The sequence below is a fragment of the Phoenix dactylifera genome, chromosome 5, assembly GCF_009389715.1.
Source record: "Phoenix dactylifera cultivar Barhee BC4 chromosome 5, palm_55x_up_171113_PBpolish2nd_filt_p, whole genome shotgun sequence".
Classification (NCBI taxonomy): domain Eukaryota; kingdom Viridiplantae; phylum Streptophyta; class Magnoliopsida; order Arecales; family Arecaceae; genus Phoenix; species Phoenix dactylifera.
The window spans coordinates 5,362,576-5,503,753 of NC_052396.1; the positions used below are offsets into that span (position 1 = coordinate 5,362,576).

General features: G+C 38.5%; 12 protein-coding genes, 1 non-coding gene and 1 pseudogene across 32 annotated transcripts; 7 read left to right on the top strand and 7 right to left on the bottom strand.

Moving 5' to 3' along the window:
• The first annotated feature begins 1,311 nt into the window (after positions 1–1,311).
• On the top strand, positions 1,312–11,154 carry LOC103707722 (26S proteasome regulatory subunit RPN13-like). Of its 2 annotated transcripts, none has more exons than XM_008792325.4 (14): positions 1,312–1,430; positions 1,674–1,722; positions 6,376–6,468; positions 6,598–6,657; positions 7,088–7,126; positions 7,228–7,302; positions 7,400–7,466; positions 7,545–7,638; positions 8,908–9,026; positions 9,110–9,133; positions 9,235–9,329; positions 9,406–9,483; positions 9,570–9,624; positions 10,793–11,154. In XM_008792325.4, the coding sequence occupies exons 2-14, from the start codon at positions 1,699–1,701 to the stop codon at positions 10,939–10,941; spliced, it is 972 nt and encodes a 323-aa protein (XP_008790547.2). In that variant the 5' UTR covers positions 1,312–1,430; positions 1,674–1,698; the 3' UTR covers positions 10,942–11,154. The 2 variants fall into 2 exon arrangements, with proteins under 2 accessions (XP_008790547.2, XP_008790548.2); XM_008792326.4 differs by having other exon boundaries at positions 7,548–7,638.
• A 12,538-nt stretch (positions 11,155–23,692) lies between these two features.
• LOC103707721 (stellacyanin-like) lies at positions 23,693–24,783 on the top strand. The gene is made up of 3 exons (XM_039126605.1): positions 23,693–24,098; positions 24,165–24,582; positions 24,613–24,783. Exons 1-2 carry the CDS (start codon positions 23,903–23,905, stop codon positions 24,575–24,577), a joined length of 609 nt encoding a protein of 202 aa, XP_038982533.1. The 5' UTR covers positions 23,693–23,902; the 3' UTR covers positions 24,578–24,582; positions 24,613–24,783.
• A 656-nt stretch (positions 24,784–25,439) lies between these two features.
• On the bottom strand, positions 25,440–34,814 carry LOC103707720 (probable N6-adenosine-methyltransferase MT-A70-like). The gene is made up of 7 exons (XM_039126604.1): positions 33,511–34,814; positions 31,863–31,961; positions 30,734–30,817; positions 30,294–30,649; positions 28,680–28,896; positions 27,598–27,677; positions 25,440–26,111 (listed from the first exon to the last, which is right to left on the bottom strand). Exons 1-7 carry the CDS (start codon positions 34,669–34,671, stop codon positions 25,838–25,840), a joined length of 2,271 nt encoding a protein of 756 aa, XP_038982532.1. The 5' UTR covers positions 34,672–34,814; the 3' UTR covers positions 25,440–25,837.
• A 2,242-nt stretch (positions 34,815–37,056) lies between these two features.
• Positions 37,057–42,592, bottom strand: LOC103707718 (annotated as a pseudogene).
• A 1,254-nt stretch (positions 42,593–43,846) lies between these two features.
• On the bottom strand, positions 43,847–54,570 carry LOC103707719 (protein MATERNALLY EXPRESSED GENE 5). Of its 7 annotated transcripts, none has more exons than XM_039126606.1 (6): positions 54,343–54,569; positions 50,287–50,408; positions 49,987–50,206; positions 49,848–49,909; positions 49,671–49,752; positions 43,847–44,976 (listed from the first exon to the last, which is right to left on the bottom strand). In XM_039126606.1, the coding sequence occupies exons 1-6, from the start codon at positions 54,443–54,445 to the stop codon at positions 44,942–44,944; spliced, it is 624 nt and encodes a 207-aa protein (XP_038982534.1). In that variant the 5' UTR covers positions 54,446–54,569; the 3' UTR covers positions 43,847–44,941. The 7 variants fall into 7 exon arrangements, with proteins under 7 accessions (XP_038982534.1, XP_038982535.1, XP_008790541.1 ...); XM_039126607.1 differs by having other exon boundaries at positions 44,724–44,976; positions 49,987–50,203; positions 54,343–54,570; XM_008792319.4 differs by lacking the exon at positions 43,847–44,976 and adding an exon at positions 46,600–47,120 and having other exon boundaries at positions 49,987–50,203.
• Positions 54,571–55,811: 1,241 nt separating this feature from the next.
• On the bottom strand, positions 55,812–63,507 carry LOC103707717 (calcium-transporting ATPase, endoplasmic reticulum-type). Of its 3 annotated transcripts, none has more exons than XM_017842962.3 (9): positions 63,289–63,507; positions 61,109–62,525; positions 60,338–60,443; positions 60,131–60,252; positions 59,347–59,625; positions 58,851–59,234; positions 57,849–57,958; positions 57,546–57,774; positions 55,812–56,575 (listed from the first exon to the last, which is right to left on the bottom strand). In XM_017842962.3, exons 2-9 carry the CDS (start codon positions 62,468–62,470, stop codon positions 56,015–56,017), a joined length of 3,153 nt encoding a protein of 1,050 aa, XP_017698451.2. In that variant the 5' UTR covers positions 62,471–62,525; positions 63,289–63,507; the 3' UTR covers positions 55,812–56,014. The 3 variants fall into 3 exon arrangements, with proteins under 3 accessions (XP_017698451.2, XP_008790538.2, XP_038982539.1); XM_008792316.4 differs by having other exon boundaries at positions 61,109–62,646; positions 63,289–63,506; XM_039126611.1 differs by lacking the exon at positions 63,289–63,507 and adding an exon at positions 63,026–63,124 and having other exon boundaries at positions 61,109–62,646.
• Positions 63,508–69,215: 5,708 nt separating this feature from the next.
• Positions 69,216–78,687, top strand: LOC103707716 (VIN3-like protein 1). Of its 4 annotated transcripts, none has more exons than XM_039126612.1 (7): positions 69,216–69,234; positions 69,556–69,674; positions 71,803–72,160; positions 74,816–74,890; positions 75,523–76,171; positions 76,951–77,261; positions 77,363–78,687. In XM_039126612.1, exons 4-7 carry the CDS (start codon positions 74,854–74,856, stop codon positions 78,469–78,471), a joined length of 2,106 nt encoding a protein of 701 aa, XP_038982540.1. In that variant the 5' UTR covers positions 69,216–69,234; positions 69,556–69,674; positions 71,803–72,160; positions 74,816–74,853; the 3' UTR covers positions 78,472–78,687. The 4 variants fall into 4 exon arrangements, with proteins under 4 accessions (XP_038982540.1, XP_008790536.1, XP_008790535.1 ...); XM_008792314.4 differs by lacking the exon at positions 69,216–69,234 and adding an exon at positions 69,262–69,329; XM_008792313.3 differs by lacking the exon at positions 69,216–69,234 and adding an exon at positions 69,264–69,466.
• Positions 78,688–81,696: 3,009 nt separating this feature from the next.
• On the top strand, positions 81,697–89,563 carry LOC103707715 (serine/arginine-rich splicing factor RS31-like). Its single transcript, XM_008792312.3, has 6 exons — positions 81,697–81,810; positions 82,022–82,137; positions 86,604–86,716; positions 86,886–87,121; positions 88,656–88,904; positions 89,283–89,563. Exons 2-6 carry the CDS (start codon positions 82,032–82,034, stop codon positions 89,311–89,313), a joined length of 735 nt encoding a protein of 244 aa, XP_008790534.2. The 5' UTR covers positions 81,697–81,810; positions 82,022–82,031; the 3' UTR covers positions 89,314–89,563.
• Positions 89,564–93,487: 3,924 nt separating this feature from the next.
• LOC120110923 (probable inactive serine/threonine-protein kinase slob2) lies at positions 93,488–93,988 on the top strand. The gene has a single exon (XM_039126970.1). It carries the CDS (start codon positions 93,488–93,490, stop codon positions 93,986–93,988), a length of 501 nt encoding a protein of 166 aa, XP_038982898.1.
• Positions 93,989–101,073: 7,085 nt separating this feature from the next.
• On the bottom strand, positions 101,074–101,851 carry LOC103707714 (calcium-binding protein KIC-like). Its single transcript, XM_008792309.4, has one exon. The coding sequence runs from the start codon at positions 101,660–101,662 to the stop codon at positions 101,276–101,278; it is 387 nt and encodes a 128-aa protein (XP_008790531.2). The 5' UTR covers positions 101,663–101,851; the 3' UTR covers positions 101,074–101,275.
• A 2,882-nt stretch (positions 101,852–104,733) lies between these two features.
• On the top strand, positions 104,734–106,938 carry LOC103707712 (protein yippee-like At4g27745). Of its 5 annotated transcripts, none has more exons than XM_008792308.4 (4): positions 104,770–104,912; positions 105,006–105,097; positions 105,914–106,144; positions 106,472–106,938. In XM_008792308.4, the coding sequence occupies exons 3-4, from the start codon at positions 106,052–106,054 to the stop codon at positions 106,697–106,699; spliced, it is 321 nt and encodes a 106-aa protein (XP_008790530.1). In that variant the 5' UTR covers positions 104,770–104,912; positions 105,006–105,097; positions 105,914–106,051; the 3' UTR covers positions 106,700–106,938. The 5 variants fall into 5 exon arrangements, with proteins under 5 accessions (XP_038982542.1, XP_008790530.1, XP_008790528.1 ...); XM_008792306.4 differs by adding an exon at positions 105,819–105,866 and having other exon boundaries at positions 104,772–105,097; positions 105,955–106,144; XM_008792304.3 differs by adding an exon at positions 105,819–105,866 and having other exon boundaries at positions 104,773–105,097; positions 106,032–106,144.
• Positions 106,939–109,751: 2,813 nt separating this feature from the next.
• Positions 109,752–116,143, top strand: LOC103723676. Of its 3 annotated transcripts, none has more exons than XR_005511943.1 (3): positions 109,752–110,746; positions 111,902–112,019; positions 112,199–116,143. It is a non-coding gene; the product is annotated as an uncharacterized LOC103723676 (transcript). The 3 variants fall into 3 exon arrangements; XR_005511944.1 differs by having other exon boundaries at positions 111,908–112,019; XR_005511942.1 differs by lacking the exon at positions 109,752–110,746 and having other exon boundaries at positions 110,756–112,019.
• A 489-nt stretch (positions 116,144–116,632) lies between these two features.
• LOC103707710 (plant UBX domain-containing protein 10) lies at positions 116,633–123,321 on the bottom strand. Its single transcript, XM_008792303.4, has 4 exons — positions 122,432–123,321; positions 119,698–119,868; positions 119,394–119,597; positions 116,633–117,166 (listed from the first exon to the last, which is right to left on the bottom strand). Exons 1-4 carry the CDS (start codon positions 123,227–123,229, stop codon positions 116,936–116,938), a joined length of 1,404 nt encoding a protein of 467 aa, XP_008790525.1. The 5' UTR covers positions 123,230–123,321; the 3' UTR covers positions 116,633–116,935.
• A 6,322-nt stretch (positions 123,322–129,643) lies between these two features.
• LOC103707709 lies at positions 129,644–138,104 on the bottom strand. 2 transcript variants are annotated; one of them, XM_008792302.3, is made up of 11 exons: positions 137,565–138,104; positions 136,556–136,645; positions 135,997–136,105; positions 135,430–135,471; positions 135,182–135,241; positions 131,476–132,880; positions 131,030–131,373; positions 130,839–130,940; positions 130,572–130,724; positions 130,367–130,492; positions 129,644–130,274 (listed from the first exon to the last, which is right to left on the bottom strand). In XM_008792302.3, the coding sequence occupies exons 1-11, from the start codon at positions 137,663–137,665 to the stop codon at positions 130,092–130,094; spliced, it is 2,715 nt and encodes a 904-aa protein (XP_008790524.1). In that variant the 5' UTR covers positions 137,666–138,104; the 3' UTR covers positions 129,644–130,091. The 2 variants fall into 2 exon arrangements, with proteins under 2 accessions (XP_008790524.1, XP_008790523.1); XM_008792301.3 differs by having other exon boundaries at positions 131,030–132,880.
• Positions 138,105–141,178: the final 3,074 nt, after the last annotated feature.

Below are 141,178 nucleotides of genomic sequence, written 5' to 3' on the forward strand. Positions count from 1 at the left end.
CTCTTATATGTAAATTAAGCATAATCTGCCAAATTTTTCTTCGGCTTGGTACACCTTTATTCTTATTCATGCCTCTACGTGCATTGGACGAAATCCTGTTACCAAAAAATATGAGTAAAATTGGCCAGATGTCCAACACACGATCATTTCTGCTTGCATCGAATATTTTTTTGATAGGATAGGCGCTTAGTAGAGGCTGTTATGCGGGGGTAAACTTGTTCTTTTCTTTTTCTCACAAAAAAAAAACCCGTAACTTATTGCCGTGGTCCGGACGAAACCTGATGAAAGCCGCCGGTCGGTCCGCCCGCCGAACGCATCTCGACCAGGTTTCCCCACAACCGGCGAGGGCTTTATAGTAATTTCGAGGATACTATATCAGATAAATTCGTGGGGGTTCTATATACACCCCCCCTATTGCTAAGGACACCCCCCAAAAACTAAAAAAAAATACCCAAACTAACCTTTAGTGTAATTACCATATTGCCCTTGAAATTTTCTCAGTACACCCCCCTTCCTCCTCCTCCTCCTCCTCTGTTTCGTTTTGAAAAGAAAAAAAAAAACACCCCTCAAACCCCCCTTAAACCCCTCGATCCATTTACATCGTTTAGGCGATCTTTGAAGGAGATTTAAGCCCCATTCGAAGCATGGACAAGCAACTAGTGATTTGGGACGAAGAATCAGCCGCAAAGGTACGTATTCCACCTTCTTTCGAATTTTTTTTTTTTCACGGTTCGTGCTCCGTTCGGCACTGGATCGCCGAACAAAAGGCTTCTGTTCGGCTGAACAGTGCCGAACAGAAGCCTTCTGTTCGGCGACCCTCAATCGAACTCTTCTGTTCGGCTGCACAGTGCCGAACAGAAGGCTTCTGTCCGGCACTGTGCAGCCGAACAGAAGGATTCTGTCCGGCTCTGTGCAGCCGAACAGAATGCCGGCGACGAGAGGGAGAAGGGGGAACGGGGAGGTTTTGGGCGTTGGCGAGGTGCTTTGGGCGGAACAGTTCAAAGGGAGACGGAGGGGGTTTGGCCGCCGGCGAGGTGCTTGAGGCGAGGTTTTTTGGGCGGAAGGGAGAAGCCGGCGGGTGTTTTGGAGGGGAAGAGCGGGGTGGGGGGGGGGGGGTTTGGGGGGTGTAGAGAGCAATTTAGGTGAGGGGGTGGGGAGGGTGGGGGGTAATTTAGGAATTTTTAATTTTTTAGGGGTGTCCTTAGCAAATGGGGGGGTGTAGAGAGTATTTAATTTTTTTTTAATTTTTGGGGGGTGTCCTGAGCAATAGGGGGGGTGTATATAGAACCACCCTAAATTCGTTAATAAAAACATCGCCCTTGGGTCTCTAAAGCCCCTGACGAACTCCTTCCAACCGCCGAATCCAATCTGTCCTCGGAGAACTTGTCGAAACTCGATCAATTCCCCGATTCGATTTTGCTCTCTAGAAGGTGAGAAAGCCATCAATTTTGTTCCTCTATTCGTTCTTCTTCTTCGGATTTATTTGGTTTTGCTTGCAGTAAGTGGAAACCCTAATTTCCAATTATCCTGATTTTTACTTAGTTTTTAACGTCTATTATCATCGGTTTGGATGCTTTAGTAACCATCTCTTTCTCTTTACCCGTGGAATGCTCCGGGTTAGTTTGACAACCATACTCGTTTAGCATTAATCGTTTCTTGTCATGGAAACTTAGGTCTGGAGTTATTGGATCGCCATCCATGGAGAATGTTGCTCCATTGCAGGTACTCATGAATTGGTTAGCTGATTTTTGTTTCTTATGATGCTGTTATGATTGATCTCCATAGTGTTCCATATTTTGCTTCAAATTTGCCTTATACTGAGGAAAAGAAGTTCCTTTCCTACAAAGATTATAACTTGGAGTGCGATAGGGAAGCTGATTTGCTGCATAATTAGTGAGATCATACTGGAAAATTTAGAACTTCGAAACCTAAGGGGTTTTTAGGCTGCAAAGGATAAACGCCTTCTTTTTTGGTAGAGTTTGTTGGGCTCTATTGGTGATTTTAGATAGAATGCTGTGGATTTTGTGGAGATGTTGGGTATGGCTGAATGCATAGAATATTTTTTCTGTGACTGTAAGAGAGCATGACTTGGTGAATTCCCTACTTGGTCGCAATGGAGCAACCTTACTGCTGTGCTAAGGCCCACCTTCGTCGTTTACTATTCAGTAGATTCCAATTATATTAAGAAATAAGGTTTAGAGAGTTAAGATCAATGCAATGTAGTTATAATTGACAAAGATGTCGGTTGGGGGGGGGGGAGGGGAAATGCATTAGTTACTATCAGGGTACGTGGTGGCTTTCAAACTAAAGATTAAAGGAAAGCTCATTTTCAATAGTTACCAACTATAATAATTTTTTATTAGATTTGGTTTATAAAAAAAAGAAAGCTATGCAGTTAGGATATCTTTCGTAGACTTCCTTCCCATGCCAAGTAAACCTAGTAGCTTCGGTTAATAAAAGAAACATTTATTATTCCAAAAATATCCCTTCACTCATGTCCATTCTTCCGTCTTCATCTGCATCTCTTCCTTTCATAGCCTCTCTATCTATACATATGTTGGTTATTCCTCTCTCTATTTCTACATTTTTCTAACTTCTCTCCCTTCTTTTATTCTTTCTTTTTCTCTGGTTCTCTTCGACCTGGCCATTCTTAGGAGATGAGATCCAAACCCATTTCCAGAGGTGGCCCTATGTGACATCATTTCCATTATTTCAAATGTTGAATTGGACCAAGTCGAAAGCCCTATCCAAAGAACATATGTGTAAGGACAAAAAGGGAACTACATGAGAGCAATAATCCAAAGCCACAAATGCCCAAATAAGAAATAGGATATTCTAAAAGGACTGACACCAAACTAGGAAAGGAAAAGACCCCCCCCCCCCCCCCCCCCCCCCCCCCCCCCCCGGGGCGAAAAAAAGAATAGAGCATCCCCAACCAGCCATATTGATGGTCCCAAAATTGAAAATCTCTTGCATGCTATGAATAGAGTTCCCATACAAGGTGGAACGAGACCAAAAGGTGGATATAAAGAAGAATGTCAAGTCATGGTTAGAGTTGGCTAGAACTAGAGTCTTGGATGTGGCAAAACTTTCTAGGAATGCATGTCTTCTTCAAGATTGCCAAATTGGAGTTCAACTAAGGCTCAAATTTCAAATATTATTCCAAGTTTCCAAAATAGCACATGTTTGGATTGAATGAGTTGACATGGTGAAGGTATCATGGTGCTGCTGTTCTTGGAGGAACTTTTGGGATTGCAGATTTATTTGTGGGAGAAATTGATGGGTTCTTGATATGGAAAGGAGAGGAGTGTGTCTGGAGGAGGTTTACACTAGGTCAAGTCTTATATTTTGAAGAAGAGTGATAGGAAGATGAAAGGAAGGGGAGGAGAGAGCAAGACAAATAAGAGGATAAATAGAAGAGTGGTAGGCTGCACAAAGGATGGGGAAGTAGAAGAGGGAGAGTGGCTACCCTGGGGTTATATTTAGGACAATATTTTTTCGTGAAACCACAATGTTTGCCGGTTTCCACTTTATTTCTAACTAATTTTAGGGCATAGAAAACGAGCATGGATAAATAGGCATAGTTGCCCAGTTTTCTTTTAAAAAAAAACTATGGCAAACTTGGAAGAAAATATTATAGGCCCAAAGCCCAGTTGCTATTTTTAATATGGCATATATAATAATTAGGAGACTAGCACATAATCCATGCGGGGTGTTCGATATAGTTTTTTCTTCGTTTTTTCAATTATTCTTGAAATGTAATATAGCAATGCAATAAATTATAATAAATAGTAAGGTTTGCCATACCAGCTGGTACTATACCGTGCCGGCCATCTCGTACCATACTGGTATCGAACCGATAAGCCTCATCGTCTCGTACCGTATCGCATACCGATACGGTAATAGGATGGTACCGGTATAGAGTTCGATACCGAGATGGTGAACTTTGATAAATAGAATGCTTTAATAGCTAATTTCTATTGTAAATTACGCAATTAAATTTAATGATGGCCAAGTAGAAGCTTCCATCATTAATATGAATGTTATTAAACCGGCATCTACATAGCGAACAAAGAACTTTTCACAAGTTGAGCCTTCATGAAAAAACTTTTATCATTAATATCGATGTCTCCAATAATAGTATCTTGTGATGTGCAGGGTATAGTTTTTTTCTTCTTTTTTTAAGGGTTCTTGAAATGCAATATAACAATATAACAAATTATAATAAATAGAAGGCCTAATAGCCGATCTTTTGTTGCACATTAAGCAGTGAATTTTTAATAATGGTCGAGCAAAACCTCCCGTTAAATATCTAAAATGATATTGTAATATCAGTTTAGACAATAGAATTATCTATTTTAGTTGGAAAATATTCTCAAGTATCAATTGCACTTATATCAATTATATAAAGTATAATTTATACTAAACATTGATAATAGTGAGGTACTATATTACCTATCATTTATACTCATTTTTCATTGATGAAATATATAATATAATGCTCAATTTATAACATATATATGTTAATAAGTAACCATTATCGGCCTATCTTCCTCTTATATCAGCTATAATAGCCCGACGTATTACCCAAATTAAAAAACTATATCAATGATGTTATTAATACAGGTGCTCATATGGCGAATGGAGAGCTCGGCACAAGCTAAGCCTCCATTTAAGTTACATATAATAAAATAGAATAGATATAAGAACCCTGTTTACTAAAGAAATGTATTAACGATATCCCTAATATTGGTGTCCACGTGGTGAATGGAGAGCTTAGCACAAGCTGAGCCTCCATTTTTTGTTATAGATAATTGATGAACCCATTCTAGTCAAGAAATGGACTTTGGGGGGTGGGAGACTAGTGGAGGGTGGTAGGTCTTTCTTGATAGTGATTATTGTGAAAATGATTTGGGAGGTTAGGAGAAAAAGGGGACTCCTGGAGGTAATTTAGTTCAAAATGGGGACATATGTAGGGGAAGCAGTGCTTTCGCTTTATAAGTTGGAGATTGGGGAGCATGCAGGTGATGATTTTGTTTTAAAGATTTCACAACGAATCTGGTTTTGAGATCCTAGAGGCTGCTTTTTTTTTGGTGGGGCGGGGGGGGGGGGTGGTGGAAGAGGGGAGGGGTGAGGGATGGCTTGTTGGAGTCAAATTAGGAAAATAGGCATGATTTATTGTTAAAAACATCTGAAGTCTGGTCTGCAGGTTGACTTTTGAGCATCCTTCTCTATTGAGCTGTCTAAATGCTCTTTCTTGAGGGGGCAACTTATGACAGTATATTTTAAGGGCTTACCTTTCGCTTCTTAATGATCATATGAGAATGCTTCAAGTTGAGGCAGGATGGAGTGGCTGATTCTAAAGGAACAAAATTAACCAATATAAGAGGGTTAAGTTCTAGATGTTTATCATCACTCAAGAGCTTGGAGAGAAGATGCTAACGATGACTTCTCTTTTGTGTCTTGTTCTCTTCTTACCCTTGGAGGAAGCCTCCTTTGCAATGATTGAGTCTGGTTTTGAAGCCTTGGTTCTTAAAGAATGTGTTTTCTTGGCTTGTGCTAGAGAACATCCTCACATGTTAAACTTGTTTGGAAGGTGGTGGTTTGAAATTATTTGTATGTTTTTGAGAAGTAGAAGTGGAGGGCATTCCTTACTTTGTTTTTGTTTCATTTCCATATGGAATTGGGAGAGCCTTAAATTGTCGTTCCACTTTCTTATGCTTTCAGGTGGGACTTTGCTAGTCCTAGCTATATGATGGGGGAATAGGGAGTAACATTGTAGATCATTTGAAGCATGTGTTGAAAGTGAGTGTCTGGTAGACTTCAAATGGTGATGTTAGGAAAAATATGCTAATTTTATGTATTGAATATCACTTGAGATGTGAGGGGATTTTCTTTTCTTTTCTTATAACTGAAACGCGTTTCTTATAACTGAGGCATTTCTGGAAAGACCTTGATGCAAGGGAGCTTTGATTATTTTCTTTCATCTCTTGATTGTATAGTCCCATTAATGTCTTGTTATTTATTTAGTTATCCATCATCTTCTTTGTAAAAGCTTTCTGAAATAATAACTATACCTCTGAACTGATTTTTGTTTGTCACTTTGGGGTTTGGGGATGCAATCCGGCTTGCCCATTAGAAATAGATTGCATTGTTATCATGGATCTTCCATGTGGATTGATTGAAGTGTTTGCTCTTTATAGAGTTATTGCACTGTTGTGGCAATTTGTTTTAAAAGGAGATAGAGTTTGGGCTGTTCGTGGAGTGTTTTATAATGATTTGTAGAAATATGCTTTACTATGAATCCTTAGGATCTTCTGTTGCTTCTTTTTCTTTTGTTTCACAAAATTTCGATTTAATGGTTTTTTTTACCAGGAAATCATGTTGGAGTTTCGTGCCGGCAGGATGTTCCTTGATGGAACACGAGTGGTTCCAGATAATTGCAAAGGGCTTGTCCGCATAGGAAGGGTATGCTAATGTTAAAACCAGTGTTTTCTGGCAAATTTATACTGATTTGGACTACTTGATTTTGAGTTACTTTCGCTTTCTAATCTTTGTCTGAATAAAAATTATATTTCTGTGGACTTTGATGATTAGGGCGAGGAAGGATTGGTCCATTTTCAGTGGCTGGATCGGAACCGGAACACAGTAGAAGAAGTATCCCTTTTCATTTCACGTAATTTATATTTTTACGGAGACATGTATGCAAGCTACTGTCTGTGACACTACCGTGGGTGCCAATTGTTTTTGATAAAACCTTTTTTGTTTCATATTTTTCCCCTTTGAGTTAACTCTGATCTCATTAGCATTTTTAAAGAAATTCATTCATCCACAGGCTGGATTCCTTTTGTATGTATAAATTCTTGGTTGTAATAAATAGGTTCAAGTATCATAGAGCTTCTACAATCACCAATTAGTTTCATTTATCGACTGACCCTTCTCTTTTTTTCTTCTTTTTCTAGTTCTTTTCTTCATGGACCTGAAACAGCTTTCTTTTGATTAACTGAGCATGCTATTTCAGGTTCTTTTTTCTTGATAACACTTCATCCCAGAACTTTCAGGTTTTTCTTGACTCCAGATATCACAGGATCAGATCATCTTTCCAGATGAAGCTGTTTTTGAGAAGGTTTTTCATATCTTATTAAACCATCGATGCTTTTGGTTTCAATGCACCTTTTGATTATGCATTCCTGATGCATCTTACTCTTTTTTTTCCTCCATATTCAGGTGACTCAATCTTCTGAAAGAGTATATGTCTTAAAGTTTAGCTCTGATGACAGGAAATTCTTTTTCTGGTTGCAGGTTTGCATTGTGGACATCCTTTTTTTTGTTTACTCATAAGAGCTTGTTTACCATTTACTGTACATTTTTGGATACTTATATATTCCATTAACTCCAGGAGCCAAGAGCTGAAGGAGACTCACAGATATGCAACTCATTTAATAGCTACATCAATCAGCCTTTAGGTACATCTAAATCATTCAGGTGCCAGTTTGTGATAATGCTGTCTCTAACTGTTCCTTAAACTGTATTTTCCAATCAAGAAGATGCAATTGGTGAAGATGAGGCTGAAGCTTCAGTTGCTATGCAAATGTCTGAGATGTCAGAAGATGCTGCTGAGGATGATCTCTCATCCAGGTCTGCACAAAGTGTCAGTAAGCTAGGATATGTTGCAATCAGTCTGATGCTTAATTTTGTGTTATATAAATTTTAATAAGCCCTGACTGTGCTCATGTATTCTAACTGAGTTTCTAAGTCTAGGAGCTGTTTTATTCTTTTTTTGCATGGGGAAGATTATCTTTCTCAGCAACTGTTAAATTGCATACTGTCCTTGTTTAATTGCTTAGTTCATTAGTTAGCCATGGGAATTGGTCCAAGGAATGATACTTGTATTAGAATTCTTCTATTTTTACCAACAATATCGAGCATAAGATTAGATTGCAGGACTTGTACTAATTAGAGGCATGGCATATAGATTGTGGTGTACAAGTCGTTAATTATTTTTGTATCTTAAATATGTTTATTTCACTTGATGAACCTTCTAACTAAAAGAGGGATTGCTCAAGTGTTGCATCTTGCATGTTCATAGTGAATCCATTATCTAGGGCAGTCCCCCTCAAAAGGAAGAAGACGAAGAAAAGCAAAGAGTTGAAAGTGCTAGGGCTGGCTTTATGGATCCTCATCTGACCAGCAGTCCTTGTAAGGGTTAACTCAGAAATAAAGAGTTGAAAATGCACGCTATTATCAGTCTTCATGAAAAAGTTTATGACCTGATAGGTAAATCAGGTGTAATAAAGTGATACACACATAAGTATCGAACAACGATGATCAATCTTGGCATGCTTTGCTTGCTTATGCTCATTTCGAAACTTTTTAAGTGAAACTTTGTTTTGCACATTGTTAAGTGAGATTAGCAAGGGTGACATTGATGCTTAAGAGAAGATGATAAAGCTTAATAACTACTCAATGATATGAATCATGATGTAATCCATAAACACAATGTTGGAGTGGGTGCAAATACTAGTTTCTTGCATTCACATCAAATAGGAGAAAATTGATGCGAAATCTAAGGATTAAATGCTATATTTTAGCACTAGTAGATAATTCTCACCCGGTAATAGCTGCTGATAATTTGCACAGATCATTCGTTTTGGAGACTGGTCTTTGGAAACCAGCAATTGATGGCTGTCTTAAGACCTTTCCCAGTCTGGCATTTATACCCTCCTAAAGAATCAGGCTTCTTGATCAGTTTCTTTTGATCTCAATAATACAGATGCTCAGAATTTGATTTCTTTTCTTACCTTTTCTCCGAGTTTATTGAATCTTTTGTTGCTTTTTCCAACTTTTTTTTTTTTGCCATCTTTTCTGAAAGGTTCTAATGTTTTCTTTGGGCTTTCATATATTTAGAGCTGGAAACTTGGTTGATCAAAACATGGCTGCTGAATTGTCTGGTGAGGTAACTTCATCAGCTGGACCTGTACAATTGGCAGATTTACAGAGAATATTGAGAAGCATTCAGCCGTCAGGTATCATTTCTCTCTCCTAATCATGCATCTTTTACTTTGATTCTGTGAGCTGCTGAGATTTATTCCTTTTATTGGTACTGTAGATGCTGTTGAAGATCCTGACGCAGGTAAAACACTAGCTGAATTTTGAGGTTTTAATATGTGTGCCTGTGTGTATGTGTGCATGACCTCTTTGTCTGGCAACTCATGATTTTATTTTGGTTATCAGGATTGGGATTAGGTGATATTTTGAAGCCTGATTTAGTCATGCCACTGATTGAAACTTTGCCACTTGAACAACAATTGGCATCATACTTGCCTGAGGTATCTGCTAATTGGTAGATTTTATGGGAGATATGGTGATCTGCCATTGCTGTTTTTGATTGTTCCGCTGTTTCAGGGTTCATGGACTCCTGCTGATCTCATGGACTTGTTGCAGTCTCCACCATTCCGGCAGCAAGTAGACACATTTACTCATGTAAGAATTTTACCTTTTCATTGACTAAAGATGCAGTTATCTTTTCAAGTTTTGGGTGACCTGACTATCCCTTGAATGTTTGATAGGTGCTTCGGACAGGACAGATAGACCTGTCCCAGTTTGGAATGGACCCAAGCAAATGTAAGTATTAGTTCTTAGTTCAAAAAACCAGGTCTTGTTTTCCACACTCGGCTCCCTATTCAACGCCCGGCTCTACAAATTTCTTGGACTATTCACAATGGAAATATGAAGTTGTTGGTTGGGAAATTTAAATCTTATTTAGAACTGTTCTACACTTAAGGCTGTCAAACAAGTGAGCTGTTCATGAACAGCTCATGTTTGGCTTGAAACTTGCCTTGCATTTGACTTCCTTTCAAATAGTGAAGCCAAGCTAAAGCTCATAGGCTTGGCTCTCAAGCTCAGCTCGATTAAGCTCAAAATATAAATAAATAAAATAATATTTAGTTTCTTTTTATGAATAAGGATATTTTAATTTACAATAAAAGAATGCATTTTTTTAAATCATGTTCAACGGCTTGGATTTTGAATTTATGCAATTCATCACTGATTTTGAATTGTTATTTCTTTTTTCCAGGAGTTAAAGTATATAGTCCAACTCTCTCACTCTCTATCTCTTGCTCTATATGTATGTATATGGTATACCCACACACACAGTTCTTCAGGGACCTCAAGCCATCTCTCTATCTTAAACAAGTTCATGAGCAGCTGGAGTTTAGCTCAAAATCGAGTTACCTGTTGAGTTCATCTTGATTACAAAATGAACTGGCTTGAGTCGGGCCTAGTTCACTGGAGCTTAGCTCATTTACATTACACCCCTAGCTAACTATGCGTACAAGTCCTTAAGTAAAGCTTGGTAAACCGTAGCACCTCTATTAGCATGGGGTTTGCTGCATGGGCAATCAAACGTTAATGTCTTCACTAACTCCTCACTGGTTGCTAATCTTCTGTGAACTGGTGCAAGATACTGGTCATGGTAACCTGGCAAACTGAGATGCTTCTCACAGGACTTGGAGAACTCTTTACTTAGCATGAAGTTCAATGTAACCACGTTTCCTGAGCGAAAAAAATTTTAAAAAAAAATGGCCTTCAAAAATTCCATGGAGTTCATATGAGAGCCTATACAATTAATAAGGAAAATCTTCAAATCATAAAAGGCAATGAGCCAATGAGCGAATTTAGAACATAATTCTCATGATTGAGCATCGGTACTGTTTTTAGTTGATACTATTCTTAATTCTGTGACTATGTGAAGTTGATGCAGTAGCTAAAACATCTCTTTCTTCCGCAGATAATTTCACTGTTCTCTCATTTCTTGAGGCTCTAGAAGACTCGGTGGCAAAATCATCAGAATCTGAAGAGACGGATTCAAGGCAAGACGAGAACAAGGATGCTAAGTCACAAAGATGCAGCCGAAGTAGTGCCATGGATGAAAGCTGACTCTACCGGTTGGCATTGTGTGAACAAATTTCATAGCATTTTATTCCGTGTTCGAGGGGTAGCAAAGGTGAGAGAGGATTGGGGGGCTTATAATCACATGGATAATCTTCATGCAAGAATTGGATGGTCGGTGCAATTGCGACATTCATTTCAACTATGGATGTTGATTGATAGACACAGATCAATAAACTTCTCATTATTCTTAATTCTAACCTTACCTGGTCATTTATTTTCCCATATTCAAGGGTTTTATAGAATCTGATGCAAGCTAGTTCCAAGGAACCACCTCTGGGTGCTTGACCTCCTAAGTGACAATGGAGTTATCTTTACCATTTGGTGCATGTGGACGGCGCAGGGTAATTTAAGAGTTGTCACATATTTTGTGCTCGATGATTATTCTGTCTTGAATAGAGCTGAAAATGGATTGGATGTTATATGATCATATCCATTTCCGTATTCATTTTGGATTGCATTTGGATGGAATTTTTGTATCTGATCAAATATGGGTCTAAATACATATTTTGAATTTTTGTCAAAGTCAGATCCAAATCTTAAGGATAGAAATTCTTGTTCATTAGAAAAAAAAAAAGGATAGAATTTGTTATATCTAATGGGGTCTAGATGTTGTTCCGTATGCATTTTGGATCGGATTTAGATAGAATTTTTGTATCCAATCATATCGAAATACATATTTATAAATTTTGTCAAATTGGGATCCAAATTTTGAGGATAGACATCCTTGTTCTTTAAAAAGAAAGAATAGAATTTCTTTCTTTCTTTATATATATATATTGCCGAATTCAAATCCGAATTTTAAGAATTTTTAAGATTTGGATTTAGAACGATAAAAAGATATATCTAAATAGCTATTAAATAGGAGATTGAACTGGCAAGAACCGTCCAATCATTAGAGTAGAACTTTGTTCTATTTTTAAATAATAGTTTATTATTATTCACATTGTCCAATCATTTGATGTATGTTGAATATTTTATATTTTAATTTTTTTTTTACACGCTTTCTTTAGAAATAGATAATTCATGACTATTTTTATTTATACTTTAATTAAAAGATAATACTGGCATCCAATATAGAAAATTTATTAAAATTTACATTTACATTATATTTTAAATAATTTTAAAGTTCTAATACAAACTTGGTCAGATGCTTGGTTGGATCATTCTCTGTGCAAGTTTTGATATCTACGCTTTAGATTCTTATATGGTTACCCGTGCATCACGTGTGGTGTTAATCTAGATAGTTATCTAGATCCACTCTCATCTTTTATCGTGATGCGGTCAAGTCCCATGTCTGACCTTCTCCTAAAGTGCACTTTAGTACATTATCATGTATCTCAACTAGCTGTGTAGTTTATTTAGGTAGACTCTTATCTAAAGATGTCGAGGCATTTCTTGTTGATGTCCTCTTATATATTTAATGACAATTATGATGATTAGAGCAACCATCTCTGTTATACCATGGAGTGGTCCAATTCTCCATATATTTAATGACCCTTAGCCCGCTCAAGTCCGATACATTTTGGACCGGCCTGGGCTTAAATTTTGAATACATTCTAGAAGCATTGGCCTAGAGAAGCCCAAACCAGCAAAAATCTGTCGATTTTTTTTTTTTTTTTTTTTTTTTTTTTTTTGTAGTTCGACCCGCTGCGCCATACTAGCTGAAGAAATGGGGGTTCGCCTTTTTCCAACCTCCACTTTGTAACTGTGCCCCATTCAGAATGGTTACTGGGAAAGGACATGTTAGACGTGTTCTAAGCCTGGCCCGCGCGCAGTTAGGAGAATTGGCCGCAAGCTGAGCGGCATCACCCATCCTACCCTACTACCTATAGGGGGTCGTCCGTCCTACAGCCATCCAAAGAGGAACTGTAATGATCTTGAATAGGGATCCTATAGCGATAGATAGAATCCCTATAAAAATACCACTAGATCGAGCACAAGTGATTTTGCATCCGGTCAAAATCTTAGCTTTGGTACAACTGCTGCTCACCCTACTTTAGTGTAGGAGTAACCAGCAGAATCAAGGGCTACAACCTGGCTCAAGTGCGGGGGTACGGGGACCGTCTCAAAAAATGCTATAATTGGGACCATTTAAACATGTTCGACCAATAATGACTAGTTTAATGGTGGCATCACCTCCCATACACCCAAATTTTGCATTCCTTCAATCTAATATGCTCCACAAAAATATCACTTCTCCATAGATTCATTCACATGCGAGCTGTCCAATAGAACAAGTGTAACTGCTAAAATTACTGGAAACAAATGCATCAACATCTTGGGAATTTAGATCAGTTTGATTGCAGGACAAGTGATGGTGATTCCAGTGCCTCCACGTCGAGTAGTAACAGGAGGAGCTTTCTTTGAGGATCGACGAAAATGGACACCATGTCACCCCAAATGGTATTCGGTGCTCGCCCGACTTTTGAAGATCGCCATATCGAATCTATACTAATTGTCTCTACTTTCATCAAATTCGGTTAATAACAGAGGCGGCTGGAGAGCTAGAGAAGCTTGGTGGAGGGAATCTTTGGTACACATGTGAAGGCTATGTATGAATCAGTAGTTAATTTGGATTACCATATCCAAACATAATCTAATGCTGATCTTCTGCATACCCATTCATGTCCAAATCCAATCGATGCCTTTGAATCGCTCTCCGTGATCATGAGATGGTATCCACCAGCTTTAGTTAAGCTTTTGCCAAGTTCCAAACATCATGCCGAAGGCGGGACCACCGAATCTAAGGTGTCGCCTTACTCCTTTACCAGGTCAAGTTACATTTTTTAACGGTGGGCGGTTGCTGCAATTACCATATTCAATGTTATCTTGATTTAATGGGAGGGCGAGGACCACCCAATTGCTGGTTTAATAGGAAACAGTTGACTAGAGCAAAATAGATTGGTGCCCAACCTATTAATTGATAAAAAAAATTATAGGGTGAGTAGGTGTCATTTTGAACGATATACATGTAAGACATGCATTATGTAACCAAGTACTAAGAAGAAAAAGCGACATCATGTACTCATCCTCAGATTTATCTTTTTCTTCAACCCTAAACATCATTTGATATCTCAAGTCTCCAATATTTCTTTAGCCTAGATAAAGGATGCCATTTATTTTCTTCTTATTTTTCAATGAGGTAAGTCATGAAAGCCTTGTAACTCATTTTTGTGTGCAAAAAACTGATATAATGGAAGAAAACCTAGAGTTGTGGGTGCTTGGACTTAAATTAGAAAATGGACCATGGCTGCCACTATTTTTTTAAGGACGCGTTCCGCCTATGTTAAGGCAGAGGAGGTGACTTCTTCTTAGGAGGAATTGCGCATGACTTTACCATCCATTCAGATGAACTGAGCATCTTTAAAAACGATTACTGTGAGGTTGTTATGAAGTAGGATCCCAAATTCTATAACGAGGGGTGGGATTTATTCAAATGCTCGGCAGTGCTAAAGTCCTTATCCTCCTTTACAAGGTAGTGGGAGCCTCTGCCACCTCCCAACTGCATGTGTTTGGGAGACTTGACATATTTTGATTCCTCCATTTCTTTATTTCAATCTAATGATTTCTTCGCTTTGCTGGTGCATTATATAAAGGGGGATATCGCTCTCTCTTGAGCACACAGAGAGATGCAGTTGAAGAAGAAGAAGAAGAAGACATGATGTGATATTGGATCGGCTCATCTCTTTTTTATTAAGATTCAGAAGAAGAGGCGAGCCGAACCAATATCACTCATGTATGCTTCATTCGCAACCCTTTCAACGCCAAACTCTCTCCATGGATGAGCTAGATATTGTTGTTGGTAGAGAACAGCCGAGCATCAAGAGTTTGCTTTCAGATTACTCACTTTTGGAATGACATAGAATTTTCCAGTTAATTTTCTCCATTCCCTTCAAATATTTTAGGTGAAAATAATTGCCAATTAATCAAATCTTGAAGCTCAACCCTCCTTGTATGTTTGCACTGCTTGAACACTACGATCCTTCGAGCTCTTTCAAATGCTTTATACTAGTATGATCCCCATCCACAGAACTATATTTACTGCCAGTAATCTTGATGGCAATAAATTTAAGCATCTGATATATTCCTTGTGATCTATTTCTTTGTAAATATTCAACCAATTGATTGCCTTATTTCCTTTTCAATTACAAGAGCATGTTTTTATCTTAAATTAAAGAGATCGAGAACCATCGGTACTTTGATCATCTCTCCAGCTAATGAAGGTCCCAGCAATCCAGATGTGAGTTCTTGAAGGCATGCTTTAGAGGAGAAGCTGGACTCGTGCTTTCCAAGCCAGCAAGATCTCCTTCCACTTCTTTTGTTCCTCCTGCATGGGAAACGATAAAGCATAGCAGCATAAGTATCATCTCTGGTCAGAATCAGAACTTCCATTTCTTGGAATAAATGGACGATTTGGCAGCAGCCGCTGCAGTAAATTAACCAGAAATGTCAGTCGTGGCATTAGGTCCTGCAAGTATTTGTTTTATGCGCTTTGCTATTAAAACGTCTCTTGCTTTTCTGCCACTGTCTCTTGAACTTGCTGTGCTTGGTGATGGATTGGTGCTTCACTCGAAGTTTCCGTTTGACCTAATTCTTGCTGCTTCTCTTGAACAGCTAACTAACAAAGGCGCCTTGTTCTCTGCCCAAAAGGAGATGCCAGAAGGTCTACTTGCACACGACAGTAGCACGCACTCAAATCCGGCAAGTATCCTTAAAAATAATGACTATGGAGATGCTATGAAGTAGGATCACAAATACCTAGCAATGCTAGTTCTTATCCTCTTTTTTATGCTTGTGGGAGCTTTGCCACCTCCCAACTTCATGTGTTTGAGTGCTTTGACATTTGTTTGATCCCTCAATTCTTTATTTCAATCTAGTGATATCTACGCTTTGCTTGTTATGTAGAGAATGGTTTCTTTCCCTCTTGAGCATTCGAAGAAAAAAGAAGAAGAAGAGGAAGAAGAGGAGGAAGAAGAAGAAGATGATGATGATGAAGAATAAGAATAAGAAGAGGAAGAGGAATATATGTGTTTGCGAGCTTTGACATTGGTTTGATTCCTTCAATTCTTTATTTCGGTCTAGTGATATCTACGCTTGGCTGCGTTATGTAGAGAAGGGTTTCTTTCCCTCCTGAGCATTCGAAGAAGAAGAAGAAGCACAAGGAGAAGCCGTGGAGATATTGGTTCGGCTCAGCTCTCTTTGATAAAAATTCAAACCTTTTCAATGCCAAACCTTCTCCATGGCTGAGCATGAAACTGTTGCAGTTGAAAGCATAGATGAGTAACAAACTAGCACTATTAGATCCCTTCTTAAACTCTTCACTTTCGTGATGACATAAAATTTTCTAGTTCTTTCTCCCAGTTGGTTCAACCTTTTTTTTTTTTGAGTTGAAAGTGATTATCAATGAAGTCTTCAAATTCAACCCTCTTCACATGGTCGAACTGACATTCAACACTTCTCTGATCCTTTGGACTGAAATCCGGGGAGCTATGTTTGCCATCCTGCCATGGCATACTTCAACTTGATGCCTATAAACTTAAGGATCTGATATATTTCTCATGATCCATCAAACAAAAAAAAAAGAAAAAAAGAGATATTTCTTGTGATTTTTTTTTTCTTTTTGAATGTGTATATACCTCTCCCTTTTCTTTCTTGTTTATCTAAAATTGAAGCAATCAACAACTATGGGGGCTAGTGTACCCCCAGAAAATTATATGTTAGGTCAAACAGTGTTACTTCTCAAGGGCAGGCTTCAGAGGCAAAGCTTTTCTGATGGACGAGTGATCTGAGCCAGCATGATCTTTGTTCTAGTTTGAGTTCCTCCTGCATGGGCAACAGTCAGCCACAACAATATGAGGATCCATCAAAAGCCAGAACATCCCACTTCCTCCTGAAAGAAGATATAGAGGATTCGGCAACTGTTGCAAATCTATTGTGCCTCAGAGATCAAGTTTCAAGTATGGCGTTAAGTCCCACATAAAGAAAATGGAACAAAAAAGTGCTTCTCTTGGACTGCTAAAGTTGAACTGTCTATAGACATTTGTTAGAGCTTGTATGAAGTCAATCTGATGTAAAATAAAAACTTTGGTTAATTCTATGATATTTAGTGCTTGCACCAAAGAAGTGACTGGAGCTGAGATGTGTAACATTTTCCAGTACTGCATGAGTTTTACGATTTTGAGTTCTTTCCACCTATCGGATGATCCAATTGAGTCACCTAGCTTCTTGTATATCACCTTCTTGTCCCATCACTTATTGGTGTCCCGTACATGGACAACAAGAGATGTCAGCTTGGACCTTTTTTTTTAAAGTAAATCAAATTTATTAAGCCAATGAAAAATAAAAATATTTATAAGAATTAAAAAATAAACTAACTAACAATTCAAAAGAAATAACTGTTACAGCCACCCATAAAATAGTTTCAGTGTGATTAGCTATATATGTCGCCATTTAGTAGAGGATCCAATTTGGAGCTATATATCCTACCTTGAGATGCATCATGGGATGCAGGCTGGATCTAAAATCATCAGTGCATGCCATGCATGTGCTATGTATATGCAACTCATTTCAAAGAATGGTACATGTACACCAGCAGCGGTGATTTGTTGGATGATCAAAGTTCAAAAATATCTTAACTATAACCTTTGCAGCAATACTCATCAAAATTAACCTTAATAATGATAGCAGGCTTTATCATGCCAGCCACAACCACAAGAAATGCTAACATGATTACCATGTGTATTTCAAATTGAAATTTGAATTTGAATTTCAAATATCAGCCACTGAAAGCATACTTAATTCACGCAATCACGAGATATGCCACAATGATTACCATTTCTAGTGCATTTCAAATTTAAATTTAAATTTTAAACATCAACCATGCAATCATCTTCCCTCAATGTTGGATATATGCAAAATCACCATTTCTATTGTATTTTAAATTCAAGTTTAAAATTTATAATTTAACCTCAAATCAATTAGGTCACATTTTCCACCTGTATTCTTATGTAAGCATGTGTCTATAAATACAAAATAATACAACAGCGGCAAAGGAGACCATTATTCTCATTTTCAAAAAAATTCTATTTTTTTCTCTCTTTTTTTGGCATCAGAGCAATATAGGACTCATTGCCACTTATGCCCGGGATCAAACATCCAAAGGTCATAGAAGGATTATCATCTTCGGCCACTACATCGGGAACATCATTAGCTCCTCTAGTAATTGCTAACATCGCCAGTCTAATTTCTATTAAGTTTAATTTCAACAATTATCTTATGTAGAGTTCTTTTTTCTCTCAATCCTAAGAGGTCATAAATTAATGGGTATTATAGATAGGAGTACTTCTGCTCCTCAAGAAACCATCTTAGAAGGCGATACAAGATAGTGAACATTGTCTTTGATAAGTGGTTTGACAAAGATCAAATGATAATATCTTGGATTAATACTATCATTTTAGAAACCATAATCTTATACACTATGGGTGTCAAATCTGCTATGGAGGCATGGAAAGCACTTTGAGAGATGCTTTGGGACTATTACCCAATCCCATGTTATTCATCTAAAGCAACAATTGAGTAATCAAGCTCAATGCAAGAGTATTTACACAAAATTAAACAAATCAAGGAGCAACTAGATAATAGTGGGGAACCTATAAGTGAAATGGATATTGTTATATTCATCCTAAAAGGTGTTCAGAATTTTACAGACAATTCCAAACTGAAATTAGAACACGTACAAAATATGCACCACTCACCGTGGAAGAACTCCATAGTCTTCTTCTGGCAAAAGAGTTAAGTCTTGATGAGTCATCAATTTCACACAACTCAATGCTATTGCATTTGCTGCAAATTATAATGGTTTCAACAGACAGAATACTAGTAGTCGTCCATTCAACAACAAGCAACAACAATGCTCCAACAACTATCAACAACAGCATCATGCATTTGGCAATCAAAATCGATCTCAGCAGCATCGTAGAGGGCCTAACAATCAAGCAAACAATCATGTAGCACAAGTCTGGCAAACATTATACGGCATACCTGTCAAATATCATAAAGCTAGGAATATGTTTTTGGATTGCTATCATCATCTTGATCTTGATTTCCAAGGTCAACTTCCTCCTCAGTGACTAGCTGCAATGATGACCACACCATATCCCATGAATGACTCTACATAGTACATGGATATCAGAGCCACTCATCATACCAAACTCAGAAATTTGACCATCAACTCTCCATACCAAGACTCAGATAATATGCAAGTCAAAAATAGTGAAGGTTTGGTTATCAAACACATTGGATCTTCTTATGTCACCACTTCATCCCAATCATTTATATTAAATGTATCCTCCATTATCCAAATGCATTAGCCAATTTACTTTTATTCAAAAAATTTGCTCATTATAATAATTACTCATTCATATTTGATGCTAGTGGCTTCGTAGTATAGAACAAGGTTACAGAGAGAACGTTCCACCATAGGTTATTTGAGAATAGATTCTACACCTTTTGCTCACTCCAACCATCAAATAAGGAGATCTCTCCAATATCATTTATCAGGCGTCAAGTCTTAGACGAGGTATGACATCATCAACTAGGGCATTCATCTTCTTCTCTACAACATTTAATCATGTCTAAAGTTTCTCCTTCAATAAAGTCATTCAAGAGCATTTGCCCATCTTGTCAGCTTGGAAAGGGTCACAGAATTTTCTTTTCTCCATCTTCTAAACTTTTGGAACTAATATATTGTGAGTACGGGGCCCTACTACTATTGCTTCGATTTCAAATTTCAAGTACTATCTTATTTTTGTTGATGATTATGGTCATTATACATGATTATCTCCATTTAAAGGCAAGTTTGATGTATTCACCACATTTCTTCACTTCAAATAAGTTGAAAATCTTCCTAAAAAATAATCAAAATTTTATGTATAATGGTGGGGGAGAATTCATGGAACATGCATTCCCTAATTTTTTTAAATCTCATAGTATTGTTCATCATTTAACCTATCCATACGTGCCTGAACAAAATAGTTTTTTCAAACGAAAACATCATCATATTGTTGAAATTGTGCTAAGTTTATTGGCTCAGTCCAATTTACCTTTATAGTATTGGCTTGAAACTTTTTTAACTGTTACATATCTTATTAACAGACTACCCATTTTACCTACACCTCGCATATAGGAGTGAAAGTAGATCGAATAATATCCATCTGGATCCATTTTAATATCCTAATTTATCCGAATATAGATAGAAATTTAAGCATCCAACTAATATCTGTACCGAATTCATTTCCGTCAAAGAGAAATCGATATAGATATGAATAAACAACCATCTGATCCATATCCAAATATTCGATTTCATTTGTAACCCTATTTAATTTTATATAGTATTCATGAACTTTTAAGAAAAATAAATGACCACATTGACATGTTATTAATTTGATTTATCTTCCACTTAGTAATATATTTGATTTTATTATCATAAAGTTTAATTATCTGATTTATATTTATATTTATATTTATATCTATACTTTCGATATCCGATTTGTATCCGTATCCATTTAAAACAAATATGGATATGAATTTTTACATCTGACTAACATCCATATCCAAATCCGTATTCATCAAACAAAATAAATATAAATATGGATATGCTAATAGCCGATCTGATTTCAACCCTACTCGCAGATCACTTAATAAAATTTTATTTCAAAAATTACCAAACTACACCTATCTCAAACTCTTTAGATGTGTATGCTATCTCTATATTCGCTCTTGCATCTCATAAACTAGAATTTAAGTCCTCTTATTGTATTTTGAGTAGGTACAGTAGCAATCAAAAGGGGTATCGATGCCTTGACATTGAATCAAGTCATATTTTTATATCCAGATATGTCGTTTTTGATAAGTTTCTCTTCTCATATCGTAATGTCATGTCTCTTCCCTCCACCTCTTTCCTGTCATTTTCATATTTGCAAACATGGTGGGTTATATTTAGTTCCTAGTTGTCTCAGCCAATGGCGCCACACCTAAATGTTACCCAACATCCGAGCTCCACTTCAAATCTCGAGCATGTTTTAAGCATTTTACTAGCAACTAGAAATCCATCTCATGCCTTGCTAGGCTCCCTTCAAGCCCACCTATACTATAATAGCAGTACACTCAGCTACCAATCACACTAATCTCCATGCCCAACCGCCAATCACCATTAACCAACCTTCCCAACCACTCCATTTAACTCACCCATAACAGTCCTAAAATAACTCAATCCCGCAACCCAATCCAACATTTAACTTGTCCCTATCTGGCCCACCTTAACTAGCCTCAAACCCAGGCCGCACTCATTCAATGGTCACAAAATACCAATATTGAATTATTAAAAAGACCTTCTTCAACACCAAACATCCTATTCCTTCTGTGTTATTCGTTGCTCAACTGTTTGAGCTATCATGCTATACAGAAGCATCTAAAGTTTTTGAGTGGCATGCTGCTATTGACACCGAATTGACCGCTCTCCAATGCACTAGTACATGGTCTCTTATCTCATTTTAGTCCAACATGAATGTTGCAAGCTGTAAGTGAGTATGTCCTCTTAAGCAAAATTCTGATAGTTCTATCAACAAGTACAAGGTGCGTCTTGTTGCAAAAGGCTTTCATCAATAACCAGGAGTAGATTTTATTAAAACTTTCAGTTCTATAGTGAAGCATAACATGATTTGTATTATGTTAACTTTGGCCCTTATCTTTAATTGGCCTCATCGCCAACTCGATGTTGACAGTGCCTTTCTTCATGAAGATCTTCAAGAACAGGTGTACATAGCACAACCACCTGGCTATATGGATCCAGAGTGGCCCACACATGTTTGCCGTATGCACAAGTCTATTTATGGTCTTCGACAAGCCTTTAGAGCATGGTATGAAAAATTTACTTCAAACCTTCTTGAGTTGGATTTTTTCACATCCCGGTGTGATCTATCACTCTTCATTTATCATGAGGACTCCCACACTATTTTTCTCCTCTTCTATGTTGATATTATTATCACTAGTAATAGCTCCACTGATATCTCCACTCTCATCACTAAGTTAAACTTGCATTTTAAAATGAAAGATTTTGAACCCCTAACTTATTTTCTTGGTATTGAGGTCCATCGCCTTCCTCATGGCTTTCACCTATCTCAAACTAAATATGCTCTTGACCTCCTTGAATGGATTGAAATGCTTGGATGTAAATCTGTTAACTCTCTAGTCACTTCAGCCAAGTTAGGCCACACCACCAGCCCTTACTATTTGGCCCGACCCATTATCATAGTGTTGTCGATGCTTTGGAATACTAGGCTAGACTTCTTCTTTGTAGTAAACCAAGTTGTCCAACATATGCAGTCCTCAACTAAAGATCATTTGGTTGCAGTCAAATGTATCTTGCATTACTTAAAAGCTACTCTCACTTATGGCTTTTCCTACAGCCTGGACCAATTAAACTTGAAACTTGTAGTGATGCTGATTGGGTTGGCTGCCTCATTGATCGTCGCTCAACAAGTGAATATTGTGTTTATCTTGATCTTAATCTAGTCTCTTAGTCTGCTAAGAAGCAACCGAATATCGCCCAATCATTTATGAAGGCCAAATATAGAAGCTTAGCCTACACAGGCGCTAAAATCATACGGAGTTGTTTTCTCTGGCGTGAACTTTGCCTTCTGCTCTGAACCACACTTCTCATTTGGTATAATAATGTTGCTGCCATCTCCATCACATTTAATCCTAACCTCCTTCGCTATTTGCAAGTCAAGCTCAACATTCAGGCTCGCCCATTTAGCTTGAGGAGGCATAATTACAACTTGATTCATGCCAGCCAGCCACAAGCACAATATACCAATACAATTATCATTTTCGGTGCATTTTAAATTTAAATTCGAATTTCAAACATCAGCCATACAATCATCTTTCCTCAATTTTTAGATATGCAAAATTATTATTTCTATTGTATCTAAATTTTGAATTTAAAATTTATAATTTAAATACAAATTAATTGTGCCAAACCTTCTATTTATATTCTTACGCAAGTTTGTGTCTATAAATACGGTACAATACAACAATGGCAAAGTTGACCATTATTGTCATTCTCAATTTTTTTTTTCCTTCAAAATCTTCTTTTCTCTCTATTCAGATATTAAGAATAAATTCCCTATGCTCAAAGACAATTCAATAAACTGACCTTAACCTGCAGGAATATGTAAAAACAAGTTCTGCAAATCAACTCGGTTAAACTTAGGCAGCAATAGATGAACACAGAATAACCTACAATTACCCTCTCACTTCTAAACCCATTAGCCAAAAACGGGGATCATCATCTCATCGGAATGAGTAATCCGTGCATCAGGACAAAAACTTAGGACAGCTGACAGCAAGGAAGAGACATAAAAACCGGTCTCTGTGCGTGAGCGTGTTCCGATCCACGTTTCCTGATTCTCGTGTCTGTCCAACTGTCCCACGTGCTCTGGCTGGAACTAATAATACAACCTTTCTCCATCCCATCGCCAGGCATTCAGCCGTTCAGACGGTGGAAGCCCGTCCCCACACACTAACCGGGCCTCAGCCTCTTTTAGGTTCGACTCTCGAGATCCCACAAAAATTAACCAGGATCCAAGAACGTTAGCTCTTCTTATTTGTTTTAGTGAACATGTACCATTGTATGCAACTATGTTTAAGATAAGATATTACACTATCTTTGTATCCAACGGCCATTTGCGGACCAACAATCAAATAAAAGGGACACACTTTCCAATCCAGCTTTGTCCTCCAAGGTTCATCCCCTTTCTTTCTCACCTCAGCACTTTTTGCAAAGTTGCTAGGAAAGAGCTTGGCTATAGTGCGGCAGCAACTCGGTAGCTGGACGAGAGAAAAATTGAGGAGGAGGAGTAACGAGGGCACATTGCTCCCATTTCCCATGGCTAATCGACTCTGGTATTCGTGGGCGCTCCAACTTCTAGTAGTAATGGTGGTAAGCCAGGGTCACAGTGGGTGCTGGTGCTACCAGTACAAGGTGGGAGATCTCAACTCCTGGGGAGTACCCCTCCCCTCCAATACCCACGTTTACGCCCTCTGGTCTCAGAAGTATCACTTCCGCCTTGGCGATTCCCTCTGTAAGACCCTCTTTCTTTCTCGTCAGATCTCGTCACCTCCTCCTCACCGTCTTTGTCTGATCGCAGTGTTTCTCTACCCGCCGAGCCAGGACTCGGTGATCCAGGTGACGGAGCGGGCGTACAACAGCTGCAGCTTGGTGGATCCGATAAAGAAGATGAACGACGGCAACTCGGTGTTTAATCTGACGGCGCCCGGGATCTACTATTTCATTAGTGGTGTCCCGGGGCACTGCCAGAAGCTCCAGAAGCTCGCGATCGCCGTCCCTTCCGCCAATGGCACCTTCTTCCCGCCGGCGGAGGACGCGCCGCCGCCGGGGAAGTCCTCCGCGCTGCCGGCTACTTCGCCGTCATATCCATCGTCTTCGGCCCCTCCCCACCGGAGGGATCGGGGGCGGTGTCTGTCGGGGCTTCCACGGCCGTTGGATGGGTTGTCGGTTTGGTTCTCCTGTGCCTCTTGTGAGAGAAAAACGGGGATCTAGGTTCTAGAGATCGCTGAGGCGAGGGAGATGGATTTTTTTTTTTTTTTTGGTTTGGTGACGTTCGAAGTTGGATCTAGATTTTCCTTATCTCGATTTCTCAGTACTTATGTAATGTTTAATTTCTTAGTTGATGGTTTGAGTTGGTATTCTTAGCTTCGTCGGGCGAGGTTGTGAAACGGTTAAGGTTATTAATAATTTTTTTATAATTTTCGGCAGCAGTAATGGACGTTCTGTTGCAAGGTTAAAAAGCTTACAGGGGAGAGAGAGCTGAATCAGCAATTCAGACGAACAAAAAAAGCGGCCCCCTATGAGGTTTAAATGCAGGATATTCTGGTAAATCCCAACCGTTTGTCCCCATCAATGTTGCGTTTTAGACGTTCAAGTTTAAACAAACCCAGCCACCCACCCATAGAGTATAAAGCACCGAGATCTTAAACTGTCAAAGCACCAGCATCTTCAAACCAATCTAATTTACTTGAACCTTCAATTAGAAGTTGTTGAATCTGCTAGGACGAGCCTTAGCACAATGGTAAAATTTGATTGCTCCATTGATTTAGAGGTTACAGTTGAAAATATGGAAACAATCTATTCATACATTTCATCCTTACCAGATCTCACAATAATAAAAAACTCATGCACTGGGCTTAACCAATACAAGATAGGTTTCAATCATTAGAAATTAGAGTTATATAACATGAGCATTCTATATCAGTGAGGTGAAGTATGGGACAACGAACAAAAAACAAATTTCATCACCCTGTTTCATAAAGGAATAAGATCGAAAAGATTGCTAATTAGATTTAATTTTGAGAGCATTCTAATTATAATATATTAAAAAAATGAAAGCAAGGCTTAACCAATATATAAAAGTAGAGCTCCCACAAAGTTCGAACAGCCCTTGCAGCCATTTAAACTAAACTACATTCAAACATTTTAAAGGTTTTGGCATCTAAATGGCTGTTCTAACATTTACAACACCTCTGGCACTGCTTTGCTTAGGTCCAGCAGCAAAGCAGTCCGAATTTCTGATTGGGGGTTATCCAATTCTACAAAGGATTGCGCACGAAATGCAGTTACAGCAGTTAATGAGCATTTTAGCTGCTTATATCTTTTCTGCATGTAAGATGAACACTGACAGAGGCAGCGGCCTCGCAAAAGATAGGGATATGGTGCCAAAATGCAGCAGCATGATGAAAATATGCATCCACAAACAAGCTAAGATCACCCAACGACAATGGAAACTAAATAGGCATGCTGATATTAAGCAGCTGTTTCAACATCTGTACCCACTTGCTTTCCTTCAGAACAGCCCACAGGTGGTGCCGGTTCCATAAATTGGCTTGATGGTTGCTTTGATTCTGTCCCAATAAAAGAGCTCCTCATTTGTGTGGTGTTTGAATCTACATCCACAGCAGTTGTTCTGGGAGGAGATGCTGGTTGTACCTCCACATCTGGATAAGCAGCCTTGAACCTTGCTCTCAGACCTTCGTCAACTAACCTGACTCCTTGCAACTGATTGCCCAGTGAGAGCCACCTGATAAAACCATTCAACCTTAGAATCGCAAGCCCATTAAATTGAAAGGAATGGACGGGTGCAACATGAAAACAAGCTAGCAAGTAATCAAATACAATAAGTATAGAGAAACAGATAACTTATGCATGTTAAATTACGAGAAAAACCTTGTTGCAGCAAGGGAGTAGAAACAAGTAGAAGACCAATCAAGTGACTGCCACAACCTGGCAAGATGTCAACTTCAAAAAGTACAATGTATAATTCATGAGTGCGTCACCCAGATACCTTTGGCACTTCTAGAAACTAAGTTCACGATGAAGGGCAGAACATTATCAAATAGAAACCATGTCAACTTTCCAAATTAGGACAACCTTTTTTTTTTTGAACTGTCAAATTAGGGCAACCTAGTTACAGAACATTATCACATGAAAGAGTTACATATATCTGATACTATGGACTGGATGCACTGGATGATTATTTGCAAATTCTCTCTTTCTTCTCAATAATCACGACACTCATATCGAATGTAAGCAGAAAAGGAAGGAAAAGTAGAGGAAATGAGCAGATCTTGCAATTAATCACTTTGTTTTTAATTTTTTAGCATATTATTTCTTTAAAAAAAAATATTTTGTTTTATTATTGTTGTTGTCGTCATCGTCTCTTTTAATTTTTTAGCATATTGTTTATTTAAAAAAATTATTTCATTTTATTGTTGTTGTTGTTGTTGTACTAAGTTCTCCATGGCCCTTCGCTGAAAATAACTTTGACAGCAACTTATCTATTATTATGAAGAAAAAATCCTGAATAACAAAGATTGCATTGTTTACATATAAAAATGCACACACCATTCTCCTGCAGTGAAATTATATGCTTGCCTAAAAACAAACATTATGCCGGAATCAGTGAGACAAGTACTGCTGGCAATGGGTCAGGTCGGGTCAAGAAAGGACAACAACAAATAAAACCTTGACCCACATCCGATCAGATCCAACATCAGGTTAAGGCCTCTCAACGCATACACACCCACAGGTCATTTTAGCTCATTTATTTGACCCTAACCTAACCATTTTGTAGAGTCAATCCCTAATGGACCTAAGCTACCCGAACAAATCCAATCTTTACAATTCTTACAACTAATTTCTAAAATGATTTAAACAGCTAGCATTAAGAAGAAGACCAATCACTCAAAGATTTCTTACCCAAGATCACGAATCAACCTAACTAAATTGTTCTGACCCAAATAGAACTCTACCCTCATGACCCAAGTTGGGTCAAAGCTCCAACCCATTCAGACCCAGTTCAGGTCAGGAAATTTGACCCATACCCAACCCTAACTAAAAAAACCCTTGACCCAAACCCGACCATCAGATTAAGTTTTCAGGTTGGATCAATTTTTTCCACCCCTAGTCAACTACCAGTTACTGGCATCAAGATCTAAAGGACCAATTGTATATATCTAGTGCGAGTACGTAACCAAGGAAACAAAAACTAGATTGCAAATGCATACCCTGCATGTGTATTGTGCATTCGAGCAAACAATTCCAACTTCCTTGTCCTGGGGCTGATCCTCTCCAGCATTGGGTACATCTGCAGTCAAAGCATGTACAAATGTGAGTTATGGACCTTGGACTTGCATATTGAGAAAACGTGTATAATTAATGAGTAGATGATTGTATATGTAAATTTACGCGATACAAGTTAAATAGAGAATGAGCTTTTAGTGGAGTATAACAGAACACCCTTGCATGAGAAGAAAATTTGGAGTGTCATGGCAGGGCACCGAATAAGGTGCTGATGCATAAGTTAACTAATAAATAGTGCAAACACTACTAAGTTAAGTGCCTAATTGTAATCTGTGAAAGAACTGCATGTTTTGGAGAATTTTTTAATAAAGAATTATTTCCTACATGTTCAAAGGAGTCCTTTACACAAGAATCGTGCATGAACTTTGTCTAAGTAGAATATCTAGCATGCAGTGCAACATGCAGCTTTTGGTAAAAGGGGGAGCAAAAACAGGATCCAAGGGAAAATAACAGGAATACAGAAGAAAAGGACTATGAAGTACAAATAGATTTTGGCAAACATCAGCAACTCAAATACAGTGATGAAAGGGTTACGTAAAACCATATGGGGCAAAAAATCTTAGAACGGAGAGAATTGTGAAATAGTAATTAAAAAATTAAGAAATACAGTGATGAAAATGAAACAACGGAGATTGTCTGGCTTCAAAACCGAACATTTTGAAAAGAGAATTAATTTTTTAAGGGAATAAAATGAGAGAGCTGAAAGCAGGGTCCCTTGCAAAGAAACAACCAAAAAGATGGAGTACATCCAAAAGATTTTTCCTAAATCCAGTTAAGCCCTTCAGCTTCCAAGTTTTGCATCACGAAACCAATAGTGCCGAAAGCTGATAATGTGAAAGACAGGGATTCTTTCCAAATCAACTCACGAGTGAACTATAGGCATTCTTTATCACTGGGGTTTGTATATTGTCAAATTAGCAACGCAGAGCAATAATGGCATAGTTAGATACATATCAGTTATATTCTATTTCGGTTGAAATGAAATCATGGCACAACATGTGATTACCTCATCAGGTTTTCGGCTTGTTTCACGAACTTCAGCTACAATAACATCTGTATCGATGTTTCTATTCACCTCTGGATTTCCCTTAATTCCAACAAGACAATGTTCTTTACTATGATTGAGCCAATGACCTGTACGCCCAGTTCGAATAATTCGTTGAAGTTGATTGGTCTTCACCCAAATGAGCTCCTCAACACGCTTGTATCCCCAAAGCTCCAAACTAATGAATATTAACAAAAAGAACAAATTCTCTGAGTTTGCCTCAAGTCCTACCATCAGTCTAAATTCAACTATTTGTATAAACAATATAACATACATGAGCTAATGCGATCATGCATAACAGATTAAGAAATAACTTGCTACAATTACACTTGATCTGTTATTATACATGCATGATAAGCAAATTTAGTAATACAAAGGTGGTAATCAGAGGAAGACCAGATAGAATCAATCGGCTAAAAAAGTAGAAACTAATTTCAATTTGTTCAGCTGAAACAAACAATTTCAGACAGCAAGGACTAATTCTTCTCCCACTCAGTCTAGACATAAGATAGTAGTACAAAAACAGTATCAAGTATACAATGGAAAATGTTGTTTTATTATTAGTACATTGATGGATGTCCTTCATATTGAACAGAAACGGCTTATAATTATTCCTTTTCCACCTATCCTCCAGTCAAACCCTTGTTTCCTAATATTATCTACAGTTTTGGACTCACAGTGACAGAATCTTTAGACTTACATGTCTGCTAAATGCAATAATCATCACCACACAAAGGTACAGCATTACTTATCTAAAGAGATAGTGGTGGCAGATCAAATCTCCACACCTGGGTTATTTCATGCAGCAAAAGCATCTGTCTCACATATAGTACAAATTTCAGCAGTGTCAGATTTTCTAACAAAAAATCCTTTATAGTTTAACTAAATTATGCCTTTGGGCACCAAGCCCAAAAAATAAGCTACAGTCAATGACATGACTTAATATGGTAGAGGGGTCCCCATTCACTTATATTGGTAGGGATCTGCAGGGTGACATAAACAAATATGATGAGCTCGCGATAAGAAAACACCTCCCTTAGTTACAAGTGACTCTATTGAACTTTTAAGTCTGTTATAAGGACAAATATATATGAGAGAATGGGAAACAGTACGCAATTGCAACAAGAGGCCAGGGGTTATGATGATTGCCTGCTCGTACATGCTGAAAATCCGCCCTTTCTACCATACTTGCATGATTCTTTTTTAAAATAAAACCCTAATGGCTTTCCAAGTCATCTTTGATTCTCCTAACAGAATAATATCGGCAATTTTCATGCACAATATGGTAGAAACAAGACCTTCCTCAGTTACAAATACTCCAATTAACATTTAAGTTTGCCATAAGAACAAATATAGATGAAAGAACAGGAAAAGAAAGTAATTGCAAGAAAAGGCCAGAGGCCAGGGGTTATGGTCGATTGCCCAGTCGCACATGCTGAAAGCCTGCCCTTTATCCACCATATTTGCATGATTTTCTTTTAAAAAAAGCACTGATGGTTAAGTCATCATTCGTTCTTCTAACAAATAATAATAGCAGCAATTATCATGCAAAATATGGTAGAAACAAAATCTTACCATTCACGCCCAAGTTCCATTGCACGCCCAGTGACCCACAGAAAAATCAGACCATCGGTCTGCAATGCAGGTACATTAAGATTTCTCATCTCATCATCCGCCATTGTACCATATGGCAATTCCATGTGAATGTCCCATGGTGGGTCTGCCATGATAACCCCAAACTGCCCTAAAATGTCCATTCTGAAGTTACGAATGTCGCAGTTTATCCATTGAGGCTCACCAAGTTCCACTTCCGAACAATATTCAGCCCTCTGGGACTTAATAGGTTTTGGAGGTGGAAGATTAGCAGCACCCATTATCATTGGAGGTATATCGGGTGTTTGGTCAAGTTCATAATGAACATATTTGCAGGTCTGAAAAAAATAAATCGATGAGCTATAAAACATAGTACAAGAAAAGATGACTCTGCGGATTTAGTAAAAGGGGGAAAAATTTACCTTTGTGTGACGGCATGTATCAAGAAAAGAGCAGTCACCCAAATTTGTATCGGTGTGTGGAGCAATAATTCGCCGGAAATGAACCTGTTTACAATCGAGCAGCACGTCAAAACAGTCATATGGAATATAGCAATGAGAATATGAAGTAATGTAACCAAAAAAAGGGGAAGAATGGAAGAAGCAAGCTGAGATCCTAATGTTAGAATGGTAGCCACATTCTAATTAATAAATATAAGTACATTCTCTATTTATGCAAACTAACTATTGTAGCTCGGGAAAGGATTGATGGCATTATTTTAACAGCCTTATCTGCAGCCAGTCTTGATTAATAAACAAAGATGGAGCTTTATGGATCACATGCAGTCATTGACTCAGTGCAGTCTCTTCTTTTTCTTCCTTTGCAATCCTTCTAAATTTTAAATGTTCACTCCACAAAGTATTTTTACTTTTAAATTTTTAAATTTCACCCTATCTACATTATAATCAAGAATCTTAACAAGTCTATTATGTATGTTCTTTTTATGACTATATATATATATTGCATATTGCATAGCCTACTTACGACTCTTAAGAATGTAACTCTAATGTACTATCAAATTAAGGGTCCACTGGATTCCAAATCTTCAATTTATCTGGCTTTATGCAATTATTAGAGTAGCACATTAATTCCTTTGAAATCTTTTTATTTGCTAGACATGCTTGGTAACCTTGTCCACTGCAATTCATATTAGTTCTTAAATTTTCTCTTCAAGCCTGGTCTTGAAAGCAACTTACCTCTAGCACACAATTTAAGTTGGATTCTCAACCTCCAAACTATCCTATTAGAGCAGAACTTTAGAGTTACAAATGAAATAAATTTTTGCAACTACAAGGATGAAACAAGATGGAGGAACGTATGATATTTTGGTCTTAATCAATATTGATTTACTTAATTAGCAAATCCTTATTTCATAATATCAAAAGAGGTTGCATGTAGCACAAGCATGATGATAATATGAAGATAATATAAGTGCAGCATTCAAACATACAAAAAAAATCATATAAAAATCATATCAAACGTGAGCTAATGAGATATAGGCAAAATTTAATTTTATGTGTGACTTGGTATATAATCAATGGTAACACTAACCTTCTCGCATGCAATGAATGAACTAGTTTGGCGCCGGCAATCTTCTTTAGTTAAATGTGTACAATATTCCTTGAGCTGAGAGCCACCCTTGGTCTTGAACTGAAAAAAGGATGATGAACATCAGGTGCCATAAGTGCTAAGAGATGGCATGGAGATTGACTAATATTTGGGCAGGGAGCCCCCAGCAACTTGTGCACACAATGAAGCAATAAAAGCAGTCAAGAACCACAAGCGCTCCCCAAACCAAAAATGGGAACGCAATTGAGACTTGACATAAAACTTTCACTATAACTAGTACCACAAACTTTAAAGATTTGAATTGAAGCATGTTACCACAATTTGCATCCGGTTAACATAATTTAAACAACTTATAAATGACAAAGTTAGGCGAAACATTTTTTAACATGTTCAAGGATATTCACCATTTCTACGTTGTTTCAAATCATGAAGTGGATGCCTTGAATCAGAGTTTGAGGAGCAACATGCAAGTATTATTCATGAAAAAAAAATCTGCACATGCTCACACAACTCTTATTATCTGACAAGTCATGTCCAAAGTTATAAGGACATTTTTTACCTTATGGCAGATATCAAGGAACAGGAGATTTCAAGAATTTGAATGGGCAACCAGCCCATTCTAAAATGTCATCCACTAAAACTATTAATATGAAATTAAGTCGATATGACAGTATTTTTTCATGTGTTTCAGATTAAGTTAATTAATTCATCTGGCAAAATTGTGTTTTAGTTTAAAAAAACTTAATTCAGAACTGTCAGAAACCAAATCAAATTGGTACAGACTCAATTCCATTGATTATTTTTCTATCATTCAATTTCCTGTAGGTGCAACTCTATAGAGTCCTTTACTGCACTCATTATAACTAAAATACGACATGTTCATTGCATCAGAGCAATCTCTTCCCATTGCATGAAATTCAACATATTTAGTTTCTTTTTATTATAAAAACAATGAGACTTCTTAAAGTTCATGATAGGTGCATACATTTGGTGCATGAGCAGATAACTTTATGACATTTCATAAATTGGATTCTTTCAAGCAGGTGGAAGTTGACCATGCTATGAGAAGTGAAAACAAAGCTCATAATTTCCTGGCAACTTCAAAAATTAATGCATAAGGAAGGAGGTTCTCCTCTTCCTGATTTCTGCAATATTCTGCAAGAAGGAAAGCCTGCTGCTGTACTTAAAGGCCGGTAATAAATTTTTTATACGCCATAGGAAAAATAATACATGAAAAATCACAAATCATGTTAACCGAGCAGCAAGTTGCAAGGAGAAAATTATTACAACTTTTTCTATCACTATTGAAAAGGGGGAAAACTACAATCAAACAACTGCTGATACTAAGTAAATCAACAAACTGTCTACTGAAAAAATTCAAGAACAAGCACATATTAACCACTAAATTTTAATTATTATACTCGAAAATGGTGAACAGCCATTTATTCTTCCTGAAAGCAATTCATTCAACTATTAAAGCGACACTAATTTTGGAATCACATCATTTTTCTCCCTTGTTAGCTAGCAAGAAATCCATGAAGGCGTGCTTTCAAAAATAGCAAAGTAGTAATGATAGTTGATACGCAGAAGAGCAAGACAAAAGTACAAACAAGAATCGAAATTTCCGAACCTTTGCCGCAACAGCAGTTTCCTTTGCAGTTGGCCGGTGAATGAGATCCAAAAGCTCCTCCCCGGTCTTCGACTTTTGCAACTCCCTGAACGTCTTCTTGTTCAGCAACGCCTCAATGTCCTTCAGATCCTCCTCCTCGGTCGTTTGCTTCGGAGGCGCCGAACTTGGGCCACCCATAGCAGTACCAGGCCCCATAAGAGGCCTGTGGAGGGGAGGAACGCCCATCATCCTCGGAATCCCCATTAAGCCCATAACCCTCGGCCCGCCTCTTGGGCCGACCATGGGCGGCGGAGCACCGGTCCCCGGAAACATAGGAGACATGCCAGAAAGTTGAGGGTCAGGAGGCCCCATCCACATGTCAGACCGCGACATCACTGCACCGCTATCGACTCCGCCCATAGCCGGCCCCTGACCCTGATTGTTCCCATCGCCGGAACTCGGTTCCGCCGGTGGCTGCTGAGTCTGGGAGGAGCTCTCAGGGAGCTCCTTGAGGAGCTTGTTACGATCAATGCCCCAAATCATCAACACAGACTTCCCGTGCACAGTGAACTCCTCCAGCTGCACCCCGCCGCTCTCCTCAGCGATGCGCCGGAGGGCCGTCTCGACGGCGAAGATCGGGCCGAGCTCCCCGCCGACCTCGACGAGGGCGGCCTTCTCGGCGGGTGTGGCGGAGGACTGGTCGCCCTCGAGCCGGCGGAGCAGTGCGGCGGAGTCGGTCTCGGTGAAGGGGACGAGCTCAAGAAGGCATACGGCGACCATGGTGCGGACGACGGAGAGGTGGTCGCCGCCACCGCAGGCGTCGTGGGGGGAGCGGTCGCGGCGGAGCTCGGGTGAGGGCTTGGGGCGGGTGCAGGGAGGAAGGGAACGGGAGTCAGGAAAGGGGCGGCGGCGGGAGGTGAGGGGGTGGGGTGGATCGAAGGAGGGAGGATTAGGGTTAGGGTTAGGCGTGGGGATAAATGGGCGGCGGTTGAAGGCGGAGATGACGCGGAGGGAGAGGTCGAGGGAGGAAACGAGGTCGGGGACGAGGGTCTGTAGGGAGGCGATGAGGTCTTTCTGGGCTTGACGGCGGGCCTCGATGCCATCCTCCAGCTGGTCGCGCATCTCCTTCAGGGCGGCGACGTCGTGCGCTCCTCCGCCGCCGCCGTCGGTCTGAGGGTCCATGGCCACGAGTAGGAGCGTCCCGTCACCAGAACAAACGCGAATGCGGCTTCGATCGAATCCGAGTCCGACTAGATTTTGGATCCCCACTCTCCAAAGCTGGAGAGCAATTAGCACCTTTCGACCACGGCAAAGGGCCAAACTGCTAGATAAAGTTTTGTAATACTAATTTTGTTAAGGGTTTTCAACGGAAATACATCGGGGCATGAATTATTTAAAATTTTGGACCTAAATGCTAAATTTGACTCAAAAAAGGTCCCTCCGCGTAACAACCCCACACTAGGTCCCTCTCCCACCAGGACACGTCCGATACGGATAGAAAATACCCCCTACCTCCTCGGAGATAGAGGCATACTTATATTTCTCATATCCTCCCTACCTTGCAGGCAGCCCCACCTACGTGGCAACCCTCTTACAGATGAGTACGTCACCCCAGCGCCACTTTGGTACCAGCTGACCAATAGCGCTTCTAGACCTCGTATCTAGATGTGGGGCATCCAATCCCCGAATTTAATCGACGTCCACACGTTTCGAGCCTGAAACTACTTGATTAGGAGCAAACGCCCCATTCCAACTGAGCTACCCCCTGGCTATTTTAAGAATACATTTGGCTTCATTTTGGACCTACCAAATACTTGAAGTAGGCTTCTACCGTGCCCCAGTGAGTTCGGATCCCAATTACGGGCAACTAAACAGGCGCTAAACCATACTGGCCATCGGTCTCCTCGCATCATGAGGCCATAAATCTGCCCATCTAATAATTATGCTTCTATTAGTTTAGTTCTCCCTCCCTCGTATAATTAAAACAATTATATTTATTGAAATATATTAAAATATTTTAAAAATCAAGTTGGGCTGGATCGGAAGAGGCACAATCCAAATCCAGTCCATATTTGAATATAGTCAAAAAGTTCAATTTGAACCTAGTCTAATTTCTTTAAAATTAGATCAAATAAGGTATAATATTAATTTTACCAATCCATTAGATTTTTAGATCAAATCGGATCAAAAGTAATCTAAATACAAACCATAATAAATATACAAATCAAATATCTAATTATATCATGCGTAGCTCACCGCAAGAAGATTAGTCAGTGTTATCACTCTACTGCCGGAAAAATGTAGTCAGAGCTCGGGATTGAAAATATAAATTGAATATTCGAAAGAATTTGAATTCATGAGCATAAATTTAATATTTTTAAAAAAGATTTGATTCATATATTAATATTGCATATATACTTCTTTTCTGCGAACGGTTATCTATTTGATTGTCTGATCATTGCTAAAGTGATCGTTACTAACTAGGCTGTCTAAGTTATTATTTAATTTTTTTACAGATTCAGAGAACTAGCCTAATCGAAGTTTTCAATATACGAGAGCGACTAGCAGAACTTTGACACATATTATCTTAAATCGAAGTTTATTTAAATTGATATACTATCCTAGAATATTGACACATTTAAATGTTGAGCTAGATATTGAAATAAAGTTTGCATATTATTATTTTAAATTATTTTGCTGCATATTTATGATATCATATTGAGTTGCCCTATATACTTGTGGAAAGGGTTCTCTATCAGTATATGACAGTTGATACAACCTCCGGTTCGTAAACTCGAAACGGGAGCATGACAATCTTATATATAAAAAGAGATTTGAAGTATATATTATACTAACTTGGGATTGAATTTCTCAAACCCAACCCTAACTCGAAAGTTCCAATAGGTCTGTCTTTGGATCCATACTCAAACCATTCATCGTCAAATTTGGGCCGGGTTGAGGTCGAGGTCAAGTCGGATCATCGGGTATCGGGTTCTTGGATTGGAGCGACTGCCGTAGACTTTAGGGAAGAGAGAAATTCTGGTGGTGATGAATGTACGGATCCAAGTGTTGGACATCAGTAAATCTAGATTTTGCTTCCTTTCATAATTAATTGATTGACAGCAAAAAAGTAAATATATATACATATATATCCCATCATGGATTTTGCGGCATTAACCTTCATAACTGGATCTTTATTCACTTTTGTTCTGTTTTTGTTGGTAGACTTTAAACCATAAATATCAAAAATGGCATAATTGACCAGAGTATTGTACTTATTACAAAATCTTATGCTACGATTATATGATTTAAATGCAGTTTAGCATAAATGTCTTAAGGCCCTTGGTGAATGCATCACACATACAGGTTGTGTTATTCATAATACATTGAATGACAAAGGTTTTAAAGAACCATGGACAAAACATGTTGTTTATACTTATCAGTTGTTTATGGTTATCAGTTGTTTAATACACATAGGTTTCTGATAATCCTGTGAAAATACAAGACTCACAAAACTCAATTGAATGGGAAAAACAGAAAAAAAATCTGCGTCAAACTTTTCCTGCCTCATCTAAACTCTGTAGCTTTCTTTGTATCAAATCAATCTTCTTCATGTTAACAAAACAATCATCCTCATGTCCTTTATTTTAGTACAGGCACAATGTAATCACAAACATCACATGATCAACATCAACAAGCGTAACTAAGAGGTTGGGCAATAGTCCACAACAGTACCCTTTGCAGTTGGGCAGGAAGCCAATGGGCATCCATCCAATATGTTTCCCCACCAACTGATCTTGATACCCTCAAACTCTAAACACAAGTATAACAACACGGCCATAAATGCAAGGCCGGCATCAAGTGCCCCAGAGAGGACATAATTGTGGCGTTGCCACCAGTCTCGCCTATACCTATAGATAGCAAAACCAAAAACAAAGCCGACCACAATCCAAGTAGTGTAGTTGACTGCTGTGGCTGGAGGCATCTGCCCCAGGGCGCTAATCATGATGGGCATGGTGATGAGGCGGATCCATTGCTGTCTTGGAAAAGTCTTGTGGGCAAGCCAGACAAGAAGGGGACCAATGGCCCCAAGCAGGAAGAACCAGTTGATCGCCGAGTAGGTGCCGAGGGCACCAAAGATTCTGCGAGGACCAATCAGACCCCATACGACGGAAGCATCATAGAAAACATGATCACCTGGGCATGTCCATGGGCTGTCAGGAGCCAGTTTGGTCCGATCGCAGATGTTAGGAATGGTGCTCATGAGCCACCACGCGGTTCCCAAGTGCACCAGCGCCGATATAAGGGTTCCCACCACCTGATAGAAATGAAGTTGCATCGATCATCCTTCTCGTCAACAATAGCAATGCATAGAATTTGTTATGTTTCGGTTCGTTCCATGCAGCAGTAAGATGAATAAGATTTGTACAAATTGTGGTTTAATAAATTTATAATGCACAGATATATTTTAGTGTTGTATCTTGATTTCCTGCTGATGATTCAATATTTAGTTGTAAATCAGGATCACCAAGAAAAAGTTTCTTCCAAGGTGCTGTTCGAGGAAACTGGAGAAACAAAAGCGGTGCCAAGGTGTCGGAAAAAAATGAAGAAAGTTATCATCTACAAGAATATTCTTTTATATGCAGGAGACTCGAACAAATATTTGAGTACACATTTCCTATGCAAGAAAACTGGTGGCAATGCCACAGTTATGACCCCAGCCAGGGCTTTGCTAGGATATGCATGAAAACTGGAAGTAATTGCTTCGAGTATCTTATAAATCTATATGGTACCAATGGGCATTGATTGATCAAAGAATCGAACGAGGTGATAAACATTCAGACATTTGAAGCGTCAGCAATTTAGGGAGAACAAAATAATTAGATAAAAACTACTTAAACTAAGAAGTTACTCCTATATAGATCACGAGAAAAGATTGATATATATAGAATTGTCGGCTAACATTTTTACTGGGATTGTGATAAATCTGATACCTAAAAGTTAAGCCAACGGAATTCTGCAAAGCATATGGTGTCAAACTAACAAAAAAACCGCGAGGAAGATTCATCATTAGATGGATGATCATTTAGATCTCATGATTCATGAGGCATCCTGAAATGGATGGCATTGGAATCCATGTTCATGACTACAAACATTGTCTTGCAAAATTTATATGCATTCATTTACTAATTTTTCAGTAATACTGCTATATGAGCATTAGGGAATTGAAATGGAAGCAAATTTTTTTGGTGGCGTACAATCCTCAAATATGAAATGGTTGGTGCATTCAAGGTAGATGACAAGGGGCCAAATTTGCTGCCAAACTGTACCTGCATTCATCTGGTGCATCAATTAAGACTTTCTCTAGGGAGGGATCCCAGTTGAAAAAACAACTGCTCAACTTTCACGAGATCATGAGACAAAATCCAGATTGAATGTTAAAGAACTATGAGGAACAAAAACCTAATAGAAAGACAGAGTAGCAAATAAGTTCATTCAGAGCACAACATCACCTCATCCAACATAAGTTATGAATAGCTACATGGATTATAAGTTGTTCATGATAATCTTACTTAAATTACAAACTAATTGCTGTTAAAATATTGAGTGTTGTAAGTTGAACTCATGCCGTTTTTCCACCTAGAATGCATTTAAAGAAGGCAGTCCATCTAACCAAAAATTCTAGATTCAAGGCCCATGTCAGATGGTGGACCTTGGGGCAACAAACAAGCACTATGGAAAGATGCTATGTCTCATATCACATACATCAGCAAGAAGGCACATACAATCAAAAGCAAGAAACAAGTGTATGAGCTTCCACCACTTGGGGCCACCTGCTCCCAGGACATTCCCTTTTCTAAGAGAACATATAGAAACAGAAACAAAATTTGATGCTAAAACAGGTGGGTAGAGCAATCTAACCTGTGCCATAAACATTGTTCTGGGAGGTATCTTCATATAATGCCCAAGTTTGAAATCTTGCAGAAACGTTAGTGCCTGTTTCATGCTGATATACCCATACACCTTAAAGCACATGTTTGCAACAGGGCGGCCTGGGTATACATAGCCAATGATGTACTCTGTGATCACATTCAACCCTGGCGTCTGTTCATCAAAAGAATCAGTAAGACTGGCTGCAACGTAGATGATCGTTACATATTTAAGTCTGCAGGAAGAAAAAAAAAAGAAAGGGAGATTGTGAGGCAGAACTGTAAAGAATGAAGTAACAGTTGGGGGAGATTACTTGGTTTGTTGTAGCTGTGAGGATTCCAATGGGGAGGGTAAAGAAAATTGCCACAGCACAAGCTAGCAAGACACCCCACCATGGTAATTGAAGTTGGTCAATGTAATACTCGCACGCAAAGATCGTTAGGGCAACATTCACCAGCAGGATGCACACAAACCACCACAGAGGAACTTGGTTGTATCTTCTCATCAGCCTTGCGTGCACATCCATTTTCTTTTCTCGAAAAGCCAATTTGCTCATCTGCCATATCTCTCTGCCCATATGGAAACGAGTGATCAGTAACTAGGAATCTTCATGGAGGTACTTCAGCTGACAAAGGAACCTAATCCCAAATCTGCACCAAAAATTAGCGGAGCATAGATCAAATTGTACCTTCCATGGAACAGGAGGACATGAACCACTGTGGCGCTGAGCGAGGCAAAGCCAAAGCCATAAGTCATTGCGAAAAAGGTGCTGAGATAGAGAGGCCCCTGCTTCTCATAAGCAGCAGCATCGAATTGGAAGTTGGAGTCAATGATGCTGGAGATGTTGTACTTCTGACCCGAAGATGTAAAGAGGTCATCAGAGAATATCGGGAAGGTCTTGGCATGGTATACATCTAACCAGTATGTGAACGGTGTGATGAAATACATGAGAAAGAAGAAGCCAGCAGCAATGTTGGCGGTGGCAAACCACGGGCTGGCAAGCGGGCTGCCCAGATAGGCGCATACAGAGGACCAATCGAGCCCGATGGCTGCGATCCCGAGCCCCTTCATTCCTGATCCCAACTGCTGAGCCAGAATGGAGTTCGGGAAGATCCAGCAAATCCATGAGAGAGACGTTAACATCTTGAAGAGGTAACCGGGAAACACAGTATGCGAAGCTACAGATGAAGGCAATCAAGAAGAATTGGTTGCGGGTCAAGCTGCCCCTTGGCCTCTTTTCCTTCTCATGGAGTGCCCTGTATCCAGAATATGTATCAACCATTTCATAAATCGACGATGTTCTTGAGGCCTTGTGCTCGGCTTGAACTAGAAATTTCAAGAAGAGAGAGAGAGAGAGAGAGAGAGAGAGAGAGAGATACCCAAAGAGAGAGACTTGAACAAGATTGTAAGGCCACCACATAGCAGCAGGCTCCACCAAGTACCTCCTAAATAACCCTGCCCATCCATATCCCAATACCTGCTCTCCTCCAAATAATTGGATCATCCAATTCAATGCAAAGAAAATAATAAGGCCACCGATCTAATACTAGAATTCTTGAATGAAAAGCACTAGAGTTACCTGCGTGGTTACAATCACAACGAATGAAACAAAGAAAGTGAGGTTCTTCTTGTAGAAGATCTTAACAGCGGAGATGATGTGGACGGCATAGACGTTAGCGGCGCCGGAGTTGGCGAAGATGGTGATAAGCACATGCTCCTTGACGTTGAAGGGCCCGGGATTAAGCGTGAACTCCCACCGGCTGCCCCTGAAGAAGACGCGGTCAGGGAGGGCCGAGGCCATGAGATGGCCGAGGGGGACGACCGCGATCTGAGCTGAGATGGAGGTGATGGAGAGCGGCTCGTTGCGGTACCAAAAGAACTGGTTAAGGAAGGAGAGCATGACGCACGACACCGTCCCCAGGACCCACATCCGGAAAGTGAGCACCGGGATGGATGGGTCATCGCCGACCGGCACCGTGAGAGCGACCTGCTCGACCGGAGAGTTGTCGTCCGGTGAGGCGAAGGCCGAGGAGGAAGACGGGATGTCATGGTCTTCTTCTTGGATGTGTTTGGAGACTGCAAGCAAAACGGGAAAGAGGAGTCCGGGAGTTAGGAGTGAAAAAATAAGAAAGGGGGAAGAGATGGAGGGAGAGAGTTTGGGTGCTCACTGAGCGGAGCAGTGAGTTGGTGAGCAGGAGGAGGTGGAGGAGATTTCATGCTCTGCTTCCTTTGCCTCGAGCCGTGGATTGTCGGGAGAGAAGAGGCTTTCAATTCGTTCTCTTTGCCTCCCATCCCTCGTTAGCTCGATTCGATCTACAAAAGTCAAAGTTTGACCGGGTGAAGAGAAATCAGAACGCACAGATCTGAAAGCGCGTGGAATTCCGCATTCAACGGTCGGTACAGATCTCAAAGCAATCAGTGGATGATCAAAGAGGATTCCCCCAGCCCTGCCGGGTAGGTGGCGGGGTCTTAAACATACGGCCCAGACTTGTTACCAGGCCATTTGGCGCGAAGCTGGATATTCGACATGTCACAAATCCACGAACGAAATGGACGTGTAGCTTTTGATTGCCCCATTAACGGACATAATACTGTAAGCAATCAATCGTTCGACAATCAGAAGGTTACATGACATCTAATGTAACATTTTTTTTTCTATTTTGCCATTCGAAACGTCTTTGTGAAGAAGTAGATATCAATGAAACGTATGAGAAAAGGAACGTCCTTAGCCATTTTGTAACAGATGTTTTTGTCTGTGCCTGTGTGGAGACGTTACGTAATTTGCTTGGATAACTGCTTGTGGACGAAGAATAGCTTAAACAAATATTCAGTTGAATCGCCCCCAGATGCAAACCGTAATGATGACGATATAGACAAGGCAAAGGCAAAGTGTGATTTGGATGGAGGAGGAAGAGGTCGGGAGAAGTGTTAACCAGATAGTAGATTTGGAGTTCTGATGAATTTTGATGCAAAATTTCTCTCCTATTAAAAAAATAGACTTCTAATGTTGCAAAAATTTGGTTATTCTAAATTTATAATTAATTTCTCTCACCTCATCTTCATGGCACAAAAAGATATACCATGCCGTGAAGTGGCATTCCTTTTTATCAACTTTCTGATGTGGCACTGGAGTGTGCATATGTATCCCCTTCTGCATTTGACAAACCCCTTCCTACAACCCGGAAAATCAGCAGATAAGAGGGTTGAACTCCATAAAATAACTTAATAATAATATCAATTTTCTATTAGTCCAAGGAGGTAAACACCTTTAAGTGCTCAAAAATAAATTGCCACGATAGAATAATTGAAAAAAAAAAAAAACAAGATATATTCCTGCATCACTATTTCTCTTATTGATAATAGAATATTTCACACATACTTGCCATGGCAAGTCCTAAAAATATTTATTGTACAGCCACCAATCATAACCAGCTCGCAATATAAAATTGATGGCATGCTAAGAGTAGAGCGAACAGCCAAAAAGCGTGAGCAGCACTGTCATTTCACTCCAATTGTCTAATAGCTTATCCTCTTTGTTAATCTTATTAATCAACTATTTTAATTGAAAAAATAGAGAATTCTAAAATATGTTGGATAGCTACAATGACAAGTCATGTGTCTCAGTTCAAAATAGCATAGTAGCTTCAAATCAGATTAAAAAATCCAGAATAATTATCTAATTTCACAATTTATCACAACATATCTTCAATGTGTAAGTTCAGATTGAAAAACACAACATATTGAGAAAAACAAATGTTATTCAACAAAGTAAAACAAACGTAGCTTATAATTGCACACCTTCTTCAAATGGACCTTCAAAAGTATTCCTCATCCGTTTGACCTAGGTAATTCATGAAGATGGTGCTCCCACTATTATTCTTAAAAAATTATCATTTCTGCAATTGTATAAGTTAGTAATAGACAAAGCATCCATATCTTGCCCTTATTTGCACTTTGAAAACATTACCCAAACCATTGTAGTTAAAATTAGTGGAAGGATTGAAAGAAATATACCCTATAAAAGTGGTCTTATGGCACCCCATATCACATGAAGCTGCACTACTTTCTACAGGAGAAGCATAATTAATTGCTAATTTAACCACCTCAACCAATTAATTTTCCATCCCGCAATGGCAGACTACTTATCAGAAATTATAGGCTTCACATTGGGGTGTCAACTTGCAGAAAATTTGAAGTTCAGAGTGCCAAATACAAACTGGCATTAGAAATTCTTGGTTCAATAAAATCTTCTCATGCAAGACAACTATTTCGGCAAAAAAATCCTAACATAGAACTTTATTTATTACTGGCACCTTTTTCTTTTAGCTCCATTTGATTCAAGAATTAATAAAAGAATCAGGATTCGAAAATTTATATAGGAAAAAATTGCATTTATCAGAATAATCATGCCACTATTTACGTCTGCTTTTGCTGGCTATGGTTTCTATATTAACTTTCACTAAAGGTGTTTTTAGTCCATAAAAAACAGAGGGACACATAAATGATGGGCCTTACACCAAGATTGGCTTACAACTTTTTCTAGAAATAGTAATACCAAGCATAAGCACCAGTATAACAATTTCTTGCTTAAGCATGTCTCCTAGTAGTTGTTTGACAGGCAAAAGGCTCGTGACAAGCTTTATGCCTGCCTAGTCCCTGAACCAAATGCTGCCTTCTGGAGAAAAAGCACCCTCAATCAAAAGTTATTTCAAAGATATTAACCAAACAAAAAAATAATTATTCTTATAAAAAAAAAGGCTTTTTTAATTCACGTTTTCTTATCCAGTTATACCTGAACCAAAGGAAGCCAAATGCATCAATGTTCGCCCCTATCTGGATCAGGCGAAAACAGTGCTCCAATTTTAATCAGGAGAAAGCTTCAGACTAAAATCTGTAGGCGTACCTTGATACTTGGATACGTTAACATATTTACTACCTTATTGTGATACAAAGAACATCCGAAACTTGACTATTTTAACACACCTTTATCCTTGTTTATTCTATCGGCCATATTGGATTCAAGTGATTCTCACAAAACAATTGTTTAGAAGGCAAGCTGCCACAGAATTCATGCACAGAGACCCACAAGTATACTCATATATACCAATATCAATCTCAACAAGTGGCCACATTGGCTTTGGCTACAAGTCATCCTGTACAATATCACTATTTCTTTGTGGCAAATGTATTCGATCATACCAATAAAAAATGACTAACACAATTTTTTTCCATAGTAGGATGAACATCTGCGCATCCATCCATACACATTCCGCTTTCAGTCTTACAAACAAATGCACATCTAATAATAAAAAACTAAAAAAAAATAAAAGAAATCTTAACGTTGCAATCCCTTGCATCACTATTTTCAACCCTCCCAAAAAGAATTATTTCTAATTCACTGATGATTTCGCATATTAACCAAAGATGTGTTCAGTTTCTCTAAATTTTTTAAGCAATATCCAGGATTTGTAAACCGTTCCTCCTCCAAGGGCAAGCTCTTTGGTGAGAAGTGCCAACCAGATTAGCTTAACAGTAATTGGCATGTGCCCTTTTTATCTGAAAAACAATGGAAGCGTTCTTAAAAAATTATTTGCATCCTTTTAACCCTCCCAAAAAACACAACACAGGTTTCTAGTTTTAATGAGGAAAAGAAATATGAATCTATAAGTTTTAGGAAATATGCAAAAAAAAAAAATATTTGCCAAGATCACTTGCAATTAGTCTGAAAAACACATAATAAAAAACAGCATCTTTCAGCAGCACAGAGCCAAAAATCAGCTTTTTTTGATAGAAAAATATCACCTCCTTACTCATGTCCTTTAAATAGGTAGTGCTAAATGATTTTATGCATTCTATACCTTGCAAATAGGTACGTGGATTAACTCGTGAGGCTTCAACGTACAGCACCAATACAAATTTTCACTCTACAACGTCTGCTAGGTTCCTTTAGACATACATATCCTTGGTACTTCAATGCAAAGCTTAACCAATAAAGCATAAAGACTGACCAAAACATCTTGTCTATAAATGTACCGATATGTTAAACCAAAAAAGCTTCAAAATTTTAACATTGGGCCAGCCATTTATTGAGCTCATGCTGTTGATGCAAGGAAAAGACTGATTCCAGCATTTTATAAGCCATACGATCATGCTTTTTTCAAAAAAGATCTTCAATTGCTGACCACATATTTTATGTGCACCATGAATGAAATTCAAAACCAGACCAAAATAACAAGAAAAGAAATACGATGCCAACGGACAACAAGAAATTTCACGCACAGATTTAATCACGTAATGTGCACTCCTTTCAGCTGGGTTTTCTGCATGCTCACGGATTGTCTTGCTTAATATACAGCAAAAAGGTGGGCAGTACCTTGGAGAGGAATATCCAAGATTGCGTGCTACCCGTTAATATTAATACCCACCCATAAATATGCACTGGACAACGAGAACTGAGAAGACACATCTCAATGATGCACGAACTACAAGACAAACAGTAAAGTGAATGCATTATCATTTGAACTGCTACATTTACTTTTTTTTTTATTTTTCCTAATCAGCAACGGAAAAAGAGATTTGGAGTCAGGCATATTGGGAAGAATGCCGCCAAATTTCAAACTCGGATATAGAATGTAGCAGCAGCAAAACCAGCAAACAGAATCACAGAGCAGAGAGACAAACCCTTGTACTTCCAGTTCCACAAAAAAAAATTCGAGATAAATTATGCAAATGATGCATATTTCTCGCATTCACGAAGCTCACTACACTGGACCACAAGCGCCTAGCAAGCTCGGCTTCTTTCAACCAAGGTTTGGCAGTAACGCAAGCCACACTGTTGTACTCACAAAAAGCTCTCTCTATGAATTATCCAATAAATTTAAAAAAGGAAGATTGCTAAAAAAAATTCCTGACACAGTAATGTGTGACATTCCAGTAACAGAAATTGGATCGGATTGAGATTAATGTCACAAAGCTCATGATGTTGAGTGATATAATCCAACCCACTGATTTTATTTTCTAAACTACCTCATAAGTAGCGAACTTTGACTTGTCAAAAACAACTTGGCAGGCATCTTAGCCAGATGTTAAGATCCCCTAGTTCCATTATAATTAATTACATACAAGAGCTGTCTGCTTAGCATATATAAGCCATTGATAGTAGCTGTACTGCAATTAAGCTTCAAAAATTAAATCTGAGAGAAGACCGTGCATTTCATATCAATTGTACCACGAAAGTCAAATTACTTGCTGCTTCAGAACATCAAATAGCGCATGGTGTCCTTCAAAAGAAAATGCCAACACATTTATGGCACAGATAACAGATATGCCAGGCTATGATAAAAGTTTATACGAACGCATACTCACGCTCATAGTCTACCAAAAGAAAGACTGAAATACGTAATCTACTAGCAATCCCTTGGTCAACAAACCTCCTGATCTGACCGTGCTTTACTAGACGGTGACTGTCGGACAACAATTCAGCATAACGAGTGTATAACGCACCCCCACTATCTTCAAGTAAATATTACGCTCGGACACAAACACAGACTGAGATATCGGCATCTGTCACCTGGAAAGGGGAAAATCCTCCCGACATCAACGCCTGCCACGAGGTCCGCCAGCTGACCTCGGACCAGGAAAGCGAGCGAATTGCAGCCTTAAATTGGCTGAATCTCGGTCATGCTCATCAAACTTATAACCTGCAAAATCGAATCGTGACGACTTTATGCTGTGTAAACGACGTGCTTTTTTGGAGCATAAGAGGACCTACAATATAACGCATGGACGAAACGGCGCACTAAACATTCCGTAAAGGAAGCCCACGTATGCAATCGATTAAGCACCGGAAATTAAAGTTATTTTTGCACATTAAACTAGTCCTAGAAAACAAACTGTGGATTTTGTTTTATCCCGGATGTTCTGCATACCAAGTTTTTCAATTTTTTCCATTACTAAAATGCCATGGTTCCAGTACTCTTAATTATTTACTTCAAATCCACTATGTAAGGTGGAAGCAAATTTTGGGTCCCTATAAGAACCCTGCATGGACTTAAGGGCCAATAGTTCAAGGAGCTAGCCAGCCTCATCCAACTCATACCCAGCCCAAACATTAGATGTTAACTTCTAGGTTGTACAAAATTCTCAAATATTAGATCAAATCCCTAAAAGGTTGAGGTCCAGGACAATTAGACGAAGCACCATACACAGCCAAAAACATAGGTCAAACTAGATACAGGACGATTAAACACTTAGGATGGAGGTAAAATTAAAATCAGATAAACAAAAAGAAAAAAAAGGATCCTCTCTTTCCAACCTCCCATATAGCACTTATAAGCAGAACCACTCCCCCATCTCTCAAATCCCTAAAAGGTTTCATTTACATGTCCAGGATAAATAGGTTCGGCAGTATAGACAGCTAAAAACATAGGTTGAACTAAAACAAACATGGTTTGACACTTAGGATGGAGGTAAAATTAAAATTAGAAAAACAAAAATAAACAAAGGTTCCTCTCTCCCCAACATCCCTGAACGATGCTTCTAAGCAAGACCATGCCTCATCTCTCCTCCACATAGCCAATCAAGCCCAACCCCGCAGAAAACGGCACAAATACATGAATAAAGTATACATATCAAAGTGACAGTATCGCCCAAATAAAACTTTGCATTGCAGAATATGAAAATACTAATGTGCATATGCACATTTGCATAGATAAGCACATGCACACAATCCCAGCAACTGCATATTTCACATTAAAAAATTCCATCTAAATTTACATCTATCTGCAGCAAAACACTCAATATTCGTTTAGCTAGTGCTATCACGACTGCTTGCCTAATAAACCAAGAATCAGCTCAGTATTACTATATATATAACCACTGCGTGTTGCCATTTCATTGCAAAAACAAACAATAATAGGCAGTAAGTTCGTTAGTTCTTTCTTAACTTTTTCTCAGATCAAAATATTTATTATACTAAACGGAAACTGATGGCTTAATTGCTAACTGGCTCATTAGAATCTTTTTCATAATACATGGAACCTTTTCAGTGGATAGATGATGACAGATTGCTTGGGAAGCCAATATATCTATATATGTAAGACAAACAACCTAAATATCCCGAACCATATTGAACTAACATCCTAAAAACAACAAATGACAACAATGAGCATGAGATAAACAAGCAAAGGCCAACTTTCAAAAGATAGGACACTTTCTAATTCCTCAGCATAAAAGTGCACCTCAAATGAACCTGTGCGCATTTGACAGTAGTAAACTCCATGTGATATGAAACATTTCAAACTAACTAAGCCACCCAAGATCAGCAAAAAGGTACCAAGGACCTGCACAAATTGCCCGACGGTACGGTACCATGTCGTGCTGACTCGCAGCGTGCTGTGCCCCTCTCTCCCGCCCTCCCTGCCTCTCTCTTTCCTTCACCCCCCCTCCCTCACCAGTGTCTCAAGATAAGGGGGCTGGAACGCTCTCTCTCTCTCTCTCTCTCTCTCTCTCTCTCTCTCTCTCTCTCTCTCTCTCTTCTCCTCTCCTCTCCTTCCCTCTCGCCCTCTCTCACCAATGTCTCGAACTGCGAGGCGAAACTGTGCTGATCCACCCCCGGTATAGCTAGGTACGCCCCCGGTACAACGAACCATCAAACCACCGTCTCCAGAAACATGAATGATAAAGCCCCATCACGTCAACTTATGGATCTTTTATAATCACATCCATTTTCTGCTATGTAGGTTTTTCGTGCTGTCAAATTGAAATACTCCATAAACACCTCTATATACAATCAATGTATCTTTTAAGTTCTGATCAGAATAGACAGAACAGCATTCTTCTGGATTGCACAGTAACCAAGGAAATTTACACAAACCAATTCATAAAAGATAAGGAGATTTTTTTTAAAAAAAAAAACCAAGATTCTAACCCTAAAGCGGAGGCCTCATGTTACCTTTTGAAAAGCATTCTAGCTCCAATTTACTCGGTTTCACCTATATCTAAAACCATTTGAAGACCAGGAATCACAAAGGGAATCAAATATTAATATAATAACACAATCTGGGATATAGATGTTATTGAAGCAGCATTATAAATGGAGAACCTGAAAGACAGCTGGTAAAGTGCACAATCACAAGAGATCCCATGGCATAACAAAGAACAACATTGACAAGCATCAAAATAAAAGTAATTATAAAGAAGACTAACAAATCTATAACTACAATTAGGAAAATATATATTGTGATTTTTACCTTGCAAAGCATCCAAAGCAACTGCAGCTTGACTGGGGGTGGAGAAATCAACAAAGCACAGAACAAGTGGATCCCCTCCAGGCTGCAGAAAAGTATAGGGAAAAATTTGAAACTACAGACAAACAATGAATTGAAAAGGCTAGACAATAATTTAACTCACTCAAAGCAGTAACTCACATGTCTAGATTCCTTATTCACAAGTCTGACCTCTCGAAAACCTGCAAAGGGACGAAAAATATCTGGGCACAAAATGAAGGAACAACAGCTGGATAAAAATTATATATTGAAAGACAAGAACATCTACACAGTAGGATACGAGACACTTCCCTGCGTGTGCAGTTCGCAGGGAGGCCTTCCACGAATAATGTGCAAGATGCATCTGGAGGTAGAGGTGTTTCTGGTCTACCACTTCCATATCCAACACTTCGCCCATCCATGCCTCCAACACCCATCATACGCAGATCATCAACAGGATGACCACCCATTCCACCAGCTACTGGCCTAAGGGATTCTCCACCACCATAAGACACGATCTGCTAAAAAAATCCTGATACAGATCAAACTTTTGCAACAATGAACTTAACCAAAGATAAGGGTAAGCGTCTTTCAACCATACCCCATCACGCAAATAACGGTCATAGGATGCACTGATCGATTCAGTGTCCCTGATGACACGGTGTCCCGCTCTCCCTTCTTCACGAGGATAATAACCAACATATTCCGAACCAGCCGGCACATCTTCAAAGTCAAAACACATTCAGTTGTGCAAAAGGGGTGCTTCTATTAAAGATCATGATGCACATTTTACACGGACTATTATTGAATTTGGAATAAGAATTAAACAAAATTTTGCTTCTTATTTAGATTAATTAGCAACTACCAGAAAGAAATCATTATTACTTTAAAATTACTACGAGAGCAAGAAAATGATTGCAACAAAGATAATATTGGACTATCAGCTACAAGTTTACGAATCAAGCCGATGTTACAACCATTTCTGCATAAGGTTTGCAAATTAGGAAAGCTAAGCAGACAAGGGTTGTGCATGTGTAAGATACGAATCTGATCAGAAGACAGCAAAGATTAATTAATCATTCAAATGATTAAAAGAACTTTAGGGCATAGAGACACTATTTCACATGCAAAACCGAGGTACACTACACTTCATTTCACTCACGATACTTATCCTTTGCAAATATTCAATCACCCATTAATGAACGTTAGCTTGGGTAGTTAAATGGTTAAGGTGTGCAGCAATAAAGACATTGAGTATAAAGAAATGTGGCACAATAGTCATTGTTTCTTCTTCAGAACTTGAACCATGAATTTACTCAAATCATTTTAGTGACAATGCTATGGCCATGGATGCAAGCAAGGACTGCCAAATTGCCCAGTTCGGGCCGTGCCGACCCGGCCCGGTGCGAAACCAGGTCAGTTCAGCTAATATTTTTAGTTCCGGCCTCGTACCAGCCGGAACCCCTACAGAACCAGCTGGAACCTCTACAGAACCGGCCGGAACCCCGATAGAACTGGCCGGTAAGTGTAAGAACTGGCTGGAACTGGTCGGTTTGGTGCAGACTTGGTGCGAAGTGGCCAATTCGCACCAAGTCAACTCGGTTCCGAACCGGATTGACACTATTCCTCCAACTATTGCCACCCGATGCCTTTTGGGAAGGCCCAAGAAGGCCCTCCCAACAGCATTTGAAAGTGGTAAGGAACCAGTTGAGACTGAAGTGCACTTAAAAGAAAGTAGAGCTCAAGTATGCAGATTCGATTTATAATGCTTTCGTTGATGATGAGGATGATCCTATGATCAAATGGCTTGTGGGCCAATAGTAAGAACCAGAACTTGATGAGCGAGAATCGCCTCCATAACCGATCAGTTTCGTAGCCAGTGAGGCTAGGGTCGATGCAGGGCAATGAGCTAAGTGAAATATTCCACGCGTTCTTCCAGTTGATCAGCTACAGCCACAGCGGAGCCAGTCACACCACATGACTCCTTGTCCGAGACATCCTCTCAGAGATATGATCGAGAGATGCTTAGAAAAGACCACTACGCTATCCGGTCGACTCAGTCAGAAGGGCAACATAAATCCTCCCAACATAAGCAGGCAGAGAGAGGCATGAAGGATAAGAAGACAGCTAACCAGGCGGAGAGAGGTATGAAGGATAAGAAGACAGCTACCTAGCACCAAAAAAAAACAAAAGGCAACTGCAGTCCCAATAGAAAGTGTTGAGGAGGAGTCAGTACACTCAGATCAAGGACCTGGAGTAGCAGCGATGACAGTTCTGGTGGTCAGAGATCTGCCGATCAGAAAGAAAGTGGAGGACAGGAGACTATTGTTTATGAGATAGTCGCAAAGTGATTTTCAATTCACTGGTGAGTCTTAGTTTACGCATACTACACAGGATAGAGACCACGGTGCACAATACGGTAAAGCCTACGAGGATATGATTGCATATAGAAGACAAGCTCCTCGAAATCATTCAGGAGGATACGATGCAGTTCCAGATGACCTCACACGTGGAGTAGAATCCATAGACATATCAGGCTCCGAGTCGTAACTAGATCCTATTATCCGCAGCCACAGGCAACCGATGACTTATACGTATACGGTATGGTGTGTCCAAGGCATCTTTCAGTGGCAACTATAACCCGGTAGACGTTCCTCATGGGATGAACGTACAAGACTACAATGCCGCTTGGTTAAAGGATAGGTTGATATGCTTTTTGTCTATGTTGATGATCCAATATCTACAAGAGGCATCGCCACTCAATTCGAGTTTAGATATCCATATGTATGTTGGACATTAAATATATGTAATTGATTGTATTATTTTTTTAATTTTTACGTCATTACTAGATTTGAGGATATTTTATGATATTCATTTTATGATTTGTATCATTTTAAAGCAATAAAATGCATCATCTAGGTTAAATCGAGATTATAAAAATATCAAAAAAATATCAATAAAACAACAAATTAGACTTAACTTCATTGAAAAAGTTCAAAAAGAATGATTACCAATTATTTTTTAAAAAAAAAACTCCAAACAAAAAGGGGTATGTCAGTCCGTGAATGGGCACACCACATCCATCGGTTTGAACCGGTAACGAACCGTACCAAGCGCCGACCAGTACGGATCCCGGTACCGGTTCGACGGACCTTGAATGCAAGTGCTACGATCATACTATAATGGAGCATCAGATTCCCCAGCTTTAGACTAAATGTAGGTTTCATGAAATGGCAATATACATACATGCACATGCATGCATGCATGTAAAGTAATTGTAAAATATAGAAGAAACAGGATACAAGAACAAGTTTTTCATAATAGTATAAGAAGAGTTTTGATCCAAAACATGAGATTTTTTTTATTTGCAAAAAAAATAATATCAAGTGTGAGGACCTATGTGGGCATGTGTTTAGACCTACATTGGCTATACACTGAGTAGATCTTGAGTACTTAAATAAGGCTAAAGAATCCAAATAATAGCTTTTGGCTAGCCTTTTTGGATGAGGTCCAAGGTTATTACATCAAAAATCTTATTTTTCCTTGTGGAACCCAAGGGTCAATAAGCACCTAAAAGTCGCATGACAACTCGAGAGAAGAATATGTTCAAATAAATCTCCCAAACACTTTATGGTGCACAAGTTTTCTTCCCCAACCATCTATAGAGTTTGTGCCCCATCTTTAAGAAAGATTATAAAAGCTTTCAGTCCGTGTTTGGTTGCCAAAAAAGTGAAAGAATAGGAAAGCATATCAGTACAGGAAATGGGAAAAAATAAGAATTTTTCCATGTTCGTTAGAACACAGAAAATTGCAGCAAAGTTGAGGAGAAAGTGACAAGGAGATGATTAAGTTGTCCTGAACCACCTGTCCGCTGTTGGTCTCTCAAAACTGCCGCGTCATAAAGAAGGAAATTTTTAGCCCATTAATTTATGTTTGTTCTCTCCCCTTAAATTTCCTTTTTAGTAACAAAAATGGAAAAGAAGATTCTTGGGTAACGAACTTTCTTCTCTTTCAATTCTGAAAAACCAAACAAGGCATCAGAGAAGTTCAAGTGAACTGACACATTAACAAATCAAACTAATGCTAGATGTTCCTTTTGTTAAAATTTATCCGATGCACAGATTAGAAAAATCAGAACATTTCACTTATCCAGAACAAATCGAATGAATTTGTTTATAAAAATTAAAGATGGAAAGTTCATCAATTATACTGGCCCTTCAGTTGTGATTACTGATCTTTAAAACAAAAAAAATAGAACAACTAGCAGATTAGCAGATCATACCAACATAATAGACAAAGCCACAATAAATTAGAAAAATTCTTCAAACCTACCCACCACAATCTCAACAATTAAAACCCTAATATAAGAACATTTAATGCCGCACTCACAAAAACATGTAATTTCATCTAAAATTCTCCCACAAAACCATCTTTATACCATATCAAGAACCAAATAGTAGATCGAATTACGTTAACTCATCGAGAAAGAGCAAATTCAGAGAAACTCCCAACATTACAACCATCGCCACCACCATAAAAAGGGGGAAACCCCTAAAATAGAAATAAAGCCCTAATTGAATCAAGAAAACATCCCAACAAAAATCATGGCAAGTAGGAAGAAGTGAAACCCTAGCGGAGAGAGGAAAAGGGAGAGAACCTCCGTAGTCGGGACGAGGGCGCTTCATGGGGGGCTGAGGGGGGGCCATGGCGGCCTGCGCCTGGTGGCGCGCGTCTCCGTACCTCCAATAGCCGTCGGCCATCGGCGCTCTTGGCGAGAGAAAAGAGGCCACCTAGGGTTACCACTCCCGTTCTCCTTTTCGGGTGCGGAAGAAGAGAGTAACGAAAGGCGGTGCGCTCGTGACAACAAAGTAAAGCACACGGCTTTCCTCTGAGCGCTATTTAACAGCGGAGCCCCGGGGTTGTGTGTGATTCCTATAGAGGGTACTCGCTCTATATGACAAGGAGGGCTCCCAATTGCTTTGGGCCATCCATATGGTACCTTGCTAATCCTAACGGAATTCATATCATCTTGCTAATCCTAATGGAATCCATATCTACTTAAGATTATAATTTGTAGGGCTTGATGTATTGAAGGAAAAAAAAAAGTGGAATCTAATAATATAATATCTAAATATAGTATGTAGACAATTTATGGATCCATATTCTCTCCCATTATTATGGAAACTCAAGAGGTTTAATCTCTAAAGCCAGACTATCCCGCTATAGTTTAAATAATCCCTACTAAGGAACAATTGATACACTAAATCTAGATATGCAATTCATCAAAGTCAGGTATATATATAGTCTTTGGCAAAGCTTGAACATAGATTCTAACTAGAGAATTTTGAAACTATGCCATCTTGGAAACAATCTGTGTTATAGAAAAGTCGACAGTGATTTGAACCAATTAAACCTTAATTTTCTTACATCTCTAATTAAAGCACCTTATATCTTGATTTGGCTTGCTGATGCAAAAATTGACTATGGATGAAGGAACTTTCCTAAACCATATCTGCCTTTGCTTATTTTTGTCTAATGATCCAACATGAGCCTTCCTTGTTTCTTAGCAAGCCATTCTCCCGCTTTATTCATCTTATCAAGGTCCACCAATAATGGTCTTCAAGTTCGGAGCTGGTTGTAACAATATCTTCAAATTATTATTAATTGCTAATCGTGTCATAAAACTCACATACATACTTCTTGATTATTAGATTTTCTGATCAAAGAACTAAAAATCTTGATCTGCAAAGAAATATCTTCTACACTACAACAGTGTGCTACATGAAAAAAAAAATCCATGGTTATTCTTCTGCAGTGGATGTGCAAAGAGTTCCCCCTAATAAAAATTGTCATCCATCATCAAGAGCATGCTCAGCGGAGTTTGTATATATGGAATTGCTCACTTTGTATCTCAAGGACTCGAGGACAACGACTTTGAGAGCACACCTCAAGCTCAAACTAGTAACTTGATTAGCACAAGTTACTATTAAGAGTGATATATAGCCTACAAAATTAGTTAATCAGCACAAGAACTGTTGCTACAATCTCTCATCTTAAACTTACAGACGTGCCAATTCTATAAGTTACCAAGATTGCAAACAAGACATCATGATGTTGCTAAAGAAGTCCAGTTCCGAAGTTGTTCTTCTAGCAATAATACTATTTTAGAAAAAACTATGAAAGACAAACATAGACCTTTGCAAAAAGAGGAAATACAAGAAGTTTGTTCAATAGGACATTTTACTGTACAACTTCCGTTTGAATTTGCAATTATGCATAACTGATGACAATATTTTTCAACCACCCTGGATCACAACCTTTAGCGGCCTCTATGCTATTTTGTGCTTCTGATTTGTCCACCATTGCCTTCTGCCTGCATACTTAAGTGCTTCATCAATGAGCACTACAGGGAAAGAAACCAAAATAACCAGAAGCCACTCATTCAGACTCAATGGAACAATGCCAAAAACACTGGCCAGGAAGGGTATGTAAAGTATGAGAAGATGGAGACCGAACGAAACCAGCATTGCCACAAGAAGCCATGGGTTCTTCCATGGAGGCATCTTAACCAAGCTATTATCTTCTGATAGAGCATTCAGCGAGTTGAACATCTCAATTGCTACCAAAACAGATAGTGATAAGGTCATTGCTTTAACTTTTCCGACAGTGAAATAGTCACAGGGATCTGTGAAAGCTATTACTTGATCGCCGGCCAAGAAGGGATCAGGTGAGAAATCTGTCCATGTGGGGCACTCTCCCCATGACCGGAGCTCAGATAGGGAGACCAATGTGTGGCCATCGCTTGAAAGATCAATCCCCAGAAAGGATGGCTGGGTATACCACAACACGAAGATGCCAACAGTTGCTAAACCAACATAAGAACCAATTACCTAATGCAGCAAAAAGCATGGATTAACACAAGTAACAAAATTAATGGTACATATCCTAAGCATTCAACTTATGTGCATAAAAAAGCAACAGTAAAGATAACTATAGAAATCCATTTAATTGGAGTGATGATCTACATGATTATCAATGTTTACGCTTTTCATTGAGCTTAATTCTAAAAAGCAACATTGCCTAGATACACAGGCATCAAAGTTCCAAATTGCCCATAACAATCTACTGCATTGATGTTTTCAAAAGAACCAAACTATTGGATGATATCTCATACTTAATTGTGTAGATCTATTTGAAGTATTGGGATAGGAGCCTCTAAAACCAAATTTTCGGTCAATCCATTAGAATTTTTCAGGCACATGTATAAGCAGCAGTTAGGATATCTGGGATAAGTCCTAAAATAGAGTATCTTGAAAGATGGCGAGCTAGGATTTTGAGATTGTATTTGAGTGGCTACCTCCTTGTAATTTTTTCATCTTTAGTGGAGCTTCCTTTGTTGTTTTTGTGTGCTTCGTGTTTTTACTTGATTTCTATTTCCTTGCTTATGGTTCTTATTTCTCTTTACCAGAAGGACCCTAGATCTTGATATTTGACATAATAAAAACAATGATTTGTCTCTAATTTTACATCCAAGAATGCATTCATATGTATGAAATATAAGCGTGTACTATGTAGTGGACAAACAATTGGACTAGATGCCCCAAAGCATGGTGATAATCAAAGAATCCTTGATGTGGAGTAGACTTGATGGCATGCCAAGCATGTTTATGTATCAGTATTTTCATTATGTGAAGACACCAAGAAGTATCTGGGTTGACTTTAAGTTCCAGAACTGAATCCATATTTTGAAAAACTATCTGCCTAATCATAAGCATTTCAACATTACAATATTCTACTTGTTAAAATTTCACTGTTATCATAAACCTAGGAAGAGCTTGAAAGGTCAAGCATTACACTCACCAGGTAACGAAAGAGAACCCATGAATTGATGAGAGCATCATTGCTCTTGCGAGGTGGCTTCTGCATGATATCAACATCAGAAGGGTTAAAACCTAGAGCTGTTGCAGGGGGCCCATCGGTGACCAAATTAACCCAAAGAAGTTGAACTGGTATAAGGCACTCAGGTATGCCAAGTGCAGCAGTCAGAAAGATGGACATTACTTCTCCCACATTAGAAGATATCATGTATCTGCACAAAAGGAGGAGTTATTATACATATCATTTAGGAGATATGAGACAACTGCAAGGTGTTTGTAAAGAAACCTAATGAAGGATTTCATGTTATCATATATAGCACGTCCTTCTGCAACAGCTGAGACAATTGTACTGAAATTATCATCTGCTAGAACCATATCAGCAGCCTCTTTCGCAACCTGAAACAAATATTAATCAACTTAATCACCATGTAACTCACTAATAGTTACCAGTCACCACCAATTATCTTGTGGTGACCTTTATGCTCAGCAGCAAATGGAAAGATGGCTCAGGAGAATGATAACTAGAAAGCATACATGTGAGGATCCTTGTAGGAATATGTTTAGTCCTACATCGATTATATGCTCTGAAAATCTTAGGTATTTATACAAGACCAAGGAACTCAAAACATTCTAGCTACCCTTTTGTTTGAGGTCTCAGGTCATTACTAATGATATCAAAATGGAGATGGCCCATGGCTATGTGGAACTAAGGGGCATTGTAGCACTAGTCCTTTTAGAGTTAACCATAGGTCAATCGTGGTGTTCGTCATTGAATTTGATTGGATTTAGACCCTTAGCATAGCAAGAATATCGGGCCTTAAACAGGGGACTATGTGAGAACCTGTGCAGGCGTATGTTTAGTCCTACATCATTTATGTACCAAAAGGATCTAGAATTTTTAAACAGGGCTAAAGAACCCAAATAATACCTTCTGGCTAGATTTTTGGTTAAGATCCTGGGTTATTATAACATATAGTTCTGACGTACAACAAAAGGCACCATAACTCTCAAGAATTGCTTCAAAATAAAAGGTAAAATGATAAGAGAGAGAAAATAATCAAATAGATACTAGCATGATAGGTTCTATCAACTAGCAAATCAAAGTTTCAGTACTTTTAAAGTGGGCAGCATAGCAAACTATGGATTTCTTTCCAAAACTAAACCTCAAACAAGTGAAATAACATCATGCAAGATTTTAATAAATAGGTAATGCAAGTAAGCAATACTCCAGTACTTTCTGCAAACAAACAAGTGTTACCTACATCAAATAGGAGAACACTTTACTTACCTCAGTTCCAGTTATACCCATAGCAATTCCAATGTCAGCTAGTTTTAGTGCAGGTGCATCATTAACGCCATCACCAGTCATTGCAACAATCTCACCCATTTCCTTCAGCAGCCGCACAATTTCTTGCTTGTGCCTAGGCTCAGCACGAGAAAAAACTATACCTCCAGGTTTTGACAAAATTTCAATCTGTTGGCTAACTGGAAGAGCCATGAACTCTTTACCAGTAAAACTTTTCCCCCTGATGCTTGTCATACTAGGAAATAATCCAATTTCCTGACAGACTGCCTCCGCTGTGGACTTATTATCACCTGTTATCACTATAACTCTGATGCCTGCACCTCTACAATCTTCAATTGCTTTATGAACTTCATCACGAGGAGGGTCCTATTTAAATTGCAATGTAATGACTATGAGTTCAATAAAGAACATGTTTACAATTGAGAAGACAACCAGCAAAGAGATGCTGTGGAGATTGAGAAATAGCGGCAGAACACACCCTTAGACCAACAACTCCAACAAAAATTAGATTGCTTTCAATTTCTGAGTAGTTAGCTGGATCGAGCAACTTCTTGTGAGCAGGGTGAGTGTCCGCATAATAGTCTGAAAACTCTCCTAAGTCATCTTTGAATGCAAAGCCCAAGCACCGCAAGCCTTTTGAGCTCATCTCATGGACTCTCAACATTATTAACTGCCTGGATAGCTCATCCAACAGAGCAACTGATCCGTCTGCAAGTTGTACACTTGAACTCCTCTCCAGAATACTCTCAACAGCTCCCTGCAAACTATAAGCCATTAGTTTCAAGATGCAAAGAATAAAACAAAATTTATAGTGCTCATGTCCAGCAGAATAAGCAATGATTTCTCTGAAATTCCACGAAATTTGTTTCAATAAAAGTTCCTGCATACTGCACAAAGAATCATAGAATAATGCTGATGTTTCCATAATCTTTTTGGATGACACTTTGCTCGAAGGTCACTTTATAGATATGTTCATGTGATTCCACAATATTCCTCAAATGACTGGAGGATTGTTCTGCTTGGAACTACCTTGAGCTTAAGGTATAGAAACACGTGAAGTCATACCTTCAGTAAGTGCAAAAATTAGAGGTATAACTAACAACTATATCTCAGTAAAGTGAGAAGGGTATTATTTAAAAACAAACAGTTTCATAAAATATAAAAGTTAAGGATAATGTCTGAAAAAATGCTGACACATCTTCAGAAAATAAATTATCAATTATAGCTAATTCATATAGCAGTCAGTCAGAACCATCAAGCACCTTTACAAGAAGGCGATTATTGCCAGTTGGTTCCCGGACAATAACACTCATAGATTTGCGAACTCGGTCGAGTTCCAAGGTGGCAATCCTTCTCGATCTCCTTATCCACCAGTCGCAACAGCCTATGTTTCAAAAAAATGACTAAGAAATGCAAAATCCTGCAATCACTGTCAAATACCAAATAATATTTAGCATGCTTCAGCTTACCTAACTTAACTGCTGTATGATGAATGTGGTAGTCAGCAGCAAGCTGTGCATCACAAATTCTGCTCCTTGCCTTTGTATCTGGAACTCCCATCTTCTCAACCAGTACCTTTAGGAAAAGTAACACTTAATCATTACATTGACTCACAAATCAGAAAATTAAGAATATCTAAAACCTGAAAAAAAAATTTGAACCTCACTTTTCTGATATAGTCCCTTTTTGCAAGAAAATGTCTTTCCCTCGAACTATTTAAGATTTACTAGAAACTTGTACAGATATTATCCCAAAATGTGCATGACACATGAAATGAACTAGAGATGCAAATGATCAACTACAACAAAATATTGATATAATCAGCAATGACGAAGGCACCATACATGATTCTGCTATGTTAAGTTTAACTATCTTTTCCATTACATAGAACAAGAACTAAATAAAAGCCTAATTCCATACTTTATTGTACATTTACTTGTTAAGTATCCGTCTTGGGTGTTAATGCAGCTAATCCTGACATTTTCACAAGCATGCATATATGTCATTTATTACTTCAGATTTGATTCATTTCAAGCTCTTTTCAAAAGCCATGTCCCTGTTCTGTTAATCATGTTGTTTCCTGAACTCACATCCTATCCTTGCATCTACATATAACCAATAATAGATCCCTTTTCAAATCAATATTTTTTTTTGGTGCAAATTACTAAATTTCCTAATTGTCTCAATCACATTCCAACGATACATCATTGGTAATGGAAGACAGAAGATATAAAGCAAACCTTGAGAGCTGCCTCAGTAGGCATTCCAGTAGCCCGGAAAAGGTAATCGTTGCAATATATCCCAGCATCATTGCAGATTGTGCATATCTCCGCTAAAACCTGCAAGCTTGCCTCCATGTTGTGGGAGATCCAACCAGTGATGCCTCCATCCCTTGGATTGTATGTTGTACCCTCCACATGAAACAACCGAAATGTAGTTATCTTGTCACCAAGAGTGAAAAATTCATTCACAGACATCTGGTTCGTTGTTAGCGTGCCAGTCTTATCAGAGCATATTACCGTCGTGCATCCTAAAGTCTCTACACTCGGAAGCTTCCTGACAATTGCATTTTTCTGTGCCATCTTCCTGGTACCCAAAGCTAAACAAGTCGTGATTACAGCTGGAAGACCTTCAGGAATAGCTGCCACTGCAAGTGCAACTGCTATCTTAAAATAATACGTGCATTTTTCAAAAGAAAAGCGGAAATTCCACAAAGATGTATTGGGATCATCCCAAGCAATAAAATTCCTATAGTTGATTGCCCACACTGTAAGGCAAACCATCCCAATTGCACTAGTAAGCCTCCCACCAAACTCGTCTAGCTTCTTCTTGAGAGGAGTATCTTGTTCCTCCAGAGAGGCTTCATGAATCTGGGTCTGAATTTTTCCTATTTCAGTGCTCATACCAATCCCAGTGACAATACAGACACAGCTACCATTCACAACGGTCGTTCCTGAAAAGACCATACACTCTTTTGCCTGCAACTCACAATCATCTAGGAACACCGGATTTGTTCCCTTGATCACAGGCATGCTCTCCCCAGTCAACGAGCTTTGCTCGACCCTCAAAGTTGAGGTCTTTAAAGCTGCTATTCTCATATCTGCAGGAACCTTATCTCCAACCCTCAATTCGACGACATCGCCTGGGACTAGCTCCCGTGCCGGCAAGTTCGGCACATAGCACCCATCTCTACGAACCTTGGCAGACTCAGACTGCATCTCCTTCAGGGCTTCAAGAGCCTTCTCAGCATTACTCTCCTGCCAAACTCCCACAATGGCATTGAGCACAAGAATCAAGACAATCACAGCCGGTTCCACATACACCTCAAATCCTGCACGCCCAGATTCACTCCCCTGCAGGTAAGCAAGGGCAAAGGAAATAAACGCTGCAACGAGGAGAATCTTGACAAGCATATCATCGAACTGTTCCAACACGAGATACCACAAAGGCTTGCCCTTCTCTTTCCTGAGCTCGTTCCACCCATACCTTTCCCGCCGCTTCTCAACTTCATAGGAACTCAAGCCTTTCTCCAATTTGACATTGTATTCCTTCAAGCATTGCTCTACTGACCAAGACCATGCTGGAAACGGTTTCTCCTCCATTGTTCAACTCAACCGCACGCTACCACACACTGCTTCAATTTCTTGACCGGATTTCCTTCAAAGAAACATAAAATCAAACGGCAAAAGATTGTCAAAAAAGCATGCATGTCCAAGACTCTGCCCAATTGGTTGTTTTGCAAAGATCTTCAAAAGCATATCCCATTCCAAAGTGTCATCTGGCAGTTCCAAATAAAAGCTCGACATTAATAACAGCAAATTAATCGTATCTAAGATTCTAGTTCAAGGAAGTTCGTAAATCATACAACTCAATTTTTTTTTCTATACACTAGATTGCTCTTAAGATATTGCCGATAGTAGGATTTAGAATACTCAAGAGATTCCAAATATCTCCGTCAAACTTTTTATGTGGGCAAGTGGAAACAATTAAAAACCACAAAAAAAAAAACACACAAGAAAAACATCGTGATTTTATAATAAAAAACAAAAGAGAATCTCTGTAAAAACCAGGCCAGCAAATTCTTAAAAAAAGCATCAGGACAAGTGAATCTAGAATAAAAGAAAGAAATTTTTACACCGCCATAAAAAGAGAACTACCTTTGTCTTCTCCTCAACATCTCGTTTCATTACACGCTACCAACGAAGCAGGCATAGACTCAGACAATACCAAAGTTGACATATAAGACACGGCAGAAGATATAAAAACGAAAGGAAACCGACACAGCTATAACAGAACACCCAAGGGAAAAAAAAAAAACAGAACCAAAAACAACCGTCACGAAGTCGTGAAGATAACTTGACAGCAACCGTCGAACAAAACTACCGCCCAAAAACAAGAAAAAGAAGCACGTCGGACTTACCCAAATAACCAGCAACACCTCCCAGATATCAGCAACCAGAGAGAGAGAGAGAGGCGAGCTCCAGAGAACAGTGGAAGTGTATACTAAAAACAAAGCAGGGGAGAAAGAAAAGAAAAGAAAAGACGGGGAAAGAAAAGAAGCAGAGCGAGAAGGAGCGAGGAAGCCGGAGGGACGCCGCCGTACATGGGGTAAACTAGAGAGGGAATGAGAAGCATCGCTTGGGACCAACGCAAAGCATCTCGCGCTCGACGGAGAAAAAAGTGAGATTTTTTTTTAATTATTTCTTGGCTTTGAAACTCTTCGTCGACCGGTGTGTGGAGGAGGGTCCCCTTGGCCAAAGGACAGGGGTTGCATCTTTCGCGCGAAAGATGGATTCACCTTCCTTCGCGCGAATCCACCATTCGTATTGCTTTGAGCGTTGTGCGGATCGCGATCCCAAACCCTTGGCCAGGATACCGGATCGGGTTTTTCCGCGAGCCGCCGGGAAGAAAAACGGATAATAAAACCCTTAACGAATAATTTATTCCGTATACGAAATCCCGGTTCGACCGTCACGTCATAAGTAGGCGGCTCGGAGAAACCCCCGGGCCCGGGGCGTGGGGACGCAGTTGCCGCATCTCTCGTGGGACCCACGGAGCGTATCTTTTTTTTTTTTTTCTTTTTCGTTTTTTCACGTTGCGCCGCTGGGAACAGCATCATGCAGGGACCCACACTACCAATTCCACTCGGGTTCGGGCTGCATGCGAGAGAGTGATTGATCTTCTCGGATCGTGCTTTGCACGGCTTTCAAAGCAAACAAACTCCTCAGTAATCTGTTTGCATAGACCTAAAAGGCAGGGCGGCTCGGGCCTTAGGCGACTTAGGCGGTCGCCTAAGGCCCCCGACCCACGGAAGGCTCCATCCCACGGTCCTCACTGCATAGTTTTTTTTTTTTATTTAATCTGTAGCCTTCTGCCTTTTTCATCCGTCTCCAATAGCTAGAGTCGTAGCTGGGCGCTGGCCTGGGCAGTGAGCCATCAGGAAGAAAGGGATTTGGTTGGCTTGATACACGCCTGAAGCCACTCTCATCCTTCATCCCTTCTCTTTTTTGGTTTTGGTCTTGGTTTTCCTTCCCTCACATTACTCCTGACCCAGCCGGGCCATCAGGAAGAAAGGGGGATTGGAAATGGGCTTCTTGGAGGGTGGAGATTCTTTTAATTTTCTCCTCTCGGTTTCTTATTCCCTCTTCCCTCTTGGGTGGTACAGAGAGAAAAAGGAGGGAGGGGGTTCAATGGCTGCTGCCGTGTGATGTTGCAGTCGCTGCTTAGGTACTCACTTGAAGGGGAGATGGTGGGATGGGACTTTTATTAATTAGATGGAGTGAATTTCCCATAATGCCCCTACTTTCTTTTATAGGGAGGCCCCTCTCTGGATAAATTCTTTTTTTTACCATGGCCATAAAGTGCCATGGAATGACCTTTTCCTATTCTGCTCTTGCTTGACGGGGTAAACAGTATTGTCAAGCATTATCTCAGTTATTTAATCAGTTTCATGGCCCTTCTTTTAGGATAATTATTTTTCTGTGCTCCCATTGAAGAATTATATTAAATTAAAAAGATTTTTTGTCTATTTTTGTTAGATTCATGCATCTTCGTTGAAATAGTGTACTATCTATTTTCATATCATTTTTTAAGTATTTTATATTTATTAAAAAAATTATTATTAAAAAAAAAGGCCTCATTTATTGGATTCGCCGTAGGCCCCCAAATGTATTGGGCCGCCCCTGCTAAAGGGATGCAACAATGAACTTGTAGGGAAAAAAAATGAATACTTCTTTGGTGTAAAATTTTTGGGTACGCTGAAAATAAATATCTTCTACTGAGAATTTTTTGACTTGATCTTATTGAGTTCTTCATCTTCATGATCTATTTTAAAAATAATTGGTCAATAGTCAATACTGGATGAAGGAGTGAACGTGTGAAATGAGAGACACAAGTGGAAATAAAAATAGATGTACATTTTTTTGTTAAAAATTATATTAAATTTGCCATAATTTGAAATTAGTTTTTTCATAAAAAAATTTCATCTCTATGAAAGGCTCCTGATCTGCACCTTATATGCACAGGCCTACTTATTGCCATGCTCATCTATGATTGGTCAAACATGCTGTGAATATCTATGATTGTTGCATTATATATTATTGTGTTAAAATATAAATCTGCACATATATCTTTCCCTTCCTAAGTTAACAGGCTTGTTTCTAGTTACATTTATAAGTTTATCGAAGACTATAAAAAAATCCCATGAAAGAAGAAATCTGTGAGAAATAAATCATTTATTTTCAAATTTGTAGGAAATGGTTCATACTTTCATGATTGCTTATAAGAAATTTTTATATTTGGTGTAATATATCTACATTCATAGCCACGACGTATGTAATAGACGCAAGAATGTGCGCCTACCTTCATTTGTGCATATCTACCATAGAAGGCGTTGGATTTGTTATTCGGACGGAATTAAGTTTTAATTGCCTTAATTCGGGATTAGTCAATTAGTTGTCTTTTATTTGGTTATCCTTCTCAATTAGGTCACCTCTACTTGTGCACGTCTACCATAAGAGGCATCGGATTCTTTATTCGGACGGAATTATGTCTTAAATGCCTTAATTCTGAATTAGCCAATTAGTTGTCTTTTATTTAGTTGTCTTTCTCAATTAGGCATATTGTCTTTCCATTATAATAAGAGTCTAATTGTCATAGGAGGCACCCGAGCCCTATAAGAGCTGTAATCATTTTCAATTAAGGGAAGGAATAACAATCCCGAAATTTCTCTACGCACTTTCTCTTCCGCGCACGCCCTACTGAAAAAAGATATCTACATTCATTCGATTATGAATAATAAAATTTGAAACATATCAGTTTGATAAGATTTTTTATAAAATTGAAAATAAAGTGAGAGGATGTTGCACTCAAGGATGGATTTCTAAAGCACTCTCAGTGGTAGAAATGGCTCCTTGGCAGGGAATGAGTGGGTCCTTTCTCAACGTTTAATTTCTAGGGATATCTAAACAATAGGAATGGGAAAAATATATAACGATAAAATATTTGACCACCCACTCACTTCCAACTGAAACCTTAGTTTTAAGTTAAAGAGAACTGACCCCACCTCATGTTTCAACTATATATATGCTGCTAAATCAAACAGATTAAGAATGGTGAAGCGAAAGTGCAAGGACCTTTCCCTTCTTATACCTCTCTCTCTCTCTCTCTCTCTCTCTCTCTCTCTCTCTCTCTCTCTCTCTCTCTTAGAGATTTCATTGACTGTACCCAATAGTGATTATTGAAAGAGAAGGATAAGAGAAAAAAATTATATTTCTATCTGTATTTTACAATGTACAAAAGCAACTTTTATATATACTAGGAGGCTGACGAAGTTTGGCAAGATCTACTAAGTTTGGCACAATCAATTACAAATTAATCGAGATAAAATTTGATAAGGCTAATTAAGTTTGGCACAATGTCCTACAATGATTCTAACAGTGATAAAGTGGAAGCCTGGAAAACTTGCAACCAAATCATGTGGTTTGATATTCAAAGAAGGATCGTGTTTGTAAGATTTGTCCTCTGGAGGGTCGTACAAGGAGACATTGTGTGGTTTAATAAGAAGAGATGGATTCATAGTTTCTAGGAAACCAGTCTTCCTATCACGGAGAATCATAGCTGCATTCATATATGTGGACGAGAAGATGGCTATTTTAAAGTCATATCTGCTGCGAAGTTGGAAGTTAAAACTCCGAAGAGCCCCATTGGCCATACACCGCGAGGGATCCGATGATTCATCTGTACCTCAAAATCTATTTTTTATTCCAGGCATGCCTATGATCAAACTAAGTTTTTTTTTTTTTTTTTTTTTAATGAAGTGGTTTTGGATCACTATTTATATTATTCACATTTGATATGAAACTTATGTTTTGGTTTGTGTAAACTGCTCTGTTTAAATTTGCCGGCCAATCCACCTTGCACTTCGATTCTCTGTAAATAGACTACTTTATGGCGAATGAGTAATATAAATGATGTGCTCATCCTTGTTTGGAATTGATGCAAGGATGAACAAATCATTTTAGCATATAACATTAGTATGCTCCCTGAGCAGTGCCTCCTTTCCAGCCTCCTAAGCAGCCAAGTGGAACAAAATTTTCACTTTGTGATAGATATGAACTACACCCTTCTTTCTTTAGGGTTTGTAAAACTCTTTTATTGGTCAATCTAAAAGAATTTCAAGATAATCTAGTCAAGAGGGTGTTGCACTACGAAGGCAGTTGGATGTAGTTTCTAAACTTGCACTGCATATAAGAAAGTGAAGATAAAAGAGTATTATTATTGGTCACCGTTTTATCCACCAATTTCTTGATCATATGTAATATTGGAGATTGATTCGATATGCTAGATATAGGTAAGTGCTGGGTTGGGTTGGCTCATTCTTGGAGGGACATATCGACACTAGTAAGGTATTACATCAAAAGTGATTTAAAAAAATTTTCTCGTGCCAAATGTCACACATGATCTTAGCCGCCGTATGGAAGTACAAACAATATTAGATAGGTGAATAATGGTGCAGACCATATTGAAGTATGGAGGTGGAGAGAAGTTATGATGTTGATCTTATAGTGGAAATACAAATAATTATGGTTAAGGTTTTTTAGAATTTCACCCAAACCCCAACATTAGGTAGCTTGGTTATCCCAAATTATTACGCATTGTAGGATACATATGGTTACATGCAGATACATCTTTAAAAAAAGTTTAAAAACAATTATTCATCATCGTTGGTAGATATTGTAATGTTTAACACAATAAAAATAATCAATATTATTAATGTATACACTATTCATAGTTATGGCACATTACGATTTTCAACAAACAACCATAATATTTTGAAGACTTTTTCATGATTTGTTTTGCATCATTCATGAGAAAACAAGAAAAAATTATTTTGTTTGACAATATCAAATATGAATCTATCTTTAGTCACTAAACAATCAATAGAGACCAAGCATTTGAGGGTTTTTTTTATAGAAAAAATCATTTCAGAAAATTTTGGCTTTAATGGTGTTTATAATTACCTTGCATATTGGAAAAAAACATGTTCTCAACCGAATAGGATAAGAAATACGACATAAGCAAAGAAGGATAGAGATCGTGACAAAAGAAAGATGCAAAATTTTTCAAATAAAGTTATGAAAAATCTTTCTCAAAGCTTATTATTAATTATTATACTACATTTTACATGATTGGCTGTATTTTTTTTTGGAAAACAATGTAGACTTATTTTCGAAACATGACTTATTGGGTGGATGCAATATTGAATTATTTATTATCTACCATCATAAGGAAGGCTTTGCCCTTCGTCCACAAATTTTTCTTTTTCCAAAAATCTTTTAATCTTCATACGAGAAGGAGAAAAAAAAAAAAAAAGAGTGTCCATCCTTGTGTTATACGAGCATACAGTGGAAAAGGCCTCGACTGAAAAGTCGGAATATAAAGCGATCAGAAAACTCCAGCGATCAAGTTTTAGAGCAAGTATATATCAATCACTCCTTGTCATACCATCTACTAAAACCTCACACATCACATCAACAAGACCAGAATCTAGTGAAGTCTTTTCATGGCGTATTTTTTTTTAAAAATTAATTATCAAGGGCCAATGAGACAAAAGAGAAAGCCCTGGCTTTTTTTTTTTTAAGGAAATCCCCCCTTCATTTATCTCATTTAATGACGTCCTACTGGTAGATCCAATTAGTTAGGTTGGCTTGCCAACCTCATCAGTGACCATATGTTGGTCAAACGCCAACATTAAAATAAAGGTGCTAATAGTGAGTTGGATCCGGATTGGGTATAACCTAACCAATTAGGTTTTAGATCTTGGATCTGTGTGGCGAGGCCGTGGAAGCGATGCCCGACTTGCTAGGTTCGCTACCCCTACCTTCTCCTATTTAAACGCTCTCGTGCGAGGGTTGGTCTTTTTCTTTTCTTTTCTCTCGCTAGGGTTTCTTTGCGAATTTGGTACGATCTCCATCCCCCCCCCCCCTCTTCTCGCTCCGTCGCCTAGGGTTAGCGTTTGATAAATTCCTCCAAGTCTTTTCTCGAGGATAATATTTGTGGATCTTGGGTTGTTGTGCAATTGTTTTTCACTGCATCGGGTATTGATATAGGTTTTTGTTTCGTTGTTTCTTGTTCTTCTTATTTGTCGCCTTGGGATTTAGGGCTTTTGGTGGTTTTGTTTGGTTAGAATCGGAAGGATGAGGCCGGTGTTCTGCGGAAATTCGAGTACAGTACTCGCCAGACGGAGCTGGAGGGGCTTCTCGGCGGACATGGAAGGGCAGATCGCATCGACATGAAATTCATCTGGTAGATTTCTCCTCTATATTTTAATTTTTATTTGACCCTTTGGTTTTCTCTGGAGAATTTTACATCTTTTGGTCTATCTGGGTGATTTATCTCTGTATACCGTCATGTCTCTTGCTCCAGTCATGGGAAACTTTTCTTGAAAGAGAGGGTTTTTGATATGGAAGGATACTGGAAAGACCAATCGTCAGCGCTGTGACTTTTGTTGGTTTAAAGCGTTAGCCTTTTTGTTTGCATTGCCTTTAAGGATGAAGGATTTTGTTCCTTGATCCAAAATCAAAGTTCAATTTGTTTGTGATATGGGCTTCTGTAATTTCAAATGCAGATCGCATCCCTTTGTCTATGATGTCGATTACGTCTCTAACACCCCCCACACACAGGTGGTGCAATTCCAGTCTTTACCCATGCCAATCACCACCTCATGCATGAACAGGGGTTATTTCCATGAGGAAAAAGCAAAAACTGGTCATCCTGTGGGTTAAAATATATCATTGCTTTCTATGCCCTCGCTTGCAAATTACTTTGTGGCCAAAAAGTGTTTACCACAAACTCACGACTTGTAATATCTGGGGCATTTCGAAGAACACGCGGCATCATGATATCATCTCTTTAAATTTCTTTTTGTGTTTTTTAAAAAATAAATATTCTACATCACATGCAGTTAGCTAATGTTCAAGTAATTGATTGTTTATTGGCAATATACTTGACTTTTTTATGTCTTTATGTTTTCTCCGAATATTGGAGTATAATTTTCAGTGAAAGCAAATTACTATATCTCGAGAATATGTGTAGATTTCATCTGTTGACTCTATTAAAAGCAAGCTATGCAAGTTGCTTAGAGGTTACAAGTTTCAATAATCTTTGCTTTATGTGGTGTGAGTCCTGTAGCTATTGAATTTTTGATTTGTTTAGTAATAGAAATATCTGCTAGTATAAAAAAGTTCTTTAGTTTTTCCTGCATTCTATACCAAGAAACTTTTCTTGATTTTCTAGGGAGTCAGTGACAGGAGAATGCTTCTTCTGTGATATTCGTGGTAATTTTTATGATGAATCTTGACCTTCACTGGTATTTCACAAACAATTTCAGAAACTTTCTGAATTGCTTACGTTCCAATGTTTTAAAAGGTTTTTTCTGTTGTGCCTGTAGTTTTCTCATCTCTGATCTCTTGAATATAAAAACTTTTTCTAGTATTGAAATTTAGCCCTCGTGAGTTGTCCCAATTCATGCATATTACCATGGTCATACAATGAAGTGTGACCATCCAACTTGGCTGTTCATTTGTTTGCTTGATTACTGCAATTTCAAGTTCTGAACAATTTTATGGTCACATGTTTTCTTTTTCTGCCTAAATTGGGTTGTTTCTTGATTCAGAAGGATATAAAAATTTAGAATGAGTTCAATTATGTCAAGTCATTGTAAAACTACCTGAAAATTGATTTTTATTTGATAATGTTGTGAAGGCCAAGAAATTATATATTTCAGTTTGCCTTTCTTTTTCCAGTTACCTTTTAATGATTACCTACATGTTTAGTTTGGCATGATTTTGCACCAAACCGTATATGCTTAATGCAGAGATGAACAAGTTTTGCATCCAGGTCCTTATCTTTTTCATGTGCATCTCCTTTTTTGTTTTTTAAGTTTCTTCCTTTGGTAGAGTTCTTTTTGATCAAAACACATTTGCTATTCATCGAATTCATCTTATCTCCTTAATGGCTCATATATAGACATAGATACATTTGTTGATTTTAGATAAAAACGAACTTGTTGGTTGATTATTTGGATGTGATGATCTTATTACTATTGGTAGCACTTCCAGTTGTATTTTTTATGCTGGTGTAGGCATTAGGATGGAGCCGCTTTTTGTTTCTTTCTTTCAATATTGGGTGAAACTGTAGAGTTTTGACCAACTTAAGAAGTACTCCTAAAGAGTGTACAATACAGCACAGTATTTAATAAAAAATGAATCCAGGGCTATTATTTATCAACCTTGGACCTTAGATTAAGGTTTTCCATACAATTCCCTTGAGAAATCTGGCATTTTCTTTTTATCTAATTCTCCATCCTTTTTTACTTATTTCATATTGTTTATTTTCAGTTAATCTGTTGAGAGAACACTTTTTTCACATACAGGATAATTATAAACATCATCAAAACCAGAATCCTGACTAGGAGAAAGAGATTAAAAAGGTGGTGCACATACCTTTTGGCCCCCTTCTCTTCTCTATAAATGGGTAGAGGGGGGCAGCCTCTTGAGTAGTAGAATTGATTTGATTTTCATCCCCCATCTCTTTCATTCTCTCTCGGCTCTCGGCTCCTGGAATGACGTGAGAGTTTGGAGAAACTCTCTCAAGGCTTTTTTAGCGAGCGAAGTGGATGCGAGGCGGGGCTCGGTACATGTACAAAGGCTGGCGATCGTGTCTCAGTATCAGTCAGGAGGCGACTATGAGATCCATCCCATTGACTCACAGAATTCGATTGCTCGGCTAAGGTATATTTTATTACCTTTGTGTGATTAATTAACATAATTTTTTTTTGCATGCCCCATATCAATCTTGTAGCACTGTAGAAATTATTTCTGTTGCATTTTCCTGCTCACATGCATTTAGGACCAACTGACAACCAGCCTCTGTATGGGAGCTTTAGTGGTTGCTTTTTATTTCCTCTGTTAAATTGGCTACTTGCAGTGCATGTGGGTGGGAAGATGGTTGTTTTAAAGCCATATGTCCTATGGAGTGGTTTATTTCTGTTGCAAAGTTGAAAATTGAAACTAGAACAGCCTGTCAGCCATACACCGCTAGAGATCTGATAATTCATTTGAATCTCAAAATCCAATTTGTAATTCACAGGCCTGAAATCAAAATATGCTTTTTTTTTTTTAATCAAGTGGTGATGGGTTACTAAAGATTATATTTACATATACATATTTTATATGTCAAATTCTGAAACTGGGGTAAATCGATACTTTGTATAAAACTTCGGTCTTGGTCTGTTTGAGGTGCTCTATTTAAATGTGCCAACTAGTCCACCTTGCAGTTAGCTTTTCTGTAATACAAATTGATTTGATATCAATGTAGCACATTTGTTTCGAATTGATAGAAGGATGAATGAATCACTTTAACGAATAGCATCAGTATCCCCATGAGGAGTGTCTTCTCTGTAACCTCCCAAGCAGCCAAGTGGTACAAAGTTCTCCCTTCGTGACAAATATAGATGGCACCCTTCTTCCTTTAGTTGCAAACCTCTTTTATTTGTCAATGTGCTGAAATTTCGTGATAATCCAATCAAGAGGGGTGTGCACTAAGGAGGCAGCTGGATATAGCCTCCAAACTTGCACTACATATGATATAAGCAAAGATAGAAGACTACTATTACTGATCACCGTTTTGTCCATTCCCTTACTTCTTGGTCCTGTGCAGCAATTGGATATTGGTGCAATATGCTAGCGATAGGTGAATGTTGGGTTGGATTGGATCATTCTTGGAGTGCCACGTTGACTCGTAAATGATTGGATTGGAAGTAGGGAATGGGTAGTGATCTAAAGCATTTTTCTCAAGCCAAGTGTGATGTTTCATCTTGGCCATCATATGGAAGTACAGAATATTAGGTAGGTGTACGGTTGTGGAGAGCCGTGTGAACTATGGAATTCGAGATTAGTTATGATGAATGGCTATGTTTGGATGGTGGAATAGAATTTGGTGTTGTATACCTTGTATTGTGGAGAAATAGGGCTTATACCATGAAAAATGGGGATTTTGGTGAAGGGATAAGTGCAAAGGGAATAGAGTGCATCTGACTTCATGTCAGATTTGGATTTTATAACATGGACAAAATTGCACTCCCACTTTTTGGGTAGATTAAAGAGTGAATAGGGCACAAAGGTAATTACGGGAAATAAGTTTTCCCTATTCCACGGTATAACTATATTCGATCATTTTGGTGGAATAGGGTTATTACCATCTGGGCCTATTGTACCCCCACATGATATAACTCTATTCCTTGGACCTTTTTTTTTTGTTTGGCAGCATAACCACAGACTGAAGGCCTTATTCCACCTTATTCTGGGTGGTTATATTGATTGCCAGACACCATCTTAATGTTATTGTAAAAATGCTAGCATATGCAGGAAATGGTTAAGCCCTTTAAAAAATTCATCAAAACCCCAACTTTATTAAGTTTGGCTATCCCAAATTATTTTGCATTTCAGGACAAACAATGTTTATATGAGGCATATTTTTCTCTAAAAAAGGTTAAAATTAGTTGCTCATCATCAGGGACAGATATTGTAATGTCTAGCCTAATAAAAACAATCAATCTATATGCATTATTGATGTATATGCTATTTGTAGTCTTATGTAAATTATCATTTGGCCATATACTTTATGGCACATCATGGACTTTATTCTTCTTCTCAAACTTGACAGACTAATACATAACGTGTGTTTCTTTGTTTCAAACACTTCATAACCTTAAATGAATGCTCCTTGAGAGTTTCACATTATTCCTTCTGTTTCTAAACCCTTGAAATGTGGCATGCCTATCATAACAAATGCATGTTGTTAGAACTAGGTTATTCATTAAACTAATGCTGCATTATGAGAGACTACTTTCTAAAAGTAGCAACTACATGTATTTTCCTGTGCATGCATACATGCATGTGCATGCATTCTTGTTGTCTTAGATGCATAATTGCTCTTTCATGCTCCTTACTTTTTTCTTATACGAGGCTATATGGAGCACAAAAGGAGCATTTTGGTATCTGTTGCATGAAAACTACTTTGTCAACAAAAATTATACACCATAGCCGTGATTTAACAAATCATTTCGTGCTGAGCTGGATTGTTCCTCTTAATAGGCCCTTTCATGTTTTTCTCCCTTCATTCTGACTTGGTTGGCTGCTGCTATGAAATGCTTGGGTGGATCAGATAAGGTTATCTGAGTGTATATCTTTTGGACATATTCAATGCTTGTACATCTACAGTTTTATGTTTTTGTTGTTATAAGAGATTTGTCACTGTATTTTCTCTGTACTGAGGATTGTTTTTGCTGTTTTTTGTCTTGGTTTCATACTTTCATGGGCTCTTTGAGATTTTGCAAGAAAAATAATTTGTAAATTTAAGGTCATACTGATAATCACTGTTTTCAGGGAAGGCACTTGAACCACTTTTGTAAGTTTAGAAAGCAATGGACTCAGAAGACAAGGTGCTCCTTAAAGGTATCGGTAAGATGCTTCATCTAGAATTTGGTTTTTTTTTTTTTAATTTTCAAATTTAATTAGTCTAGCATGAACTCCTAATATTGTATATGGACTACTCTTTCAGTGGACTATCTTAATTCTTTACCTTATCCGATTAAAGGAAAAAAAAGCAAATGAAAAGCAAGAATTTCTTGCTTGTATGTGATCTTTGTGCTTTCTGGAATTTGGAAGATTTTCTGGTGCATAGGATGTGCTTCTTTGCTGTTTCTAGTAGCATATGCAAGCACTTTACAGCCTACTGCTATGTTTTTCAACAAAAGTTTTTTTTTTGGGGTTCTATTGCATTGTCATATACATCAGCACTATCCTGTTTTACTTTCAGCTCCCTTCGTTCTTAAAGCTCATCAAGCGCTGCATTACTTGAGCAGTTGTGACATATCGTTTTGTTTGATTCCTGCTAGTTTCTAGAATATCACTGCACCCAATGTCATGGTGCTTGTACTGTGCTGCCCGATATATTCATGATTTACTCTGCATTTCTTCTGTTATATAACTTCTTGGAACTCCCGAATATTGTTCATTTTGCATAATTATTTCATGTGCTCCATTTTCTGCATTTTTGATGTGGAGGCTAAGAAATTATGTTGCTTCTCCAGCTTTCAGTTCACATACATCTTCTAGTGCTATAAGCACTCCAGAAGAAAATGGACGCATGCATGACAATGTGAAGGCTCAGCAAAGCCTGCAGGAGTTTCTGAAGTCCTATCCAAAGAAGGACCTGGTTCGTACAAGTTTTGATAAAGAAAGTAAGCGGTCTGGCACATCAAAATGTAAAACAATAGAGGAGACTTCCAAAGCTACAGCAATTAGAGGATGCAAGAACCTTGAGTTGATGAAACTCTCTTCAAATCATTCAACTTTTGCCAACAACCAAGCTCCTAAAAAGCAATCGAGGAAGGGGGAGCATCCTGTTCGGCTTCCTTCTACAGAAGGCTCTGAAGAGTTTAGATATGCTACCACGTGGATTTGCAAGAATTCAGCTTGCAAGGCTGTTCTGTCCTCAGAAGACACATTCTGTAAAAGGTGCTCATGTTGCATTTGCCACCTCTTTGATGACAACAAGGACCCTAGTCTTTGGCTGGTCTGCACATCTGAATATGGAGACCAGGATTGGTGTGGGTTATCTTGCCATATTGAGTGCGCACTCCAACGCCAAAAAGCAGGTGTTGTTGATCTTGGGCAGTTTATGCAGCTTGATGGGAGTTACTGCTGTGCTTCATGTGGAAAGGTTTCTGGGATAATAGGGTGAGTAACTGAATTATGTCTAACTTGGAAGGTTGTATGCATATGCTCGATAGTCAATTTATTTTTGTGTCTCATGGCCATGGAAATGCTTCCATTCACATAATTTAAAGAGCTTTTATCTCTTCATTTGGATTAAAACTAATTTAAAGAGCTTTTTTCTACATGCATCGAGTGACCATATGTCTGTCAAAGCCCAATATTAAAATAGGGGTGCTGGTGGTAAGCTGGATCTGGAGTTGGTGTGACCTAAGTAACCAATTAGGTTTTAGATCTGGGATCTGTGCCCTAACTCAAATATGTGAGACTGAATCAGTAAGGTTTATGTGATGTCTGACTTGCTATTTTTGAACTATCAATGGGAGATTGCATCAGTTCATGTCCAGTTGTGCTGGACTGGACCAAAACTGATTTGAGGTTTCTAATTGAGGACTCATAGGCAGCTCCACTTGTCTGAGGTGGGTAAGTATTGGTATAAATTGATAATTGTTTTGCACCCCTAATTACCAAGGATTTCTGCCAGTCACCTTTTAGTTGTTTGTAGGGACTGTTGCTCCACTATTTTGTTTGGTTAATTACCTGATGACTGAGAACCATAAAGGTGCGCAATCTTTGGATTATATATTTTGATGCAATTGTCTAATTTAGTTATTTCTTGCATAGCTTGTAGTTGAGTCCTTGATTTTTCTTTTAGAATGATTTTTCCTTAGGGCAGTGGCTATATATTTTTGTTTGATGCTTAACTGTTAGAGGTGTGGGAATTTCTTTTCTTTTTTCAACAGATGCTGGAAGAAGCAACTTGCAATAGCCAAAGATGCTCGCCGAGTAGACGTTCTTTGCTATCGCATATTCTTGAGTTACAGGCTATTGGATGGAACTTCCCGTTTCAAAGAACTGCATGAAATTGTTGAAAATGCCAAGGCAAAGCTGGAAACTGAAGTTGGTCCGGTGAATGGAGTTTCAGCCAAAATGGCCCGTGGCATTGTTAGCAGGTTGTCAGTTGCAGGTGATGTGCAGAAACTCTGCTTTCTTGCAGTTGAGAAGGCAGATGAGTGGCTGAGGTCGACCAGTCATTCAGACCCGAAGTCCAGAGGTTAGACTACTTGAAAGTAACTTAAAATAATTGTTGTACTGTCACTTAATTCCATGGCCTTCAACTTTGACAGGGGAACCGTATCTTTGTTATTGTTGCAGATTCCCTTCCAGCTGCCTGCAGGTTTCAATTTGAAGAGATAACATCATCATCTATTGTTATAGTTTTAAGAGAAACCTCTTCTTCGTGTGATGCTGTCAAGGGTTACAAACTCTGGTACTGGAAGAGCAGAGAGCAACCATGTGTGAAAGAGCCTGTCACTTTCTCAAGAGCTCAGAGAAGGATTCTAATTTCAAACCTTCAGCCTTGCACAGAGTATGCATTCCGAATTATTTCATTCTCGGAGGATGGAGACGTAGGCCACTCCGAGTCCAAGTGTTTTACAAGGAGTGTGGAGATAATCCACAAACACACTGAGCAGAATGGAGCAGAAAGGTGCTCATCCAGTGGCAAGAGAGAGGCCAAGAATACAACAGCAGCCCGATCCTCTGGATTCAAGGTCCGAAATCTGGGAAAGATTCTGCAGCTAGCTTGGGCGCAAGAAGAAGGTTGCTATGAAGGGTTTTGCAGTGATGACGTAGAAGAAGAATCCTGTGGCGGGAGTGATGCAGTGAAAACAGAGACTGCCGAAGAGGACCAAGCGGCGCCAGCTGTCTCCCGCCGTCTTGACTTGAACGTGGCCTCGGTGCCTGACCTCAATGCTGAGGTGACTCTCCCTGCAGAGTGCTCCCCTGATGAAGAGAATGGTTGCAGTTCAGAGAAGAATGGACTCGCAAGATCTGATGGAAGTGGGGATTCCCAGACTTGTGCTGCCACAGTTGAAGTTCCTGCTGTGGAGTCGCCGCCAGAATCGAGGAAACGGTTGCCCATCGTCCTCGAGGAAACTTGTTATGGAGATAGCACTTTGGTGAATGGTTCTCCGATGCGATTTTCACGAGGGTCGGGCCAGTTGGATGACAATTACGAGTACTGTGTGAAAGTCGTGAGGTGGCTCGAGTGCTCAGGGCATATCGAGAAGGAATTCCGTATGAAGTTCCTGACATGGTATAGCCTGAGGTCCACCGAGCAGGAGCGTCGGGTGGTTATCACATTTATCCGAACCCTTATTGAAGAGCCAAGCAGCTTGGCAGGGCAGCTGCTGGATTCCTTCTCAGAGATTGTGAAATGCAAGAGGCCTCGGTATGGTTTTTGTAGTAAGCTGTGGCACTGACGTTAGAAAAAAGTGTCCTAAAGATCACTTTCCACAAGCGAATTCTTAGATACCTATTTTTTGGGAGGTTACATTGTAGTGGGTCTGTCCAATTGTTTCTTATTATACATAAACGTCATTATAGATGTTCTATTATGATCAAATGAAACAGTCCATCTTGCTGTATCGCTTAGCTAAAATTTTCAAAGAAGCTGCCTATGAAAGGCGGTTTTATAATTATCGGAGCTGCATGTGATACGTTCTGTCTTTCTGATTATTTTTGATGGACTCTAGATATGTTGACCTGGGAAAAGCTGTGCCCGTTTTATATGACTTTATCTTCAATTTAGGGCCGGAATACAGGTATATTCATATTTATATTCACATTCATATATTTTTATGAATATGAATGCTGATATTAAATAGATACAAAAATTGGTATTTATGTTAACTTTAAAAGTATATAGATGTGAATTGGATATCATTTTATATTTATTCTAAATGGATATAAATACAAGTTGGATATTAGTTTATATTCATACTTTTTCGATCTAAATATAAATATAGATTTGATATTATTATATAAATCAAATTTTAGTGGAACTTACTGATGAAAATTACTATTAATACAATCATAAAGAACAGGAACATAATGCACTTACAGTTTGTATGTGAGACATATGTAGCTAAAGATTTAAGGTTTGATTACTAAACTTGTAAGAGACCTACGTGATCAAGAGTCTAGATCACTGATTTGATTGAATTTATGTTAAACTCTTAACATATTATAACTTAAAGTTAATTCGATGAGTGTTCTTTTTTTCGAGAAGGCTGTTTTTCGTGGAGGAAGATAAGTGGATCCTTGTGGTCTGCGGTTTAGTAACAATTGAATGTACACCCTAAAGTTTATTTATAATAAAATATAATATAAAATTATTAATAATTTTTTGCACCAAATACTATTATTACTCTAGCTATATCCTAAATAAAAACATAATCATGAATTATCTATTTTTAGATAGCTCTAAAATGATTATGTAAATATAGTAATACATAGACTATGTTAATATTTGTAATTTTTTTGCAACAAAGATTAAAAAATATCATAATTTTTTAATTTTAGCATAAAAAAGAATTTGTTTTTAATAAAAATTATGATTAAAATATGAAATATCATAATATCCCCGAAATAATTATTTAATAATCTGAATACTTATTCTAAGTAAAATATACTGCTTATATATAGTAGAAATCATGTTGTAGTTTGGTGGTTATATGCTCATCTTGTGACTCTTCTAACCCACGTATCCATCTTTTTACCAGATATCAGGATCCGAAGTATCTTTGAAATCTAAATTGTTGTATGAACAACAAAATTTATAGGTAAATTCTGATTTAGGATCTTGATCCCATTGTATATATTATAAAATTAAATCCAAATCCAATCCAAAATGGATGCAGTCAGATTTTATTCAACCTATTTTCGGTCCTACCTCAATTGGTACCGCACTGCAAATTTGTGGCTCCATTTTATAAATCAAATGCATAATTTTTTTTATGTCCGTGCTTACTTGAGAATTTCTTTTTTCTAAAATCCTTTAGCTGATCATCTGGTTGTTGCTTTGTTTGCAAAAAAGGGGTTTTCTTTTTAAAAAGCTTTTACGTGTTCCTTTATTTCTGGTGGTCCTTGTCGAGAGGGAGTGAGGACATTTTTTCTTGCTTGCGGATATCTTGCTGTGCGACGATAAACGAGGAGTAGACAAGGTTTCTTCTTGTTTGTGGATCTTAAATCATGGGACAGTTTTTTTTTTTTTTCCGTGCGTAATGGAAGAATTCCTTTCCAACCAAACTAATTTGTCTTGGCTGAGATGGTAGTAGAGGAATGGTAGTAGCAGACAGACAGATCAACGTAAACAGAGTATATCTGGAGATTTTGGACCGACTAATTTCCGAACAAAGGAGATGGATATTCTTCTGGTCCCAAGTCCAGTTTATATGGATATTAAAATCGGATATTCCCTGTTTAACTTTTTTTGAAGTAAAAGATTCAAGTTATTCCACTTTCTCAATCTTCGTGGTATGAATATGATCTCTTAAACATGCTCCTATCTATTTGATTGGCTACCGGACTAACTGGTTTACTTGGCCTTTTAGATCAGATGCAAGAATTCTCTCAAATGTAGCTTGAGTTAGAATTCACTCAAAATCGAGCTTCAGATTCTGTCACCTTTTCCATGGTTAACCGCTAGAAAAAAAAAAAAAACATCTGCTATTATGGACTACTTTTTGCTTAGTAATTTAATGGGTCAAGATTTGAACCGGATGTTAGTGCATGTAAGTGCTGCATTTCTTGTTGCCTATCCAATGAAAGATATTGTCTGGATGGGATCATGTCCTTGGACTCATCGCAACCAGTAAAGGATGGAAAGCGGTTGTGCGAGGGCTGGACTTGATGACCACAAGGTATACAACCGTTCTTTTTTTTTTTTTGCTAAAAAAAAAAGGAGTTTGATTAGGATATAACCGTGCTTTGCAAAAGGAGTTTGATTAGAATTGAGGATTGGTTGGAATGCAAGGACAACTTAGTCGGCTAGAGTTATATAGAAAAGCAATTTTTTTTTTCTCATTGTCTCTATAACTATGATTATTATTCCCTATGATAGATTTTCTCTACTTGAGTGGGCTAGAGCTATATGGTAGAACAACTTTTTTGGCTTACTCCTTTTCATTTTTATAGGCTCAAATAATATAATTCTAATAAGTAAATATCATAAAATTGTCTCAATTTAGTTTTAAGTCAAATCTTTTATTTTGTCAAAATCAAACTATAATTATATTTTTAAGTATAATGTAAAGAGAGATAGTAAAGTATAGAATACACTCTCGGTGCCTCTATGTCCATTCATCTTTTCTCTTTTTATAAAACAAAAGTAAGTACTACATAAAGACAGTTATGGTTTTTACTTTTAGTTTACATAACAATCTTAATTAAATTGCTTTTTACTAAAGTTTTATTTATTTTTTTAATTAAAAACGTAATACGACTCTCATTAAGTTGGATATCCACAATTTTATGTATAATGAGTGTTCGAGGTATCCGTATTTTCTAAATTTCGAAATCAGAATATTTTGTTGATTATATACCAAATAAATTTAAATAATATAACGAGAAAAGCGTATTTGCCATCTAATATATATATATATTTAAAAAATTACACTTATGTCTAAAATTTTCCACATGGCCCCGTCAAAAAGGGTCCCCCAAACCTTCCTATTTAAACGCACCCTCGCCCGTTGACGACCGGAGGTCTTTCTTTTCTTCTTTTTGTCGCTAGGGTTTCTTTGCACTCGGGAACAAAGGTACGATCCCCCCTCCGTATTCTAGGGTTAGGGTTAGGGTTTGGTGAGTTCCTCCAATTCTGTTCCCGAGGTTATTCTTTGTAGATTTAGGGTTTTTTTGCGATTGTTTTTTCACTTCATGTGGGGTTGAAATAGGTTTTCGTTTCGTTGTTTCTTGTTCTTCATCTTTGTCGCCTCCGGATTTAGGTTTTGGGTGGTTTTGTTTGGCCAGACTTGGAAGTATGAGGCCGGTGTTCTGCGGAAATTTCGACTACGATACTCGCCAGTCGGAGCTGGAGCGGCTCTTCGGCAGATATGGAAGGGTGGATCGCATCGACATGAAATCTGGTGGATTTCTCCGTTCTCTTTTAATTTTTATTTGACCCGATGTTCTTCTCTGGAGAATTTTGTGTCTTTTGCTCTATCTGGGCGGTTTATCTCTGGATACCATCATCTTTCTTGATCTTCAGTTCTATGAGACCCTTCTGGAAGGAGAGGGTTTTTCACATGGAAGGATACCGGAAAGATCCATCTGAGGTGACGACTCGAAAGGATCTTTTTTGGGTTTGACGTATGTTGAAATTTGAATCGTCAGCGCTGTGACTTCTGTTGGTTTAACGTGTTAGCCTTTTGGTTTGCATGTCTTTAAGGATGAGGGAATTTGTCCATTGATCCGAAATCGAAGTTCTATTTGTTTTTGATATGATAGGGTAAATGATGAGTTCTGTCACTTTAAAATGCACCCCCCCCCCCCCCCCCACACACACACACACAGAGGTGCTGCAATTCCATTTTTTAACCATGCCAATCAGCACCTCATGCACGAGCAGGGGTTACTGCCATGAGTAAAAAGCAAAAACTAGTCATCCTATGGGTTAAATATATCATTGCTGTCCACGTCCTCCCTTGCAAATTACTTTGTGGCCGAAAAAGGGTTTTCCACTTGTCAATTTAGAAAATTCATGGCTTCGTGTCTGGGATTTTTTCGAAGAATGCTTGGCATCAGGATATCATCTATTAAATTTCTATTCATTATAAAAAATAAATATTCTACATCACATGCAGTTAACAATTGATTGTTTATTGTCAATATACTTGACTTTTAGGTATGTATGTTTTCTGTGTAGAGTATCATTTCATAGTGAAATCATAAATACTACATCTTGAGAATCTGTGTGGATTTCATCTGTTGGCTCTATTAAAGCGAGTTATGAAAGCTGCTCAGAGGTTACAAGTTTCTGCAATCTTTCCTTTACATAGTATAACTCCGTAGCTATTAAATTTTTAATATGTTTAGTATTGAAATATGTAATAGTATATGAAAAAATTCTTTTGTTTTTCCTGCATCTTATGCCAAGAGTTTTTCCTGATTTTCTATCGAGTCAGTGAAAGGACAATGCTTCTGATGTTCCTGGCAATTTTTGTGATGAATCTTGATTCTCACATGTATTTCACAAAATAATATTGGAAACTTTCTGAATTTTGTTTACATTCGAGTGTTTTAAAAGTTCTTTGTTGTTCCCGTAGTTTTATCATCTCTGATATTTTCTTGAATCTAAAAACTTTTCCTAGTCATGAAATATAACCCTTGTGAGGAGTCCTGGATCATCATATGTTTCCATGTTTATATGATGAAGTGTGACCATTCAACTCTGCATTCATTTGTTTGCTTGATTACTGCAATGTTGAGTTATGAACATTTTTGTAGTGAAACATTTTCAGTTTCTGCCTAAGTTGGGTTATTTGTTGATTCAGGGGAGTATATAATGCTGCATGAGTTCAGCTATGTCAAGTTATTGTGAGACTCTGAAAATTGATTTTTGTTTGTTAATTTTGTAGAGGACAAAAATTGACTATCTGAAAATTGACTTTTGTTTGTTCAGTTTCTATTTCCTTTTAATGATCACCTACACCCTTATTTAGGCATGATTTTGCACCAAGCTATATATGTGTAATGCAGATTAAAACAAATTTTGCATCCAGGTCGTTATCTCTTTGGCATGCCCTTTTTGTTTTTTAAGTTTTTTTCTTTGGTTGATTCTTTGTTATCAGGATGCAGTTGCTATTGGCCAAATTTATCATATCTCCTTTATGACTAAATGTAGACTTGAATTCATTTGTTGATTTTAGATAAAAGCGAACTTGTTGGTTGACTACTTGGACGAGATGGTCTTATTTCTATTGCTAATGCTTCCTGTTATACTTTTTATGTTGGTGTAGACATTTGGATGGAGACCCTTTTTGCTTCTTTGTTTCTTTCACTATTGGGTGAAACTATTGTGTTGTGATCAACTTAAGAGTACTTTTAAAGAAAGTTTGCTTGAATATTTAGTTAATTTTGTCTTTTGAATTCTCTGCTTCTGGAAAAAAATTTAAATAATTCAACAAATAACCATGGGTTAAAAGTTAATCAAGATTTTTTTTTTCATTAGTTGACCTCTTTTCCAGCATATACCTATGCACTCATTAAACTTTAACAAAATTGGGACTCTTCGTTGTTTTAGCTGATGATCAATGGAGCCTTCATTGTTTCAGCTGAACTGTGAATGGTGTTGACATACTTACAGAGAAGACCTAAAATGGAGAAACTTGGTAACAGGAGAAGTTGGAATGGCATTATCGGAGCAGCTATGGCTTACCAGTGACTGTTTTGTACCCATCCAAATGTTTCTCTCACCTCAACTACCTCCTCGCTTGCCGCCCCCCCCACCCCCCCCCCCCCCCCGGCTTCTCCATATAGAAGAAAAGAACGGCTAGGCAATTTCATAAAAGTCACGTTCTATCATTATTTATGCACATGTTTATGGGATCAAGTAGTTGAGTCATTTTTCATATTTTTGTAGGTTAATTCTGGTTGTTCAGATATTGCTTCTTATTCTTCTTCTTCTTAATATTGCGTCTTCTTTATTGAAAGAGAAAAGGGGTGCAATGTTATTGAATGATTAAAATATGTTATGAGGAAATTTGGACGATGAGTCGGAACACAAGCAGTATGTGTACTATATTATTTATTTTAAAGTTGTAATGTGGTTGTTCTAGGTATTTTTGTTTATGAACAGTTAGATTTTTTGGTTGACAAAGTGACCATGTGACCATTATAGTGGTTTTACAACGTGAGTTGTGGGATTATTGGTATTTTATTATGTAAGTTTAGTTGATGGATAAAATTTGAAATATTTTTTAAAGAGTAGTGTCTAATAAAAAATCCCAAATATAAAAATGCAAACAAGAATCCCTCTTCTGTCAGTTAGTGTTAGCCTATTTAATATATTTTGTCAGAACCTTCTTACTAAGATTACACCCTTCATCACTACAAGATTCTTCAAACATTACCTTCCTATTGGTATCAAATTTTTTATGGTCGTGATATGTTTTAATCTCTTCCATCTTCATATGTGAGGATACTTTCATCTCGTGGTGTCCTGTGACAAAATGCATGCTGGATCATCCAAGTGGATGATGTACATATTATCTGTATTCTGCATATTTTGAAACAGATGTAGAGCAAAAAGGAAGTGATTCAATACTCCCTGATCACAGATCAAAGAAGATCTTTGGTTCTATTATTGAGAAAAACCATGTAGTGTTTAGTTGATGAGCGCGTAATAAATCCTGAAAAACAATTGAAAATGTCTGAATGCACTCTGTCTTTTGTGTGTCATGATGAGCAGTGTAGGATATCGAATTGCTTGCTCTTCTATGTAGTTTGTGGACAGGTCATAACTAGGTTGATTATGTGACTTGAACATTTAGAGCCATTCATATTTATGCTGTTACTCATGTGTGGTGGCTGGTTTCTGTTGTTATTAAACATTTTTGTGAAGAGTCTTTTTTTTTTAGTGGTGACTGCTAGGTGTGCTTGCATGTGTTGGCTTTGGCTGCATACACGCACTACAAATCATAAAAGCCCTCTTGACATGGTCCTGCAGATTCATATATGGGGCCAAGGATTCAGGTGGCCAGCTTGTGGTTCACACATCACCTATATGCATATGCACGTGTAACTTTTTCCTTGTTCTGTTATTCTCCATAGATACAGCAAGATATATTACAAGTTACTGCAACTTTAGTGCTATTTCCTTTAGCGTGTAATGTCAAAACTGGATTATTTCACCACAACAGAATTGTAATTCTCAACATGGCTGACATAATGTTATATACATCCACTGTGTAAATTTCAGACTGTGGACAAGATCAGTGCTGCAATTTCTGTTTGAAGGACATCTATATTTAAATGTTTGCTTTGACGCAGGAACTACTAAGGGAAATCGAGCTCTTTCTGGGCTCAGCACTACCATGCAAAAAACCTTCCGTGTCAAAGGAAACCTTCCTGCCAGCATATCAGCTCCTTCCATTCACTACCGGCACTCTTCATTTCTTTCACATGAACATCCGTTTCTCATCTCTGCATTGTCCAACGTGGCCATTGCCCGAGCATGATTGTTGAGGACTCATCATCATCATGCCATGCCTACCGATATCATCATGCCATGCCAACCGATATAATCATGCCATGCCAACCAATATCATCATGCCATGCCAGCCGAATGCCTACACTGTTTCTGGTGAAGCATGCTTGGCAGTGACTACTTACCTTGGAATTAACTCATATGACATCATGTTTTAGTTCCTACCTTAGATGGATTCCATTATTCACATACTAATGTTCAGGCCTACAGATATATGCAGGTGTAGTATTTCTGTTTTCATGAGGAATATAACCTGATTTGGATATCATACTGACACTTGGGCAATGGAAATGATGCAAATCGCTTTTATGCTGTTCTCTATCTTATAATACTTGTTTGTTGCAGGGTATGCTTTTGTTTATTTTGAAGATGAACGTGATGCTGAAGATGCCATTCGAGGCCTAGACAATATACCTTTTGGCTACAGTAGGCGCAGACTGTCAGTTGAGTGGTCAAGGGTAATTTCTCTTTCCGGAAAGAAAAATTTCCTTTCTTTAAACTTATATTTGTCTTAGTTATAAATTTGTATGGTTCAATTAATGATGTTTTCCTTGGGCATGTTGATTTGGGTTTGGCAATAGCTTTGCTATGCATCTGATGATTGCTTATCTGAGTATTTTCTTTTAGCAAGGAGAACGTGGTCCACGACATCGTGATGGCTCTAGGTCAATGGGAAACATGAGGCCTACTAAAACACTTTTTGTTATCAACTTTGATCCAATCCGTACAAGAGTCAGGGACATTGAAAGGCATTTTGAACCTTACGGGACGATATTAAATGTTCGGATTAGGAGGAACTTTGCATTTGTGCAGTTTGAAACCCAGGAGGAAGCGACAAAGGCCCTTGATTGTACAAATATGAGGTTAGCCTCCATACTCCCCTTTTGCTTCATTTATGTTTTTCATGGCGAAAATGTTTATGCAACAGTTTGGAAAAGTTTTGGTGTTTATTTTCTTGCTTAACAATAAAACAAGCATTTTCTTGTTTAACAATAAAACAAGCATGCTACTGTTGTGCATGTGCTTGTCTTACATTTACTTTGACCTGCATGTCTTTGTTACGACAGAGGCTTGATCATGTTACTTATGGTATCACTTGTTAGTCAACTGGTATTTAGTTTGTGGGGTAGTATATTTGTCGCATTTCTTTGCAATCATCTGTTGAATATTTGGTAGGTCTGCATCTCACTCATTGACATAATTTCTAGTTGGAGCATGGGTCCTGCTTCTGATAGAGAATTTCTGCATGCCCTCTCTCTCTCTCTCTCTCTCTCTCTCTCTCTCTCTCTCTGTCTCGCACATACACTAGGAAGCACATGCATAATCCATGTTGGTGATGAGTAGGTATCTCTGCATACTTAACGTTAAAACTGACAGGTTTAGTGATCAGAAATATTTGGAAGATAATTATAGATCAATCTCCTTTTCATGCTCACACATACCCATTACAAATGGGACTCTGGGCGGGTAGCAAGAATCATAAACCAAATTGTGCCTATTTATGATTTGCTTTGTGATCCTTTTAGTGACTTGCATTCTTGATTGATGTATAAAGTTCTTTATAAATTATTCTTAAATTCTATTATGAAGGTTTTTTCTCAGTTTTACTGATGATAGGTTGTTTCTTTTGAACTGGCGACAACTCTTTTGAATGTTTAAGATATTATTCAGAATGCTATATGAAAGTTGTTGAATTTTCCTGTTTACCAAAACATTTTTAATTATTTAATTTTAATTCTTAGTCTTCCACCATTATCCAAACTTTTTCTTATTTTTTTAGTCTAATCTTTCTTTTTGGTTGTCTTGGGGTCCCCACGTTTGTCAATGCACGCTACCAGGGGTCTCTTTATTCATCAAATTTTTTTGATCTTGAGCTTTTCCAGTTGGTCAACTTGGAAAATTACTATTAGATGCTATGATCTTTTTTGTAAGGGGTTATGTGCTTTGTAGTCATGATGCCTGAGGTCTTTTTTTTCCCTTTTGAATCATTATGAATGTTCTGGTTCTAGGGCGAGCTCATCTTGTGCTTGCCTATAAAATGCTTTGATATGGGTGTCAGATTTAGATGATTTTGTACCTAGATTAGTTTCCAGTGTATCATTTGCCTACTCATCTTGAAATTGACTGTGAAGCTGGTTATGCACGTTTTAAGCCATTGAAACAAGTTATGGCAATGTTAGTTATGTGTATCAGATATGATAATTTTATGTCTTTGTGCTTTCTTTTTTGTAATGTTATTAATATTTTTCAATTTTTTTTGAAGTACTTAAATTTCATTTTTGCTGCCTATTATTTTCTGTCTGTGTTTTTTACCATGAGTTTTAAGTATACTGCATGAAAGCTTAGTACATGATGATGGGAAGTTATCATCATCTTTTTCTCTTTTCCACTTTGCAGCAAGATATTGGATCGTGTGGTATCAGTCGAGTATGCCTTTAGGGATGATGGGGAGTATGGTGACAGGCGGGACAGCCCTAGAAGAAGTGGTTATGGAAGGCATGACAGCCCTTATGGTCGCTCTCCTAGTCCGGTGTACCGCAGGGGGCGCCCAAGTCCTGACTATGGTCGTGCTCGTAGTCCTGTGTATGATCGATATGATGGACCGTATAGTAGGAGCAGAAGTCCTGATTATGATCGCTATCCAAGGTGAAGACTGCAAAACTGAGTTGTTGTGCTATATATTTTTGATGTTATCTGTACCTGTGCAGATCTGTTTTTTACCTTCTTGGGTTTTGATTGCTTAGGTGCTTTTAGGCTTTTGGATGTTCAACCACCGCATGCATGAAGTAGTGCAGAAGGCAATTGAAAACTTTCAAATTTTTTTTATTATATGGGTTTGAACTTAGGCCAATATATCGAACAGTTAGATTCATAATGGGGGCACAATTCGAGACGAATATTCATATTATTTTATTATGCGTGTTTCAGTGAAATCTCTTTTTGATGGCTATGGTAGTTTTTTGGTATTAAGATAACTTTCAATGGTTTGTTTGATCAACTTATCATGGTGTTTTTTTTATACAGCCGGTCTCCTGTTCGGAGGTCTAGGACTTGAAGCATCTGGATTCTGTGAGAAGTTCTGCATTTTGAGCAAATCACCAGTAGTTATTAAGACTTTTCTGCATCTGTTCCTTCTACTCTCTGGTCAGTCTTAGCAAGTGCACCAATGTGGTTATGTAATATTCTATAATTGGGTATTAGATTCTTGCCCCTTTTTTTTCTTGTAAAATCTATACTGCTATGACTGGATGTTAGTTTCTTCTTTAGGGTTTTATAAGATAATTGCTAATGGTTTTGTTCTCTTATTCTTCTCTCCAAATAATTTTAGTTAGTGCTATTGGCTGCTTGTCCCTTATGGATTGCATCATATATGCGGCCTTCTGGATGCTAAGCAGGCATATGTTTTCTGAGATAACTAGGTAGGCATCCGTTACTGATAAAGCAGCCCATGCTTTTAGAGCACGGAAGCGAGCCCGTCTTTCTGGGATGGCAAATTGCCGGTTGATGGATTAGTGGTCTTAAGGGGAGGGTTGTCCGAAAACATGGATGGCTGTCGGTCTTTAGATGTTTCCTTTTGTTCTCTTAAGCTGAATGGCTGTTTGTTTTCAGACGCATTATTTTTTCCTGCTTGTTGTCGATGGCATCTCTGGCTTTTCATGGCGGTTCTAATGTGGGTTTATTTTACACGCCTGTGACATCAGTGAAGGAATCATGCGAATCATCTCTCTTTCTCTCTCTCTCTTGATTGTAAAAAAGGGAAGTAAGGTACTTCCCCCGAGCTTCATCACTTAAACAAGTTTAAAACAATTACATATACAGAGATATTGGGATAACATAACAAAAAAAGGGACAGAAGAAGAGCAAAAGAGGTGACGGAACCCGAGAGGAGCAAAGCGGTGACTGAGCCCCATTCCGCCATTTTCTGATCGCATGCCAGGCCAAGAAATGGTGAGTTCGCTACCCGTCTTGATGACATCGGATATATGAGATGGGAGAGGCTTCAACTTTTTCGGTAGGACTAAGACATCATCTTCTTGGTGAGAGCTGAGGGATTTCACGCGAGCGAAGATCGCCTGAGAGCCTTTGAAATCGGGTGAAGATGACACATCGAGGACATGAAAAGGAGCCCTCTTTGGGAAATGATGAGACAGACACTCGCACACTGCCCATGCAGGGCTCAGGAGATGGCCTCAAGGTGAATTTGCACCGCGAACCGGTCGTGCTTTCGGGCAAGCGCAAGGCAGCAGCCGTCCCGAGGATCTCAACATTCTGAGGAGTGGAGGTCCAGTCTCTAAAGAGGAGGACGGCTTGTTTTGCCAGTTCCCTAGTCCCTACTCGCCGCTGCCTCGAACCTGAAAATGAGATGATCGCTCGCGTTCTTCCCAATTACACCAGAGTCCGATGCAGAGAAGGGTGTCAATCGCTAGTGATGAATGGTTCCTCGAAACAGTTTCCCTCCATTTATGCCAGAGATCGAAGAGGTTGTCAGGGAGCTGCCGAGTACCAAAGTTCGGAAGAATGATAACAAACCTTTCGATATCAAAAAATAAAGAAAATTCATATAGTGGTGAACGGTTTCTTTTGTGACTCTTGATCGTGTGGACCGAACCATGGCTATCACAAGGAGGAATTGGACTAGCAACTAGTTAGCAAGCTAATTCTTCAGCATTAAGATCAGATGGCATCCTTGTATCCCGAAACACATCGGTACATTTAGGCCCTATATGCAAGACCTTTTGGAGAATCAAAAAATACATTATAGAGGGCAGAAAGTACTTTCAAGAGATACGAGAGTATTTGGAAAAATATTGGGAAGTGTTTTTTGATTTTCTAAAAAACTAAGAAAAACTCTACTTAGGAGAAGTTATATTTTGGAGTTTTTTTTTCAACAACTCTATTTGGCTGTTTTTGGTTTAATAAAAATATTGTAGTGATTAAAATGCTCATCAACAAATCATGTAAATTACATTACATTATCCTATATTATATTATTATAATACAATTTAATTCAATTTATTATTCCAATATATTATAGTATATATTATAAATAAAGTTATTAAATATTATAAATATTTTATAATACGAACAAGTTTAGAATAAGTATAACAAACTATAACTTTATATTATAAGCTAATGTTATTATAGTGGCCAAGTAGTAGGGCGTACAAACAAAAAAAAGAAAGATTTCCATCCAAATACTTGATTTGTCAATCCTTTATAAATGTATGTATATATATATATATATATATATATATATATATATATATATATATATATATATCTATATATATATATGTATATAAAATTCCTTCCCATATTTAAAATTGTAAGCATATTCAAATCCATGCACAAATCCAATCGGATTTAGAAAAAGATTTCCATCCGAATGTCTAATTTTGAGTGACGAAATAGTATTGTCACTAATAACCATCGTCTTGTGATAAAAAAAATTATCATCAAAATATTTTATGACAATAATACTTTCGTCATGGAAAAAATTATTTTCATAATAAAAAATAATGGATGCGACTTTTAGAGACGACTTTTCGTGGTAAAATAGATATTTAGGCAACATTGTTTACTTGCTTTTAGTGACGAATTATTCTGTCATGTATATGTTAGCAACAAAATTCATTTCGTCAAAGTGTTGAATATTTTGTGACGAATTACTATTTTCGTATTGATTTTTAGTGACGGGGCATTGGCTACGAACTTGACAATAAAACTTTTTTCTTCACCAAATACCTTAGGCGATGAAATTTATTTTTTAGGAACAATTATCCTTTTCACTCAGAAAGTCCTTTCACCCGAAGCCCCTATTCAACGATCTAATTTAAGTACAACATTAAACTATTTCATATATTTTTAAATTGCGATACTTCTTTAGCTAAAAACAACCATCACATAACATCTCTTCAGAATCCAAAGGTGGGTATTCTCCTTTGCTATATGGAGTTAGTATTGCCTATAGAGATAAATGAGGACTTATGCAGGTTTGTGTTTAGTATATATTGATCATATATTAAGTTGATCTTGACTACATAGCAGAACCAAGGAACCAAAATAATATTTTTTGACGGGCATTTTTGGATAAAGTTCAGAATCATTACAAATGGTATTAGAGCAGATCTAGTCAACGACCCTTATCGATTAAGGAATACTACAACATAAACCTTTTTAGAGCAGGCAACAGACTAATCATGGTATTTATGATTGTATTTGATTTGATTTGAATCCTTAATTTGATGAGAATACTAGGGCTTTGAGGAGAAAGTATATGAGGATTCGTACGAGCATGTATTTAGTTCTATATTAGATAGATCTTGGGTACATATACAGGACCAAGAGATTCAAATAATACATTTCGACAACTTTTTGGGTGAGATTTGAAGTCTTTAATTACAAGATAAGCCTAATTTACAGTGTTTTGACCCATGACATCAATCCACATCTTCCTTGGGATTTATTGAACAGTTGAAGCTCTATGAACCTCTTCATTTTGATATTGTTCATAGACACATTGGACATTTTCAAAAGGAGGATTCATGTGGACTGAACCTAGATGGTCTGCCTTTTGGATAACAGGCTAATTAATAGTGTCGTCATGCAACCCTCCTTCGGTATGGTTATTTGATGGTGATCTGATTCGCCTATGTTGCTCAAATCACCTGCTTTGTCATTTCCTCTTTCTACTTTTGATAGTCGCCCTCTAGTCATTAGACAAAGGCGAGAATAATTCCCACCATCAATTTGATATCTTTTACCTTCCAACACGTATTAAAGATAAAGATTCCGATTAGAATTCACCATTACGTGATTCGAATAACAGCTGTTTTCTACTGTTTCTACTCCAAAACCAATATCTCTGATGCCCAGTACCTTTCAGTAGTCATTCACCAATGTTTACCAATAACATTCTATGATCTGCTATTCCTTACTGATTTAACTACAAAACGACAGACCATCTCCATTCCGGAAAAGCAGCGAAGAATATGATCCTGATAACGTAAAAAGACTACGCTTTAGTAGTGGCGTTTCGCATCTTGCAAAGCAATGCATTCCCCACCCACTCGACTTCCATGCTAACTCTCATCCAGCGTTCTCACTACCCATGCAAGATTGGAGCCATCACTCCTTACCACCCCATCCCTTGTTAAATACACCACCCTTCTCACCTCGCCATCTTCATAACTAATCCAATCTCTCCCCCTCTCTCTCTTCTACACCAGATGGAGAAGAAGGAAACAACCACTTCCAGCCACAAAGGCATGTGCGAGAAGGTCTTCGATGCCTTCAACCCTGGTTCCCGACCACATCGCCGCCTCGCTCTCCACGGTCAAGAACCCGAAGCCACCACCAATCCTTCGCCAAACCACTCTTTGGGCTCGGCCATAAAAGAACCGAGCCCTCAGAAGAAACCCAGACCACCTACAACTGATCAGAAGAAACCATCAGAGGCTATTGCTCCCAAGTCTGCACTAAAGCCAACGACTCCGCCGCCGCCGCCTATATCAGTGCCAGTTCAGAAGGCCTCCGACAAGGCGGTGCCGACCCCAGCAGCACGAAAGGCAGCGACAATACCGCAACCAGCACCACCAAAGGCAGCGGCTACGGCAGCAGATGAAGGCTCAAAGAAGAATATTAATGAGAAAGTAGAGGATTATATCAAACGCGTGAAGGAGAAGATCCGGTCTGTTTCTGGGGTCGGGAGGACACCCAACCATAAATGAAGGAGTACTCGGTATAGTCGAATAAGAAGGGATATCTTGCCTCCATATCTATGTATGTCCTGACTTCGAATAGTTGAATAGTTTGTTGCCAGCAGAATCTGTTTGATGTATGTTCTCCCGTCTACGAGTTCGAGAATATATGGTGTTCTTCAAGAATAAATTTGTATGTGAGCAAGGAAACCCTCTTTCTTGGTTTCATGTCTGGGTGATCAGAGTCCAAGAAGTAAATTGAGTGAGCCGGATGATCTGTTTGCTCGTTCAAGCTTCTTCCTTTGGGACATAAACTAGGTCTATATATGTTACACCACTGTTAAAAAAATAGATCATGCCTAAACAGGCTTAGGTTCGTAAATAAGTGACAGGTCAGGATAACGATCGAGAATCCTCTGCAGTGCACTATTTGTATTGTAGAGTCCTATATAGCACTCGATAGCCACCATCAGAAGATCATAAACGGTTATCAGATAAGATGCATTGTATATAATATATTAGGCTGTCTTGTTTGATGCTCTACAGTGCAAACCATGCATTGCAGGAGATCTGTGCTTGCTTTGTTTTCTCCTTTTCTTGACTCCCACCAATAAGTCCTAATAACCTTAGTGCTGTACAATATGCTTCTATTTACTAATAATGTTTTTTTTTCAATGGGGGAAGTTCTAATTTCCTCTATTCAACCTTCAAAAAGAAAGAAAAAAAAAACAGTGCCGCCATGCCTCATTTTGAAGAGAAATTATTCCCTAAACATGTTCTACTAGCTCAACTGTAGACATTGCCTATAATGGCTCGTCATATGGACACATGCTTGCCACCTCAGCCTAAGGAACAGTTTTGTCTTCTAGAATCTCATGCCCTTCGAAATATCTAACTTCCCACTACAACACCACCACCACCACCATCGCCGTCGTCCTCTCCTCCTCCGTCATCTCCAGCCACCCAAATCCCAATGGCCTCCATGGCCTCCCTTCTCCAAACGCTAGCTTAGAATCCTCTCCTTGGATCTTGAATTCCCGTAATGTGGGAGGAATCCAACGATAGCGAATTTGATTACCTAGCCGCCACCGCCGAGGATGGCGGCGACAGAGACGAGGGACGGGTCCTCGAGTAGGAGATCGATCGGAATCCCCAACATCGAGGACCTCACTCTGTTATCCCAGTCTCCACCTTTTGCATCACGTCGAGGCACCCAAGAACCATGCTCGACGTCCATCACGCCTCCAAGCAAACCCTCTCCGATCTCTGCCTCCACGTCTCATCCTCCTCCTCCATCTTTGCCCTTAATTAGATCCGTTAATCCCTTTCCCTCTCCTTCTATCGTCGCGACGATCCCCTGGTTCTTGAGGGTGACGATCCTCCTGGCAAGGGTAGTGTCGTCGATTCCTCCTGCAAGGACCAGAGGTTGGATGCCTCGCCCTATACCACGGTCTCCGCCACCGCCGCCATGTATGAGGCCGATACCAGTGCTCCCGACTGGAGAACTCCAACGACGAACACTCTGCGAGGAAGCGCCCAGGAGGAGTGGGAAGGGTTGCGCTCGAGAGAGAAGATTCGAACGTGGACGGAGCTCAGCCGCATCCTCGGTTTAGTTTCTATTTAACTCTGAGCTGAGGTGGAAGGCATGTCTAGTGGCAATCCGTTATAGGTTCACCCTACAGCCGATGTGGTAGACCCGGTCTAAGGAATAATTTCTCCATTTCATGTGAAAGATTGGTTGATGTTCTCTTATGGCATCAGCCATTGAATCTTACACGCTTGGATCTCAAAGCACTCCAACTTTTATTTATCTATATATGGGCTCGTTTGGTTCGCGGAAAAAGAAGGGAGAAAATATGGTTAACGGAAAAATAATGATATCCCTCTTATTTGGTTGGAGTTTTCAAAGGAGAGAGACGGAAAAGTTGTATTTTCATAGGATTATAATTCCCATGTTTCATGGAAAAGTCAGAAACATAGGAAAGTTACTTTTCCATGAGCCGAAAATCACTCCATTTTTATTTTTTCTCAAAAAAATCCTTCGGCATTAAAGAGGTATTAAAGGCTTAATTTTTATTAAGAGTATAATAGGAATTATATATAACTTTTCTTGAAAGTAGATGGTTAACCAAACATAAGCACTCTGAAATCTATCATTTTTCCATTGTCAACCACAAACATGCCAAAAGTACTTTCCCAGGCATTCTCTTTTCTGAAATCTGCTTTCCAGGAATCATATTTCTAGGAGAAAAAATACTTTCCGTGAACCAAACGAGCCCTATATGTATCTCAAATTGCATGATCCATCAATAGGTTTGGGTGAAGAAAGATGAATCATATTTTCATGTAGAATATATAACTCCTGTCTTGTTTCGAGGCAGACAACACCTAGGGTGGTGAAATTCGTGGCAGTGAAAGACTTGGAAGCCATAGCGTTGGCCAGAATGAGCTGGTTTTTTGATCTTTGGTGTACTTGGCTTAAGCCATGAATGATAGTGCAAAGGAAATGCATGAACCTGCTCCCATCTAAACTTCGTCTCTCAGTGCCAAGATGGTGGAAGGTTGAGTCTAATCTATACTGAAGGGCTTACCTCCTTTTATCATCTTTTTTTGGAAGCTCACTTGCCTATTTCAAGCAAGAAATAACAAACAGAGAGAAGATGAGGTGATCCCCTGTCTCGTTGTCTGTTCTTGCTCTCAGATTCTCACAGGATTACTGATTTCCAAGATGCAAGAGCAAGCTATTCAGGGCATCGATATTGGAAACAGAAGTAGAATTTGTCATATATTCTATGCAGATGATGTCATTGTTTTCTCAAGAGCAGCAATGGAAGACTAATGCCGTCAGTCAAGTACTTCAGCAATATCAGGTCATCACGGATCAAAAGGTAAAGAGAGTTAAAAACATCGTTGCTGCCATCTAACCATTTTCGTCGTAGACTGAGCAGAATAATATGTAGAAATATGAATCTTTTTACTTATTTAGGTTGGTAAGCGTACTTTTAGGCGTGATGCTAATGAAATCCGGCACAAAATTGAAAAGAAATTGTCAAGGTGGAGGAGGGAGCATCTCTCTTAAGTGGACGTATAACCCTTGTTCAATCTTGGGTTCTGTACCAAATTATTGGATGGCTTCTACTTGGATCCATGACGGTGTGTTGGATCCAAATTGCCAAGATTACCGAGGGTTTATTTGGGATAATTATGCCCAAAAGAAGGGTAAGCATCATATTAGTTGGGACAAGAAGTTATTTCCTAAGAAACTGTGTGGGCTGAGGACGGGAGATGCGGAAGCGCGGGCTTCGTCATCCGGAATCATGAGTCCAGATTTGTGGCGGCGGAAGGTTAGCAGATTTTCGACCCCTTTATGGTGTATGCTGAGCTCAGAGCCACTTGGGAGGGCATCTCCTTTGTCCGACGGATCTTGAGAACGGACCGACTCATTCTTAAGGGCGATTCGGCTACGGTGATTGACTGGATCCGAGGTCGGGGACGTGCTGGCGAGGGCAGGCCATTGCTACTCGATATATGCAGACTACTGGAGGAGTGTGGTTCTCAGCAGGCCACGCATATCTATCGGAAAACAAACGGTGTAGCAGACTAGATTGTTTTCTATGCGGTTCACCATTCTGGAGGATTTGTATGGACGATGCGCGACGCAGTGCCCACTCCATTTTTTGGCCTTTTGTTTTCTGATTTTGTTGGCTGCATCCACACACGTAGAGTATGACCTGCTGTTGTACCAAAAAAAAAAAAAAAAGAAAAAGAAAAAAGAAACTGTGTGGGCTTGCCCTTGTGTAGTAAACTAAGTATGAAATGATGGGCAAGCCCGTGCTTGATGTGTTGCCAAGGCAAAGATTTCACGGAGGTCTTGGACCGAAATATGGAACCCTTGACCCATGGGCTAACTTAACCCCCGACGATATTACTTGGACCTGGAGAACTGAGATTTCTTTCTGTGGGCAGATGCAGGTTGGCATTCATTGTATTATAGTCACTTAATTCGGCATTTGGGAAGAATTCGGCTAGAGATAAATGATATGGAATTCAGAAAATATATATCTGATGAATCCGTTAAGAGTTTGGAAAGACTTTGGACAATCTATGACTAGAAGAAAATAGTAAAACAAAAAAGAGCTTTCCAAAATATTTGTAAATTTATTTACTCAAAAAAAAAGATAGGAAGGGTAATAATAATAAATGATAATAAGAAACAACACTGCTAGTAAGAATATATGACATCATTAATTTGTAGCGCACTAAAATTTCTTAAATTAGCTATGAATAAATCACAGAATTTTTGTAGAATTCATGAATAATTGAACAAATTTGGATTGATTCATTTTTGGAGAATCATTCGGGCAAGAGAAAAGTTGAGTATAATCGAGTCACATTTTAACTATCTAATATATCATAAAAGAAAAGGGAGAAAGAAAGTAGAATGATCTCAATTGGAGGTGACAGAGTTATATTTGGACCATCTAATCTGCCTGAAAGAAGAATATACTCAATTGCTAGCTTTCATCCCAAAAATTGGGAGGAATCTACCAGAAGATAAACTCGACTCGAGGTGACATCTAATCCATTTTTCTTTAGGCGGCCTGGACTCCATCCAAGTAGACAACTAGGGTTTTCTTCCTCCTCCGATATCTCCGGACTCGGGGAGTCCTAGGGCGATCCAAAGACCAACCAAAAATACTAAGAATCATCTATTTAAGGCCTTCTCCTTCTCCTTTGAGTTTCACCACTGAAATTGCCAAAGTTCATCGTCGATTCCAAGCATTCTTCCCAAGGTTCTTCCTCCGATTCCATCAGAAAGAGTCGCCGGAACGCCTCGCCAGACTGAGGTAAGAGTCCTTATCTTCTTCTCCTCCTTGGATGTTTTGGGTCTTTTTTCCCTTTGGTTTGAGCCGACAATTGCCGAAACTTCTTTCAAAACGGGACACCCCTGTTTTGGTCTTCTTCAATCGAATTTGGCCAGCCGGCCACTATTGTCATTTGCCCTTTGCTTCCTATAGGTAATAGCAGTTTGCATAAGACTCCACTAGCAGGTAATAGTAGTTGGCATACAATCCTATCAATGGGTAATAGTGGTTGGCGTTGTCGATTACGGCCTTATCTAGGATATAATAGTGACCTTAGCATTTAGTCTGAGAAAAGTAATTTGATCAATGGTATGGTAAAATAGTAAATAATTTATAATTTTATTTATGCTATACACATGGAACCCTGTTTATGATATATTGTTGATATTGCATGCATGATTGACTTTATGACTTATTTTATCATATAATACTATGAAATATTCTATCTTGCAATAATTATTATTTTCACATTATTTATGTAACGATTCTTGCAAAACCTCATGCCTGATCTGGTAAGGTAGTGAAACTTTTACTTATTGAGCTGTGTTGCTCATAAATCTCTATTTTTATTTTTCTCTCTCTAAGCGAATAGGATCAGTAGGGACGAAGAATGGTTCAGACTTAGAGTTCGTGCTAGCAAGCTTGACGATTTATATAGTAGAATTTTAGTTTTTCAATTGATTATGAATATGTAGCTTAGTAATTTTCTAAATTTTGAGAAATATGAGTTTGGTATTTATGTTTGGATTTGAAGCACTGAACCAATAATGGTTGCATTTAATGGATAATAAAATTAGATTTCTAATTCTTCTATTTTATTTGAGATGAATTTGGACGCTAAATAAAATATTTGGCTTCGTGTTATTATGAGTTGTATCCCTCGATAGCACGACCATGTCATGCTCTGGATCTAGGCCTGACAGGGCCAATTTCGAAATACACAGATATTCTTTTTTTTTTTTTTTTTTGCTAATCCAAAAGGGGTAGGGGGAGGAAGGGACAACCCCATCCTTGCATAGCAGCCCCCACTGGGCCCCCGCCCCGCCAGGAGAATGTTTGATGCAGGCAGAAATGGCCGTGTGTTGGGCACCCCGACCGGTTTTACTCATGCCTTCCCCACCCGTGGGCCTGGCTCAGCTACCCCTCTGGGCTCTAGCTCGAGTCCCACGTGTGGATACGTCACACCTCGCACCACCCCGGCTACTGGCGGTCCAAGAGCGGTCCTATATCTCATGTCTAAGCAGTGGCCGAAGCCACATTTTAATCGTTGCCGTAGCGACTTGAACTTAGGACCATGAGGTTAGAATCCCCGCCCAGTACCACTAGGCAACCACTTTGGTGGCACACAGACATTCTTTTGGCCTCAAAATTTTTTAACAAGGCCACGCATTGCCTCACATACACATTCTCATACCATCATTATGGAATCTTGCGGGCTTGATACCACACATGATGAAATAAGGACTTGCTTGGTTCATAGAAAAAATTATTTTTAAAATATTTTTTTTGAAAAAATGATTTTTAGGGGAATATGATGCCTGAAAAAATTATTTTGGAATGTTTGGTTGATCATGAAAAAGTGACACATTCGAGAGTGGCTTATGTTTGGTTGAGCATCTACTTTTCTAAAAAAGTTGTATAAAATACCCATGGATTTGATGACTTAAGAGTACTTTAAAAAAAAGAGAGACTCTAATTTTCAATCGGTAGAAAAGTAGCTTTCTCATATCCCCATAATTTTTTTTATAAAATATGAGAATCTTATTTCAATAAAAATATTATTTTTCAATCTATTTTTTTAAAATTTTTTAAGGCATTTCTTTGTTTTTCTATTGGCCACACTATCTACTTCTTTTTCTACGAACCAAGAGAATTTTGCAAAATTGAGTGTATTATTTTGTTTTCCATTTCCCCGATCCAGCTAACAACGCCTAACAACTTTATCAACTAAACTTGTTGAACAAATATATTTGACAACAAAACTATAAATTTCCTTTGATCATGATCAATGCTGTCCTGAGATGATGAGAGATCCAAAACAGTATCAATCCCTCTATATACAATTAAACATACATTTGGAGACCGTGTACATGCATCCCAACATAATATTAACAAAGATTTGTTGGACAAAAAGAGAGGAGTAGGCAAACCTCAAGTAACTTTGAGTGTACTTAATAATTTGATAAATCGAAGATGGAGCCTATCTTTAACTTAATTATCTACTACAGCATTTTACTACGATCGGAAATCTCTTGAAAATGATAAATAAATAAATATGAGAAAAAAAGTGAAATAGTGTCTGAAAACAATATACTCTATCCAATACCAAGTATCATTACAATGGAAACATATGCAAGGCAAGGGACGCGATTAGCCATGCCAATCTCGTCACCATCTTCGATTTCCATGTCCACATTAGACAATTAAATTAAATTAAATTAAACTAATTAAATCAAATCGAAGAGGGTTTGGCGAGCTCCCTGGCGATGGCCTTCTCGAGCCAGGCCTCCGCGTCCTCCATCATCCCGGGGCTGAGCCGCACCATCAGGATGCAGAACTCCGTCTGGTTGAGCGCCCCGTCTCCATCAAGATCCCCCTCCCTCACCATCGCCGCCGCGTCCTCCGCCGTCATCCCCGCCATCCCCAGCGCCGCCGCGTTCAGCCGCAGGCTCTCCGCCGTGATCAGCCCCCTCCCCGGGTCCGCCAGCAGCCGGAACCCCCCGCACAGCTCCCTCACGAACTCATCCGCCTCCAGCTTCTCCGCCATCGTCGGCATCAAGTCCTCGTACTCCATCTCCCCTGCCGCCACGGCCTCCGTCCGATCCCCTTCCTCCGCCATCACTCCTTTTTTCCTTACTCTCTCAAGAAGAAGAAGAAGAAGAAGAAGCGTTTTCTTTTCTCTTGCTTTCGTCTATGACAGCCAATGAAGAAGCGGTCACTCCTATTTAATAGCCGCGTATTTATTCGATTTTTTTTAAAAAATAGTTTCTTTTTAACAGCTTCTACGAAGGAGGAGGTTGCGATAAGGCCGGACGTGACGACCGCGACCTATGGAAAGGAAGGGAGGGGCCGCTTGGCTGGTTGGGACGATTCTTGGAGGGGAGGTTTCGTGGAAGCTTCGCGGGGTCGAGGCCTTTTCGGCTTCGTGTTTGGTGCGTTTCGGTTGGGTTGGCCGACCGGGACGGCTCGGGGCCGAAAGGAAAGTCCACAGCGCCCGCGACGCGTCTCTCGTGTTCGTTATCCTCATCCTGGTGTCGTGCAAAATGTGCGGTGATGGCTGCTGAGAGCGACGTGGGGTGTTTGGGATCCCAAGGCCCGATGCATTATTCTAGAAGCAAATACACTAAAATTGATTGAGTGATTTCTATTAAAAAAAAGCTAGAGGTGCTCGGCCATCCGTTATTAGAGGATGTCCGACAGCTATTGCAGAAGTACAACATCTTTCAGCTGCTGACTGGATTGTATCTTTTATTACTTATCATTCGGAAGAGGAGAGGAAAGACCCTGGAATTCCATGGATCACAGGGTTACCACAAGGCTTAAACTTCAGCAGAAAGTTTTCCAATTGGAATACCGGAAAGATGAAGATGCTGAAAGGCTGGGTTTCTTGCATGATGTGTCGCTTAATTAGTGGATATCGCATCCCCCTTTTCCACTTGTTTGCTAGTTTCCCGAGTCATGATCTTAGAAAAAGAATCCCAAAGATAATTTTATTCGATTAAGTTGTCGGGAGTTATATTCGAGAGAACCGGGGCTAATATTCTTGTGGAAGTCAAGTGAACAGTAAGTCAATTTTCCGATTATATGTTAAACCAAGTTTGCGCGCATTGGTTTGTTGTTATAACAAGGATGATGATGAAAGACATGACATCGATGTCACCTATCACCGACAGCCAGCAACCCGTGAATGTGTTAGGGATCCGTTAATGCAAAATGATTATGGCACCAACTACGATACGGTTGATTAATTTTGATCCATAGGAGCGGTCAGTCCCCTTTTTGTTCTTTTTTGTTGGACAGTAGTTACCCCCTTGAAAAAGTTGTTAAATACTCTTAAAGCTTTAGTTTGTTTTATAAGAAGGTGATCAATTTATATCTTTTTTGAATTAAATAATGGATGTTCCATACCAATGATCCGTGCCATTGGATATGATTTAATATATTCAAACTGTTTATACATAAAAAATTATGTGATTTCGAGATTTATAATCTATGCATCAAATGATCAAAATATGTATTATTTCATGCTATATAAACTGTCTATTTTTTTGGATCATGTGATTTTTTTTTTTCGTAAGCAATTTGAGATAGTAAATCATATTGAATAGTACGTGCAGAATACGAGAATATGTGGCGAGACATGCACTACGTATCTCTTAAGCGGAGGAGGTATCAAGTTCTCTCTTGAACATGCGACGAGTTGTACTACATATCTTTTAAGAGGAGAAGGTATCAATTTCTCTCGATTCTAAAATTTACTAAAAATCTATGCTATCGATCATTATCGAAACCAGTAAAATAAGCTAAAAATTAAGAATTATATATTTTGGTGATCTCTGACTTATGCAAATATGATGGTAACGGATGATATATGAAGATGCTTTAAAGAGAAAGATAGGAAGAGGTTAGGAGATGGCAGATGGTCTTTGGAGGAGGGCAAAATGGTGGGATGGATGAAATCGACGTGCAGAAGTGTTTGAAGGAAGGATGGCATGCTTGATAGTGGTAGGAGAGGTGGTGTAGGCTTCGTCATTAGGGGCTCGGACTCTAGAGTGGTTGCTGCTGGCGGGTGCCAGATCTTTGACACTTCTATTCTAAAGGCAAAGTTGAGAGTGGCGTGGGCTGGTCTGGGTTATGCATGGCGTATTTTGTGGGCCAGAGTAATACTACTTAAGGATGACTCAGCCATAGTTATCAGCTGGATTCAAGGGCATCCGTGATCGATTGGGCCGTAGTAAGAGGCAATATTGTGTTTCAGGCCAACATGTTTACAGAGAGACTAATGAGGCTGTGGATTGGATGACCTTGTATATAGTCGATTACTCCGGGAGAACCCTATGGGTCGAAAAAAGGGAGCTATCTAGAGCACTCCGTGATATGTTGTTTTTTGACTTTTTTAGATGTATCCATACTAGAAGTGTATGAACCATCCGTTATAGCAAAAAAAAAAAAAAAAAAAAAAGAAAGAAAAGAAGAAGAAGGATAGCATGGGTGATAGGGTATTTTCATTGTTTTAATATGGATAGTAGTTAATAGTGTTAATTAAGAGATTGATGAAAGGATCACATCAAAATGAATTGCAATATTAGGAATCTAATTAAAAATTTCTAAAGTAGGGACATATATATACGGGCAAAGTTGAAGGGTCAAAAATATAGTCTTTCCAAAAATAAATACAGGGATATGAACATATAAATATTCAATCTACATTCAAATATTCAATTCTATTTGTGATCTTATTTAGTTTTATGTAACTTTCATAATCTTCAAAAATAAATAAGTGATAATATGAGCATGCCTTTAACCAAATTTACCTTCCATATAGCGACATCATTAATATAGAAAATAAGCCCGAGGCTCCGAGCCCAACTCACAGAAAAGAATACGAGCACATTCTTGGCTCGAGAGTTGACTCATTCATGGGGCTCACTTTCGAGCTTCGATGCTTCTTACCGACCGCTCGTTCCTCATCTAACTCGATTTGAGACCAAAGTGGCCCAACCAAGCCCCACAGGCCCAAGCCTTGATTGAGTCCAGACTCAAACAAATCGACACATATCGATTAGTTATTTAGGTATTAAATGGGATAATATAATTTAGGAATTAGATGCGATCGGAATTCCGGAGTACAAAAGTTTTCACGCGAAAGATGGCATCCCCTTGAAAAGTTCACAAAGTGACAAGTGGGGCGTAACGGCTTTATCCCTCAGCGGTTCACCAAAGTCCCGAATTGCAGCCTTCTGGGTAAAGTTCGGGGTGCACATAGCATTTTCGATGAAGACGGAGAAGAAGAAGAGGGGAAAAATAATAAAAAACCCTAACCCCTCTCCGCTCTTCTCTCTCCCCGGCTAAAGGCGTCAGAAGGCCAGGTCCCTTGGATCATCATTCAATTAATCTCTGCCTCTTCCTGCCCTCCTCCTTTAATTAACCAACAATTCGTTCTTCTCTTCCATATTTTTCAGGGCCTTCCAAGAAAGGAATCAATTTTTTTTTTCTTTCTTTGCAGTCTTATTTTCTCTCGGTTCTGTATGCTTGTTCAATGGTTGATTAAATGGTAAATCTCTAAAACCTCTTTTTTTTTTTTCTCAGACAAATTATGTACAACTTCTTATCCCATAAAGAAATGACGGGTTTTTTTTTTAATGGGTTTTTGTTCACATTATGATTTGAATTCCCTTTCACGATCTCTTTCTCCCCTCATTTTCTTTCTCTCTTTTTTTTTTGGTGGAATCCCCTCATTTTCTTTCACACCTGATGGTTTCCAGCGTGATGCACTTTTTTTTCTTTAACCAAATTTTAATCTGTTAATTGTTGACGGATGCCTGAGTTTTCTGATGTATACTCCAGACTCCCAGTTGACTTTGAATTCCCTTTCACGATCTCTTTCTCCCCTCATTTTCTTTCTCTTTTTTTTTTTTGGTGGAATCCCCTCATTTTCTTTCACACCTGATGGTTTCCAGCGTGATGCACTTTTTTTTCTTTAACCAAATTTTAATCTGTTAATTGTTGATGGATGCCTGAGTTTTCTGATGTATACTCCAGACTCCCAGTTGACTTTGCTCCTATCAGTATATTATTTTTAAAATAATTCATCGCTTGTTTGGTTAGTAAACCCTGTTTCCCATGGTATTGTGTCGAGTTTTTCAGTGGTTAATTAACTTAATTCTCTAACTCCCGTATCATTTCGGTTTATGCGGCCGTGTTTTTTTTTCTTGGATTTTAATCGTTGCCTGACAAGTTGTCGGAGATCGGATAATGGGAGATCGGTTTTGCAGGAAAGTGGCAGGAGGAGGAAGCGGTAGAAGTTCTTTTATCTCTTAGAGGTTTGTTTAATTTTGCTTATTTCCCATTTGATTTTTTTGTTTTGCAGAGAAGGTTGGGCGGTTAGGTTTCTAATCTTTGATGTCTTAGATGCATTCTGGTGGTTGCAAATACTCGCGTTTATGTTGGATTCTGATTCATATTTTTCCTAATTGGGGCAATTGAAGACGAGAAGGTCTGGGCGCTGATGGCTGAAGTCGTTGGGCCTCGATTTTACAGCTGTTTCAATTGCCGAAACAATGTTGCTCTTCATGATGATATCATTTCGAAAGCTTTTCAGGTGAAGAACACTTGCATCACTCTGCTTATACTTGATGTGATTTAGGATTACTCTTGCAGATTGTTTCTTTCCATCTATACTATGCCTCCCGTATCGTAAATTGTTCGATGCACATATGGAGAAAATGAAGCCACATTATTGGCGATTCTCTAAAGATTCAATTTCAAGATTGCAAACATTTCTCAAAATGATTTGGAACTGAAGATACTGGATTTGAATTAAAGGGAATTGCTGGTTTGACATATATGCATCATATTTTTTTTTGCTTGTCTTGCACTCTCGGAGAATGATATAGTCTATGTTTTGCAACCTCCAAAATGATCTCAGGGGACGAATGGGCGCGCATTTCTGTTTTCTCATACAATGAACATAGTTGTGGGGCCAAAGGAAGATAGGCAGCTAATGACAGGACTGCATACGGTTGCTGATATCTACTGCTGTGATTGTCGTGAAGTGTTGGGCTGGAAATATGAAAGAGCTTATGAGGAGACGCAGAAGTACAAAGAAGGGAAGTTTATACTTGAGAAGTCAAAAATTGTGAAGGAGAACTGGTAGCTCCCACCTGTGGATGCTGTGTTGGTAAAGCTTCTGAATGGAAGTGCCTTGGTCTTGTGACACAAACCTTTTGAGTGTTTTCATGTTTCCAAATGTTCATCTTTTACACCACTCCCTGTTGGTTGTCAGTTCTTGCTGCCAGGCCATATGTAGAGGTCGTGTACTGGAAACTGTTATTCTTCTTTGTGAATAAATCACAAGTTCGTGTATGTAGATCATGTTTCTCTTTTTTCTTTACTTACATATATAGTTTCAAGTTAATAAAGGCAAGATTGTCTTATTCAAAGCAATAAGGATGTCATTTAAAAAATGATAAGAATGTCTTGCAATGAGTTCTTTGCTTGTAATCTAACTAAAATGGATTCTTATTTATTATATGTTCAGCAGATAAAAGGCGGTGGTTGACCTTTAAATGATAAGAAGATATTGTATAAACGCCAAATAAGGATTCACAAAGGATGCCTCATATACAATGGGAATGATTCATTGATTATGGTTATAGTCATATAATTTTTCTAAATTTGAGGAACCTCTGATGATTCTTCTTAGATTTACCATCGACCTTTTCTTCCAATGATCTATCAACACTTCATAATAAAAATGTTCCCCCAACTCATTCAATTTTTACCTTTGCAATCAATAGACATCGGGATTGCAGGATCTATGGGCTCTCACGATTTCTTCTACTTCTTCATCCTCTGCTTCATCTGATCACACCTTCCTGTGCACATGGGAGATATTATGCAGATGATCTCATTGGCCATCCAAACAGGCCTATATCTTGCGATTTTGCAATGTATCTACCATGTCAGATCTCTTCTCTTAACCATAAGCCTTTTGCCAAAGTATGAACCTGCTGAACTGCTTCTAGACGTGACAATTATTGTGGAGAAAGTTGTTCAACTTAGCACAATCTCTTGTCAATTTGACTTATTGCTTCACTCTCCTGATACTGAAAGCTGACACCGGTAGGTTAAACATAATATTGCAAAGCTTTTACTAGGAGGCCCTGTTTCCATTCTATCTGCTACCACTAAGTTACCATGATCTTTTACTTCACTGAATGCTTAGTATGATCAGGCAATATGCCTTTATTTGTGAACAAGATCCATTCCCATCTTCTCTAATTCTATTCTTCCTCATTTTGTGTCACTCACAGACTTCAGAAATAATTACCCAATCTTTCTGATGATATCTTTCATCAGAAGTAAATTCTTTGATCAATCTCCACATGATCAGGGAGACACTGGTAATGTGGGTAAAGTGAGTGAAAATGCTGGAGCTCTGTCCATGGAGAAAACTGATATCCATGCAAGTGATAACTTTTTCTTTTTAATTTTGATATATCTGTTATGATTAGTTATATTTGAAAGTTCTTTTTACCTATCAAAAGATAACAAAGTGGAATTTTGTACCCTTTAGTATGTAGGAAACATCAATCGTTATTTGATCACTTGGTCCAGTTTATATCATGTATTGTTGGTCTGAGAAATTTTTGGTAAAATATGCTCAATGAAGAGAGAGTACACCATCTTTCCCTCAATTTTACCCGTCTGATTGATATCATGCTTCATACTGCAGGCTTGAACATTGGCGAAGTGAAGAGTATAAGATCTATAATTAGTTGTCCATGTCCCAGCAATGTGATTTTCAAATCTTAAGGCGGTTTCTAGTTGTCTTTTACCCTAAGCGAGTTTCCTTTAAAATCTACTGTAATACCTAATTAAATGTTCTTCACCAGTAAGAATTATCCTATTTAATTTGGGTCCGATTTGATGATTTAGTGTGTAGTGAAGAAAGATCGACTTCTTTAAAGTCAATTTCTCACCTTTTTGTAGGTAGTATTGATATTTTTTTCCCTGTAATTTTCCTCCAGGATTCTTACTGTACTTATTTCCATATGACATCAATTTCCAGCATTATTACTAATTTTCCTTGACTATTATCTCCTGTTCATAGGGCACTCTAGTTTTTGATAGTGGAAATTAGAAGTCATGGATTTGATTTGTTGTGCATTAATGAGATATTACAGTTCTTTAATATGTTTGGTACCTTGAAAATTCACCACTGTTCAGCTTTATTTGACATGCACTCATCTTTGACAAGAAGTTGCCTAATTGGAAGCATGAGTTGCAAAGCAGAGCCTTACAAAAATTTTAGGATGTGGAAGCAGCTGGAACTGTCTGCATAAATTTAAGGTTGTGGATTTACCTGAAGGCAGGAAAGGGAAGAACATTATAATATAGTCAACTCTAGTCACTTGGTTACTGGCTTTAAAGAAGGTTATGATATATGGGGCTAAATTAGTGATAATCTAGTAAATCATGCAATTTTCTATGATATTTATAGGATCACATTATATGTCTGCATATAATATGTGGATACTTTTCTTACTTTTTTTTTAATAAAAAGAAGAAGTTATGCATATCCAGAACCATATTTATTAGTACATGCTGAAGTAGAATGTTCAGAGATTTTCAGCAATAGGTATATGCTTTTCATACAACTCTAATGGTTTCAAAGAAGTATAGAAAGGCCAGATGTTGCTTTAAATTGTCCGTGGTGCAACAAGATTTCTACATATTTTTGTGTGGACAGCAATTAACAGATGCCTCTTTTATTTAAATGTGCTTTAAAATGTAGTCTATTAAGTATCTCCATCGCATAGATCACATTTTGCATCCTTTTCTTTGATGACATAACTCTGCATAAGACCATCGATCAGTTTTGTGAGCTACTCCATTGAGACTCATCATATGAAGTTGCTGAGAAGACAGCTCATGGTCGTGAGTATTGCCAAGAAGCAAGTTGTCATCAACTGCTCATTTCTCATTTCTCACTGGTTGGAAATCTTTATTGATGTTTATTTATTTTTAAAAGATTCTGAAAGATGAATAGTTTTGAGTTGCAAGTTGGATTTTCAGTTGGCACTTAGCAGTTTTGGGTGATTCCTGAATATTGTTTCACTTCATCATGCTAGCACATGTGCCTGATGTGGGTCTCAGAGGTTTCCTTTGTTCCCGCAAGACTAAATGGAGAAAACATGGTAAATTTTTTACTTCAATCAAATGTTAGTTTTCTGGAGAAGTGATAAACCCACAGTAGCTTTGCATACACAATGGAGTGTGATATCTCTGCTTTTATGCAGAGCCATGAATTTTTTTATTCAACATACTTCATAAAGTATTTGAGGACATGGTTATACTACACGACTATACTACCGATAAGTAGGAAAATCATAGTCATAAATTTCGATTTTAAATGGATGGCATGAGATGGAGAGCTCCGGACAAACTAGATGAGGTTGTAAAAGGTATATGAAAATAAGGGAATTGCATGCGATGATGGTTTAGTATCTGCAGGAGAGGATAATGTCACCTACATGGTGAATTTTAAGTATCATTTTAATTAGCTGAACATCTTTCTATATTATCACTGAAACTATACAAAAGTTTAAAGAAAGATAATAATGTTATTTGACGACTTTCTTGTCTGTAGATGGAGCAGGCAACTTTAAAGTAAACCACAGAAATTATTACCAACCAGTCTTTTTCTTTTTAATTCAAAATTAGTCAATCTTCAGAGATGATATGCTGCAGCAAGGAGTAATTTATACCAGACCAAGTGAAAAAAAAGCTTCCTATCATAAAGGGAGCTTCTATAAGAGCTGAAGTGGAACAGTCTTAGACCTTGGCCACAAAGCTTAAGTGAATCCTCTCCTGCAGGATGTGTAGCAGTAGTTTAATATCTGAAGGTAAAATTGTATTTATGTTCATATTGAAACTATCACCACCAGATTTATGACTTAATAATATTTTTTAAACATCTTCAAATGTTATTTTGTGAATCATATCAGGGACTGCACTGAAAGCAATAAAATATACTACATTTTGCTGCATGTTATAATATATACGTTATATCCCAATTCTAATGAAGCCTCCTTCTTCTGGCACAGAACACAAATCACATTTTAGCGAACTTTAAAATGGCTTGAGGGCCAAAAAGAAACTGGCCTTGGATGACTTCCAGATGGATTTGAATGTTGTGGTAATTCAATGCACTTGCACTGTTTTGTTCTGGTAATTAAGCTTTTGGGCTTCAATACTATAAAATTGTGCTTTACTCGAAATGTTCATGTGCTAAATTTGGTTATTATCTACTAATGGTTGTGTTACTTTTTAGTCAACTTAATAAGAATATACTTTTCCTGGTTTTTAGATGTTTGAAGTTGTGTTCTTTTGGGCTTGGTCAATCCTGTTTCCTGCTGCTTGAGTGGCAAGGGACTGTCTCGGGATTTGTACTAGCTAAATATCCATTCGTTTTGAATTCACTAAAAAAATCTCAGGCGAGCAAAAGCTAGTATAATGTGAATTGGGGAATTTTGGTAGTTCATGTTGCCTGAGTTCAGCGTTTTAATGGTGGGTACATAAGAGTCTTATCTGCTTTGGATTATTATGTTTGACCAATATAAATGCTCTGCATAAATTTGCGAATGACAGTCAGATAAAGAAGATGCCCTCACATCATTTACCTCTACTTCCTCTCTACACCTACCTTCTTCCTTTGTAACATCGTTTTGATGCTTTATGGTCATAAATGTGAACTTATTCATTGCACTGGATGGAATCATATATTTTCCATCTGCTTAATTGTAATGTATTTGAAATTTGTTGAATCTTTGGCTGCAATGCATGGGAAACATGTTCGTTGAAGGATGTAAGATAAACTCCATGAATTATGGTTCAGCAATCAACAGATAAAGTTAAGCTTATCAAGAAGCTCCATACGATTTTAGGCAGTCTGAGAACTCTAAAGTTGCTTGTACTTTTTTTTTCTTTTTTCTGATTTCTAGGTGTCTATGGCCAGGTAGGAGAAGGTATAAATGGTGGAGCTGCTGTTGTCAGATATGTGAAAAATTGAAATGCACTAGCAAAGCATTTATTTGCTATCATGATCTAAAGATACAGTGCTTTTTAGTCATGATTGTAGCTACTACAATATTGCTAATGTAGAATACATATTTTATTAATGAAGAATATCCAGTAATTTCACTGTCCAGATTGTCTATTATGTTGAACTGTCAAATAAGACCACCCATGAAGGTGAAGTTTGGCATTATTTTGAGAAAGTAAATCTGGATGTTGAATGGCAATGCTCAAGTCTCGAAGCTTTATTCTGACAGACTTCCTCTCTTAATTGAAGTTGCAGGTTGCAGGAGAATTGGATTGGCATTGCCATCAATTGAAGGGTTTTGATTATGCGCAATCGTTTGAAACAAGATAAAACTGATGGGTTATAAGGAGCTTGACCTAGGCATTAGGTAACTTCATTGTTCTCTGGGATTTTAATATTGTTTGCTTTTGGTCAACACATACAATGTACCCTGATTGTGATGTTTTCATATTTTTTTATTGGTCATAAAGAGCGAATAATTTGTTGAATTGTATTTCCCTTGTTTTCATGATACTTAAACTTCTTTTCTTTTTTATGTATTTTCAGTTATATAGAAATGGTTCAGTTCCAAATAGTTTGAGCAGAAGGAAGGAAACAGAGAAAGCATATGCTAAATATATATATGTTTTTATGAAGATAACAATAAATGATGCTGCAATTTTGTTAAAATGGCAGCACCAGGGGATTAACACATTGTAGCTGGACTACATGTTTTTACACCTAGTCTTATGTGAGTATGTTTCTGTACAAAGCGATAAGATGTTACTTTGTGTATTAATATCTGCTAATTTTTGAAAATCAACGCTACAGTGTTGGCCTTCATGATTAAAATTTTTGGAGCAATGTTGATTGATTCATAGAAAAGGTGAATTTTGTAAACTTGTCGAATGGTGTGAGGTAATTTGATGATTCTGTCACCTCACCCCCTCCCCCCCCCGGGGAAAAAATTGACAGCCAAAGTTCTAGTTTTTTTAAAAAATTTACTTAGATGTGGCGTGCATGCTTTCAATGTGAGCACTGTTGGGTGACAAAAAAACATCTCACACAAAAGAATTAGATAATGGATATATAGAACTCCTATTGCTTCCCTTTATCCTTTTTGAACTGCCATGGTATAGGTTTGCCAAATTAAGGAGCGTTTTGGAAAGTTGTACGACAACCGTGTGACCTTTTTGCTGTGAATATTTTGTGTTACTGAAGTTTTCAACTTCAAAGCATCTTGGCTTCCCAGGTTTAGGTATCGCTGTCATAGCTTATTAATGGCCATACCTTTTTTTTCGTTTTTTTGTGATGTAAAACAATGGCCATACTTTGAAATCAGAGTTCTTCTATAATTACTGCCTTTCCACAAATTTTCCTGAGAGGGAGGACTTGGGAATCTATTATGAAAACAAACAAGAATTATAATCTTGCCTGTTGATGTATATATTTTCTGATTTTACTTGATATGGCATATCATACTTTAAATTAACTCTCAAAAAAATAGCCTGATCTGGTGTTTTAGTTTAGTTGGTTGTTAGAGCTGGTTTTGGTGAGAACTAGTTTTAGAGAAATAAAATTAGGTGGTGTGAATAAGACATGGTTTTATGGTTTTTCAATCTATGGTGTATTTGGTTGAAGCCTTGAAGGTTTTAAATTTGCTTGCTTATTAGGGTTTGAAGGTGTGTCTTTTGTAAAGTGGACAAGGTTACTCTTGCCAACGTGAGAGAGTGATGAAATTAATATTGATAATCATAAAAAAAAATATTTTACAGCATATGATATTACTGACCAGAATATTAATTTGGTAAAAGATATAATACTCAACTCAACTAAGCCTTAATTCTATATGTCCGATGCTTATTTTTGGTACTAGCTAATCACAAAAACCATTCACAAATATATGTTTCATTAATCTGCAGATTGCAGAAGATATTGGATGCTGACATAAATTGAGGTAGACTGTTGCAAGGCTAAGTTTAAGATTGAATATCATTGAGTAAAATCAATAGATAGTGATCTAGAATATCCAAAATGCCGATAGGCCAAAAATTGTCTTTTGAAGACCTCTTGCATTGCATTCTTGCCTATGCATCAATCTGCCCAACTTTCTGATTTATGGACTAAAAGCAATTTAAAAAGTTTGATTTTGGTTTTTATATGATTTACGATGCCCAGATCAGGGTCAGTGGTTTTGGGTTTTAATTTTTATAGCTTACAACTCATTTTGGAGCACTAGCTCTATTTGTGTCATCCATCTTGGGACAACTTGATTTATTGTTTAGGGGCCTTAAAAACATTGTGGGCAATATAGATTTTTTAGTTCATGTCCATTGGTTTGGAGTTACATTCTGCAGTCCCCATCTTTAAATTTTATCCTACAGGTTTTGCCCTCAGATTTGTTTGACCTCATGATAGCCTCTCTCTGCTATGTACACCAGAGCTAGAGTACATTCTCTGCAGCAAAGTCAATGACAATGGATGTTGATGTGCACCAGGATTGGTGGTTCTGAGGTGATACTCTAATTGATTAATAACTATGGAAACATGCACCTATCTGAAGGCTAAGATAGCTAATATAGGAATTAATTTTGATGCACATCAACAGCTTGCGACTTAATGAGAAGTGTGTAACATATGGTTCCATATCCAATCCAGTTGGAAGGGGAAAGCTTTGCCTTGAAAGAGAAGCCAGATAGTTGGAGCTTTGTTGCTGAAGCATCAGGTGTACGCCAAATGGATGATTCCAATAAAGCAATGGTATTCTGATTCATGTTGGCTGAAAAAATCTGCATTATTATTCATTTTCAATATGCGTTAATGTCATAGTCATTCCTCTAAATTATAAATCTGATTAAGTAGTTATTAAATTTTGTCAATCTCATCATGACTTGATGCAACAAGAAAATAATCTATGAATTTTGGCTTTTAAGCATTTTCAATTTTGTAAATCATATTAATGGTATGAATTCTCATATCAGATGGCCCGACATATATTTTACAATATAGGAATTGGCTGAGCTGGGATTGTAGCTTAATAATACATACATATATGCTTCAATCTGCATTATGTTTATGTATGTACTAATGATGATGAGTTTTAGAATATGAGCTTCATTTGATTCGCAGCCGCAATCAAAAACATATCATTAACGATAACATGGTCTCATAGATCAGTCATGTTTTAGTGACTGCAAGTAGTTACCTCTTTGTAAAGGAGGCTCTAAAAATAATTTGAGGGGAGCAAAAGTACAAGCTTTATTTAAACCTCCACCCACATCCTCCACGTTTGTGCATGTCCAAATTAGTTTGAACACTCCTATCAAAATCACTTTCTTGTGTTACATTGTGTTTAATGTAGATGGGGAGAAAAATTGAGTTGCCTGAGGACAAGGTACAGCTGGGTTGGACTTAATTACACATGTTTTATGAGCGACAATGAAGTGGTAATTGGAAGGATTTCCATAGATGCAATTTGGTATACTACTGAGTACTGACCCTCCTTTGATCTGGTAGGTTCTTCTAGCTATAACCTTGAAATTCATCTTTGTCATAACTCATAAGTTAACTCTTCTAAAAGACAATGGGTTTATCAACATTTTATGGTCTTTATAATTGTCACCTACTTCATATATTTGAAATATTCTTTATAATTTTTTTTCATCAAACTGGGTCTAGCAGCAAAATTTTACATGTTATGTTCTTTTCATTACATTCTCTTTACCATTGGGCCAAAATGCTGGCGAGGCTTGCTCACCAAGTATTGCAGAAGGCGCTAACTTGGTATCTCCGTGGAGACAATCTGTTAATATCCTGTATTAAGCCTTGCAGAATTGGCAAAGATTGGGAGGGAGGCTCTGGATTGGGTGATATAATGCTAGAGGCTTGGAGGCTACATCAGGAGTTGGACCCTTTCTGCAGCAAACTGAGTTTCCAGACAAGCTCTTTACCGTTGCTTAACCCTACTGCTGTGGCTGGGCTACAAGTTGGTGGGTGCTGGTGGAGGTGGTTTTGCTTTGGTACTTGCAAGAACCCTCATTTTGCACAAGAGCTAACACGAGCACTCGAAGAATCTTCAGATCTTGATGTAATGTACAACTGGAGCATATACTTATCCTATCAGCTGCTTAGTATTTTTTGCATATTTAGCTATTCTCTTTTGCTGGAGGTATGCACATTTTTAGCCCAAAGAATCGAACTCACAATATGCGTCGGAACAGGACATCGGATTGACAGGCTTTCTGCTGTATTGCTGCATGGAACTATCACTTCATACCCATTTTGGTGGTTGCAGACAGCCAGGGGCTCACAGTGGAGCTGCTGGTATTCATAATCACCCTACACTTTCCAGTTGCAATCATTGCTGTAGTTTATGACAAGCGGTTAAACCATACTGTTCGAGTCTATATCACAGGAGACTGGATACGAGTATTTGATCTATTCAATTTTTTAAACTGTGTAAGCATCGGCGAGATTCGATAAAAATGTTCATCCTTTGGTGTTAGTGTTTCATATGTTTGGCTTTAAATAGATCCAATAGTGGAATTCTATTGTAGGTGCTCAAGTTCCAATCTCAAGATTTGTTAGCCTGTCTTTCTGGTGGTTCTTGGAAAAAACCAGCATGCACACTTCCTGGCTCAAGGAGGCGATGTTGGTGATGTGAGCTTTTCTGGTGCTCTTTATCAAATGGCAGAGGGACCAACCACCGTGGCTGTCTCGGGTATATAACAAATCATCCGCCATTGTTTTGCCTGGATTTCACATAGTTTTCAATAAGTTGAAGAGAATTTAAGTAATAATCTGTTCTTCATTCTCAAGTATGATCGTTAGTAATCTAATACATCAAGCTAAGAAGTCACGCTAAATTAAGACAATCAGTTCTTCTGAATAGCCCCTCTGAAATCAAAATTTTTGTGAGATGTGTTGTTCATAGTGCGGTGTACCATGACCTGGTAACTGAAGTAAGATTTGACAGGATCAAAATACAGCAAAAGCCTTTTACTCAAGAGGAATGTTAATTTTATGAGATTATTGCACGGCCAGACAAGCTGATAATGTGATCCTATGTATTCCAAAGTCACTTTATTGTACAAGAGGGAAAAACGCCAAATTGAAATCTCCATAAGTGTAATTGAAGGATCAACAAGATAGCCTAAATTACAGAGGACAGTATATTAGGGAATGTTCACACAATGAAGTACTTTCCTCTACTTTCCTTGTATCAAAAGGAAGTAAAAGAAATATCTACAGTGAGCATAAAACTTCAGGTTTAACCACCAAGACCTCATCCCCTCATAATGCAGATCATGAGTCCACCTCAACAAACAGGCTTGCTTGTGGATGCAAACCTGCTTCCTTTAATGTCAGCGAATGCTTCTCTGGACCATAGGAGACGCGAGGGAAGTTTGAAACCAGGCTGTATTTCTCAGCTTTTAAGCAATCCAGAGAATCAACATAGTCATAGAGGGAGCTGATCGTAGCTGAACTGTGGAACCTCCTTTCCTTGCGCTCTCCAGTAGGAAATCGCACAAGAACCTGATGACAAGCCCAACAATTGCATCAGCTTCAATCTCCAATAGGTAGTTGGAGATTTCAAGTGCTACCATGTACCACTTGACCATGAAAAAATTACAATCATTAACCATAACACTTATCTATGAAACAAAAGAAGGCTGAAAAGGAAATATCCTAGACAAGCCAACAGTGGCATTTTGTCATATAACATAAATAACACGAAGTAAAGGACAAGTTCGTGATATAACATAAATAACACGAAGTAAAGGACAAGTTCGTGATATAACATAAATAACACGAAGTAAAGGACAAGTTCGTGATATAACATAAATAACACGAAGTAAAGGACAAGTTCGTGAAATAACATAAATAACACGAAGTAAAGGACAAGTTCGTGATATAACATAAATAGCACGAACTAAAGAACAAGTTCGTGATATAACATAAGTAACACGGACTAAAGAACAAGTTTGTGATATAACATAAATAACATGAACTAAAGAACAAGTACAACACACACGGGGGAGGGGGGAGGGACGGAGAATATTTTAAGAATAGTCATAACATGGACCAATTTTAACTATAGGTTTACATGCACTCAAGAACAAGTTTGTGATATAACATAAATAACACGAAGTAAAGAACAAGTACAACACCCAGGGATTTTTTTTTTTTTTTTTGGGGGGGGGGGGGGGGTAATAGTCATAACATGGACCAATTTTAACTATAGGTTTACGTGCACTCAGTCCAGTAGGTCAATGTAAATGCGCAATTGGCACACTTGGATATCATCCCTCTCCCCCTCCCTCCCTTCCTCTCTCCCCCTCTCTCTCTATTCCTCTCTCCCCTTCACCGGACCCCCTATTTCTGTATGCCCCGGAACGATATGGCACGGACCTGTACCATGCCAAACCGATTGCCAATCGATACGATCTTTGATACTGGTTCGGTGAACCTTGCCGCAACCACTGTCACCATTGTCGCTGCCTTTATTATATTGTCAGTGCCTCCACCACTGCCACCATCATCGTCATCACCTTCGTCATACCACCGCCGCCCTACCACTAACACCACCAGCGCCACCATTAACTCCGTTACGGCTAATATCACATCCGCCACCATCACCATGCTTATATTTAAAAAAAAAATTGACTATACAAAACATGTTTATATTTTCAAAAATTCAAAAAGAAACTGGCAACAGAATTTTATTTTTCTGTTTTTTGAAAATGGAAAAGAAGAAAGTGATGCCAAACAATACCATAATTTAGTATTTTGTGACTACTTCTATAAAAAATACTATTTTACATGTTGCAGGGAAAACATATTCAAGTTTCCCCATGCTTTGCCTTTTAACTGAAAACTGGTTCACTGGGCGATAGTAATTTAATAAGCATTTGAACCTAGGCAACTCCACTGACAAGTATTCTCTCCATTTCGATGAAGGAGGAAGAAAGGAAAAGGTGACAATTGGCACCAAAACAAAAACGCCACCATTTAGCTAGCAATAGATTTCATCAGCTCGCATACAGAATCACTGGTTGCTTTCAAGCAACAGGCTTACTTTGAGGCCTGCATCGGGTAAGCACGTTTATGGACATCACCACATCAGATTTCTCTCTTTTACAAACTCAGTGACCACAAACAAGATAATAATTTAATTCTATGTGAATTATGTGCAGAAGAACATTATCATCTACTTTATTAGGTGAATTCAAGTCCACTAAATGCCCTAATATGCAGACATACAATTTTCTGTAGCACTGCAATAAAACCTAAGCACCAGGGTTTATCTTTACCTTTTCACTTTTTCCTGGTAAACTACCTTTCTACTTTGACTATTGTGGATTGATCAATTAAAAATATGTGACTGCAGCATGAGCATAACACCTATAACTTAATTTATAAAGAATGAAATTGTAAGAGCATAGAGCAAATAACACAGAATTTGCAAACGCATGAAGGTATATATTTTTTTAATTTTTTTCTGAGTAACCAGCATGACAAAATACATCAAATATGGACTAATCTTTTTGTTGGCAGATTTTGAGGGAACATATCAAATCCATTACAGAAGATAAGAGGCATCTTGGGATATTTTGTTATTTTTTTCTCCAGGTAGATAGTAATTTAATAAGCTATCATTGCTAAACTTACAGACATTGATGAAGATCAAGATTTCAGTTAGTAAATGAAAGCATACAAAATGAAAAAAGAAAAATACAAAATTGAGCTTGAAAGAACTTACCTGTGTAACATCTGGCCCTTTTTCAGGTTCAATGCCCAGTGACATCGCTTTCTCTTGCCGCCTCCTAGCTAAAGCAGCTTCTTTCTCAGCAGCTTCACGAGCTGCTCTTTCCCTAGCCTCCTCTTCCTCCTTGCGCTTCTTCTCAGCTTCTGCTGCTTCTCTCTCCAACCTCTCTTGTTCTTCTTTCCTCTGACGCTCTCTAGCCTGATTTACCAGACAAGTTCATAAAGTTTCAGATGCAAGCGATCTGAACAAACAAAGCAATGAAGGAAATCAAAAGACTGAAGAAAGAAAAGCTAGATACTTGGTCGGCTTCAAGTGCAGCTCTATATGCAGCATCTTGCTCTTCTCTCAGGCGCTGGTTGTTTCTCCGTTCTTCTGCCTCAAGCCGTGCTGTAACTAGAGATGGTGTACACTCTTCTATCACTCGTTGAAGGATTGCAAGCATTTCATCAGAAGACTTGGGTCCTTCAATCTGAAAAAATGTAAGATATGAGACAATCTCTTTTTTTTCCTCAAGAAAAAAGCTATCAGCATAGAAGTATGGAATTTCATTATGCATAACAGGCAAAGACATATCAGTTACAATATTTTTTTGCAAATCATCCAAACAAATTGTGAAATATAAATTAATTTTTAGTATCATCAACTTGGTTCACCTATTGTATAGAGGTATATTACACGCAATGCAAACTATCCATTCCCATTCAACCGAACTTGAAGGAAATATCTTGCAAGCATGCAATTAAAAAAAAAAAAGAATCAAAGCAGTGCATCCAATCCATAGCTTGACGATCACATAAAAGAAGCGGAACAGTCATCTCATCCAGTCAGGATGTATCCATAATCTAATGGGGAAAATAATCAATCTATGATTTCTATCAGATTGTCTTCCCTTCTCTAGTTATTCACTTTATGTTTCATTTCCCCATATTCTCTTGTAAAACATCACTGTAATTTTCTTGATACTTCTATAATAAACTGGGGGAAGTTTCTCACTTCCTCCACTTTCCATTCTAAAAGAAAAAAAGAAAAAAAGCAATTGTAATAGCAGATAATATAATTACAAATATATAATTTTCCTCTGGAGGACCTTCCATAGCTGAGAAAGGTACTTTGCAGCCAGGTGGCAACAGGAGAACTCAGTATCACATATCACCCCATCCCTAGCTTATCCCGAATATCTTATTTCTTCAAAGCCATGACAGCCACCAGGTAATATGAAAAATGTGCTCCCACCTTCTAGTTAGGGCCTTGGCCTTGGAACAAGAAGATAGCTCTAAACAAAGAACAAGATCCCTTTAACTCAATCCAGTAAATTCCCCCAGCTTTTTGACTTGTTGCAGTAGCTCTTAGCTGAATTTACAACAATTTAATTTGTCACTGTCTCCTTAGATGGTAGCATCGACACTCTTGTTAAAGATTATTATATTGTGAGTTCTTTCAAAAAGCTAATCATACAAAAAAAAAAAACTTTTGACCAAACCACGTTTAAAGAAATATGCCTGGAACTTGATAAAACTTGCAAATCAAGGCAAGGAAAGAGACCCAGGGGCATCCATATCAGACACTGTTCATGGCTTGTGCTTTCCTTAAGTAAAGCATGCACCTCATACTGAATTTCAAGGCAAAGAAAAGATCTATTCTGTACTATAAAACTAGATCAAAAAATCCATATTCTCTAGATCAACTCCTTTCCTCATTTTCCTTTTCCCAAGACTATGTGGACCGATGAATTTAACAATTGTAACAAAGGATGATTTTGCCACATCGAAACTATTGAGGAAAATCAATATATTGCTTATGTAGCTTATCCTTTAGATCTTTTTGAAGAAGATTCTATTACTAACATGTTTACTTCCATTGTGAGTAATGCATTTGGTTTCAAATCCCTACAAGTTCTATGTTTGGAGGATCTGCGATGCATGGCAAATTAGCTATGAAGAAAACTTTTTGTTAATAAGGTTCAATCCCTTTGCATTTTTCTTTAATTTATAATAGTACTCTTCATCATCCTAACTTCCACTATGTTCCAATTATTCAATTTTTTATTAAAAAAACAAATAAGCACTTATGAAAATGTAAAATTTGTATTCTAATGAAACTCTATATGGAAGGCATTAAAAGCACTTCTAAACACAACTATAGTGTCCTAAACCTTTTCTTAGCCCAATCCATACTAAGTGCAAATCCTCCACAATCCTAGTTGTAGGAAATTCCTACAGTTAGGAGATGGGCAAAATTTTAATTGTCCTACTGCTGTGGCCTGCATATGGTACACCCTGAAGGTTAGATATAAATAGAAGAGAATCTCATTTAGATTCTTTTGTGGCTCAACAAATCTGTCGTTTGTAGGCATTTCCATCTTTAGATAATAAACCTACTCGCAATAGGAATCAGAAAAGTACTAGAAAAATAGATCAAAAATTTAGCAAGAAAGTTGAAAGACAATAGAAAGTAAAATCCTAAAAGACTAAAAATTGATACACCCATTCAGATCCCCATTGGGGACATCACAATGCTGACAGGTGGTGAGAAAGGTTATCTAGAAAGGATATTCATCACTGGAATGTATAAAATATGTGCTCACAACTGTTAAAAATGCCACAATAACTGCAGAAGCCGTATCCATTATGGGGACTTCGAAAATTCATATAACAGTGGATGCAAATATTAACATTCTACGATTATTTTTGACATCCTTTTAATATAATTTGGTGCAACCATCATACAAAAATTATTTCACATATACAGAGCTTCTCATATATGATCAATTACGTATCAGTGGTTCAAAACACCTATTCTGATAATATCCCTGAAGAATTTTCAAAATCACGTAGCCCATAATTGACAGTTGGGTCTGTTCGCATCAAATTCTGCCATTTCCCTTCACTCTCCATAAGAATCTAAAGGAATAAAACCCAAAGCTATAGTTCAGGACATTAAGGAAGAAAAGCTCAACGTATAAATGTAGCAAGATCAATGTAAGCTAGTCCCCAAATTCCATAGTTTAACAAAGAAATTGTAAAAGAAATTACCTGCTGGAGGAGAACAATGCGCTGGTTGGTAGAGGACATGACAACAGCACAGAAGGGGAACCGAGATGCCTTGAGGCTGTTGCTCATCTTGAACCCTTCCGTCCTCCTTATGCTCCCGCCCCAAGCCACAAAGTTCTCGTTCACAAACGCTGCCACCGGAGCCGAACACAGGCATCCCGAGCAGAAGGCCGGCACGTCCGGATGGTCCGGCGAGTGCAGGTACACGAACAAAAGCTTGTACTCCCGCTGGGACCGCTGGAGCGCGTCCATGAACCCCTCCGCCACGAACCGGATCCCAGCGCCGGCCCCTCCAAAGTCCCTCTCGAAGGTCGCGACGAAGTCCGCGGCCTCGGCGGTAGACGCCGAGACGGGGATCAGCCGGTCAGCCTCGGCTCCGCGTGGTGCGGCGAAGCCGAGAAGGTTGAGGGAGCGGGAGAGGACGCCACCGGCGATCCAGACGCCGAGGCCGACGGCGCCGGTGATGAGGCCGATGCCGCCTGAGACGACGTAGAAGGGGAGGGTGATGAGCTTCCAGGCGAGGCCGGGCGCGGCGCGGTCGCCGGCATCTTGGCGAGCAAGAGAGGACTCGGCCGGATTGGAACCACCGCCACCATCGACGCCGGCAGTGAAGGCGGAGGGATTAGTGGAGGAAGAGGGACTGGAGGAGGAGGTGAAGGCGGAGATGGCGAGCTCGAGATCCCAGTTGTGGGCGGAAAGGATCTCGGCGCAGAGATCGGGGTCGTCGAGGCCGGTGATGGCCTGGAAATAGGCTAATTTTTCCTCGAAGCCCTCGGCCATGGCGGGCTCTTGATCCCTCGGCGACGATCTCTGGGACCCCGGGGGTTAGGGTATGGGCGGGCAGGACAAGGAGGCAGGACTCTTTCGGTAAAGAAGGGTGCGGTAGGGGGGTCCGGAGAAGACCAGGGGCAAACCTGTCAATGGGTCGGGTCTGAACCTTACCGACCCGGCCCGCAACCAGATCCGGCTCCTTACTCGACCACCCGACCCGATCCATTATCCGATTTTACCCGAAAACAACCCGTTAGTATGTGCTTCCACTCCTCTCATCCGATTTCAAGTCCCATAAACACTTTTCTTTCTGGTTCTAAAGAGACGCGTTTTTATAATAATATGGATCCACTTCCCATGCAAATTTCCATGTCTTCTTTTTCTTGGAAATAGACATGCAATATCCCTTGTCAGAAAGGGACCAATCCAAAACAAAGGCAAAGCTCATCAGTGGTTCCTACTCCTCTCTTGTGGCATTTTGTTTGGTCAAGGTAGGAGAATCCAACTTCTGTCATCCATTTATTCCTTCCTAGAACGTTTCCATGACAATGTCAGAGAATGTGTGGAATGTTGAGTGAACAAGAAATGGAGAAAGCTTATAGACACCAACTGATTCTCCATACAGGGTGAAAATATTTGCAGCAAGTGTCATGCTACCAAGCACCAATGCAGAGCCGGCCCAATCCTTAGGCGATTGAGGCGGTCGCTTAAAGCCCCGGTCCAAAGAAAGCCCAATGCAGGAAATGCCTCAAAGATAAAACAGAAAGAAAAAAGACCTCCCTTAGTGAGTTCGCCTTAGGCCGGCTTATTGCAGAAAAGATCTCAAACAAAAAAGAAAAAAAAGAAAAAAATGTCCCTCTTAGCAAGTTCGCCTTAGGCTCCCAAATGTATTGGGCCGCTCCTGCACCAATGTATACCTGCTTAAATACTTGTCCAAAATGGCAAGAGGGGATTGGTGCAATCTTGCCAGGGAGCTGTTGAATTTCACAGAGCTCCATGTCAATACCATCAAGAAGACAAGAACCCACATTAAAGCAGGCAATTCTATAGCCTCCATATGTTCATATCACTGATAAGTGGACAGGTGATGCAGAAAGATCCAGTCTGCAGCTCTTTCTTTTATCTCCCGGTTGAGCCATCATCTGCCACTGTTGCATTCTTCGGAAATCCCATTAAGCTTTCGTTCGAGATATTTAATGCAGTTTGGTTTGTCAGACAACATTTTGATGGGAAGAAATCTGAGCTTCTTTTGGAGGTAGGAGAATTTTAAATTTTTAATCTAAATTTAAGGGTGGCATCATTTTTTTCCCTTTTTTTTGTCGGATCAATAAAAAGTGGCACCATTTGATAACAGTCTCGTTACATTCTTTTGTAGGAATAGATCACTGTCCTTCAACTCTCCAAAGACCATTACGTTGAAATTTATTGCGGTTACATGGACATTAGGCAAGGAAACTATTTGCCAACATCTACTGAATTCTGTTTCCAAACTACAAAGACAGAAACTCAAAAATGGTCATTATAATTGCTTGAGATTTGCAATTCCGCAGGACTTGTCTTTGAAAGCAGATATCTACTATACAAGCTGGACGGGGGCCCTGAAATTGTGCATTAAACACGACAATCACTGGTAGAATGGCAACTTCCACACTCTCCTTCCATAGGGGCGACAATTAGTTCAACTACCACTTGAACTTGTTCCACAGAAATTTCTCCATCCCAGTCTGCCATTAAGGCTTCACCTAAGGGGAGACCAAAACTCAAACAAACTTACAGTAAATGAATGAAATCTCAGACATTTAATACTTCTGCAGAAATGCTAAGCTCATTGAGCATGACTCCAGCTGTCTGGAATCAAATTGCGAACAACTCTGTCTGCTCTGCTTACTGCAAGAGCTGAGCTGCTCCCAATCCTCACCATCAAAGCAGTTGGCAATTTTGCATGTCACCCATATGAACTGCCACAATTTAACTCAATTCTTTTGTCCTTGTGTGAGGATTGTATGTGTTTAGTCCTACATCGGTTATATACTGGATAAATCTTGACTCCTTATATAAGATCAAGGAACCCAAATAATACCTTCCAGCTACTTTTTCATCTCTCTCTTTTGAAAACTCCAACCAAATAAGAAGTATTTTTTTTGTTTTTCCATTGACTGCACATTTTCCGCGAACTAAACGAGTCCATAATAGTAAGGGTTACAACCCAACAACCACACCCCCAAAGATCCTCTATGGTGCATGTTTTGGACATCGGAGAGCTGTGCATGGTCATATAGCAACAACAACAGCATCAACCAAAAAAAAAAAAATTTATTTTCTAGAAAAAGAAGATTACCCGAAGACTTTGGACATAATGAACACCATATGCAAAACCCTGGCATTTGGATATCCTTGGGCCCTATCTGGCTCTTCAGTCAGACATAATGGCAGACGGGAAAGGATGGAGTAACTACTTACTTGGATGCTCCTGTCCTGGCTATGATAGATGTTTTGGTTAATGAAAATCTGGCTCTACATGCAAAGAAGATGATAGTCCGGGCTTCATGGTTCATTCAAGGCTCAGGCTTAGAGTTGGGCAACGGGCCGTGCCGGGCCGGCCCGGCCCAGGCCCACCGGGCTCGAGGTCTAAACGGGCCGTGCTTGGCCCGGCCCATTCAGCACGGAACGGCAGCCCGGCCCGGCCCCAGGCCCGTCTATTGACGGGCCGGGCCGGGCACGGCACGAGACGGGCCGTGCCTGGCACGGCCCGCAACGGGCGCAAACGGGCCGTGCCAGGCACGGCCCGTCTGGTGAGGGGGAGAGAAAAATAGCCGTTTCCAACGGCTATTTGGAAAAATTCCAATTTTACCCCTCCCAACAGTCCAAAAACGGCTAAATTGAGGGGGTATTTTGGGAAAAAAAATTTTGGCTTCTATAAATAGCCCTTTCCTCCCTCATTTTCACCACACCAAACCAACTATTCTCTCCTTCTCTACTACTATTATTTCTCTCTTCTAAAGTGCTCTTCTAGCAATTTAATTTTTAGTTTGCATTTAGCAAGTGTTCAAGTGCTACACAAGAGGAGGTTCCTGTTGAGAAGAGAAGGTCACTCCTGTTGAGAGCACAAGAGGAAGCTCAGAATCTCGGCTCTGCCTCTGCCCTCCGACCCTCTACTCAATTCCTCCTTGTGGTTAGTTTTTATTTTTTGAATTCATCAATTTAGATATGTCATCTTTTGAGGAAAGTCAGTTTGGCATTCCTCCTGTTTCTGAGGGAGAAGAAACTAATCCCCAACCCCATGTTCCTAGTTCCTCTAGAACTAGTGAACCGAGTGAAGATCAAACCTCTTCTCGTAAGAGGACTAGTGCTGTATGGAATGAATTTGATAGAGTTATGGTTGATGGAGTCTGGAAAGCTAAATGTAAAAAATGTGCCAAACTTTATAGTTGTAGTAGTAGTGGGGGAACATGGCATTTAAAAAGACATCAAGAGAGTCATAGGATGCATGATTCTCATGCTCAAACTCAAAGTACCCTTAATATACAAGGGGGATCACTTGTAGGTAATTTTGCATATAATCATGAAAATCAAAGAAAAGCACTTGTAAAATGGATAGTTAAGGATGAATTACCTTTTAGTTTATGTGAATCTTTTAATTTTGAAGAATATGTTCAATTAAACCTACAACCTGCTTACAAAAGAACTAGTAGGCGTACATTTAGAAGAGTAACTATGACTAACTTTTTAACAATGAAACAAAGTTTAATTGAAACACTTTCTACTTTAAATGTAAAAATTTCATTAACTTCTGATATTTGGTCAGCATCTGTAGGTAGTAATTGTTTTATTGCCATTACTGCTCATTATATTGACAATGATTGGCAATTAAATAAACGTATTCTTGCTTTTCGTGCTTTTGATTTTCCACATTCTGGGCAACAAATTTCAAATATCATTTATCAAACTGCATGTTCATATAATATTAATGATAAAATTATGTCTATTACTTTTGATAATGCATCTAATAATAATTCTGCTGTTGCATTATTAAAAGACTCATTGCATCCCATGTTAGATGGAAATTTATTGCATATTAGATGTGCATGTCATATCTTAAATCTTTCTGTTCAAGCTGGCATGGGCATGATTCAAGATGTGATTGGTAAAATTAGAAATGCAGTTTCTTTTATTCATGCTTCAAGATCAAGACTTCAAGAATTTAAGGAACTATGTATAAATCATGGTAAATGTTTTAAAAAATTTAAACTTGATGTAATTACTCGTTGGAACTCAACATATAGCATAATACATGATGCATACCCATATAAAAACTTATTAAGTGCATATATTAATGATCGTGGATTAGGCTTTACATTGACTGAAACTGATTGAAATAAAAGAAAAATTTTGGAAGATTTTTTGCTTAGATTTTATAATGCTACCAATGTTCTTTCTGGTATTTATTATCCAACTTCATGTTCATTTTTACAACAAGCATATATAATTAGTCAAAAATTTGCAGAATATAGATATGATGATGTTTTAATGCCTATTATTGACTTAATGGAATCTAAATGGAATGAGTATTGGGACAAGATATGTCCTATGCATAACTTAGCTGCTGTATTAGATCCTAGAGTTAAATTGAATGACGTGCTAATTTTACTTGATGCATACTGTGAAAATATGATTAAAGATCCTGAACCTGCTAAAAATGAGGTAAAACAACTTCTTTATGATATTTATGCTATATATGATGAAAAAATTCGTGGATCTAGATTCTCCGTACAAAGCTCTATTTCTTCTTCTAGTAGTTCCCGTTCGTCATCTATTTTTTCATTCATTACACAGAGAAAACAAACGCATGCTTTAAGTTCATCTTCATCTTCTTCATCTTTAAGTAGTGAACTAGAATTTTATTTACGAAATGATCTTCAATCTGCATATGATGAAAATCAAATAGAGAGAGTCTAGATGTATTATTTTGGTGGAAGAGTGTTAAAAATCAACATCCTGTTATGTCTGCAATTGCACGCGATATTTTAGCTGTGCCGATGTTCACATTAGCATCGGAATCCGCTTTTAGTGCAGGTCGGCGTGTTGTTAACGAAAAGAGAAGTAGGATGACTAGCGAAACGGTTGAGATGCTTCTCTGCTTCAAAGATTGGTTAGATGCTGAGGCGAGACTTCAAGATAAAGGTGGACATGATACAACATCCTCTGATGATGATGATACAAACACTACTGAATAGTGAATACTGATGATTAGTAAGATTTTGATCATTTATTTTTATTTCTTAATTTTTTATAATTGTACATTTTTATTTATTTAATTGTTAAAGTGAGTCATCTCTATTTTTTTTCCTTTCTTATTGTATTCTGGAGGTCAGATCAAACCTTCTTTCATGTACCATTTTGATTTAAATTAATAAACTGGTAGGGGTCTATACCAAACCCCCCACCATTAAGGTGGCTTTATATTAATAAATCCTTACTTCCCAACATTTATTAATTTATTGAAAAAATTATAAATAAAAAATTTTATTTCTATTTATTTTAAGGGGGACGAGCCGTGCCTGGCCCGGTCCAGGCCCTTGTGGACCGGGCCCGATTCAGGCCCTTATGGGACGTTTCGGGCTGGCTTACGGGCCGTGCCGTGCTTGGCCCACGAATCGTGCCAGCCCAGGCCCTTATGGGCCGTGCCGGGTTCGGCCCGCAGGCCAGAAATCCTTAACCCAGCCTGGCCCCCTTTTATGAGCCGTGCCTAGCACGGCCCGTTACTGTAGCAAGCGGACCGTGCCTGGCACGACCCGCTTTATGCCGGGCCATGGGCGGCTCGGCCCAATGCCCACCTCTAGTGATACCATTTGGCAGTGGAGTAGACACAGCGATCACCGAGCTGGCAGATCGCAGCGCGGAGGATTTGGGCTTTTACGGAGAGAGCGGCAAAGAAAAATTGAAATAAACATTACTCACATGTAATGTTAAAAATAAAATAAAATAATTAGGAAGCATACCCTTTTCATAGTATATATAAATTGCCTTATTGTGTGGCCTATGTCTTCACTTTTGCATTTGTTAAGTGAATTTGACTTTTTGATGAAATAAAATGGTTATATAACCTCCATATCAAGCCGTATTATCTTTCAATTTAGCCTCGTTATTTGAATTGAATTAACAAATTGAATTTGAATTAACTACAGGTAAGCTCAATTGAAAGATAATATGGTTTTTAAACTACGCTCTTATTTCAAGCCGTTAACTATGAAACCTAGAAATGCTGTGCGCAAATTTAAAAAGATATTTTGACCTTCTTCATCAAAGTGGTTAATTTTTTGTTTTTACCTTTTAATAAGATAAGAAAATCGAGAATAATGATTTCCTATTGACCTGACTAAGAAAATCCGGAAATAGAAAAAGGTCGATGGATGAAACCAGGCAGAACCAATGATGCTCAGGTCAAAAGCATCTGATTCCATATAAACAGGTAACCAAATGGTACAAATCTCAACGTCGCTACATGGTTAAAGAACTATTATAAACAAATTGGCTCGCCAAGCTTATGCCCCAGAGACAATCCTATTGCCCTGAACTCGTGTTTCCCATGCACTGAGTTCTTTCTATTATTCATTCTGTTGGGAAACTTATACAGCTGAAGCTTAGCGGCTGTTCCGCTGATGATGCCCTTCTCAAATATAAGGTAAGCTCTATTGATGGTCACTGCCTCAGACCGCATTCTTAGCCAGGATCAGACATGTTCGGCCACAATGCAAGACAAGACACCAGCATGTACTATCTTGGTGTCAGGACATAATTCTGAGTCCCAAATGCCATCATTGTGGAACACATGACCTACCGAGGCATTTCTTGAGCTGATACCATGCTTGGATCAGTGCAATCTGTCTGCTAGACTAATGGGAGTTGACATGGGAGAGTGCTGGTAATTAGCAAAAGTGGAAGCCCCTTTGTCAATAACCTTGGCCAGTTGGTCCCTAGATCGAGTGCTGCTAGTTTGTTGCAAAAGTTGAACAAGGGAGAGAAAGATATCCATCCTGGTCACATCTCTGTTAGCCTGCAACAGAAGCAAAGCAAGCTATCTAATTGAGAAACAGAGATAAAAAAGCTACAAGAATTTCGATAGAGAGTCTCTCATTCACGCCCTACCTCAACTAGGAACCTTGCCCAGATCTTACTGTCATGAATTTCCATCACTCCTTTCAAGATAGTCAAGCCAAATCCACGAATGATGTCTGCTATCTCAAGAAAGAACCCACGTTCTTCGCAAAGCATCTGTTCAGAGAATGAATGGGGCATCTTAAATTTGCACACAGCGGAAACAGATTCAAAACAAAATTGGACTGTTTATTACCTCTACTAGCATCTGACCAGGGGGGGTCAGGTCCTCGACTATTATCGGGCAGACCATGGTCTGCCCTGCAACTTCATATGCCCAGGTCGCACCACCACCAGTGCCACCACTTGAATTGTCTTTTAAAACGACGCCACTCTCCTCAACAATCATCTATACATTCACATAAAAACAAAGAAAAGAGAGAGAAAAAGAAAAGCAATCAATATTGACCAAATGATCATCAAGAAGCATCTCTGAAGGACAGACTAAAAAGCGATGATGTACCTTTGGCTCGTCAGTTTGCTTGAGTTTGTCTGCATACTTCGTCACGCTTTGCAAAAAGAGCATGTGTTTTATCGTGCGGTCCAACAAGGCATCGATGCTACACTGTTATGTTCGATCAAAAGAAGAAGATGAAAGCACGGCATGGGGTAATAGCCAGAGAAAGCATCCAAAACAGCAGTTGAGATAAATACCTTTGCACAATTTGGCACAATTTCTCGTAACTCCTTCACCCGGTCTTGTATTTGCTGGCGATCTTTTGGCCTTGGCCGAGTGCTTTCCCCAGGTCTTGCCCGTTTCTTAACAACCTTGATAGCTTCTTCAGGCTTCTTTGGCTGATTGAGCACAGCGCTCCCAGCATTCATACTGCAACCATCATCAATCCATGAACTGACATGGGATACTGAGAGTGCCTCTTTTGGAGATCCATGCATGATCTTCTCTGAGTCGCAATGAGGTAACAGCACATCAGATTTAGTACTTATGGAAGGAAGACCTGCTGGCGCAACCTGATTTCTGTACAATGAAGGCCCACCTACTGTAGCAATTGTAGAAAATTTATGCTCTGAATCAAGACCAGCAATAGGATTGACACTAGTAGCCACAGAATTATAAGTAGAAGCTCTATTAGCATTCTCACCAACTATGGCATCCAATAATTGTTCAAGACCAGAGTCTAAGAACAGCCCTTTTTCAGCACCTGCCATAGAGCCCATGTCCAACTCTGCGATGCATTCTGAGATATTAGCACTCAAATTTGAACAACTGTCACTGCCTACTTGCATTATTATGTCATCCCAGCATTCCTGCACAACAATGCTTGGGCTTAGATCCAATTCCATGCCATCAAACAGGTTATTATCGGAAGGAGGTTGAGAAGGCATAATCGAAGAGTTTTCTTTCCCACCATTTTCTGGACCCATAGAGCTCAATGGTGCTGCAGTGGAGTTCTCATCTGGCATGCTTTGTGACCCAGACATTGGAGTGTAGTCATTCCCATCACCTTCAGCCAAACAAGCTGAGACAGGACTGGCACCCACCACAATCTCATTCATTTTCACAGACAGGTCAGAGACCTGCTCTGGTGGTTGATCATTCAGATGAATAAGACCATTTAAGGAATCATTCTTAGAATGAAGTAACAGAGAATGTTCGGTTGTCATGTCTTGTAAAGTGACAGAAGTATCTGGAAGTTCACGGCAAAAGGATTTGGAACCGGATAGCCCACCCACAGTCAACGATGACAAAGATGAATGCTGGATTTCCAGCGACTTCTCTGTACCATTAAGGCAAACTTTGCTTTTCTCAGAAGATATTGAGCCAAGCATTGTATCATACAATCTATATGGGCTACAAGATGAAGAGGAGTCTCCAGAAACTTGATGAAGTGCATTCACATGGGGAACAGGAAGATGTGAATTAGCTGGAAACAAGCTAGGAAACCCCTGCATTCCCATCCCAGGTAACAGTCTGTGCACCACCGTACGATCAGCAATTCCTTTGGCCCATGTATATGTGTTCAAGTTGGTTGTGACTGAACGGCTGGGAAAATTAGTAGCAGACTGAAACTGTATGTTAGGGGACAGCAGTCCTTGACCTTCAGCACTGGCCGCAGGGCATTGGTTTGCATGGTAAAATGAGGAATTCCTGCTGATAAAGGGTGTTTTCTGAAATGGATAAAAAGAATCTTTGAGCACAAGTGCAGAACCGGAGACTCCTGACATGGATACTGTAGGATTCGTGCTCCCACTGTGAGATCTGAACCCATGATAAGATCCCTGTGAGAAAATACTTGGAAACTGAATAGGTTCTGACAGAGACTCTGCGCTTGTCATCCATTTTTTGCTTGTGTCTCCGCACAAGGAATTGGTGTTCTCATAACAATAATAAGCCCTTCTGGATGAAATTGCAGAGGTAGATGCTGCATTCGGATCATGAATGGTCCAAGCGTTATGAGCTACTCCATGTGGAGGAAGCCCCACTATACTTTCCACCTGCTCCAACGAATGCTTAACTTCATTGACAAACTCCAAATTTTCTGGAATCTGGCGGCAAAAATGAGTTAAAATCATCAATGCCATGACATAGTAACTACTATATCACACAAAGACTAAATATGGAGACATTGTGGTCAGATAAGACAATAGCTCAAGTAATTCAATTTTTGGCAGCATGTTTTGATGAATGCATGTTAAATATACCATTCACTGATTAATAGCAAATAATTTGATACATTGACATTGTTTAATCATTTTACTATGATTTCTCCATGCTGAAATCAGTTAGCCTGCTATCAACTATGTGATTTGAAGACAAAACCATCTTTACACATGCATGAGAATCATCCATCATGCTTTAATGGAAAGGAAAGGCAAGCAGGTAATTCTGATAAAAGAGGTTGCAATCCTGCAGATCATGATAGTTATTCTTTAGGAATGACAACGTACACTCATGTAATCATGTTTCTCCTAAAAATGAGGGAAGGGTGATGGGATCTAATGCTGGGTATTTATCCATGCAAACTCTCATCTCAATACATGCAGTTTTGCTACTATCAAGAGACCAACCACAAACTGCACCAAGATCCATATACCATTATCACCATATGTTTACAATCTGCATTGTTTTCAAGGTTTGAGCATGCAGCTATGCATGTTGTCTAATTGAAGACACAGAAAATGGGTAAATTTACTAAAGATTCCAATCATTAGTTATTCCTGTGTAGAGTCTTCATTCAAAGGAAGTGAAGAATAATGATATTCTAGTAAATTTTTCTCAAATTACACAACAAGCTCTCCTCTGCCCCTTCTCATGCAACTTAAACCCTTGTCCTATCCTGTATTAACTTCTTGTCCTATCATGTATTAACTACTGACATTTAATTCCTAAGCTCGTCATTTAAGTTTATCATTGACATACAAGAACAGCACACTCTTTTTTCATATCAATTTTTCAAATATTAAAGGCAAGATAATTATTAAGAGATGTTTTCCTCAAAATTGCTCTTTTAACGACCTTTTGTCAGCTGCTAGCAAGCTTAAATTTAATATGACAAAGTGTTCCCATGTTGAAAGAAGTGTTCTGTACTTGTACTATATAAGGTAAATGTGACATCACTCTAAGTAGAATTGTTCAAGACTGAGTTGAAACTTACATTTGGATTCTCAGATGTTACACTTCATATTTTTATGCCAAGTGTTCAGTACACTAATGTCTTAGAGCACTCTAGCTTTATAACGATAAGTCATGCCATGTTGCACCCATGCCACATCATATCGTGTTCAGTGCAGTGCCATTTAGTGTTTTTAAACATTGTCTACATGACTTAAAACCAAGTAAGAAGTTAACTAGAACCTTGACTTACAGATGACAAAAGGAATAGAAAGCTCCACAAGTGGATTCAAGTGCAACAGAACAAACAGTTTTTTCAGAAATTTTATAAAATTGTTAAAATCTTCCAATTCGTTTCAAAGTTTATGAAGTCATGATCTAGGCAACATCAATAAATAAGCAATTAAAGTAACAATTTTGCCAAAGCTAGGTCATGCTAATAGAATAAATGAATAATCATTATTGTTTAATTGAAGAGGGGATTCTGATGGTTGGGAGGTGGATAGATGTGCATGCATTAGAAAGAGTCCAAAGCGGCTATGCCATCCTAAGCAGAATAACTACTGACTGAAGTTAAAAATATGAATTGCATAATATTTTTGGTGTCTTCTTTTTTGATAAAAAGGTGACCTTTCATTATATGCAAACCTTTCTCATTGATACATAGTGCTGTAGATATATAGGTGTCTCTTTGAATTTATGCATGAAGGAATGCAAGCCCTGGATGTCTCATTACTGCCATTAGCTTCCAAAAGAAAGTACATGGCAGAACAAGTGCAATGTGGTGCACATCAAATGATATTATTTCCTTTAGTTGATAATTACATCTCTTAGAATTCCACCCCCATTTCTTTTTCCCTTTTAATTTATATTTCAAACTTTTCATAGATCTCATTTAGTTAACTCATTCTTTCCATGGCCTTAATGTTTCAGGCTTGTTACCGCTCATTAACAAATGATCAAGCAATTATTGATCTGAAGGTGAATTTATAAAGATATCTTTTGAAAATCACTATGCGACGTCGAGAATTGCAAATCAGTGAATCATGCAGTAATGATTCTGTCTGCGATGTACCTTGAACCTGTTTTATTTTTTAAGAAAGAAAACATGATTAAGATAACTACTCTTTTAACCTTATCATGATAACAAAACTTAAGTTTTGAGACTAAGTAATTGGGAGTTCAGTTTGTACAACAGCATCATTGACAGTATAAAAGGAATTTTAATTACTAACCTTCTTGGGGGAACCAAACTGGACCACACCTGATGACGGCAGAGAAATGATGGCAATAGTCTGTAAAACGGACAATTATTTTCAGTGGCAAAATTATGCAGCTCAGCATTGAAGATTGATATGGCAAGTGTATGAATAAGGAATTTAGATCTCATATCTCTATTCAAATTAGACAAGTCAATATTATGAAGTAAGGCAGAATGCAAGCATCTGGACAAGGACAAAAGAGTAAATAATTAAACACAAACCTTAATTCCAGCAGTAAACTGATGTTGCCATTCAGCATCACTCTAGAAAAGAAATTTAGTCAGATAATTAAATGTAGTGTATTGAGCATATACCATTATAAGACATTTAACAGTCTCAATAATGTAGCAAACCAAAACGGAACAATAAACTATTATGAAACATGCACTAGAAAAGTTAATTTAGACAACCAATGATAACTAATACAGTAGTACATAGTTATACTTTACAAAATCAGCATGAAGTCTAAAAAACCATATATATATACTTGTGCAAATCATCATTTTTTCTTAATATAACGAATACCATTATAAGACATTTGAAACTCTTTTTCTTAATAAAATGGATGCTCCACAAAAAATTAAGATGGCCAAGAAATTGAAATTTATTTTGATATCACAGAAAATTTATTTATGTAACATTATGCTCTCTTCCACTCTTTTTTTTTTAAGCTTCAGACACTTTCACAGGCTTTTTCTAACTTTTGCTCTCTCTCTCCCTCTGTGTGTGTGTGTGTGTGCATCAGTTAAGTTGCCATTAAGAGAGTCAGTAGACACATCTAACGGTACCTGAAATATGTCTGGATTGTCAGTAGAGTTGGTCGGGCTCAAATTTATGCGGTAAGAATCAGAGTAGACCCACTGATGGTTCTCATTTATAACTGCTCCTCCAATTATTCTGATCAAAAAAGACAAATTACCTTTAAAATAAAAAGCAACCATTTCATTATTATTAAAAACAAAAAATATTGTACAGTTAGATGCATTCCCAATGATAGATTAATAAACAAACAAAAATATCTCCGTAACTAAACAAAATATATAAACAAGCATGACCAGAAAGAGGCACTCAGGCCAAATTTCAGTAAACTGCAAGAAGAGCAAGTTTGACCATATATCGAGCTCCAAAACAAAGTACATTTTGTCTCTGAAAGTTGCTGCATACTGCAGCTAAACGATAAAATCATGTGCCCATCCTGCACTTCAGTTCAAATTTTTTACCATTCAAACTAAACGTGAATCCATGAACCGGATGAAAGAGAACTAGAATTAAAAGACACTCAAAACAAATTTAGGCCTGAGAGAAGCCTACCGTATACAATAGATCATGAAATTATGCTAATCTTACCCTTCTCCAACGATGTGGGCCTGATTAAGTATCTTGTCAAGCACTCCTCGAACCTGCTCTTCATAGTAGCAATCTTCTACCGTCAGCAACCTGGTAATCAAAACAGTGTGGATATTAATCAAAGAGATCATCCAAGTACTTCGTTACAAATTAAATCCATCATGGCATTCTCTAGCCCCATTGGTATGTGAAAATTTCAAAGAATCAAAAGAAAAATCCAGTCTCAACCATGAAGTTGAGGAACTGATGCTTAAATTCGAGAGATCAATATATAAATCAGCACTCGCAGTAAGTCATCACAGCAGCATCCATCATCAATTCCGCAACCCATGTTTCAAAAACAGCAAAAATTGATGGCTTTCATGGAATTGATGGTATCAGAGAATTACAGTATTCACTTTCCATCAAGATAGCATTTTTGTGAGAAAAATGGCTACTTGAAACCCAACAAAGGAAAGGAGGGGAAACAAAAGTTATCAAAGTTAAAAATTTTCGATTGTAGTAAAAGAGAAAAGTGATTCAATAAAAGTGCTACTCGGACCGAAACATATTGTCCAAAAACGGGCACTAATTATTTGCTAGAACCCTTCGTAAATCCACCGGATAAAGAATATTCTCCTAAAACCATCGATCACAAAACCAACAAAGGTAATGATGTAAAAAATAAATTAATAAATAAATAACAAAACGAACTAGTAAAATGCCAAAAAAGGAGTAATTTTTAGTTCGAACTATTTGCTACCAATTTAGTCCATGCTCTAAAATTTCAAAAAAAAAAAAAAAAAACAACGAGCCAACAAATAGGAGCAGAAAGACATTAAAACCCAACTAAAAAACAAATCCATGAAAGCCCACATCACAGAGAAAACTCAGACTTCAGAGATTCCCAGAAAGACACTGAAGAAAAAAGAAAAAAGAAAGGGGGAAAAAAAAAACTCCTTCCAAGAAACACCACGCAAGAATAAAGACAAACAAACAAACAAACAAGCAGATCAAGGCCGATCGCTACCGGGGATCGCGGCGATCCACGCGCCAGAGCACCCCGTACGCCCATCCACCCCCACCGCAGAGCCTGCCGAGCACCTCCCTCAGCTCCGGTGCCGGCGCCATCACCCCTCTCAGCACGAATCTCGATGGAGCGTCAGAGAAGAGACCAGCGCAAAGATGAGAGAGAGAGAGAGAGAGAGAGAGCGAGCGAGCTAGCTAAGAGGAGGATGAAAGGAACCCAAGATCCGTCTCGCGGGCTCTACCCCGCCGGCTCCCAGGGTAAGCGGACCCAGCAGCTCCCGGCGGACCGGCTTCGGGTACAATGGCGGTTTTCCGTTACGAGAGAACCGGACCGGGGGAGGGGAGGTTGCTCGTCATATAAAGGGGGCGCGAAAAAGACTATGGCGAGGTGGAGAGATCGGCGATTTTTTCGCGCAGCTGGGGTCTCCGGCCGGAGAGAAGTGTCGCGGGGAGCGCCGAGGGGCGGTTTTTGGGTTGTCTATTTTTCGTTTAAATAGATTTCATAATAATTCCGAGAGAGGGGGAGAGAGAGAGAGAGAGAGAGAGAGAGAGAGAGATCTTTGGCCATTAACGTGGAGGGCAAGGGAGTTAATATCTTCTCTTTCAGACCGGAATCGCCTGCCGCTGCCGGTTGATAACCGGGAGTAGGCGGTGGCTCACCGGCGGTCCATTTTTGTTATTTTTATAAATAAATAATACTGAGCCGAGTGCTATACAATACATTTTGATACTCCTGGAGGCTATCATGTACGCCGTACGTCATATTTTCCTGTGAATTTTATGGTGCAGAAACAAAGCTAAGTATGGTTGCTGAGAAAGGGAAAGCAAGGATATTGAAAAATCTTAGTTCTCTGTTATTAATTTGCTAACTAAAAAAAAGTTTAAAGAGGTAAAAACAAAAATAAAATATTGATTTTGTGAGGCTTAAAAATAATAATAAATAGGTATAAGTTAGTACTTTGAAATAGCCATGTCTTATGCACGTTTTTCTTGATGACTTTGATTTTGTTTTTCCTCTTAGTTGGGCTGAATGTTAGAAGATTTTTATTTTTTTATTTTGACTTAATTTTTTTTCCTTCTTCATTTTTCTCAGCAACATAGCAAAATCCAGAGTAAATTTCATGAGGGCATTGAACTAAATGATTTGAATAGTGTATTTGGCAAGAGAACAATGTCAACTTGAATTTGGTGAAAAATGATGTACCCGTTATTTGTTACCAATTTAGTAAAAACAAAAATTATAATATGGAGAACCAAACTCAGGCATAAATTATAAAAAAAAACAAATTCAAGATTAAGCTATTAGGGAAGTGGAGATTTTTAGCAGCAATGTAACTCAAATTTTTTTAAGAATATATATATAATTGCATTCGGATTAAACATAAATAATATTAATACTCTACATTTTGAATTCTTAGCAACAAATAATTATTCTTGAGATGAAGCTTTTTAAGAAGTTAATGTTATATTATCACCCATTATAGTAATACTTCTTTGTTCTTCTCTTTTTAAATATTTAAGCTAAAATCAACATCACCAATACCAACTTTAATTAGTAATTGGATAAGGTCAACTTGATGTTGGTAATTTTAGTCCAAGATTGAAATTTGACTTGACCATTTAAAAAGAAATAAACCACATCAAAAGCCTATTACAGTTTCTTGCACAATGTTGTAGCTTTAATCTTTTCTTTCCACCACCTAAAGCCAAACACATCCAATGAGAGAACCTGTACATGGCATTGGTGGAGATCTAGAACAGAGAATGGATACGCTGCAAGGAACTATTTTCTTATTCTTTTGTCTTGCATATAGAAATCAATACATAATAGAAAATGGATCATCATTTCGTCAAGTACTTTTGATTTGTTGAGCGGTTATACACCTGGTAATTAACCCAAGGACGTGGAATCTATATAAAGTGGGGCATAAATCTAAAAAACATTTGCTTAGGAAGAAAACAAAGAAACTTGTGGCAAGACATTGGAAAGGGAGAGAAGCAGCACGCTTTGCACAGAATCTCAGAGAAGATATGAAATTTTGTCTGATTCCATGCAAAAGAAATTATTTCAAAAGATTTATACCACAAAAAGCTTTACATATATGATATATTCCCCACTAACATATTGTATGTTTCCATTAAAAAGAAATTATTTCAAAAGATTTGGAATCGAGGATGGTAATGATGGCATTTGAATACTGATGATACGCTAATAATTATAGTTTATATTACTGAGGTTATAGAAGATGACTTGGTTTAAGCCTTTCATTGCTTGCAAAACCATTTTGGAGCCAAATTCACATGATTAAAACCTGGTATGTATGGTTAATGCTTTATAGTAGTTAAGGGCTCCAGGACTGACGTGCATTTTTTTGTGACCCTGCATTTTTTATGAATTTATACCAACTCATAGTGCCAGCTTTGATAGTTTTACAACCTAAATCGCCCCAAAAACTTTGATTTTTCTAGAATCTGGAAACAGACTGAGTGCCTAAAGATGCGGATGGAGAGCAATACTTTCTCCTGTTGCCCTTGGCGAGCAGCATGCCTGCTTCCTAGTGAGCTAATATTCAGCTCCAACCCATGCATGCATGATAGGTGCTTAGGTTTTGCATGGAAGTCTCCCTGCCTTTAGCCAGTGATCAGGTCTTCCTATGATCTCATTCCAGGGATGGGATCTTTTGGAGTAAAACTCGGATATCGCTTGAGGCTACAAGATGGGCAATGTAGCCCGAACCAGATGGACCCCCAACCAGCCTACGTACTCTAAAGTCGTGATGCGAAACCAGAAGCCTCTCTGCTCAGGGTGCAACTCTTCAAACATCCCTTCCCAGATTCTCCCTCTCTTGCATGAATTCGCATTCTAGAAGTTGCATGCGGCTTAGATGACTAATCCCATAAAGTCTGTTTCTACGTTTAAAGAAAACGTAATTTCTAAGTTTACTGCATGCAAACTAGTAACGTCTCTCTCTCTCTCTCTCTCTCTCTCGCCAGTGTATGAACTGCTCAGCGAAAATGTGCATATGAACTGTCTTAATTGTTGGGGATCCACAGCCACAAATCTAAAGTTTAGGAGCTAGCTACCCATCTCCTCTCTCTCTCTCTCCATCTCTCTGTGTGTGAATGTCGTAAGCTGTAGGGTATCCAAGGTCCACAAGCATAAAGCTCACGGATCATTCATCATACCCCATAATGGATGTCTAGGACAATTGTACGCACCACTTCCCTTGAAACCCAAGAGATATGACCCCTCCTCGAGCAAAGAAACAAACCCCACACACAGCGTGGGAATCTTGACCAGAACCATTCACCCTTGCCCTCAGCTACCCACCATTACAGACGAAAAAGAATTTATCAAAAGAAATTCCTCCAACCCATGAGGGTCCGTCACCCAACGTTGGCTGCCCTGAGCTTACTTGGCAGCCCTATGCCCCCCCTACTCCCAAGCTCCACAAGGACTGGTCTTTCCTTTATTTATGACCCTGGGGTACCACACCAAGTGATTATTATGTTCTTGCTAATCCAATCATATTTGCTCACATATGTTTGAGAGCCTTCGCGCAAAGGAATATTTCCACGGCTTCCTACCCTTATAATTACTCCAAGGATGCGGCC

Excerpts from the sequence above, each read along its gene's own strand:
- LOC103707717 (XM_017842962.3), bottom strand. The coding sequence starts at position 62,470 with ATGGAGGAGAAACCGTTTCCAGCATGGTCTTGGTCAGTAGAGCAATGC. Across the intron at positions 59,626-60,130 it reads ATAATCGCCTTCTTGTAAAG|GGAGCTGTTGAGAGTATTCT; the intron begins GTGCTTGATGGT and ends TATAGTTTGCAG. Across the intron at positions 59,235-59,346 it reads TTGGAGTTGTTGGTCTAAGG|GACCCTCCTCGTGATGAAGT; the intron begins GTGTGTTCTGCC and ends CAATTTAAATAG.
- LOC103707716 (XM_039126612.1), top strand. The coding sequence starts at position 74,854 with ATGGACTCAGAAGACAAGGTGCTCCTTAAAGGTATCG. Across the intron at positions 76,172-76,950 it reads AAGGTTTCTGGGATAATAGG|ATGCTGGAAGAAGCAACTTG; the intron begins GTGAGTAACTGA and ends TTTTTTCAACAG. Across the intron at positions 77,262-77,362 it reads TTCAGACCCGAAGTCCAGAG|ATTCCCTTCCAGCTGCCTGC; the intron begins GTTAGACTACTT and ends TTATTGTTGCAG.
- LOC103707714 (XM_008792309.4), bottom strand. The coding sequence starts at position 101,662 with ATGGCGGAGGAAGGGGATCGGACGGAGGCCGTGGCGGCAGGGGAGATG.
- LOC103707719 (XM_008792318.2), bottom strand. The coding sequence starts at position 54,445 with ATGGCCGACGGCTATTGGAGGTACGGAGACGCGCGCCACCAGGCGCAG. Across the intron at positions 50,409-54,342 it reads CCCTCGTCCCGACTACGGAG|ATGTGCCGGCTGGTTCGGAA; the intron begins GTTCTCTCCCTT and ends TTGACTTTGAAG. Across the intron at positions 49,753-49,847 it reads TGAATAAGGAATCTAGACAT|CCTGGAGGGGATCCACTTGT; the intron begins GTGAGTTACTGC and ends ACTTTTCTGCAG.
- LOC103707709 (XM_008792301.3), bottom strand. The coding sequence starts at position 137,665 with ATGGCGCCGGCACCGGAGCTGAGGGAGGTGCTCGGCAGGCTCTGCGGT. Across the intron at positions 130,725-130,838 it reads AGCAAACTGACGAGCCAAAG|ATGATTGTTGAGGAGAGTGG; the intron begins GTACATCATCGC and ends GTGAATGTATAG. Across the intron at positions 130,275-130,366 it reads GGGCAAGGTTCCTAGTTGAG|GCTAACAGAGATGTGACCAG; the intron begins GTAGGGCGTGAA and ends CTTCTGTTGCAG.
- LOC103707722 (XM_008792325.4), top strand. The coding sequence starts at position 1,699 with ATGGAGAATGTTGCTCCATTGCAG. Across the intron at positions 6,469-6,597 it reads GGCTTGTCCGCATAGGAAGG|GGCGAGGAAGGATTGGTCCA; the intron begins GTATGCTAATGT and ends TTTGATGATTAG. Across the intron at positions 9,330-9,405 it reads TGGCATCATACTTGCCTGAG|GGTTCATGGACTCCTGCTGA; the intron begins GTATCTGCTAAT and ends CCGCTGTTTCAG.
- LOC103707715 (XM_008792312.3), top strand. The coding sequence starts at position 82,032 with ATGAGGCCGGTGTTCTGCGGAAATTTCGACTACGATACTCGCCAGTCG. Across the intron at positions 82,138-86,603 it reads TCGCATCGACATGAAATCTG|GGTATGCTTTTGTTTATTTT; the intron begins GTGGATTTCTCC and ends TGTTTGTTGCAG. Across the intron at positions 88,905-89,282 it reads GATTATGATCGCTATCCAAG|CCGGTCTCCTGTTCGGAGGT; the intron begins GTGAAGACTGCA and ends TTTTTTATACAG.
- LOC103707710 (XM_008792303.4), bottom strand. The coding sequence starts at position 123,229 with ATGGCCGAGGGCTTCGAGGAAAAATTAGCCTATTTCCAGGCCATCACC. Across the intron at positions 119,598-119,697 it reads CTGCACTTGAAGCCGACCAA|GCTAGAGAGCGTCAGAGGAA; the intron begins GTATCTAGCTTT and ends CTGGTAAATCAG. Across the intron at positions 117,167-119,393 it reads AAGGGCCAGATGTTACACAG|GTTCTTGTGCGATTTCCTAC; the intron begins GTAAGTTCTTTC and ends GCTTGTCATCAG.
- LOC103707721 (XM_039126605.1), top strand. The coding sequence starts at position 23,903 with ATGGCTAATCGACTCTGGTATTCGTGGGCGCTCCAACTTCTAGTAGTA. Across the intron at positions 24,099-24,164 it reads CCGCCTTGGCGATTCCCTCT|TGTTTCTCTACCCGCCGAGC; the intron begins GTAAGACCCTCT and ends GTCTGATCGCAG.
- LOC103707720 (XM_039126604.1), bottom strand. The coding sequence starts at position 34,671 with ATGGACCCTCAGACCGACGGCGGCGGCGGAGGAGCGCACGACGTCGCC. Across the intron at positions 30,818-31,862 it reads CATTCATTGCATGCGAGAAG|GTTCATTTCCGGCGAATTAT; the intron begins GTTAGTGTTACC and ends GATTGTAAACAG. Across the intron at positions 28,897-30,293 it reads ATGGAACTTGGGCGTGAATG|TTTGGAGCTTTGGGGATACA; the intron begins GTAAGATTTTGT and ends AATATTCATTAG.
- LOC103707712 (XM_039126614.1), top strand. The coding sequence starts at position 106,052 with ATGGCTGAAGTCGTTGGGCCTCGATTTTACAGCTGTTTCAATTGCCGA. Across the intron at positions 106,145-106,471 it reads TCATTTCGAAAGCTTTTCAG|GGGACGAATGGGCGCGCATT; the intron begins GTGAAGAACACT and ends AAATGATCTCAG.
- LOC120110923 (XM_039126970.1), top strand. The coding sequence starts at position 93,488 with ATGGAGAAGAAGGAAACAACCACTTCCAGCCACAAAGGCATGTGCGAG.